Consider the following 101,054-nt stretch of genomic DNA (forward strand, 5'->3'; position numbering starts at 1 on the left):
AAAATATCTTAAATCGATAATGACTGGTGTTAAAATCGTAAGAATTTGATTTTTTTTATTAATTAATTCTAATTTTTTGTCGGTGATTATAAAAAAGAAGGTAAAAAATATGTACAAAAATAAGATTTTTTTGAAATTATTTTTTTACCTAATTTTGTGTTAAATTAAATAATATCTTTATTCAGTAATGTATGCAATTAATTACATTTAAAAACTTAAAATAATTAATATACCTGTTTTATATTTTTATTATACTAAATAAAAGGTAATGAAATATGTAAGTTTTTGAAAACTAAAAAATAATTTTTTAAATTACAAAAGAACTTAAATGAATAATGAAAGGAAAGTGGGAGAATAAAATGTATGCTAGTGTGGAGTGCTGATGGGCGTGTTGACGAATTGTCATAAACAAGTCCAATGACATTGCGCTTTGATGACTTGTTAGGTGACACATTGTTAATTGTTTCTATTGCTTTGTGGTGCCACATAAGAGGTCAACAGTGTTGTGTCCTCTTGGACTGTACACATGTGTTGTTGACTGGTCAAAGTTATGTTTATTTATATTAAGGTTGGAAATTAGTTATTTGTGTTAATGTTTGTATAAAACTGTGTAATATAGTAAAAATCCTTAAATGAAATCACTCCTCTATGACTCACTTTCACTAGTACGCTCACTCGCTATGTCACTCTTGTTTTTTCTCATTTTGGCCTCTTAATCTACTATTTGGATCTAATTAAATTACTCATTTGTTTAAGTATTTTTATTTTATACACATGATTAAATAAAAGAATCTTATTTTTTAAAAAAATATTTATTAATTTAAATAAATTGAAATTTATCTTAGTTTATTAAAAGAATAGTTAACTAAAATTATCTCATAAAAATTAAATCTATCAAGGTAATTTTAAATAATAAAATAACCTCTTGTTTATTTACATAAATTAATGATTTTAATATTATATTTGATTTCAAATTTAAGAGTGAGAAATTAGATATTACAAAATTAACAATCTGATTAAGCATTTGGATATTATAAAAGTATATATTTTTTAACTTTTATGTATTTAAATAGTTTTTTTTAAAAATATTTACTAAATTTTGAAAATGTTTAAAATATTAATGAATTTTTTAAAAGTTTAAAATATTTTTTAAAATACATATTAATTTAAAACTACTAAGTAAATATAAATTTAACCATCATTAATTTATATAAAAAGATATTTTATTTATAAAATTACTCTATTAACTCTTATAAGATTTTTGCACTTAAATATTTTATTAATAAACAAAGTTAGATTTTAATTTGTGATAAATTAATAAATAATTAGATTAAAATAATTAATTAACTTAATACTTAAGAGTACAGAATTTTCTACTTTTTTAAGTTTGAACCAGAAAAAACTACAGCAGCATTAATATATGAATTTTACCAGGTGTGGCGGCTTTCAGCTATTCGTAGGCAATCAGTTCTTGACTTTCAAGTTTCTTTCTGCTTCTTCTAATTTTAGGAGGATCGATGTGTCCGGCGGCTTTCAGCAATTCGTAGGCAACCGGTTCTTGAATTTCAAGTTTCATTCTGCTTCTTCTAATTTTAGGAGGATCGATGTGTCCGGTTTGCGTGAAATTTGCATGAATCGAAATGGAGTTTCGAGTATTATTTGAGAAACAAACACATTCTACGAATTGAAATTAAGCTCGGGATTTGCAGTGTCGTCTTGAAAAATTAGCTCAGCGTTCGACAAAATTTCAATAAGCTTCTCTGTTGCGGCAGTACGAACTGAAATAACTAAATTCGAATTCCCATTTTTCAGAACTCAAACACCAGAAACTGGTTCTTAACTTCCAATGATAAACGAAGAAACATACAAGTGACTGTCATCTGCTCTTGAGAATTCTCAAATTGAATAGGTTCAACACAAAACCGAATGGTATCTAACATTTAAAGTTCATCTACGATAATTCTCAAGAAAAGAAAGAATCAATTATACACAAAACCTAATTATAATATATGAAGTCGAAAAGGATAAGCAACAAAAAAATCAGCAGCAGAGGCACTGGGCGATCGTGAAATTCACCTTTGAAGAACCCACCCCAATACGAAAAAATGGGGTTCTCTTATGCGTCAGAATTTTCTTCGGAGGTGAAGGCGCTCAAAGTGGGAGTCGTAGAAAAGCCGAGCCACGGGAGCCGCCTCTTCGCTTCCTCTTTCCTCCCGCTGCCGATGAAGCTAATGTTACCACTGACTAGACGAACATCCCAAAAATCTTGGATTTGATTTGGCCTCTCTTTGGACAAGGATTTCCAGTTGTCTTCTTCGGCGGGGAGAGAGCTTCGTAGGCCATCGCAGCAAGTGGCGAACAGAGCGGGCGAAGATGCTGAATTTGGTGAAGGAGAAGAGAGGATCGCAGGGGAAAAGAGCGGAAAAAGTCTCTTGGGGAAGAGCAGGGAAGAGCAGCAACAGAGGAGTTCAGTGAGGGAGAGTGATTTCAGTTGCGGAACGGCGGGAAGCGCTCTACTGCGCTTATTTATGGGAGAGGTAAGTTGGTTGGTTGCTTGCTTGCTCGTCAAGCAGGTTTGGAAGGTCTGGATCTTACTTCAGACACGTCAATCGACGGTTATATTTCCCTCCATAGAATTTACGGTGATATTTCCTGAGAAATCCATTTCCAGACTTTGCTGTTACCAAATTAGGACTCCAAATCCGTGAAATATTTGGGGGACGACGGCGGCAGGAATCTCTTTTCCTCAAATAACATGGAAATTGGTAAGAGGCTTCACGAGAGAGGGGACTCACGGCCAATAACTTCAAAGTTTATCTCTCATTCACAGAGGTCATATTTCGCCACTAAATTATATTATTTAAGAATAAAAGAAGGATGACTCAAGGGGGGGGGGGGGGGGGGGGACAATGAAGTTCACGCGCATTATGTAGTTCATTCAATTAGGCTGTTAGTGGTGCACCAACGCTAGAGTCATCTGAAAAACACAAGTAATTGTCTCAAGCTAAAATCATGGAATCATAATTCAGCCCAAATTTTCATATCATTCACTTGAAATAAATTTTCAAGACGCATCTTTCCTACCTTTCTCTCACACGCTATCTTCTCCCTCTTAGCCTTCCTCCCCTGAATTTTTTTTCTCCTGCTCTCTTCTTCCTCTCGTCTTCGCACTCCCTTTGGCTTCTTCTCCCTTCATCTCTTCTCGCTCTCGGCCTTCCTCCCCAAATTTTTGTTTTCCTCTCTGTTCTCCCTCTCGACCTCTCTCTTCTGATAGAGATCAAGATGATGAGGTTAAGAGAAGTTGAAATTGACTCAACTTCTACCTTTACAGTCGTGTACATGTGTAACTCTACATTCATGTAAATCTTTTTATCATTTTGTAACTATAAATACATGTGTCACTGAAAGTAATATCATCGGGAAAATTATTCTTTTATCTCTTTCTATATGGTATCAGATCTTTTGATCTGATTTTATCTCTGCCGCCACCGTCAACTGTCACCTGAGTCTCGACCTCCCGATACCGAGCTCAGCCCCTGTCCCTGTCCCTGTCCCTTTTTGCAGTGTCTCTCGTCCTCTCTGTCCCTCTCAACAGCCCATTTGCCAATCACGTTGCCGTAGACAGTACCGAGTGTGCATTCCCACTACCGTCGCCACTCGCCACCGTCGTCGCACATAGTCGACTCACGTCGACACGGCGAACCCGAGGTCCGACCCTCTGCTTTGCTCGTTAGCCCGTTGATAGTCTTGCGATGCCACCGCCAACACCATCGTCGTCGCGTCGAGCTTTCATTGTCCACCGACCCTCTGCAACAAGTCGTCGTCGCTCAGCTACCTCGCCAGAGTTCGAGCCTCCGTCGCAAAGCCGCTAAGTTTCTATGAACTATTCAGATTCATTTGCATATATAAAAAAATGTCCCACTTCGGTTAAATTAGAAAAATGTTTAAAAAAACATGAGACACTAATAGTTCATAGAAACTTATTTCTATAAAATATATTTTTAATTTTTTTCAAAAGCTACGAGGAAGGAGAGTTTAAGGAAAATATTTTTTTTCGCACGTGCAAAATCATTTTCGCGCGGGAGAGGGGGGATATTATTTCTCCTATAGTTTCTCCCCTGAACTTACTGGTTCTGGTTTTCCCCCGAGACGACGCGGAGGGAAGGGGGTTACGGCTAGGGGTGGCATCGAGCCGAGCCGAGCTCGAACCTGCCTATGTTCGAGCCGAGTTTGATTTAAATATTTCGAACCGAGCCTCGTCTCGAGCCTAAAATTGTTATCGAGCTCGAGCCCAAAAATTTTAACCGAGGTCGAGCCGAACTCGAGCCTCAACATATATTTAAATTTTTTCACAAAATATATATTAAATAAATTATATTTAAAACTATACATATATTTCACATAAAATTGGGCATGACCTCTACATAAAATTAGGCATAACCTATATATATAATACATGTATAAGATTGGGCATAACCTCTTCTTAAAATTGAGCATAATCTATGTATATAATACCTGTATAAAATTGGGCATAATTAATATACATAATACCTACATAAACACTCCATAAAATTATCTATACATTCCATAAACACTCCATGAAATTGTTTATACACTCCATAAAATCGTCTAAACACTCCAAATACTGCATAATATAAATAAACTCCATACAATAATCAAACACAAAAAAATTAAATGAAATATCACAATCAATTTACAATCACCCAAATAAAAACTATAAATCCATTATAAAATTACAAACTATAGTTGTTTCTCTTAATGCTAGAAAATAATATACGTCCTTGCATGAGCAAAATATCCACCTATGACAAAAACAAAAAAATAAAATTAGTTATTGTGAGATAAAAAAACACTCTTCCACTACTAGTTAGTTAATGTCGTTAAAAACATTAAAATTACCATGATGAGAGAAACATGAAAAATCATGTAGCTGGTACCATTATCTCTACACTCTTCTTCTCAGGCTGTAATCATAAAATAAAATTTTAATAAATAAAACTAAAAAATATCATAATAAATAATTAATCAAATAAATTCACCTTTTGATTTTTCTTTACACCGTGAAGAACCCGAACCCAATCACTACCACAAATCAAAGTTTGAACTGTATTTGGTGCTAAGGTAGAACGATATGAGTCTATTACTCTACCACCAGCACTAAATATAGACTCTGAAGCTACTATGGATATGGGAATTACAAGGATGTTTACTGCCATCTTAGATAATACCCGAAATTTCATATGATTCACTTTCCACCACTCTAAACCATCAAAATCATATTGTGGAGTTTCCTCACAACTATATACACCTTCTGCAAGATAAATTTCCAATTCTGACCTTGGTGAATTAACTACATCCTTTTGTTTTATATAACTCATTAACTTTGACCAACCTGAACTTGATAAAGGCCTACGACTTTTGGAAACACCCATAGAGCTAGTACTTGAAACAATCTCTTCATTTCTAATATCCACATTATATAAGGATACATATTCATTGTAGATCTCATATAAGGTGCGTCGAACTAGATTTATATTCATTGTAGCTTCCTCCTTATAATATATCACAGGAAAACACATTTCGATCAACTTTAATTTGACCCTTGGATCCAAAACTGAAGCAAAAACTATCATTAAATTGTATTCACCCCAGTACTTCTCAAATTTCTCTTTCATTCTACTAACCATTGTCCTAATGAAAATATTTTCATTTGTAGAATTCTCTTTTCAAACTAAATTCGAATTCCCATTTTTCAGACACCAGAAACTGGTTCTTAACTTCCAATGATAAACGAAGAAACATACAAGTTACTGTCATCTGCTCTTGAGAATTCTCAAATTGAATAGGTTCAACACAAAACCGAGTGGTATCTAACATTTAAAGTTCAGCTATGATAATTCACAAGAAATGAAAGAATCAATTATACACAAAACCTAAGAAGTCGAGAAGGATTAGCAACAATAAATCAGCAGCAGAGGCATTGGCCATCGTCAAATTCACTTTCGAAGAACCCCAAAACGAAAAAATGGCAAGATAAGATCATGGGGCGCGGTTATCTTAGGCGTCAGAATTTTCTTCAGAGGTGAAGGCGCTCAAAGTGGGAGTCGTAGAGGCCGACCTACCGGAGCCGCCTCTTCGCTTCCTCTTTCCTCCCGCTGCCGATGAAGCTAATGTGACCACTGACTTGACGAACATCCCGAAAATCTTGGATTTGATTTGGCCCCTCTTTGGATAAGGATTCTTCGGCGGGGAGAGAGGTTCGTAAGCCATCGCTGCAAGTGGCGAACAGGGCGGGGGAAGATGCAGAGTACGTATTTGGTGAAGGAGAAGAGAGGATCGCAGAAGAAGGTGTCGAGGAAAGAATTGAAGGGAAAAGAGCGGAAGAAGAGCAGCAACAGTGGAGTTCAGTGAGGGAGAGTGATTTCAGTTGCGGTACGGCGGGAGGCGCTCTACTGCGCTTATTTATGGGAGAGGTAAGTTTGTTGGTCGCTTGCTCCACAAGCAGGTTTGGAAGGTCTGGATCTTACTTCAGACACGTCAATCGACGGTGATATTTCCTGGGAAATCCATTTCGAGACACTTGGACTTAAATCTCGACTCACTGATGAACCAAAACCCCTTTCACACGCCCCTTTCCAATTTGGTTCCTTGCTTGCTCGATAAGCAACGTTTATATTTTCCCTCCATAGAATTTGCCGGGAAATCTATTTCCAAAATTTGCTGTTACACTATGTAAGTACTTTCACAGTAAATTCACTTTCACTCGTTTTAGTAAGTGAATTCTCTCCACTGGTCGTTCCCTCGACATTTCGTCTTCCTCTCGCCCGTTTCAAGGAGATGACGCACCCTTTCACCCATTGCCGTCCTGCGCTCTCTTCTTCGCTCGCTCTTCCTCTCTGCAACCATCTACCTTCCTCTCTTTTGCTCGCCGTCCATCTTCTTCGCACTCCTCTAACTGCGATTCATCTTCTTCGCTCGCTCTTCCTCTTTCCCCAGCCGCCGTCTCTTTCTCTCGCTGCCCCAAAAATCGCTGGCTTGAGATACTAAACTCACCTTGGAGTCTTATGGTTTCCACAAATTTATTGCGGTTGACTCTAAAAATACATTGGTGGAGTTGCTGTGTAGATGATAAGGGACACTGGCGTACTATTTTCAGATTCTGAGCTTTTAGTCGCATTACCCTGAGGATTGTATTCGTTGTTCTTAATTATTTATATTTTTCGTTGTTGGATTGTGCAGGTGAAAGATTAGGGCACGGTCTAGCTGATGGCAGTAGTTCCTGCTGGTGGCACTACTTCATGGCGTCTGGCATGAATGCTAGCACGGTCTTTCTGATGGCACTAAACAATAAAATACTAATCAGGAAAGCTAGCATTACTTAAATTCCTGAAGTAAATCTTTTGGTTTGTTAGCTACTCCAAGCTTTGTAACTGTCTGCTAGGTAAGCAGAAATCTCTGTTTTTCCTTTTTTTATATATAAACACTTCTTTGTCTTTTATATATAAACTGTACCTTCAACAGAGATATACTCTTTTTTTTTTTTTCTGAATCTAATTGAATGGGTTACCATTGGTCCTGGTAGCAATGAGGGTTGCTGACAGTCGGTTTAGCTGATATATTGCTTCTGTTGGCAATAATTAATATCACCCGCTTGCTGGACAAACTACTGGCGCATTGCACAAACATATGTGCAGATAGGTTGTTGGCATCTGTATTATCTGGAGATGTATTTGTGTAGCACTTTGAATTCGTACTGATATTAGCTTGTGCTTGATGCACCTTTTAATTAATTTGTCCTGTATGGTTTGTGGTGTTTGGTGGATTTTGCGAGTTCATTATCCAGGTTTACCAAGTCATCCGGAGCATCACATTGCCAAGCAGCAAATGACTGGTTTTGGTGGTGTGTTCAGTTTTGAGGTTAGCTGTCTTATGTTATTATACTATTTGATAAATTTAGAGAATCATGTGTTAATTTATTATATTGGAAAAGGGTTAACTGAAGGATATTCTTCTTTGCTCTGGTTATTGTGGCTTGTGCAGCTTGATGGAGACTTGTATACTACAGCAAAATTCATTGATGCTTTGAGAATTCCTTACCTTGCCCCATCATTTGGACGCTCTGAAAGCATTATTGACCAGCCTATTGTCATGTCTTACTGGTATTTTTCTTTTTCTCTTCACCTCTTACAATGATCCTGCAATTGTTCTTCTGAAGCACAAACAGTACTATTCTCTATATAACTGAGAGATGGGCTGCTACACACATGTAATGGGCAAAATTCTGCCATTTTGCCTGCATCAAGGGCATATCTAGAATTGAACCAACTTTTTCTCTAGAAATTGATTCTCAAGATAGGTTGACTTTGCAAGTACTGATTTTATATTTTCTCTATTGCCTGGACCCTTTTGTTTTTCCTATCTTGCCTTTATGAGTTAAATTGCTGAAGGAACATTGTCTAGTGAATCAGTTAAGGATTTTAGTGTGTTTCTGAAGGATTTTGCTTCATGAATTGGCTTGATTGATTAGGTAAAAATTTGAGGGCTTCTGTTTTAACAGATTAACCCACATTTTAATACTGCATTGAACATAGATAGGTAAAAAAGAGACACAAGGCTGTGAATGTTTCTCTAAACTTTGGCCCAGATATTCGCAGGCTAACCAGATACTGGTTAAAAGGAGGAAAGGTTGGGACTTCAGAGACATTTGCCATCCTGCCTGGGCTACAGACAATGTTAGAACCAATGAAAAGGGTGATTTCTGGGTTGCAATCCATTGTCGGTGCAGCATGTACACGTACATTTGTGGTCTGTATCCAAAATTAAGGAATTTTCTGCTCAACCTTCCCATATCATCAGCCAATCTACTCAATAGAGGAGGCCAGCCCCATGCAAGAATCCTGAAGTATAGCCCGGATGGAGAAATATTACAAGTTTTGGAGGACACGCAGGGGAAGGTGGTTAGAGCTGTCAGTGTAGTGGTGGAAAAAGATGGGAAATTGTGGATGAGATCCGTTTTTATGTCCTTCATTGTTGTTTACTAATTGAAATACAGTAATCTTGTCTATGTGATTTCATACCAGGAAAATGAATAAGTTGTTGGCAGAAGTTGTTTGATCTTGTATTATATAATACCTACTTTTTTAATTTTGAACCTGAAAAAACTACAGCAGCCCTATACAAGGCAGCATTCAGTTGTTCGTAGGCAATCCGTTCTTGAATTTGAAGTTTCATTCTGCTTCTGCAAATTTTAGGAGGATCGATGTGTCCGGTTTGCTTGAAATTTGCATTAATCGAAATGGAGTTTCGAGTATTATTTGAGAAACAAACACATTCTACGAATTGATATTGAAGCTCGGGATTTTTCATTCACTTTGCAGTGTCGTCTTGAAAAACTAGCTCTGTGTTCGTCAAAATCTCAATAAGCTGCTCTGTTGCGGTAGTATGAACTGAAAGAATCTGTAGCAATACCCTTTACGTAATTCATGGTACCCATGGAAAACCCGCCGAAAATCAACTATCTTGACCATACGAAGTCTTCTCTGTCTAATCCATACCAGTCATCGAAGCAGCTAAAACACTAAGAATTTCTCATTTTTTTCTCTTTTCAATCTTCAAACTTCAAACTAAATTCAAATTTCATTTTTCAGAACTCAAACACCAGAAACTGGTTCTTAACTTCCTATAATAAACAAAGAAACATACAAGTTACTGTCATCTGCTGTTGACAATTCTCAAATTGAATAAAATGAAAGAATACAAAAACCGAATGGTATCTAACATTTAAAGTTCAGCTAGGATAATTCTCAAGAAATGAAAGAATCAATTATACACAAAACCTAATTATAATAATATAAAGTCGAGAAGGATAAGCAACACAAAATCAGCAGCAGCAGCAGAGACATTGGCGATCGTGAAATTCCCCTTCAAGAACCTCAAAACGAGAAAATGGCAAGATAAGATCATCGGGCGCGGTTCTCTTAGGCGTCAGAATGTTCTTCAGAGGTAGCGGGAATCGAAGAAGCCGAGCTGCCGGAGTCGCAGAAACTGAGCTGCCGGAGCCGCCTCCTCGCTTCCTCTTTCCTCCCGCTGCCGATGAAGCTAATGTTATCACTGACTTGAAGAACATCCGGAAAATCTTGGATTTGATTTGGCCCCTTTTTGGATAAGGATTTCCAGTTGTCTTCTTCGGCGGGGAGAGAGCTTCGTAAGCCATCGCTGCAAGTGGCGAACAGGGCGGGGGAAGATGCAGAGTCGTATTTGCTGAAGGAGTAGAGAGGATCGCAGAAGAAGCTGAGGAGGAAAGAATTGACGGGAAAAGAGCGGAAGAAGAGCAGCAACAGAGGAGTTCACTGAGGCGAGAGAGATTTCAGTTGCGGAATGGTGGAAGAAGAGCTCTACGGCGCTTATTTATGAGAGGATAGTTGTTGCTTGCTCGACAAGTTACGGTAATATTTCCTGGGAAATCCGTTTCCAGACTTTGCTGTTATCAAATTAGCACTCCAAATCCGTCCAATATTTGGGGGACGAGGGCCGAAGGAATCTACTACCAAATTCTTTTCCGGGAAACTCTTTTCCTCGAACAACATGGAAATTGGTAAGATGCCTGTGACGTGGCTCCCCTTCCCATATAATTTTATAATTCTGTTCTTTGTCCCTTCCCCGCTTAAGGAGAGTGAAAGTAAAGAGTAAAACTGAAATGGAATTTTATTATAATAACCTTGTCTTTATAAATATTAACACAAATAAGTAATTTTCAAACATAATTTAAAAAACACCTCTTTGACTGATCAATTGCACATGTATACCGTCTAAAAATGACATGTCAATTTTAATCACTTACATGGTCCCACATCATCGTGCCAAATCAAAACCCAATGGATTTGAGCACCACGTTACCAGACACATCATCATTGTAGGATGCCATGTCATCATAACAGGGCATTATAATGCCATATCATCGGGGCAAGGGGTTTAGTGAGCAATGAAGTTCACGCGCATTCCGTAGTTCATTTAATTAGGCCGTTAGTGGTATGGGTGGCTTCGACCTGAGCCGGTTTGCTAGTGGCTCGAGCTCAGCTCGGTGCCGGTTCGGTTCGATTCAGTATCCCTGGATAGGCTCATTTAAATTAACGAGTTGAGCTCGACCGAATCCAGGTTCGATTCGACGACTTGTTAACGAACTGAGTTGGGATCGGGAGAGTAGGGGGGATTCTTCCTCGGCTCGTCACAGCCGAGCCCCTCCCGTTGGTCATTGTCATCACCTTTATCGTCGTCGATAGCTGCTCGCCGGCCACCTTTGTGGCCGTTTGATTTCTACCTCCCCTCGCCTTCACCTTTGTTTCCGTCGTCGCTGCCTCCGTCGTAGCCATCATCTCCGACGACAGGTCCTCGACGCCATCGTAACCCCCTTCCCTCTCGGCGAAAAACCAGAACCAGATACCTAAGTTTAGGGGAAAATAATTTCTCCCCGTCCCTGCGAAGATGATTTCGCATGTGCGAGATCATAAAATGAACAAAAATAATCCTTAAACTCTCCTTCCTCATGGCTCTTGAAGAAATTGAAAACAAAGTTTCTAAGGACTATTAGTGTCTCATGTTTTTTGTAAACATTTTTCTAATTGAAATTTCTTATTAAAAAAATCATATCATTTCCTAAGTAAGTATTTCTTGCCAAGATGGGCTAGAAAACCATATAGAAAATTTTGTAGTAAGTATTTGACAGTTGATGCTGTAATGCTTGTAGCATGAGGCAATTTTCATTGCAATTTTGTGTTAGCCATTTTATTTGATTAAAAAATTATCGATAAATATAGTAATATATTAGATTGATTATTAATTTTTATTTATTTCCCAAAAAGAGGCAATAAGAGGTCCATTCAACTTTCCTAAGAAAATTTTAAAATATTTCTTGTAATTTTCTAATAAGTCACTAATAGTAATAGGATTTTATTTAAAAGTTTTTTTGGAAATATGTATCATAGGAAAAATATTTCAAGTCTTTCCTAGAATATAAAATTTCAACCAGGGGCACAAAGGAGGTCATATTAAATTTATGGCCAGATTAAAAAATTATAAAACATGCTAGACAACATTTGGAGTAAAAAAGATTAATATTAGTGTGTTTTAATCCATTATTGGAATTCAATCCTGAACCTCCCCTATAATTATTTTTTTTTAAATGTATGCATAATTTTATATATAATTTATTTGACATATATTTTATATAGAGTATTAAATGTAGGTTAAACTCAAACTCGGCTAGAGCTCGAGCTCAAACTCAGTTAAAATTATTAGGCTCGAGTTCGATTACAATTTTAGGTTCGAGGCTAGGGCCGACTCTAGCTAGAGTTCGAAATATTTAAATCAAGCTCAACTTGAACAAGGTTTAGACCCCCGGACTCGATGCCACCCTTATGCCCAATTTTAAATAGGGGTCATTTCATATTTTATGTAAAATGTATGCATAATTTTATATACAATTTATTTGACATGTATTTTTTAAAAAGTTTTAAATATATGTTTGAGCACGAACTCGAGACATGTATTTTTTGAAAAGTTTTAAATGAATGTTGAAGCTCGAGGACGGCTAGAACTCGATTAAAATTATTAGGTTCGAGATCAATTACAATTTTAGGCTCGAGCTCGAGTTCGAAATATTTAAATCAAGCTCGGCTCGAACATAGGCAGGTTCGGGCTCGGCTCGGCTCGATGCCACCCCTAACTTAGTAGTGTACCAACACTAGCGTCATCTTAAAAACGCAAGTAATCGCCTCAAGCTAAAATCATGGAATCATGATTCAGCCCAAAATTTTGAATCATTCACTTGAAGGAAATTTTCGGGACGCATCTTTCTTCCCCCGACGAAATTTTTTTTCTCTCTCATGCTCTCTCTCTCTCTTGGCCTTCCTCCCCGAATTTTTTTTTCTCCTGTTCTCTTCTTCCTCTCGTCTTCTCACTCCATTTGGCTTCATCTCCCTTTGTCTCTTCTCCCTCTCTACCTTCCTCCCCCAATTTTTTTCTCCCTCTTGGCCTCTCTCTCTTCTTCCTCTCGGCCTCCGTCACAGAGCTGCCATCACCAAGCCTTCGTCGCAAAACAACCATCATCGAACCTCCGTCGCAGTTGCCTACCGCCACTCCGTTGCAGAGCCTCTCGGCCTCCCTCTCTTCTCCATCTTGTGGACCGTCAGAGCGTTGCCTGTTGGCTTGCCATTATCGGCGCCATGAGGAAGACGACACTGCTGATTTGATTCTTCCTAAGTTACGAAAAATTAAACTAGCGTTATTTTAATACTATAGTATTTCATTAATTAATATAATATAGTATTTCATTACTTAGTATATTATTTTATAATAAACTGCATTAATTAATTAGTATATTAATTTATTCTAATACAACATTAAATCGCTTATTAGTGTAGTAACCATGTTTATTTTGGTTAATTATCTTTTTAGGTATATGATCTATTTAAGTATATTATAAAAATTTACTCATTCTCTGACTGACATCATATTTTTCATTTTGGAATAAGAACACTCGAATCTGTTTTCCAATGCATTTGAACTCTGTAGGATGCTATGTGCATCGTACAAGGCATTATAATGACACATCAACACTCTCTCACTATACCTTTTTCCATTTTCCCTTTATTATTAATTTAAGTTTTTTTAAAAAAAATTAAAAAAAAAAAAATAAACATTAATTTCTAGTTTTAAAAATCTTACACATTTTATTACCTTTATTTAATATAATAAAAAATTACGAATTTAGTGAATTAATATTTTAAAAAAATGAATGTAATTAATACATTACATTATCAATTTAAGATATTATTTAATTTAAAACAATATTTTAAATAATATATTATTTTTATATACATCTTTTATTACCTTCTATTTTATAATAAAAAATATTAATTTTGTAAATTAATTAATTATAAAATCATATTCATACCTATTTAACACCTTTCATTGTCAATTTAAGATAGTTTTAAATTATTTTTAAGTTTTTAAAAATCTTATTTGGTGGAGCAAGTTTCATTACCTTTATTTTTATTGGGATAAAATATAAAATTTGTATATTAATTATTAAAAAAACATTTTCAAATCCAATTAACTCCTTTGGTTATTGATTTAAGATGTTTTCAAATTTTAAAAATATTTCAAAAAATTAGTTTTTAAAAATCTTATATGTCGGTACTTATTTTATTACCTTCTATTTAGATTAAGAAAATATAAATTTTTTATTAACTAATTAAAAATCATATTCTAATGTATTTAACACATTTCATTATTGATTTAAGATATTTTAAAATTTTAAAAATATTTGAAAGAAAAAATTAGTTTTTAAAAATCTTATTTATCGGTATGTGTTTTATTACCTTCTCATATAATAAATAAATAATTAATTAGAATAATATTTAATTTAAATAGATTATTTAAATCTAAAATTAAAATTTATAATATATATTTTATTATGTAAAACACATTAAAATCTTATATGTCGGTAAGTGTTAGTGTTCGTAATGGTAAGTGTAGTGTAAAGTACAAAGATATTTTTATTAATAAAGTATTCCGATTGATTTAATTTTATAACTTTTACTTTAATTTTATATTAATAAACTAAAAGATAGATTTTAACTTGTTATAAATTATTAAATAAGAAAAAAATTAAGTAGTTATTTCATTAACTAAATATATAAGAATAAATAATTTTATAAATATTTAAATTTATAATATCAAATTAATTAATTAAAATATTAATTTGAAAATTCTAAATTTTTAATTAAATATAATATTAACCATCATTAATCCTATTGTTTAATGTCTACCTAAAAAAGTTTGAACCTGATAAAACTACAGCAGCACAATACGAATTTTACCAGCTGTGGGGGCTTTCAGCAATTCGTAGGCAATCAGTTCTTGAATTTTAAGTTTCATTCTGCTTCTTCTAATTTTAGGAGGATCCATGTGTCCGGTTTGCGTGAAATTTCCATGGAGTTTCGAGTATTATTTGAGAAACGAACACATTCTACGAATTGAAATTAAGCTCGAGATTTTTAGTTCACTTCGTCTTGAAAAATCTCAATAAGCTGCTCTGTTGCGGCAGTAGTACGAACTGAAATAACTAAATTCGAATTCCCATTTTTCAGAACTCAAACACCAGAAACTGGTTCTTAACTTCCAATGATAAACGAAGAAACATACAAGTTACTGTCATCTGCTGTTGAGAATTCTCAAATTGATTAGGTTCAACACAAAACCGAATGGTATCTAAAATTTAAAGTTCATCTACGATAATTCTCAAGAAATGAAAGAATCAATTATACACAAAACCTAATTATAATATATGAAGTCGAAAAGGATAAGCAACAAAAAAATCAGCAGCAGAGGCACTGGGCGATCGTGAAATTCACCTTTGAAGAACCCACCCCAATACGAAAAAATGGGGTTCTCTTATGCGTCAGAATTTTCTTCAGAGGTGAAGGCGCTCAAAGTGGGAGTCGTAGAGGCCGAGCTAACGGAGCCGCCACTTCGCTTCCTCTTTCCTCCCGCTGCCGATGAAGCTAATGTTACCACTGACTTGACGAACATCCCGAAAATCTTGGATTTGATTTGGCCTCTCTTTGGACAAGGATTTCCACTTGTCTTCCTCGGCGGGGAGAGAGCTTCGTAGGCCATCGCAGCAAGTGGCGAACAGAGCTGGGGACGATGCTGAATTTGGTGAAGGAGAAGAGAGGATCGCAGAAGAAGGTGTGGAGGAAAGAATTGGAGGGAAAAGAGCGGAAGAAGTCTCTTGGGGAAGAGCAGCAATAGAGGAGTTCACTGAGGGAGAGAGATTTCAGTTGCGGGAGGGTGGGTGGCGCTCTACTGCGGTTATTTACGAGAGTTAAGTTGCTTGCTCAACAAGAAGGTTTGGATGGTCTGGATCTTACTTCAGACACGTCAAGCGACGGTTATATTTCCCTCCATAGAATTTGCCGTGATATTTCCGTGCAATATTTGGGGGAAGGAATCTACTTCCAAATGACGTGTCCGGGAAACTCTTTTCCTCAAACAACATGGAAATTGGTAAGATGCCCGTGACGTGGCTCCCCTTCCCATATAATTTTACAATTTTATAATTTTATAATTTTGTTCTTGTCCCTTCCCGGCTTACGAAGAGGCCACAGGCCCACATCATCGTGCCAAATCAACACCCAAAGGATTTATCACCACGTCACCTAGACACATCATCAAATCTCTGTACCATCAACGTCGCCTAGGATGCCATGTCATCATAACAAGGCATTATAAGCACACATCTGCACTCTGTCAGTATACCTTTATTTCCATTTTCTTTTTTATTATTAATTTAAACTCGTTTGTAAAATTTCAGAAAAATATCATTAATTTCTGGTTTTAAAAAGATTACATATTTCATTACCTTTTATTTAATATATTAAAAAAATACGAATTTAGTTAATTAATATTTTTTTAAATGAATGTAATTAATACCTTACATTATCGATTTAAGATATTATTTAATTTTAAACGATATTTTAAAAATATTTTTTAAAAAAATCTTATTTTTCTATACATCTTTTATCTTCAATTTTATAATAACATTTTTTTTAAAATTAATTAATTAGAAAATCACATTCATACCTATTTAACACCTTTCATTGTCAATTTAAAATATTTTTAATAAAAAATAATTTTAAAAAAATTTAAGTTTTTAAAAATCTTATTTGGTGGAACACTTTTCATTACCTTTTATTTATTGAGATAAAATATAAAATGTATATATTAGTTATTAAAAAACATTTTCAAATCTAATTAACACCTTGATTATTGATTTAAGATGTTTTCAAAATTTTAAAATATTTATTTAAAAAATTAGTTTTTAAAAATCTTATATGTTGGTACTTATTTTAGTACCTTCTATTTAGATTAATAAACTATAAAAAATTATTAACTAATTAAAAATTATATTCTAATCTATTTAACACATTTCATTATTGATTTAAGATATTTTAAAATTTTAAAATTTTTTGAAAGAAAAACTTTGTTTTCAAATATCTTTTTTCGGTATATGTTTTATTACCTTCTCTTATAATAAATAAATACAAAATTATAATATATTTAATTTAAAATAGATAATTTAAAACTAAAACATAAGTTTATTATATTCTTTTTAATTTATTAAATTTCTTAAATCAACAATACATTATTTTTTTTTAAATTATAGAAGGTAATGAAACATGTACCAATAAATAAGATTTTTAAAAACTTTAAATATTTTTTAAAATTATTTTTTATTAAAATATCTTAAATCGATAATGAAAGGTGTTAAATAGGTAAGAATTTATTTTTTTAATTAATTAGTACAATTTTTTTTCATTATTATAAAAAAGAAGGTAAAAAATATGTACAAAAATATTTTTTACAAAAATTGTATTTAATTAAATTATATCTTAAATCGATAACGAAAGCTATTGATTACATTTAAAAATTTAATATAAATAATAAACTAGTTTTATATTTTTATTATAGTAAATAAAAGGTAATGAAATGTATAAAATTTTTAAAACCATTTATTAATATTTTTTAAGTTATAAATTAACTTAAATCAATATTGAAAGGAAAATGGGAGAAAAACATGTATGCTTACGCTGAGTGTTGATGACATGTCGTAAATTAGTACAATGACATTGCACTTTGATGACACATCGTTAATTGCTTCTATTGCTGATGTGGCGTGATAATGTGTTGCCACATATGAGGTCAACAATGCTGTGTCCTCTCTAACTGTACACATGTGTTGTTCATCAGTCACAGTTAGGTTTATTTATATTAAAATTGGAAAATTGTTATTTGAGTTAATATTTGTATAAAATTGGGTAATATAGTAAAATTCCTAAAATGAAATCACTCCCCTATGGTTCACTTTCGCTCACTCGCTCTCTCACTCTTGTTTTTGTCATTTTGATCTCTTACTCTACTAAGTGGATCTAATTAAAGTTAGCATTTGTTTATGTATTTTTATTTTATACACATGATTAAATTAAAGAATCTTAATTTATTTTTTTAAAACTCTTTATTACTTTAAATAAATTAAAATTTATGTTTATTAAAAGAATAGTTAACCAAAATTATCTTATAAAATTAAATCTATCAAGATAATATTATATAATAAAATTCCCTCTTTTTTATTTATATAAATTAATGATTTTATTATTATATTTGATTTCAATTTTAAGAGTGGTAATTTATATATTACAAAATTAAAAATTAAACAAAATTTTAAGTATTTGTTAGATCATGTTATTTTTATATATTTAAATTAAAAAATGAATACTTTTAATTTTTTTACTAATTTTTAAAAAATATTAAAAATATTTATAATTTTTTTAAAATATATATATTTAAAATATATATTAATTTAAAACTAGTTAAAATTTATGTTACTTTAGTCTAATAACACTATCTACCATAAAAGTTAATTCTATTAAAGTAATCTTATATAATAAAATACCCTTTTTTGTTTATATATTTTTTTCTTTTAATATTATATTTAGTGACTATTTTAACAGTGAAATTTTTTATATTATAAAGTGGAAAGTGAATTATCTAAAAAGTGAATGTATCAAGCATAAATAGAGAATCAATTAGGCAAACAAATCAAAATCATGGATGCGTCAAGCGATCGTTATATTTTCTTCCTCCATAGAATTTGCGGTTATATTTCCTAGGAAATCCATTTCCAGACTTTGCTATTACCAAATTAGTTTAGTTAAAGTCTCCGAATGTGAAAGTGAAACTATTTTTACTAGTGAAAATAACACAAAACCTGTTAGTATTCATAAGCCAAAAGAACCAGACTCATACGGATATCTACTTTCGAGTAATTTCCCATATGACATTTACTATGTAAAAAAAGTTAGGGTATGTTAGGGATCTATGGAAACCAAAACAAAAAGAAACAACTTTTTTTAATTATTATTATTCTAGTTAGTAAAATGGAGAATTTGATTAATACACATCGTAAACATTTCACGGCGCGTGAAATGATATACTTCAGAGAAAATTGTGAAGCTGACTCAACATCACTCTCTCCTCGACCCAGAGCTATAGTTTTCACTCTTTCACTCTTGGATTTAGATTTCAAATTTAGGTTCGAGTCTAGACTCAACTTAAGCTTAAGTTCTTTTAAGTATTAAGATCAAGTCAAACTTGAACATATACAAATTCAAGTTAAGGTTAATCAGGCGGGGCAGATCCTTCTACTTTCCAATAGTGGTGCCTTGATGATTAAGGAATTGTTTGATTATAGTGCAAACTCTAATTACTGCAATTTAATTAAACAAAAAAGAAATATTCATTTTCACCCTATCATATTAATTCTCCTAGGCTCTCCACATTTCCTTACTTATAGCTTTACTACAGTTTGAACGACCACGTGGTGGGATTGCGACGTGTCATTTTAGTAAGTAGGATCCACATCCGGCATAAGGCCCACTAAGACATATCAGTCACTCACCCATGGGCCTATTCTCTTCTATACGAACCCTTCATTTATGGGCCGCTTGAGATATGAAAACAGACGGGTGTGTTTTTTTAAGAATTCTTCGTCATCGTGGGACAAGACAACCCAAACCCTCACAAATGATGTATTTATACCCTACTCAAAAACCCTAACGCCAGCCCTTTCTCATTTTCCCTTTCGTAGCGTTCTTCGACCTCCCGCCAACCCTAATAGCATCAGCCATGGCCGTCGCGGCCGTTCGCCCCCTCGTCACCGTTCAGGCACTTGAAGGAGACATGGCTACTGACGGGGCGAACTCCGTTCCCCTTCCCGACGTCCTCAAGTCGTCCATTCGCCCCGATATTGTCCGTTACGTTCATGCAAACATTTCTAAAAACCGCCGGCAACCTTATGCAGTGTCCCGGAAAGCAGGTCACCAGACCTCTGCTGAATCTTGGGGAACTGGACGCGCTGTGTCTAGGATCCCTCGTGTTCCAGGGGGTGGTACTCATCGCGCCGGGCAGGGTGCTTTCGGTAACATGTGCCGAGGGGGGCGGATGTTCGCCCCGACCAAGATCTGGAGGCGCTGGCATCGCAAGATCAACATAAGTCAGAAGCGATTTGCCATTGTCTCGGCCCTTGCAGCCTCTGCTATTCCATCACTCGTGCTTGCTCGTGGACACCGGATTGAATCCGTGCCAGAGCTGCCTCTTGTTATCTCCGACTCTGCTGAAGCCGTTGAGAAGACTTCTGCGGCTATTAAAATCCTCAAGCAGATCGGGGCATATCCCGAGGCTGAGAAGGCCAAAGATTCCCTGTCAATTCGTCCCGGCAAGGGTAAGATGAGGAACAGGAGGTACATTTCTCGAAAGGGTCCTCTTATTGTGTATGGCACAGAGGGATCGAAGATTGTCAATGCCTTCCGTAATCTTCCGGGAGTTGACGTTGCTAATGTTGAGCGTCTTAATCTTCTAAAGCTTGCTCCTGGTGGTCACCTCGGAAGGTTCATCATTTGGACTAAATCGGCATTCGAAAAGTTAGATTCCATTTATGGAACTTTTGAGAAGCCAGCGGAGAAGAAGAAGGGATATGTTTTGCCAAGGTCCAAGATGCTGAATGCTGATCTTGCGAGAATTATCAATTCGGATGAAGTGCAGTCCGTGGTGAGACCCATTAAGAAGGAAAATAAGAGGAAGGTCCTGAAGAAGAACCCGTTGAAGAATCTCAACGTGCTCCTAAAGCTCAACCCCTACGCAAAGACTGCAAGGAGGATGGCTTTGTTGGCTGAGGCGCAGAGAGTGAAAGCCAAGAAAGAAAAGCTCGACAAGAAGAGGAAACCCCTGTCAAAGGTATATAAATATTTCTTATTCCTACCACTGTTTTTATCATTTCTATGCCCAAACATCTAATGAATATTTTGTGATATATGTTATTGCTGTTTGTTGGCATTCTATAATTTTTTTGTTTTTTAGTGTCAATAATGTCCATTCAGGGAATATCTGTTATTTTTCTTCATGACGTTGTCGTTTATAGGTGTTCTAATTTGTCTAATTTGTGTCTGCATATTTATTAGAGCTCGCAATATGAATAGTAGCATCAATTCTCAACATGTATTCGAAGACAAATACTGTTCTGGTGGACATATTTGGTAGCTTTCCCAATATGGATAGTAGCATCAACTCCTAAAATGTCTTAAAAAAATCCCTGTTCTGTGGATATTATGTAAGGGTAACTTAATGGCAACAAGATGATTACAAATAGTTCTCCATTGGTTTTCATTTGCATCTAAACTTGAGTTAAACGGTAACTATTGTTGTATTTTTTTAGAGACTTGAAAGTTGATATGACTTCGAGGTTTTATTTGTGAAAGTTGCAAAAATCATTTCTTACTTGGTTCGGGAAGTATGACTTGCTTATGCAAGACTTTTTTCTGTTTTTTCTTGCTTATCCAAAATCAACAACCCATTCAGATGACATAGGTCTTATGACTTAATGTTATATAAGCTATTTTTTGTTCCTCATAAATTAATCAGTGAATAATGTTGTTGTCTTTCTCTGGAGTCATCTTCTTATATCTTAAGGCCATATGTAATATCAATTTTTGTTTTTCCATTGGTTTAGAACTTATTATCTCATAATTGTTTATTGTGTTTTAGTAGTTTCCAGTTATTTCGAGGTTTCTAAATTATTACATTGAGAGTGGTTCTATTGTGAAACCTCACCTTTTTTCTTTATGCTTGTACAGGAATGTAATCGTACTGGGTGTTAATTGTAATGTTCATTAACACATTGTCTTGTTTTGCTTCCAGTCTGTGATTAATTGGGTTTATATAGTAGTCCCTCATGGTTAGTGCAATAGAAAGAAGCTACATTGGTAGCTTTTATAATAGCACATTACTTGAGATTGAAATATGCTCATAACTGCACTTTACTTTAGAAAGCTACTGCTGTTGTATGTTCACAATGAACAATTGCTGTTGCTGGAAGCTGTGTAGTAGATATTATCCAGTGAATCCTTTTAAAAAAATAAAACAGCAAATTGCTATCTTGTTGTATTTGTGATTTTTTTTTCTTGTGTTTAATCTATCATTGAGTGTAACTCATATGACAGTGCCCTTATCTAGCAGGGATTCACCGTAGTGGCTTGCTTATATGTAGTAGTGTCTGATAGAGCTGACAGAGTTCACAAATTGTCTTGTCGAAGTGTAAAATAATCTCTTTTCTCAAAAAAAAATGTAAAATAATCTCAGGCCAGCTTCTTTAGTTTTTAGATACTCTCTCTCTCTCTCTCTCCCCCTCTCTCTTTATCTGCAATGAGAAGGATTCATTGAATATGAACTTGAGGTGACTCTAACTGTGAATTTCTCGGTTTAGTTTCATGTGCCAACTTTCATGGTCAGAAAACCTTGTCTTTAAGGAACCATCTTTGATATCCATTTATAACAAATGTCAGTCTGAGGTTTACTTCTGTGTTTGAGATAGTTGGATTAGAGGTTAGGTTTAATTTTGTTTGCGGCCTTTCAGGTTTTTATCTGCCACTTACTGATCAGGTATCTTAGAACCAATATATTCTTTCAAAATATTATTATTTGAAACTCTTAAAATTGTTCTGAGTTCTGAATGTTATGTTCATGTTTGATGCATTATTCTTTGTTTAAAAATGTCTGTTTGCTGCAATAGTGTTATAATCGTCATACTGTTCTGTTGAAGAATGTTGTGTTTTCTGAGGCTGAGTAAGTTATTTATGGTGTGCAGGAGGAGGCTGCTGCCATCAAAGCTGCAGGAAAGTCATGGTACCAAACCATGATCTCAGATAGTGACTACACAGAGTTTGAGAATTTCTCGAAGTGGCTTGGTGTCACCCAGTGATGGGTAGGGGTGGTAAGTAGATCAGATAATCCGAGATGTAGCCTTTGCTGAGATTTGTGAGCAACTTTTTTTTATTTTAGTAATTTATATTTTTGAATAGTTACTGTTGAGTATGAGAAGTAGAAAAGTGTGAATGTCGAACAAAAGATGAAGGTCATGGACCTTTTGTACATCGGCCTTTGGCACTGTTGGAGTTTTTGTTAGTTTTGGATTATTGTGTTTCATTTAGTCAATTAGACTCGAATTCCCTTCATATGTTTGATCTTTGAATTGCATGCTTTGCTTTGCTTAACAAATGGATGTTCTCAGCATGTAAATGTAAGTACCTAACTGCATGATTTGTCCTACTTCCACTTATTACAGGCAGCTTTTTTGTAATTTAAATTCAACTCTTTTTCTTCGATTCATATAGAAAATGGTCAATCAAATCATTGGATCCACAGATAACTTCAGTTAGTAAGGAAAGAAAGGAAGACAGTTAATTGCCCGTTTGTTCTTGTGGTCTGCAACTTTGAGGTTCGTTGCTGAAAAGCCAACACCAGTAGTTTAGTTGCCGCATCCATTCCTTGGATAATATTATCGTGAAAAAAGCTCCCTTGAAAAGGAAGAGGTTTATAAGGTAAGGTAATGGCCCTCTAGCCAAATCCATCTAAGGCTTTTACTGCTTCAACCCATAGGCAATTGGCACAGGATCTGAAGACCTAATGGAAAATCAAAGTTGATTTACCAATGAATCACGACATGTTATGGTTTTCTAATTCTCCATGCAACCTTTAATTTGATTGCTGCAAAACTGCTTATGTTTAATGGAATATAAATAATTTTGCCAAAATATTAATATAATAGACAAAAAAATAAAAAAATGACTAATTAACTAACACCTCTACTCTATATACATATATATACATACAAGTATGTTTGAATGATGGAACTAGGCAGCTGAGCCACCATGGTTTTTAATTCGCAACTCAAGTCAAGTTGGATTGCATTTCGAACTGGTAGAACAGAATCATAAGAAAGAACTTAACCCTTCTGTTTTGATTGTGAGACCCTGAGACTGGCCACCAAACTAGCGATTTGGAAATCACTGCTACGCACACAAAACCTTTACTCCAGTGGAGTGCTTACACAAAATCTCAGTCTGAAGAAATTACCACAAAAAGGAAAAGCAAATATTACATTCTTGTAAAGAATCATTAACAGAAACACCTTATTCAAGTTACATTTTTTTTTTTAACTCTAGGAGGCCACAAATCGGAGAATTTGTTGTCTTTGATCTGCTTTAATATCTTTCAATCTAGGGAAGTCACAGAAACTGGAATTAATGAATGAGGTGATTGAACGCCTGGTATCTAAAATAGAAAATTCTATTACGTTGGCTAGTGGCAGCAATTGGTGCTATCGGCTAAATCTTGTCAAATGCAAAAAGGATGAGTTACAAGGGTAGTAAATACCAAAAGTTTTTGGCCATTCAGCATGGCAGAATGTCCTTGCTTTGGATTGCACTGAGACCTCCAGCTGCAGCACCATTTTTTTCTGTATTCTCATCATATGATGATAATAACCTTCTCTGTACCCACAAACAGAATCATCGATTAAAAAAAAATAAAAAATTCCTTCAGAAGCAGTAAATACAAAAAGCCTGCTATGCTGACAATTTTCAGAGGAAAAGCCTGCCCAACTAATGTTTAATTGACTTCTTATCCATGTCACCAAGTTTGTCCCATTGGGAAAAGCTGAGCTGACTCACCCAGCCACCCGTAGTTGGAATCAAGAATCATCGAGGAGAAAGATACTCACAAGCTGCTCAGAATCTGGACTAGACAAGTTGACAGAGAGGTTTCTCATCAATAATAAAACCTGCCCAAGACCAAATAGATGTTACCACATGGACAAGCATAAAAATCACGAGCACCTCAAGAGTTTCCTGTTAAGACTACTGAATTAGTTGAGAGTAATATCACTTCCAAAGTTTAAGTACATTAATGATCAATATTAGTGTATTTCCCCCCTACAAATTTATACCTCTTCTCCTTGTTGATTTTCAGTGATGTCCACATCTCTATTTTATATTTCAATATGATTCAGACAGCTTTCAATCAGAAGCCAAGGTAGAACTATATAACTCCATTATGAAACCAAAAAAATAAAATATTAGGCCTCATAGAACTTACAGTTTCAACATTAATGGGGTCCATCTCCTTGAGCTTCTGCACGTGGCCTTCAGTTTGCGGATCAAAGACATTCCCAATGAAAGTGTACACTTCAGCAAAATCAGGAAGACCTGTGCAAAGAAAATAGCATAAAGGAACCGTACCAACCTTCATAATAAAGTATTTGAAAGCAAACAAGTGTACTAATTGAAGTGTTACGAAACTAAAGTTCTTCTAGCAACCAGACGCAGCTTCACAAAGCGACAGTGATAATTCAAATCAATCTTTCAAATCTATGAAAGAATATTCAAATTTTAAGAGCTATGTTTCCAGAATTTTTCAAGTCAATACTGGATCATGAATCAAACAACTAAGGAAAATTGAATCAGGAGCAAGGAAGATTTCTCATTAAACCGAAAACTTACCATGATGTCCGAAAACTTACCATGATGTAGTGACCCTTGACTCCCTTGCTTGGGGGCTTCATAGGTTGATAAGGGACGACTTGTACTTCCAAAGCAACTAAAGTCTTGGCTGCCAATTCTTGTTATATCGGTTGTTCCTGTATCTTCTGCATTATATAATAGTCTCAAAACTATTAACTGGAGAATGTTCTCAGCGAAAGTAATCTATGCTAAAAAGCACAAGGAATGCACTTTAGGAAGAAAAGTCTGCATGCATTCAGTGAAGGATTTCCAATGCTGAAATGAAGATGTATCTAAAAGGATAAATTTGGCATCCCATGGCTATCTATGAAAGCAGAAGGATATGTGTGTAACGGTCTTATATGGTCATATTTCAGAAACTTGTCATCATGTAAGGCATTATACCATTTTTTGAAGCTTTCTGGGGGTAAGGATGAGCTGCTTTGCGCTTGGGACGTGGAGGAGGTACATGAGCTATAGTGCCATTCTTCTGGACCTTCAAGAAATATTTTTGCGCATGGCTACGGATCTGGAAGAAAAAAATAATGAAATAAATCACACCAAAACAACCTTTGTCATACAGCACATGTATCGATCACTGAAGCTATCATCTAATGCATATAAAATTTTTTGTGCTGGTCTTCCTATTCTACACAAACCATCTGATATGGGTTATGCATAAAGCAACTTGGTTTAGCTCTAAATGAAATATAAAATTACTAGAAAATGTAAAGAAATGACTGCAACAGCTGGAAGATCATTTATACAAATTAAACAATATCTTACATGAAGGTGATGAATCGATGTAAAACATAAATTAATCACTTGCTCGGCCAATATCTATGTGATCTTTTGTTTGAAACTAGTATGTTTACTTGTACTATTATTCCAAAACATCTAATTGGGTGACAGTTCAACCCCTCATTTCTTTTCTGCTTTCACATTGTAAAAGCAACATAACCAGCACACACTTTCTAGGATTTCTTGCTTCCAAAGAAAGGGTTACCTTCTTTACTATTTTGAGCAAGACTTCCTGAAGGGTGCACATACGAGTAGGATACAACAAATCTGACGGGTACTTGTGCTTTCTTTATGGTACCTGGATTACTGTCTTCGAACCAACGAAGTCTTCTATTTTCTTCCAGTCTCGATCAAAACTGTATGGCCAAGAAGAAAAAGAGTTAGAGATTTTTTGATATCCATAGTAAACTTAGAGAGGCTGAGAAAATGAAATCTCAAGAAGTTTAAACAAATGTTTAATAGGTTTCAGGTTTTCCTGTTATTTACAATTATCCTAGGGAGTCCTAAATGAAATTTCAAAATTTCCTGGCTGATTTTGATGATGGAAGAAATTAACTTTCAAGGAAGAAACTGAAAAGAAAGACAGTTTTCAGTCCCATCACTCTTAACTTTTTATCTGGTGGTTCTTCACCGTTTAGCTGACATTTATATTGTAGTAATCTTCAGTTTTGAGTTCCTAGGATAAGTGCAAGGTTATCAGACATTTATATTGTAATTGTAAAAGAGTGAATTTTGTTGTTTCAGAGAGAGAGAGAGAGAAAAGGAGAATAATTCAGAGAGCTGGAGTGACTCGGATTGCGGGTCGAGCTCGACCCCCCATGACTTGCATAGAGTTCTAAAATAAAAATTACAGAAATTCCCCTTCTCAATTAAAAACACTTAAGCCCTTATATCTCCCTACATACTTATTCAAATTACATGAAAATTGAACTAGAAATAAAACTAAAAATATAGAACAAGATAGTGTAGCTGTTGGACTTTATAGTAAGTGAAAATGACTATATTGCCCTTCAGTAGATATTCTAACACTTTCCTTCAAGTTGGAGCGTATATATCCATAAGGCTGAACTTGTTACAGAATACCCCAAATTCACATTTGCCAACTACTTAGTAAACATATCCCCAATCTGATTACTAGACTGCACATAGGGGGTTACAACTTCATTTTTCCTCACAATATCTCAAATAAAGTGAAAATCTACTTCAATATATTTCGTCCTTTGATGAAACACTATGCTTCTTGCAATGAATATAGTAGCCTGATTGTCATAGTACATGGTCATTGGTCCCTCCTATTCTAGGTTCAATTCTCTGACCACAAATCTTACCCTCATCAACTTACTGACTGTATGAATATACTATGCTTCAACCCTGGAACAAGCTACAAAATTTTATTACTTATTTTTCCAACTGATCAGATTACCTCATAGAAAGATGCAATAACCAGTGGTAGATTTCTGGTCAAGCTTAAATCCAACATAATCAGCATCTGAGAAGGGCTTTATCTTCATGTGATTGTGAGGCTAAAAAATGGTCCTGTTCTGGGTGGCCTTTTCAGATATCTCGAGATCTGTTGGGCAGCTTCGAGGTGAACCTTGTGAGAACACCCCATGAACAGGCTAACAACACTTACAACAAAAGATATATCAAGACGAGTGACAATTGCATATGTGAGTTTCAAACTAACCCACGACAAATTGTCTTATCGCACAATTCATCAATCTATCCATCGTGAAGGTCATATCCAAACTCCGTAAGAGTCTCAATAGGCTTAGCATCTAATAATCCATACTCATGTAACATGTCTGTGACATATTTCCTCTAAGTCATTACTAGACTTGCCTTGCTTTTGGCTACTTCAATACCCAAAAAATATTTTAGTGACCCCAGGTCTTTAATCTGAATTTGCTTTGCTAAATATGCTTTTACCTCCTTAATGCCTTGTTCATCACTTCCAGATAATATGATATCATCCGCATGTTGAGTGCAGTGGAGTCTGGTCCACACAACTCGCATAGACGGACCATTGTCAGAGAGGTGGGCCCAAGGGACCCAGAGAACCACTCTTTCTTTGAGTTAGCATGTGCTGCACTCAAGGGAAATATCAAGCTTCCCTCCCGTAGATATTTCCCCTCTTCGGAACTTACAGTAAGTGAGCAGAAAAATAGGGTAAGTCTCGGGACTCTAAGCGCCGGGAGAAAAATAGACTAGCTCGGGACTCTCGGCGCCAGTAGAAAACAGAGAAGCTCGGGACTCTCGGCTTCGGGAGAAAAATAGAGGAGTTTGAGGGGCCCAGAAGCGAGAGAGCTAGTTGGGACGACGCCGTAGAGAGAGCGTCGACGCTGACGCTGCAGAAAACCACTCGGTATTCGTCACCGGTGCCGGAAGAGAGGAGGCTTCTCATCGTCGTGAGAAGCGACGCCGATGTCGGAAGAGAGAGAGCTCGGGAGGCTCTCGCCGTTGCCGGAAGAGAAGCTCTCTGGACTCGGAAGAGAGAGCTCGGACCCGATGTTGTTGCCGGAAGAGAAGCTCTCTGGACTCGGAAGAGTGAGAGCTCGGACCCGACGCTGTTGTCGGAAGAGAAGCTCTCTGGACTCAGAAGAGTGAGAGCTCGGACTCGGCGCTGTTGCTGAAAGAGGTCAGGTCGGGACTCGGCAGTGCTGCTTGTAGAGGCAGCAGGGAGGAGTTCCAGGTGCTGCTGATAGAGGCAGCAGGGAGGAGTTCTAGGTGTTGCTGGTAGAGGCAGTAGGGAAGAGTTCCGGTGCTGCTGGTAGAGGTAGTAGGGAGGCATTCCGGTGGGAGGCGTTTCCAGTGCTGCTAGTAGAGGCAGCAAGGAGGCATTCCCGGTGCTACTGGTAGAGGCAGCAGGAAGGAGTTCCGGTGTTGCTAGTAGAGGCAGCAGGGAGGCGTTTCGGAGCTGCTGGTAGAGGCAGCAAGGAGGCGTTTCCGGTGCTGCTGGTAGAGGCAGCAGGGAGGCGTTCCAAGTGCTGCTGGCAGAGGCAGCAGGGAAGCGTTTCAAGTGTTGCTGGTAGAGGCAGCAGGGAGTCATTGCTGTGAGAGACAGTGGGATGACGCTGCTGCTGTAACTGAGAAGCCTCTCCATTGTATTGTGATTTCTTTGATTAGAATAAAATCCTCTAAAGCTCCCGTGGACGTAGGCAATTTGCCGAACCACGTAAAAAATTTGTCTTGTTTTCATCGGTGTTTTTCCCTAACAACTGGTATCAGAGTTGAGGGAAAAAGATGGCTGGAGAGAGATGAGAAGATCGGATGACCTACTAGAGGCCACCGTGTAGTGCAGAGATGCGAGTGACGGAGAGAGTGGGTCCAGTGCACCCACTCCTATTATTCCGCAGTTAGATCCAGAGCCGTCCACTCCTGCAGCTGCAGTTCGCAGAGTTACGAAGAAACCTTGCAAGATGAAAATTCTAACAAGTGGGAGCTGGCCATGAAGGGTGTTACCCTTGAGAAACTGAAGTTGTGCGCAACTTCAGTTGGTTTTCTAGTATGAAGACAGGGGCAGTGAGTTGCAGAGGTGGAGGATATCATGTTTGAGGAACAGGGGGATATAGTGGGTGTACCAGTTTCCAAGTGGGAGAATTGTTGAGTGCTGTGGAGTCTAGTCCACACAGCTCGCGTAGACGGACCATTGTTAGAGAGGTGGGCCCAAGGGACCCGGAGGACCACTCTTTCTTTGAGTTAGCGTGTGCTGCACTCAAGGGAAATATCAAGCTTCCCTCCCGTAGATATTTCCCCTCTTCGGAATTTACAGTAAGCGAGAGGCAAAACAGGGTAAGTCTCGGGACTTACCGATCTCCCTCTGGATTTCTGCATTGGCGTCGGTGGGAGCTGAAGTAAGAGAAATCGAGAGGCTTTGGGACTCTCGGTGCCGGGAGAAAAACAGAGGAGCAAGGGACTCTTGGCGCTGGGAGAAAAACAGAGAAGCTCGGGACTCTTGGTGCCGGGAGAAAAACAGAGGAGTTTGAGGGACCCAGAAGCGAGAGAGCTGGTCAAGCTGACGCCGCGGAGCTGGTTGGGACGCCGCTGTAGAGCTCGTCAAGACGTCGCCGCAGAGAGAGCGTCGACACTGACGCTGTAGAGAACCACTCGGTATTCGTTGCCGGTGCCGGAAGAGAGGAGGCTTCTCACCGTCGTGAGAAGTGACGCCGCTGCAGGAAGAGAGGGAGCTCGAGAGGCTCTCGCCATTGACGGAAGAGAGAGAGAGAGAGAGAGAGAGCTCGGGAGGCTCTCGCCGTTGTCGGAAGAGAAGCTCTCTGGACTCGAAAGAGTGAGAGCTCGAACCCGACGCTGTTGCCGGAAGAGAAACTCTTTGGACTCGGAAGAGTGAGAGCTCGGACCCGACGCCGTTGCCGGAAGAGAAACTCTCAAGACTCGGAAGAGTGAGAGCTCAGACCCAATGTTGTTGCCGGAAGAGAAGCTCTCTGGACTTGGAAAAGTGAGAGCTTGGACTCGACGCTGTTGCTGGAAGAGGTCAGGTCGGGACTCGGCGGTGCTACTGGTCGAGGCAGCAGAATGAAGTTCCGGGTGTTGCTGGTAGAGGCAGCAAGGAGGAGTTCCGGTGCTGCTAGTAGAGGCAGCAAGGAGGAGTTCCGGTGCTGCTGGCAGAGGCTGCAGGGAGGAGTTCCAGTGCTGATGGTAGAGGCAGCAGGGAGGCGTTCCAGGTGCTGCTGGCAGAGGCAGCAGGGAGGCGTTCTAGGTGCTGCTGACAGAGGCAGCAGGGAGGAGTTCCGATGCTGCTGGTAGAGGCAGCCGAGAGGCGTTCCGGTGTTGCTGCTGGTAGAGGCAGCAGGGAGGCTTTCCAGTGATGTTGCTGGTAGAGGCAGCAGGGAGGCGTTCCAGTGATGTTGCTGGTAGAGGCAGCAGGGAAGAGTTCCAGGTGTTGTTGGTAGAGGCAGCAGGGAAGAGTTCCGGTGCTGTTGGCAAAGGCAGCAGGGAAGAGTTCCGGTGCTGTTGGTAGAGGCAGCTGGGAGGCGTTCCAGTGCTGCTGGTAGAGGCAACAGGGAGAAGTTCCAGTGTTGCTGCTGGTAGAGGTAGCAGGGAGGCTTTCTGGAGATGTTGCTGGTAGAGGCAGCAGGGAGGTGTTCTCGGTGCTGCTAGTAGAGGCAGCAGGGAGGCGTTCCAGGTGCTGCTAGTAGAGGCAGTAGGGAGGAGTTCCAGGTGTTGTTGGCAGAGGCAGCAGGGAGGAGTTTCGGTGCTGCTGGTAGAGGCAGCAGGGAGTCGTTGCTGTGAGAGACAGTGGGATGACGCTGCTGCTGCAACTGAGAAGCCTCTCTATTGTATTGTGATTCCTCTTATTAGAATAAAATCCTCTGAAGCTCCTGTGGACGTAGGCAATTTGCCGAACCACGTAAAAAATTGTGTCACGTAAAAAATAGTGTCGTGCGTGATTTTGTCTTGTTGTCATCGGTGTTTTTCCCTAACACAGCATATACTAGTATTACCAACATCTCATATTCAGTTTGAGTTATCCTCTACCAACAAATACTAGGATTTATGACTTTATTAACAGTGTCTGAGACCTAATACAATAATGGAAATCCAACATGGTATACATTTTTTCCCTGACTGGATGCTGTCGAAGTCCATGAAATTTTGCATAATGGTCGTTTGACCAAGTTCTCTGCCTATTTGATCATGGTAACTAAAGCACGATCAAAAAGCTTAAAAACTTCTCAGCAGCAATTCTCCTCTCTGGCTAAAGCCAAACATCGTCAATTTATAAAACAAAAGAAGCACCATCAGCGTAAGCGACATTGAAAAGGAAAACACCGTTCATTCACCCCAATTAGTCATCTCTTCCGTAAAGACACCAGCTTAATAATCCCGGTCATAAGAACACAAAAACCAACTAATATTTTAAGTCAAAATGACCGAAAACAAAAGCAGCCTCTTCTGTTCGTAAACAACTAAAGAATCCTGCTCTTGACACCACTTTTTTTTTTTTCTTTTTTCTTTCTAAATGCCTGACACTGCTTTTAAAAGGACTCTCTCTTCACTTAAATCCTACAACAGAAAGCAGAGACAGTTCGCCAAAGAAGATATCATAGCAAGACAAGGATCGCATAGCGCTAAAAAAAACGAGAAAAGAGATCACGACTTACAGTTGAAGAGCCTCCAGAAATTTATCATGCTCTTCTTCAGTCCAGCTCTCCCTGGACTTGGTTATGGTGTAGGGTTTCCTTATTTTCTTGCTTGAACCGTCAGAAGCCATGAAATAGGGAATTGCAGGAGTCGAAATTATGGTCCAGTCCGGGTAACATTCCCAACAAGCTATGGAAGACGAAAAAGTTTAACGAGGTGCGTCAATGGTTGAAAATTTTCGAGGCGGGGTGTGGAGACGAAGTCCCTCTCCAGTTGGCCAAACTCGAAGGTGGGGCCCGCTTTGAGACTCCGTATATATACGGTCCGTGAATTTGGACCCTTACTTTTGCTTCCAACTGCTTTTTAATTTTGACACAAGATTTGACGGTTAGTCGGCATGAAAAGAGAGGCACCAAAAACTCGGGGACACGAGATATCGACGACATTCGCATTCAATTTTTCGCGGCCAACCGGACCGGGAGAGCCGCTAACTTGTTCGACCGATTTAAGTTTTTTCTCTCTTGGCATGGCCCCCATTTAGTCCAATTAAAACTTTTACTATCAACAATATTGTGTACACAAATGTTCTCTCTAGGTAACACTAGAGGTATACAATCAACAATAATCTAAAAACACTTTCTTGGCAACCAAACAATGTGATAGAAGGAATTTCACCTAAAAATATGTAGTATTGTTCATGACTATGAACACCAGAAATACTACTCTAAATCCGATTTGCACCGTTCAGATTGTAGAGCTCTCAGTCGTGAAAGTGTCTGCAAAATTTTAACTCGATCGGACCACAAACGACGTCGATCAAAACGTTTGACAAAAATTGAACGGCCTGCTCTGTTTTGACAGCCTCCTCTTTTTTCTTCTTCTTCTTATCCTTCTCTCACACGTTATCTTCTTTTTATAATGACAACAACACTTAGGTTTTTGATAAAACTAAAATAAGTTGGGCCTAAACCCTCTCTCCATGTGGTCTTAATGGACCCACATGGGCCATTCTCATCAGTATGGATTTGTTCAATCTGTAACAATTTTATATCTAATGAATCCAATGATACCTCACATCAATATGCTTGGATCCAATGATACCTCACATCAATATGTTTGGATCCTAAATGAAATTTTGAATTCTTACTGAGATGGATGACACTCTAACATCACAATAGAGAGTATACTTCTCTTGTTTCTGACCCAGTTCTTGTAAAAACTTCTTCATCCATATTAACTCTTTGCTTACTTCAGTTATGACAATAAACTCAGCTTCTGTGGTAGACAAAACAACACATTTCTGTGGTTTGGATTGCCAGGACACTGCTCCCCCTGAATTTGTAATCAAGAACTCTGAAGTGGACTTTCTGGAATCAATGTCACCAGCCATATTTGCATATGTAAACCCTTCAAGTATAGGTTTACCATTTCTAAAGCACAAACATACCTTGGAAGTACCTCTGAGGTATCTCAAAATCCACTGAATTGCATTCCAATGTTCTTTTGCTAGATTTGAGAGGAACTGACTGACTACAACTGCATGAGCTATATCTGGCCTTGTGCATACCATTGTATACATTAGGCAACCCACTGTTGAGGCATATGGGACTCTTGCCATATCTTCCTTCTCTCTATTTTGTAGAAGAACTTTGTTTCGTGTTCAACTTAAAATGAGTAGCAAGAGGAGAGCTAACCGACTTATCTTTATTCATAGTGAATCTGCTGAGTACTTTTTCAATATATCGCTCCTGTGACACACGCAACTTCTTCTCTTTTTTATCTCGATAAATTCAGATACCAAGAATTTGCCTTGTTGGCCCCAAGTCCTTCATAGCGAAGAACTATTTTAACTGCTTCTTTAGATTTTCGATTCTTGAAGAATTCCTACTAACAATCAACATGTCATCAACATAAAACAATAATATTATAAAGTAATCATCACAAATTTTTTGCACAAATACACAATGGTCAGAGGTGGTTTTCTTGTAGCCTTGCTCTTCCATAACTTACTCAAATTTCTTATACTATTGTCTGGGCTCTTGCTTTAGACCATATAAACTTTTCTTTAGACGACACACACAATCTTCTTTTCCTTTCACCCTGAAACAATTGCTCAATATAAATTTCTTTCTCTAAACCACCATGTAGGAAGGCGGTTTTCACATTCATCTGTTCAATTTCTAAGTCTAGGCTAGCTGCTAAACCAAGAACCACACGGATGGAGGACATCTTCACAACTGGAGAGAAGATTTAATCAAAGTCGATACCTTTTCGTTGACTAAATCCCTTAACAACCAATCTAACTTTGTATCATGGTCGGGAAGTGGGTTCATCTTACTTCAATCTACAAACCCATTTCTTATTCAAAGCTTTTTTGCCTTTGGGAACTCTACCAAATCAAAAGTGTGATTGTCATACAATGACTACATCTCATCTTGCATGACGTCAACCCATTCTGCCTTATGTTCATCTTCTATGGCTTTTGCATAACACTCGGGCTCTCTCCTGTCAGTCATTAACACATACTCATCTGTAGAATACCGAGTGGAAGGTTGTCGGTCTCTGATAGACCTCTTGAGTGGAACATTTGGTAGCATCTCTGATTTTGGCAACTGATCAAGGGTCTCATTCTATAAGGGAACATCTACATTACTTGGACTTTGTTGGTCATCTTGAGTAGCATGTTCAACCTGCGCTGGCAAATCGGTCAATGGCACCCACTCTAAGTCAATCGAACCATCATTGCACCGTATCACTACTTTATTTGTCTTCTCAATATCTTGTATGGTTTGATCTTCAATAAACACAACGTCGTGGCTTTTCACTAGTTTCTTATCAACTGGATCATATAATCTGTACCCAAACTCATCCAGGCCATAACCTAGAAAGATACACTGTCAGGTTTTCACGTCGAGCTTAGATCTCTCATCCTTTGGAATATGCACAAATATTTTACAACCAAAGACACGTAAGTGATCATAGGTAACATTCTTACCAGTCCAAACTCTGTCTGGTACATCAAACTGAAGTGGAACACATGGTGTCATATTAAGAACATGTACAACTGTATTCAAAGCCTCACCCCAAAAAGATCCAGGCAATTGTGCCTGTGAAAACAAACATCTCACTCTCTCAATTAGTGTTCTATTCATCCTTTCAACAAGTCATTCAACTGAGGAGTCTTCGGAGGTGTTTTTTGATGCCAAATACCTGCTGTCTACAATAATCATCAAATGAACCTGAATACTCTCCCCCGTTATTAGTTCGGATACACTTCAGTTTCTTTCCAGTCTGCCTCTCAACTAAGGCTTGAAACTGTTTAAACATTTTCAATACATGATCCTTTCTTTTCAAGGTATAAACCCAAGACTTCCTTGAATGATCATCTATGAAGGTCACAAAATACAAAGAACCGCCAAGTGTTCTTGTCTTCATAGGACCACAAACATCTAAATAAATTAGATCAAGTACACCTTACTTTCTTGAAGGAAGAAAACTTTTGAAGGAGACTCTATTTTGCTTCCTTGCCAAACAATGAGTACACTTTTTCAAAGATGCACTCTTCATTCCAGACAAAAAATTCTTTTTAGCCAATATTGCCAAACCTTTCTCACTCATGTGGGCAAGTCTTTTATGCCATAATTGTACCATGAGCTCATTCTCCATAACATTAATAATGCTACTGGAGAGCCTTGTCTGTAGCATGTACAAATTTGAAACCTTCTTGCCTCGAGCTATAACCATAACACCCCTTGAAAACTTCCATTGCCCATTATAAAAGGTGTTGCAATACCCTTCATCATCAAGTTTACTTGTAGAAATCAAGTTCAAACGAATATCAGGAATGTGTTTCACATCTCTAAGAACAAGCACCGTGCCATTATTAGTTTCCAAGCATACATTTTCAATACTAGTAATTTTAGCCAAGCTACCATTGCCCATCTTTACTGTGCCAAAATCATCGGGTACATAGTTTGTGAAGAAATCATTTTCTGGATGTAGCATGAATTGAGGCACCACTATCAATCACCCAGCTAGTTTCATGAGAAACAATATTTACAACATCATTTTCACAAACAATGAAGAAGTTTCCAGTAGTAGTGGTGGCAACTTGATCATCCTTCTTTTCATCAACATCCTTCTTCTCATTCCCTTTCTTCTTGTATTCTCTCTTCAATTTTCTACAATATTTCTTGATATGCCCTTTCATGCCACAATGATAACACTCAACATTAGCAAACTTGTTTGACTGGCTTCTACCTTTATCTCTATTTTTCGGACCTTTGCTTTTACTCCTCCCCCTCTTCTTTGTAAACAAGACCTTTGACTGTTAAGAGGAACCCTGTGATTTTCTTCTCATATCTTCATTCAAAACACCACTTTTAGCTAGATCCATATTGATTACACCATCTGGGCCTGAGTTAGATAATGACATTCCGAATGTCTCCCAAGAGTCCGATAATGTACCAAACAAACACAAACCCAGTACCTCATTGTCGAACTTGATACCCATTCTAGCCAACTGATTAATTATTCCTTGGAATGTGTTCAAGTGATCTGTCAACGGAGTTCTATCTTGGTATCTCAAAGACATCAATTGCTTGATTAGATACATTTTATTAGTTCCAGTCTTTCGAGCATATAACTGTTCAAGTTTATTCCAGAGTGTACGTGCATGTGTCTCTCCACTAGTATGATTCAAAACATTATCATCTACCCATTATCCGATGTACCCACATACTTGTCTATGTTGCAAGGTCCATTCTTCATCAAATTTATTTTCAGGCTTCTCAGTAGGAAACACCGGTAGATGAAATTGCTTCACAAATAAAAAAGTCTTCCATTTTTCCTTTCCAAGTATGATAATTAGAACCATTCAAAGTAACCATTCTACTCAAATTAGATTCCGTTATTCTGCACAAAGTATTGAACGGCTATAACCCCGTTCTGATACCACTTTGTTGGGAAAAATGATATTCTCCCACTTTGTGTGAATATGTTGAGAAGTAATTTAATAAAGAAAAACCACACACATACAAAGAGCCAAGAATTTTTATGTGGAAAACCCTTCAAAGCAAAGGGAAAACCACGAGACCTAGACCAATTAAAAATTTCACTATCAACAATGATGTGTACACAAATGTTCTTTCTAGATAGCACTAGAGGCATACAATTAACAATAATCTCAAGAAAAAAACACTTTCTTGGCAACCAAACAATGTGATAGAAGAGATTTCACTTAAGAAGACGTGGTACTATTTATGGCTATAAACACCAGAAATACTATTCTAAATCCGATCTTCACCGTTCAGATTGTAGATCCCTCAGTCCTGAACGTGTCTGAAAAATTTCAGCTCGATCGGACCATAGACGATATCGATCAAAATGTGTGACGGAAATTTTATGACCTGCTCTGTTTTGACAACCTCCACTTTTTTTTTTCTTCTTATCCTTCTCTCACACGTTCTCTTCTTTTTATAATGACAACACCACTTAGGTTTTCAGCAAACCTAAAATAAGTTGGGCCTAAACCCTCTCTCCATGTGGGCTTAATGGACCCACATGGGCCATCCTCCATGTACGAGGGAACCCACACAATAGGCAGGGGGAAGAAGGGCAGCTAGAGAGAAATAGTTGCTTTATTTAAGTCATTACTTATACAATTTATTTTTTAAAATTTATATATTCTTTTTAAAATATATCATGTTTAAACTATAGAGATAACAACGTTCTGAGGCCTAACTCACCTGATCTTGACTCGGTCGTATCCTCCAATGATTCCAAAAAACGACTCACCTGATCTTCTACCCAACTCAGTCGTATAACCTTCTATAATGAGATTTGACCAGAAATAACATTAAAAAAAAGTAAATTTTTTTTCAAAATTTTTAAAAACTTCTTCGTTTTGATATATGATATTTCATATGTAAGTAGCTAAAATATAGTGACAAAATTTGGGGCATAAACTTAGTAGGGAGCATAAAATCCAAGTCAGATAGGTCAAGTGGGATTAGGACTAGTCCGGCCAGTGATCAGACTCAGAGTAAGTTGGAAGGGATGCTATCAAATAGAAGAATCAAGCAACTCCCTACACTCAACTAGCCTAATAGAAAATTCGATATGATTCAATGAGTCGAAAAACCATGCAATGAACACACTGTTCATTGTTTTCTTGAGTCTAGTTACATATTTGCCAAGATAGAAAGAAACATAAAAATAAAATCATCATGTGTAAAAATGACAAATATACAATGATTTGATAGATAATACTTAGATTTAATTATACAACAAAATGTCAAGCTATTCTTTCCAAATGTCTAATAGCCAAAACTAAGTAGAACCTAATATCTTGATGTATAATTAGTAGAACCCATAATATAAAGTCGTAAGACCCACCCTCTGATTGTGATGATGCCGACACTTGGTCATTTTCAAATGAATAGTTGGTTATCGAACTATTACTATCCATTTGATAAAGTGCATCATATTGACCCCCAAATAAAACACGTTGTCACAATTCCAATAAGAATTAAGACTTTACTTTCAACTTTATTAAACATCACCAAGATATTAAATATAACAAACAAAATGAGAAAAAAAAAACTAAAAGAGAAAGGATAGAAAAGTGTTATGAACTTAAAGACATTGACCTAAAAAAGATACAATGTAAGTGAAATCACCCCCGACATGAGGGGAGGTGTAGCATCGTCTCAAATGGCGATTGGTGTGAGATGGAGAAGTGTGGCAGTGATTTCCAAGATTGTCGATTGAGTGAATGGAAGGAGGAGGGGACAATTCGGTTGAGAAAAGAATCAATAACAAGAGAAGAAGGGGTCATAAAAAGATTAGTAGTTGGAAAGGAGAAATCAGAACGGAAAAATCGACCTTGAAAATCACTAGGAGTTTTGATAGAGAGCACAAAAGAGCACAATACACTTTCATCATCTTCTTTTGTATTTGATACATATTTCATACCTAATGTTGCACATGATTAAATTATACATAAGATAATGTAATTTTTTAAAGCTTACTATTAATAATTAATAATACCAATCTAACATTAATAATTAACATATTAATATTTGAAGTTAGCCTTATTCTTACATATTTGATGTCATATGACCAGGTGACGTAGGTTCGATTCACCGAGTTACAAGTCGACTCAGACCGCGTTTACCGCAACTAAACCACCAAAAAGTCGCACCGGGCTCACGCTATTCTGGCGCACTTGTCGCCTACGTCGCGGGAGTGACGTTTTCACCGGGAGTAAATTTAGAAAGTATCTCTGAGAACAAAACATTTGAACTCCGAGGCCCAAGCCAATACCTGTTCCTCGGAAGAATACAGACAGTCGCCGACGTGGACGTAGCAGAAATCCCGCTTTTTGCTAATCTCATCAAAGATTGTCGGCTTCGATTTTTCCACGTGGCTGATTTTAATTAGAGATGTCCTTCCATGGTCTATGGAATCATGGGAATACGATCCGCGTTCACACGGAGGTCTAAAGGGATATTTATAAAAAAATGTCGCCCACGGATGAATTGTCAGAAAAAGGCAGAGTCTTTTCTATTTATGACGGTTGGTTCCTGTCACCTGCTTCTTACGGATTTAAATTTTTAAGGAAACCAAAGAAGTGAAGATCATCTTAAGGTAGGGTCATTTTCGTCTAAAAATATGCGCTGTCATTTACTGTTTTCGTTGCGTTACTTTCCAAGAGAATGAGATTTCCACCAACTTCAAATCGTAAAGCACGGGGATCTACGAGGATCGAGACCGTTGATAATGGACAATCGAATGGCCGAGATGCAGAAGCTAGAAGCTTCTCACGGAGCTTCTCCAAGTATAAATCGGGCTTCTCGAGGAGCGAATAGGAGCGAGCGTGACTTGGAACTCAACTAGGGTTTTTACTCTGCAACTAGGTGAGACGAATCGAATCGAATGTCATCTCGTTTCGAAACCTTGTTCCATTGCTGTATTTCGTTTCGATTTTGATCTTACTGAAACGAAAACCGACGATCGATAATCTGCAGGAAATTGCCATGGGAAAGTCTTACCCGAAGGTCAGCGAGGAATACCTGAAGGCCGTGGAAAAGGCCAAGAGGAAGCTAAGAGGATTCATTGCGGATAAGAACTGCGCTCCGCTCATACTTCGATTGGCGTGAGTAAATCTTACCACGTCTTTAGTGGTCTTCGTGTTCTCATCGCACGTCTTTGGTAATTTTCGTTTGGTTTGTGTGATGAGAAGATGAAGGTAAACTTAAATCTGATGCGGTACGATTTCTTACCCAGATGGCACGGGGCTGGAACATACGACGTGAAGTCCAAGACTGGTGGTCCTTTTGGTACTATCAAGCACCCTTCTGAACTTTCTCACGGAGCCAATAACGGTCTTGAAATTGCCGTGAGGCTCTTGGAGCCGATCAAGGAGCAGTTCCCGATAATTTCTTATGCAGATTTCTATCAGGTATTAACCGGCGCTTCTTTTTATGTTAAAATTACCTTGTAATAGCTTTTTATGTTATAATTATCTTTTAATTGTTTTATATTTTAAATGTGATAGCTTGCTGGTGTGGTAGCTGTCGAGGTTACTGGTGGACCCGAAATTCCCTTTCATCCCGGAAGAGAGGTAGAAATCTGTCTTATACTGTAGTTGTTTTCTATGCTCTTTGTTAGCTCGATGCTGTTTCATGCCTTGTGCGAGTCTTGGGACTGTCTCATGCCGTGTCCGAGTCTTATAAATGTCTCATACCGTATGTTAGTTTTGGAACTAAATGGTTCAACTTAGATTAGTCAATGGACTTAGAAACCTATCTTTTATTGATCACTGATCACAAAGGTTAATCAGTGAATGCGCTCTGGAATTGTCTATATTTTTTACTTTTTTTTACTAAGGTGATTGGTACGCTTAAAAAGTATACCGATTTGGAATAATCAATTGATGATTGGTGCACTTAAAAAATATGCTCATTTGGAATATTCAATTGGTTGTAAACTACTTGGGCCGGCAAGTGTGGAGTTATTTACACTTACTCCCCGGGTGGTATAGATGGATTTGTAATTTTTAAATATGTATTAGGTTGAATTGAATATTAACTGTAATCATTTCATGCTCTTGCAAATTATGCTTATTAATATGTAATCGTTTGTTGGTTTTCTTATTTTATTTTTATTATATTTTAGGACAAATCGGAACCACCTCCAGAAGGTCGTCTTCCTGATGCCACCAAAGGTATTTCAACTTAAGATATACCGTTGTGCTCTTCCCAAGTTTGGGGCGTTCTTGTGTGTTTCTTACGCTTAGATTGGTTGTACATTAGGTTCTGATCACTTGAGAGATGTATTTGGACACATGGGTCTCAGTGACAAGGATATTGTGGCACTTTCTGGCGCTCACACATTGGTAAGTAAAAGCTCGCAATTTGTTGAGTGCTTTGTCTTGTTCCTCGACAATAACATACATGTATCCTTACGTCATTTTGTTTGTCTGGTTCATAGGGAAGGTGCCACAAGGAACGTTCTGGATTTGAAGGGGCTTGGACTCATAATCCTCTCATCTTTGATAACTCATACTTCAAGTATAGTATTATATTGGATTAATCTTTTCTTTTATTTTTCTTATTTTGCTGGTAAAAATTGATATATGATGCCTGATATTCTTTTTTTTTTTTTTTTTTGAAACTGTAGGGAGCTTTTGAGCGGAGAGAATGAAGACCTTCTTCAATTGCCTTCTGATAAGGCTCTTCTTACTGATCCTGTTTTCCGCCCTCTTGTTGAGAAATACGCAGAGGTTAGTATTGAAGTGTTAATGTTTAAAATTTTGTTTACTTGCATGTGAATTTGTATATTAAGTGTGATATTGATATTGGGTGTTTCTTTTTGTAGGATGAGGATGCTTTCTTTGCTGATTATGCTGAGGCTCATGTGAAGCTTTCTGAGCTTGGGTAAGATTAATGACAAGTATATTTATGTAGATTATTAGTATGATGTTGACGTTCCGGTTTCATAATTAAAGGATAAAATTTTGTTGATAGCTATCTAACTTTTAAGCTTTTTTTTTTTTGTTCTTTTCTGCAGATTTGCAGAGACGTATTGAGAAATGACTGTCAATATAGTGGAAGTGATGATGTTTCTTTTTGGTTCTTTATTTTGAGGAAAGGAAACAGTGATATGTTAATATCTGAATGTAGGCATCATCATAGTTTTGAAGGTCATTCTAATAAAAAAGATTAAGAACTATTTTGGTTTGCTTCATTGAAATCCTTGAAAATTTCTGTTCATGTTTTTGTGTCTTTGGACAAAATTTAGTTAAAAGGTCTTGTTCTTTCTGATCGTCTCAAGCGTAGTGATTATTCGACTTCTTAGGATAAAAAAAGAGAAAAAAAGGATGTAAAATTATATAACCAGCTCTCAATTTTATCCAACATTGTATATAATTCGATAAAAAGGAGCAAAACAGATAAAAAAATATGAATTCAAATAATTATAAAATACACCGAGCTGTATTTATTTATAAGCCTCTTAAGTCCCATTACAAAGTAAGAGAAAAGAAAGAGAAAAGAGAAAAAAGACACGCATACTTCCCACCCTTCTCTTTTTTCTCAAAAACAATATATTTTTGATTCATTGTCTACTTTTTATGAGCTTTATATGGTTGGAAGGAGGAAAGGTAAAGATAATATCGATAAAACTTCAGAGAGAACATATGACACATCGACGTGTGAGGAAGACAGTAAAATGCTTAGTTTGCTCATCGAATAAGTCAATTTGGGTGACCAATTACCCATTGGAGTCAGAAAACATAAAGTTTTCAACGATTATGTCAATATGTTTAATTTGGACACAATGAACCAAAAGACAAATGAATAGTTGAAAAATTGTATACAAACTTGGAAAAAAAACCTGTTAGGTCGTGACAACGTGCCTCAACACTAACGGCTTTGGGTTGGATCCAACAATGCAGAAAGTCACCGTAAGTAAGACAATGTGACAAAATTACATAAAGGTTTGTAAATGTAACATAAGGGAGGAGTTAGTCCACAATGAAGTGGAATGAATTCCCCCCTCATTATTTAGTTCATTAAATAATATTGTTAGTGTAAAAAGAATTGAATTGAAGTTAAATTACATCACGTCATTCTTTTAGGCAAAAATCGAAGAATTTGGTTTCACTCTCGTCCCTCTCCTCTCCTTCTCGATCTCTGTCGCAGAGCACTGGCCTCCCTCCCTCTTGTCCTCCTTCGCAGAGTACAGTAGGCCGAGCCTCTATCGTAGTGCCTCTCGGGACCCCTACTTCCGTCCTCTCTTCTCACTCTCGGCGTACCGTCGGAGTGCCGCCTCTATCGTCGTGGCTCGCTGGTCCGTCGCTGAGGAAGACGACGTGCGCCGTGAGGAAGAGGATGGTTTAATTTTTCCTAAGTTAAGGAAAATTAAAACATCGTAATAAGAATAATAATTTTTATTTTTATTTATAAAAACATATTTGTATTTATTTAATATATTATTTTAAAATTACTATATTAAATTAGTTATTTAATAGTCATAATTAAAATATTTTTAAAATAAATATTTGATAAAAAATTTTGGTTTAATTATCCCATTCCTATAATTAATTAAACCAATGGTTTTAAATTTTTTTACAATATATTATTAATTATTAATACCTAAGAATATATATTATGTTATTGATAAATATATTTATTTATTTATTATTATTATATATATTTATTACTATATTAAATTAGTGAGTTTTAATGTTAAAATATTTCTTGTGTTATTACAAAATAATTTATTTATTTATTATATGCAATTCTATTATTTTTTAATTTTTTATTAATTTTTAATAATTTATTCTAGTCACACGTAATTATTGTATTAATTTATAATAAAATATAATCATTAAGTAATATAATATAGTTTTTCGTTAATTAGGATATTAACATATTTTAATACTACACGTTAAATCACTTATAAGTGTAGTAATCATGTTTATTTTGGTTAATTATCTGTTTAGGTATATGTTCTATTTAAGTATATTATAAATGGTTACTCATTCTCTTGTTTATATCATACTTTTCATTCAGGGGCACTAACATTGGAATTTGTTTTTTAGTGCACTTAAACTCGTCTATACTAAGACCCAAGGATGAGTTGAAGTTGAATCAATTTATTTAAGTTCAATTCAATTCTTCACTTCAATTCAAGTTCATTGTGGACTATTGAGCAAGTCAATTTGGGTGACAAATTACCCAATGGAGTCGGGAAACATAAAGTTTTCAACGACTATGTCAATATGTTTAATTTGGACACAATGAACCAAAAGACAAATGAACAGTTGAAAAACCGCATACAGACTTGGAAAAAAACTAGTGGCTTTGGGTAGGATCCAAGTAAGACAATGTGGCAAAATTACGTAAAGGTTTGTAAATGTAACATATAATGTTATGTTTCTTGCATTATTAATCAGGATTTTATGTATTTTAAGCGATAACTTTTCATATAGGAGCACAAATAAGCCAATAAGTATAAGTGGGAAAGTTGTCCACTATATGAAAAATTGGCTTTAGTTGTTGGAAATTCTATCGTTGTGGAGACAGCAAGTCAAACAAGTGTTGAGTCAGAAGAAAACCTTTCAAATACTACAGAAGGGTCAATGATTGAAGACATAGATGAAGATGATGCAGTGAGGGAGATCCCAATACCTAACGGTACAGAGTCTCCAAGTGAGGCTCCTCCAAGAAGCAAAACACCAAGAAATGCAGAGAATATAATTTCTGCTACTCGGCGTAGGAAGAGATTAGAACCATTTGCTGACAATGCTAAAATGGTCATTGATACCATTAACAATATGTCATCAACCCTTTCGAGGATCTTTAGTCCTATATATGTCGATGCACAACTTCCATGGTTCAAAGCTATTGAGGCATTACCTAATTTTCCCAAAGAAGTTAAATTTCATGCCCCACAACTGCTCAACACTAAAGATAAGAAGGATATGTTTGTCAAGAAACACAAGAAGATCAGTATGACTGGCTGATGTGTAACTTCAATGCAATGAAATAGACTTACACAGATGTTGACAGTTTTAACCTATATTTATGAGACACATTTGATTTTGTATGAATGATGTTGATTATTGAGTATTTGTGGTAAACAACAAATGTGTATGTAGTATGACAAAATATGGGTAAAAATTAAATGCGTTTTTTGTATGACAAAATGGTTAAAAATTATTTATTGTTTGTGTTCAATACGTATATGTTGAGACTTCTTTAATGGTACAAGTTGTGTTAACACATTCAGACATAGATAATTGAATGTTTGAACCATGCTTTTATTATTGAATGTCTAATATTGCAGGTACCCATGGATAACCTACCAGATAGAGAAAACATATGTATTTGTATTGCATCTTACACAACTGTACTTGCCCTTGTCAGTTTATACTTAAATGATCATAATATGCGAGTACAATGTTCATATCATATGGGTGGTCTATGATATTTAAAAAAAGCATTAGAAAGACTACCTATTAAATTTCAAAAAGTCTATAGGATGAATTAAATTATTTTTCTCAAGTTGGCTGAAATCTTGAAAAATAAAGGACTTGTATTTGATACAAGGACAATATTTGTGGAAGAACAACTTGCATATTTTTGTCTCATTGTTAGTCAACAACAATCATACAGTGTTACCTCAGAGATGTTTGAAAGATCAAATTGGACCATTAATACGTATTTTAATAAGGTGTTAGATGATATTATCAAACTACAATCTGATTACATCAAGTGACCTTTAAGACATACTCATTCAAAGTCTTGAACAGTGATATCAATTATCCTTACTTTAAGGTAAATATAAAATCGTTTGATGAATAATTTTTAATTAATATCAAATATATGTTCGTATTAATGAATTTTTTATTAGCATTGTATTGGTGCCATTGATGGTACTCATATTAAAGCACATATCCTATTTGATCAACAAGCAAGATTCTAGAACAGGAAGGGTTTCCTCTCACATAACGAAATGGCAGCATGTACATTTGACATGCAATTCACTTATATACTTGATGGATGGGAGGGATCAGCAGTTGATTCACGTGTATTGAAGTCAGCATTAACCAAATGAGATAAACTTTGTGTTCCTGAAGGTAAATATTACTTCTCTCTATAGTCTATCTAAATTTATTATTACTTTTATTAGTTTATGATACATATATATTTTATTATAGGCAAATTTTATTTTGTAGATGTTGGACATGCAAATTTTTCGGGGGTTTTAGCTCCCTATCGAGGGACTCGTTATCACTTGCAAGTATTTAGAGACAATGCTCCTACATATGAAAGAGAATTATTTAACTGAAGACACTCATCTTTATGGAACACTATTGAGCGAACATTTGGGGCTTTAAAAGCTCATTTTAAGATATTAAAAGATACTCCTCCTTTTGATTTTGATGTCCAAGTAAAAGTTGTGATTGTTTGTTGTATATTGCATAATTATATACGCATGAAAAATTACATGGATTTATTTAAAGATGAAGAACATGATTCAAGCGATGATTTTGGTGGAGAAGATTGTGAAATAACAATGCAAATGAAAATGAAGACAGTGATAGTGGTGATGATTTTGAGGGACTCTGTAGTACAATTTACAAAAGCATCGTATTTTTTAGATGTATTAGCAATTCAGATGTGGCAAAATTATTGATTAGGTTGTATTTTGTATTTATAGTTGTAGCTTTTTTATATTAAGTAGGTGATTGAGTTATATTTGTATTATTTTTATTTTTATTATTACATTGTTTGTGTAGTACGCTGGGTAGTAAATTTAAACAAATATAACTACGTATATACATTAGTTTAAGAGTGAGAATTTAAACACTTTTAATATAATAATTGTATTAAATATTTGGATATTATAAAAGTAAGTATTTGTGTAAATATTTTAGTTTTTATAAATTAAGTTAATAAATTATTATTATTTGATATTACTAATAGATATTAAGTTAATAAATATTTTATAATATCCTTTTTATATAATTATTTCATATTTAGATATTAAAAAATTACAATTTTAATAGTATAAAAATAAATATTTGTTTAATAATTATATTTATATATTTTATTTATTAACTAATATTAATTTTTTTTTTAAAAGTCAGATTTATCAAAATATTTTATTAATCAATAATCTCTCTTCACTCTACACCGCACTTTACATTGTGCATACTAACATAAACAAATATTTTACATTACATTTTCCATTACGCACACTGATACAAATAAATGATTCACTTTCATTTATACTAAACTTTCACTTTCGCGAGCACTTACAAAGTTAGAAATTAAATTCATTTTTTTGGTAAAAAAGTAAAAGCTTTAATTAGGGGCTTCCTTTGTAATTTTTACCGCCGGCTCCCATTCGAGGTTCGCAAAGCTGCACCATTCCAATATCCCAACTCCAAAAAGAAGATTACAGCCTTTGCGTCCTCCTCATTCAACGAATGGCCACTTCCTCCAAGCCGTTTAATGGTATGAAGTCCCCTCCACTCCATCCCTGCTTTTTTCTCCTTGTAGAAACGCTATTCATGGAGTTTGCCACCTCTTCTCACACCATATTCTTCTGTTTATTTGTCACAGAAGTTCTTCTCGACGGGCTTAGAGATGGAAGTGCAAGATTCGAACTTGTTTATTCGCCGGTTGCTTCAGTTCAAACGGCTGAATTTCCGCGATTTTTTCCGCAGTTCCTCAATGTGTTCAGCACTGGGCTCTTCGCTAGGATTGGACCCTCTTTGTAATTTCTCGTATATCGTTTCTTTTAGGCTTCTGGCAAATAATTATTGTTTTGTTATTGTTGTCCTCGTATAAGTAACATCGGCTTACATTTATTTGCGTTTTTTGTTTTAAGCGGGGGAGCTTCGCCGGCTATGAAGAAAGTGCAACACTACACAGTTCAAAAAGTTACTGGAGATGGGCGCTGCATGTTCAGAGCTCTGGTATTTTCGTACTCAACCATTTTCGTTTTATTTGAAAAGAAGTCCTCGTTTTGCCTGATGAGTTATAACCTCATAGATTGTTTAAATTTAATTAGGCTTTTGCTTTCGACTTTTCCAACTAAAATGGAAACTTAGGTGAAGGGAATGGCTATGAATAAAGGACTTGCTCTTAACCCGTGGGAAGAGAAAGATGATGCAGGTAACCATGACACACTGAACGCACGCTTACTTCAGATGTATTCCATAAACTCGATGGAAGTTGGGCTCATGGTAGTTATGATTTTCAGGAATTGGGAATTTTCAATGTCATAACTTATTAACATAGCTTGAGCAAGAAATGTCTATGAAATTTCCTCAGGGGAAATTAGGGAGGTCAAGTTGATATTTGTTAACCCAGCCACGCGTTTAGCTCCTCTATACAATGGTCTTAAAAGCAATTAACCACATTGCAACTGAGTATTTGCTTGATTTTACTTTAAACATGTGTACTCACACAAATTGGCTTATTCTAGAAATCTCACCAACTAAAATCACAGAGACCTTTAACCACCTGGATTTATAAAACATGTAGAACCATAATGCAGGAAGAAAGACAAACAGAAATCTTTGGCTGTCAGAGAAAACCTCAATGGCTTCTATTTATATCTCAGAAGAGACCATATATATATTAAAGAGGTGAATAATGATTTCACCTCCACCTTCAAGTGAATTGTTGCATCAGAGAGGACAAACATAGACAAAAGCAGATGCTTAAGTTTATACTAAGTTCACTTATCATGGTTCATTACTCTTTTCTGACCTTTTGCACTATAACATTCCTAGTACTTGAAGTTTTGCTATTGGCGTCTGATAGAATGAGCGAACATGCTAAAACACCAAGGCTTCATAAAACTGCAAAACCGATAGTCCATTTTTTGAAGCATTTGACTTGAACCCAGTAACTGTTCAGAGAATGTCATAAAGTTGAAAGAACAGACAAAAGTATGCCATTAACATGTTTTAGTTAATGAAGCAGATTGGATAGAGTGATTGACTTATCCTTGTAAAGACTTGAAGGTGTTATATAAATGGTGACGTTGGATTGGAGGTTTCACTCACTTTACTATTCTGACTGGCTTTCTTGTAACTGTCTGTCTTACCGAGAAGTAAAATGACTAATTGTATTGAACTTCTTACCCGAGAAGGGACCCCAAACCATATCTTTTGTAGCTAGGAATTTGAATGCATACTCTTTTAATTCCTCTTTTTTTCTGAGGAACATTTGGTACATTATAGATCAAAACCTGTTCTTCTTAAGTGGAGAAACTCATAATCCTACTGGGGCGGTATTGTCATATAGTGCTTATGGCCAAAAAAATTATAGTGCTTATGGAACTTATAAGATTGTGACTTGATGTAAACCTGGTAGAACTGGCCATTTTGAATATCTTAAATCCCTCCCTGAGATGATGTAGATGAATTGCGTATGGCTGTAAAAGAGGTTATCTGTGGGAGTGAGAAAGAACGAGCTCAGTATGAAGAGGCCCTTATTGCAATCACCGTTGATGAGTCTTTGAGGAGGTAAGTGAACATTAGCCCTTTGTTTGAATCTACTGGGAAAACTCTGTAATAAGACACAGTTTCCTCTATCAGGTACTGTCAACGCATTGAACGGTCTGATTTTTGGGGTGGTGAATCTGAATTGTTGGTGAGGGTACAACTGAGGCAGTTTTTTTGTTTTTTAATATTTCATTTCTGATCTCTGATATATTGATGATGACACACCTAAAGGGAATACTGTCAAGTATCTTATGGGAGATGCTTACCCTGGCTAAGTTCATTAAGTATATGTTTTTAAAGAAAAAGGAAAAGTGATTCTTTTTGGGAAAAGGCAACTCAGTTTTTGAGGCAGGAGTCCAACTTACAAATCACTCTGTTATATATTTGTTAGTGGTAAAAAATGCAAAAGCTTTTATTTTTCCCTTACTCTGTCATTCTTATTTAACTAGGAAGTGAAATCAAAGCTTATAAGGTGGTAGATAACAAACTTCCTTGGAAATCTACGTTTTCGTTTTTTCATGTATTTGATTCGAATCTGAGTTCTAACAGTGAAAACCATGACAGGTATTGTCGAAGTTATGTCGTCAGCCAATTGTTGTTTATATACCGGAGCATGAGGTATGTCGACAATAAGTCATTTCTTTAGTGGCTCCAGACTTTTGTATTATCTGACAGGAAGATCATGATTGGAGAACCATGCTTGTATCAACACGAATGGTGCTTTGCAAAGAAAGAAAAGGCATTGATGGATCTACTATTATCCCTGTTGGTCACTTACAGTTGCTTTCAGCCTTTGCTGACCATACCAAGATCCTCTATTTAATGGGATTTAACTCCAAAGACCATCTGTGTCTGTATATAACTAGCTTAGATTTTATTATTTGGTCTCAGTCCATCTACATGCTAGCTGATGCTACCAGCAGCAACTCTGAATATCTTCTCTATTACATGTAAAATAAATGTTAATGTTGTTACTCACATGCTTCCGTTTATTGAGCAGCACTCTGCAAGGACACGGGGCAATGGTTTTATTCCAATTTCAGAGTATGGGGCTGAATTCAGAAAGGCACATAAAGGAGGGAAGCCAAGAAAAACAGTAAAACTGCTGTATAGTGGTAGCAACCATTATGATCTTCTTGTTTGATTTCTTCTAACAAATATTACAACTCTTCAGCTACGTGTCGTAGCTGGATACAAGATTTACAGTTTGAGCAACCTGTATCGTTTTCTCTATTATTCTTTAAATTTTGTTATTCTTCTGTCACACTGGGATAATCGTATTAAGATCCTGTTCTTCTGCTATTCTACTCTACAGCTTGAACTAGGGAAGACACCATTGCCATCCACCCAAAATTGTCAAGAAATGGAAAACCTCAGCAAGATTAGATCGGCATCCCAAGGGTCTGGTCCACTGATCTTCTCTATGGGAAATCCTTGACAGACCCTGATTTTCCCTAGTTCAAGCTTTAAGAGTAGAATTAACTCCTGAATTCGGTGAAATAGAATTTTTTTTTTTTTTTTTTTTTTGTAGATTCCAAACAGGCCCTTGAGAATCCCAAGTAACCGTGGGGCGATGATCAAGGAAATAAAGAATTAAAAATAGTTAAGCCATCTCTTACACATGACAAAGCTTCCCGTCTGAAACTTCTTTGTTTGGCCAGTTATTTTGATCATTGAAATCTTTTGTCAAACAAAGAGAAAAGAGTTTGGTATTTGTTAGGTTTTGACTTCTTTTTTCAAACCGATCAGTCTTTTCAGGCATGACTCACCTTCCAAAACAAGTTGAGCTTTTTTTTTACTTTTTTTATATTTTTATATCTAATTAAAATTTCAGACAAAATTTTTAAATGTAAATCCTCCTCTATATTTTATCTATAAAATAGTCTAATTTAAATAATTAAAAATAATAATTAAAAATTAAATTATAATTATATAATTAATATTGTTAATAAGACAGCTAAAGTGATTGAGGTTGTATTATTTGAAATGAAGTCATTATCAAACATACATCCGGATTAGCTTGGTCAAGACGTGGTCCATGGACCAAGGCCCCGTTAAATACATTCTACGAGTGCACGCCGGGTCGGACCGCGTGGTCTTCCTGATTCTCACTTTTTTTCTATGCAAAAACCGTGTGGACCGCGAGACAGCAGTTTCCTCGAAGATTCGCGGGTCACGTGAAACTTGACTTTTTGTTTCAAAGTTTTCGTAATGGTTGCTCGTTCCAGCGCAGCAGAGTGTGTGAACTCTTACGGTACTCGCGGTTCCAGTGGAGTGTTCAAGGCAAGTCTCGCGTGGCCGTCTGCGTGTACCTTTGCGTTTCACTCTGGCGCGTTGAAAATTAGCGTGCTGCCGGACCCAAAGCGGTCAAACTAGAGGGATGGCGGCGGCGGCCACAATCGTAACCGTCCAAAACGTGTTCTCGTGCTTTCCAAATCTTCGCTTTCTTCCGAGTATTTCTCCAAATCTGATGAGCAGATTGGGAAATAAATAGAGCTGATAAGAGCTCGATTTCTTTCTCTCTTGGCTAAATCGCTCCTTCACCTGATTTTTCTCTCTTCTTTTGGGGGGCGAAATCACTCTGACCTTCTTCACCTTCAGTCTTGAGTTTAGTTTCTGAAGAGCCCAGAATGCAAACTGCTTCCGCGGATACGACCATGGCAGATGCTTCCCAAACCACTCCCACTGGTCCGGAATTCCCGCTTGTTCCAACACATGGAGGTCGCTTCCTTCAGTACAACATTTTCGGCAATCTGTTCGAGATCACAGCCAAGTATCGCCCGCCCATCATGCCCATCGGAAGAGGTGCTTATGGTATTGTCTGGTAATTTCATAGATCCATTTCCTTAAATTTACGTACTCTTTTTTTTTTTTTTTTTTAATGATTTTACTAGCTTTTCTTTTAGCGGAAATTTATGATTCTTTCTATTCTGTATTTTATTCTCAATTCTTTTCATGCTAGATGTTCCTTGATATTTACTATGACAGTGAGATTTGGATCATAGTATATGACAGACCATAACGGTGACTCTGTTTTTCTTCCAGTTCGGTGCTGAACTCGGAGACGAATGAGATGATAGCCATGAAGAAGATAGCAAATGCATTTGATAATCACATGGATGCCAAACGGACCCTTCGAGAAATTAAGCTCCTTCGACACTTGGATCATGAAAACGTATGTCTAGATATCCAAGTATCCAACAGTAGAATGCACTTCGCTATGTTTCAGTCTTTTTTAGCTCTTGCATGGAAGTTTTGACCTTTTTACTCCTCCAAACTGTGATGTTAGCTTGACGCGGACTTCATTCTTCCAACATAAACAGCTAATAGCAATGTGAATGAATGCATAAAGCTACTTCAATAAAGTAGATAGCATTTATAAATTGAAAAGATCAAATCATCTAGGATTAATTGTTTTAAGCTGCCAAGAGATCTTGGCTGGATTAGAGACAGGCTTACGCTTGCAATTTTGTGATTAGATTTATTAATGAGAAGCTTACTGGTTTTCCCTTCTCATGCTGTTTGACCTGAGCAAGTTGTGTTGACTCTGATGAGTTTTATGCATATATGCATTTGCTTTGATGACTTCTATTAGTCAGTCTGTCAAACGCTTGCAATTTACAACAAAAGAAACTGGATGAGAATGTAGTATCTCAAGCTAAAATTGTCATAGTGATTATACTCTGCCGAAAGCTGAAACACTTCTGAATTCCTTTTGTTTTAGATGATTCTTTAGTAAAAATATTTGTAAGAAACAAAGAACTTTGGGAAGAAAAAGTTTTATTTTGTGATAGACTAATATTGCTTTCTTGGCTTGTAAAGTAAACTTTTTCATGTTTGTTGTGTAAAACAGGTCATAGGAATAAGAGATGTTATCCCCCCACCAAATCCAGAAGCATTCACTGATGTCTATGTGGCCACAGAGCTTATGGACACTGACCTGTATCAGATCATTAGGTCTAACCAAGATTTATCGGAGGAACACTGTCAGGTAATTAATCACTTTGTTCTGGATAGATTGTTAATCGACTTAGTTATTCACAAGATGAACATTGAATTGTGCTTATTAAAACTGATGGTCTTTGAATGCCTTTGGAACTACTTGCAGTATTTTCTCTATCAGCTTCTTCGTGGACTAAAGTATATACATTCAGCAAACGTTCTTCACAGGGACCTGAAGCCAAGCAACCTTTTGCTGAATGCAAACTGTGATTTAAAAATCTGTGATTTTGGTCTTGCTCGTCCAACATCAGAAAATGAATTTTTGACAGAGTATGTTGTTACTAGATGGTATCGGGCTCCAGAATTGCTACTCAACTCTACGGATTATACTGCAGCCATTGATGTGTGGTCAGTGGGCTGTATATTCATGGAGCTAATAAACAGACAGCCATTATTTGCTGGTAGAGATCATGTCCATCAGATGAAGTTACTGACAGAGGTGGGTTCACATTTTAACTTGCAGGGCATCTCTCTCATGCTTACACAAAATGCTACCCCAATTTTAGGGCAAAGAAGTCTCCTTTTCTTTTTATTAGTATTCTTTTGTTGAGTTACGTATCCTCAAACACTGTTTTTCTTTTGCAGCTTCTAGGTACTCCAAATGAGGCTGAGCTTGGATTTGTTAGGAATGAAGATGTAAAGAGGTATATTCGACAACTTCCATATCATCCTCGCCAGCAATTATCAAGGGTTTTCCCACATATTCATCCAGCCGCGATTGATCTTGTAGAGAGAATGTTGACTTTTGATCCTGTCAAGAGAATTACAGGTACTTCCTTTATCAGTGAGAAGTTTTTTTGAGGCCTAAAATTTACTAAATTTGAGGAATCAAAGACATGATTGAACATGAAAATGCATACCCTCGAGTTTAGAGGTATTATTTTCAGTTATTTATCAAAACCCAAGGTGTTCTGTTGCCTTATGATTGTTTTTGAAAATTTAACATCTTTTATGCAAATATTTTTGTTAAGCAACTCTTAGAGTTAAATTTTACTTGTAGTTGGACACTGCCTTGGTTTCCCAAAGCATTCATGGTCTGCACAATTATTGAAGTGTGGAAGGACAGTTACATGCAAGAATTATTAATGTTTGATTGCTGTATTTTTATGGAGCAGCCCATTACTTTTGACTATCTTTAACTGCTCTTGCACTTTGTCACCAACCAAAAAAATTGCCCTTGTGTTCACGGCTTGTCCAGAATGTTGTGGTTTGTTTTGTATCATATCCATTTTGTGCTGTACATGACTTTCAGGCCAGTCCCCATATGTTTGTTTATATACATGAAAATACTGAGATGACTAGGGAAACTCTGTTTTCTCTTCTCATGTTCATTGGATTACTACCTGATTTCTAAAACTATATTTTACTTGATGCAGTTGAAGAAGCTCTTGCCCATCCTTACCTTGCAAGGTTGCACGACATAGCAGATGAACCTATCTGTCCAGAGCCCTTCTCGTTTGACTTTGAACAACATGCCCTAACAGAAAATCAGATGAAAGAGCTAATATACAGAGAGTCCTTGGCATTTAATCCTGATTTCAACCAATAAATGGCATTGGCGAACAATTCGTGTGTTCCCATAAGCATGTGTAATTATCCTCAAACTTCATCAGGCTTTATGTGCAGCTAATAAGCATATCTGATTAGTCATGTAAAAATGGGATGAACAGGTTTCCCACTGTATGTTGTGTGACAACCATATGTATTGTTTATTTTATTTTATTTTTCGTTTTCAAGCTTTTGGTAGCAGTGTGTGGAGAATTATTTCATCATTCCTTTTTTGTTCTTTTCATGTGAAATTGGGATTGAAGCTTGTATAAATCTTCAAGCCTGGAATGTGTTGGCAGACCGGTTATAAACATGTGGGCCTTTCTTTTGTTGATTACTTTCTTTTCTTCACCATCAGTATTGCCAAGAGTTTTAAGGGTGGAAAACAAAAGAAGAACCAACTTTGTAGTGGAAAGATTTGGGACAGTGTCAGTTGTTTTGCAGGTTCCCCATCCATGGTGGACGTTTACTTTTTTTCTTTTCCCCAAAGCTCTTCCAACATCGTATTGGAAATTTTGATCCTTATAAAGCAAAAAGATCTCTCGACTTCAGCTATGCCAACTTCATTTTGCAAATTTTGACCCTTCTACAGCAAACTCTGGACTTATTAAATGCAATCTGTGCTCTAAATCCCTTCTTGGTTAACAGTAGAGTGATGCAGGAAGTGTGGTATTCTCAGCTTCCAAATTTAGAGTAAAAATTTGATTTGTGGGTATTTTAGTGGTAGGGGCTTAATGCATCACGATAAGATACTAGGGCTGTGTTTGAAACACAAAAAATGGCGAGAAAACGAGAAAGAGAAAAGAAAAAAGGTTTATTTTTTCTTGTTTGGATGCCTATGGAAAATGAGAGAAAAAACAAAAAAAAATTATAATTTTGTTTTTAGATATACGTGAAAAAAATAAAAATAAAAGTAATAATATTTTAAAATTTTTATGATTAAAATTATAATCAGACCCTAAAAAATACACCTCTTTCCCTTCTTCGTGGTATGCTAGGGTGAAGTGAGTGCTAATTTATTTTTTACAAATTTTAGTTACATTATTCTGATGGTGTTATCTTAGTTGACCAACCCAGTAAACCATTCCCATCTTTTATTAGAGTTATCTGTTCTTCCTCGTGGAGAACGAAAGAAAATCCATACAAAAGAAAGAGAATATTTTGTTCGCGTATGATGTAACTTGCAAGGAGCTTTGACTGATTTTTTTTTTTCTTTTTCACCTCCCTCATTTCGTTTTTATTTTTTTATTTCGTTGGCCAGTTTTATATTTCTAAATGGTGAATAACCCATCAACAGTTTGAACTTGTCTTGCGTCCTGTGATTTTATTATTCTTGTTTCTCGTGATCATGTCGTTCAAACTTCTAAGGTTTGAATTCCAGTTCTTTGCTAAACAAGCAGAAAAATAAACTATTCTGAGCTCTGTACTCGATGTTCTCAAATCAGAAGCCGTTTCCGTCAAGCAACATCAACATCCCATCATTTCACTGTCCAAATCAGTATTTCTGATGCAAAGAAATGGTCTCCAAATCTAGGCTAGAATTTGGAAATTAGCCTTCATTTTCCTGTTTTGCTCCGCTATGATCACTTGGAAAGCCTTGTCGGTTTCACACAGGTATCAATCTTCTTCCTATCTTTTGTCCAATTTTTGGCTTTAATCTCTGTGATTGGAATCTTGCATTGAATAAGCAGATACTTCTCTCAGTGGAAATAATGAAGTAGATGTCTGCTTAATGTATTGCTGTTTACGGATCATTATTGATTCTCTGGTTCACCCGAAAATCTCTGGTGAGTTGTCAATCTCATTCTCCCGTGACTGATTCTAGTATTGGAGGAATTAGATAGCTTTCGCTTTAAGTCCTGCCTCTTAAGGCTCTACAGGTACCGTGGGGGTTTACCCATACTCATCAAACAAGACTGCCCCCCCATGGCAGAGGTCGTCTATATATCAAACATCCGCTCTGTTATCTTCTTTGTTCTCTGGAAATGGAAGGAGAGAGAAAGAAAGAAAGAATGTCCAGCAGTGAATCACAGCAGCCTCCACCCCTCACTGATGAAAAAAGTTTGGAGGAGCTCGAAGGTGGTCGGAAAAATGGAGGCTGGCTCACCTTCCCCTTCATAGCAGGTACCTGTCTCTCTTCTCTGTCACTGTTGCATTGGCCCAACTCAGTATAAGCAGTAAATGGAAGGATGATATGTGGAACTCCAGTGATTTTCTCTGCTTGTCGTTTTTATCAATTTGATCAACCATCTTGTGGAAAACAGGGAACATGATGGGTCTGGGACTGGCATGGAACGGGGTGAACTCAAACCTCATTGTGTACCTCATCCAACAGTTGAATGTCAAGAGCATAGATGCCACCCAGATTGCAAATATAGTCAATGGGTGCACCAATCTTGCCCCTATCGCTGGAGCCATCATAGCAGACTCCTACTTCGGTTGCTTCTCTGTGATCTCCATTGCCACAGCTGTGTCCATGCTGGTAAAGTTCCTAGTACAGTTTCAATCCTGTGAACATATGTTAGCCATATTAGATTATCACCTGAAGCAGATGACTATCTGATGAGATGCATTCATGGAGCTTTCAATGAGACTCAACTTCTTTTGAGCCTGGCAGGGCATGCTTCTATTGACATTATCGGCGACAGTCAGGTCGTTGCGGCCACCGTCATGCCGATCCGGCTCAAACACATGCCAATCTGCATCTATCACCCAATTTGCAGTCCTGTATGCTGCTTTAGCACTACTTGCAATAGGAGTAGGTGGGACTCGTTTCAACAGCGCCACCATTGGTGCCAACCAGTTCCACAAGGCCAAGGACCGCAACAACTACTTCAATTGGTTCTTCTTCACCATGTATATCGCGTTCATAGCTGGTTCGACTCTCATTGTGTATGTTGATGACAATGTTGGTTGGGGATGGGGGTATGGAGTTTGTCTGGCAGCTAATGCTATTAGCATGGCACTGTTCTTGATCGGGAGGCGATACTATCGGCAAGTTAAGGTGGAGGGGAGCCCCTTCACAAAGCTGCTCTGTGTTGTATTAGCAGCAGTTAGGAAGAGGAAAGTAGCAGCACCATCTGGTGGGGAAGGCTACTACCATGGGGGAAGACAGTTGGCTAAGTCACAGTATCCTCATCCTCAACCAACTTCAAGCTTCAGGTGAGAGTTAACTTCTCAAAGCTACTAGTGCAGATGTTTGAAGTGCAAAACATTAACAAAAGAAAAAAAAATAGATATAGTGTTGGCCATTTCCCAAAGTGAGAAATCAGGTTATCATTAGTAATTTATTTCTCTGAAGAATATAAAAGTTATCATTAGAGTGGCGTTTGATTTTCATTTCTGGGTTGATTGGGTTCATGCGAGGCTATTCATGGAGCAATGTAATTAAAACAAATACTGAATAGCAAGTTTTTGTACCATGTATTTTTAAACAGCTGAAGCTGACTATGAAATTCTGCCATAATTCATTGAGACTTACTGGGTTGAGTTGTGTTGCAGTTTCTTTAATCGTGCTGCTTTAAAGGTCGAGGGAGACATGGACGAGACGGGATCAATTGCGAAGCCATGGAGACTATGCACAGTGGAGCAAGTAGAAGACCTCAAAGCCCTGATGCGAATCATCCCAGTCTGGTCCACCTCCATTTTACTTAGCACCCCCATTGCCATTCAATCCAACCTCACTGTGCTTCAAGCTCTCTCGATGGATCGCCACTTAAGTCCACACTTGAAAGTCCCTGCAGGTTCCTTCATCACCTTCGCCTTGCTTGCAGCTGCCATTCCACTCCCCATTCTAGATCGCTTCCTGTACCCATCATGGCAAAAACTGGCTGGCCACTATCCTACTCCACTGCAACGTGTGGGGCTCGGCCATGTACTGAACATCATCGGTATGATGGGCTTCGCAGTCGTCGAATCCAGGAGGCTCGACGTAGTCCATTCCCATCACTTGGAAGTCGGTCCTGGTTCAGTGACGCCCATGTCTGCCTTTTGGCTTGTTCCTCCACTAATCCTAGTGGGTGTTGGTGAAGCTTTTCACTTTCCTGGGCAGGTTGCGATGTACTACCAAGAGTTCCCTGCTGCTCTGCGCAGCACTGCAAGCGCCATGGTTGCTTTGCTGATAGGAATCGGATTTTATCTGAGTACGGCAATCACTGACCTTGTTCGAAGACTTACTACTTGGTTGCCAAATGAAATTAACAGTGGAAGGCTCGACAACGTCTACTGGACGTTAGCAATCTTGGGAGTCTTCAACTATGGCTACTTTCTGCTGTGTTCCAAACTTTACAGGTACCAGAATGCTCCAAACGAAGATATAGAACTTTCTAGCTCTATCTAAGCACAGCAGTCACTATAAAGGGAAAATTGATCATGCAAGATACAGGCAAATTATAGCAGCTTAGTAGTGTTCTTGCCTCAAGAGTCGTAGACACAGATTCCCCGAGGTGCTTGAAGTTTATATTTGTTATGGTAACTCAATTGGGTGTAGGTCTGACATCAAGCTCATTTGAAAGGGCTGAAATTAGACTCTTATTTGATTTCTTGGAGGTTTATTAGGAGACGGTGTCATAATATTGTTCCCAGATCTCTTGGTTAGGCTGAGTGCAATTGTCCAGTGTAAGATTATTTGTTGAGAAGATTATGAACATCATCAATTAGTATAACATACAAAATTCATTGCTACACTACTAAAATATGAAAGAAAGGTAACAAGCACTGGTTTGCTTGTTTCCAGTGCCTGATGCTCATTAAAGAGCACATGAATAGAGATTTAGTGACAAGAAAACACCATAAATCTGAGCTAATTTATAGGCTCATGACGAATCAGGAAATCGTTTGAGAGTAACAAGATCGAAAATTTTCTATCCAGATTTTTTGAGAATGCATTTTGGATACGCTAATAGCCCTGTTAATCGTTGAATCAGCAACTGATTTTGAAAACCCAGAGCTACACAAACATATTAGACCTCATTTGGATTGAGAGTCTGGGATAGAGGAGATGAGAAGATATATGTTAGGTTAGAACAAACTTCTTTTTCTTCTTAAAATTCTCTTCTTTGCATCTTTTTCGCTTACCTCTTCGCCAAAAAACTGCTGGTTGCACTTCGATGTCTTCCGATTCTGCGGATACCTGTTGAAAGCCCTTGTACAAATGCAGCATCAATCGTATAGCCTAAACTAAAATTTCTTGCTCCAGCAAGCACGAGGTCAACACCCCATATTGCCGACAGCATCCAAATGGGTTAGCTTCAACATGATAGATACTGCCATTAATCTGAAATCGTCTACCATCTGATCGACTCAGATTTCTCAAATGAGCCTCCACCACAGTTCAAAAGTGTAAGACTAGTGTATAAGGGCATCTTTTAGTGAAGTAATCGACCAACAATGAGAATAACTGATAACATATCTTCCTAAATTTGGTCTTTGAAACATTCAACTACTTCGCAACCAAAGACTCACCAGCTCCGCTATGATACAAGTAGCAGATCATATGAAGGATCCTGCCATGAGTGAAGCATGAGTGAAAAATCTCTTGGCTCGACAATCTAAAAGACCCAAACATAAATAGGTGATTACCATATCAAAAGAGTCATACATCGTCCTCTGGCATCACTTCAGAGTAGATAAGGAAGTAGGCACGTTGTGCTGCAGAAAACTGCTCATGAAACAGAGACATCAATGAATTCCATTTGTTGCATATTCACCTAGAGTGGGAAGGAGGCATTCTGTGCTGCAGTAGCTGCTCACGAAACACAGGTATCTATGAATTCCATTTGTTGCACTCATGTAAACCAATGCAAGAGACTACTCATCAATCAAAGCCATATAAAAAAAATGAAAACGGACAAGGAACTCAAATGCGGATAGCATTCTTACATGCCAAAAAAGCAGGTAAACATTTAGCTTGAGAGAAGAGAGCAACAAGGAAATTGCATCTATTTCTTCACCAGAATAGAGTACGTACTCATGAGTGAGCATTAAGCCATTTTGCTGTGATTAGGCTAAACCACTATGGAACTCTCATTCTACATGTAAAACATTTTCACTTTTAATAATAGAAAGGGTTCCCCATTATATTTTAATTTCTAATTAATATTTTAAATGTTATTTCTACTTAAAATTCAAAATTCATGAAACACAGAAAAATAGAACCTCTTTTCCAGAATGCACTAATGGAGAAGTTATCAAGCAATGTATGAAATTACCTGCAAAGACTACACCCGTTTACCCTTTGCAAGCCTAAAATTTATTTTAAAGAAAGGTTCCACAGTACATCAAGGGCATGAAGCATTAAAACCCCTAAAATAGGTTGCTAAGGCTCTTCATTGAGATTGATACCAATAAAGCCAACAGAAAAGTTTTCCTTCTCACATTTAAATCAGATAAACCTTTTTATTACAGAACCAAAAAATATCAACAAAATTATAAGAAATAAACCAAAGTCAGTATGCTACGTAAACACAAAAAGGAATGAGTAAATAACAAAATGTAGCAAATATTTTTTCAATAATTTAAAGAAACTCTTTCTGACAAAATGCTTTCATATTTCAAAAAAAATTCTTTCTGAAAAATGTCAAGAGTGTCATTAGGAGAGACAAGGAATCAAAGCTCCTCAAATGGGGATAATATATTAAAGAAGTAAACAAACATTTATTTTTATTTGTTCCTTCACACCACTCCTTCAGATGCATTTGTTGGAACATCAATTGAGAAGTATCAATGACAAAGTTGAGAAACATAAAAAATTTAACCCCCCAGTAGATTCTCTATTCACTACTGGAAACGTGAGTCAATAATGTTCATGAATTAATTTCAATAAACACACAGCGTGAACAGTTAGACAAAGGCTAATTAGAGTTGGAGAAAATTTGAAAATTTTATATATGAGGCAATCAAATTGGGAAACTACATTGTGCACATGGCAGCTAAAACAGGTCATAGAGCCCTGGGATCCTCAGATTGAGAGAGAACTTACAAATACCCCAACTTACAGAGCATGCTACACAACAAAGTATAATCTTTATACACAGCTGGAAGCAGATGACACTTCAGTAGCAAGAAACACGGCAGCCCATAAGTTATTTCTGATCCACCAAAACAAGAAGAAAAAAAATGAAATTTCTGATGCCAGTAAAACAATTCCAGGAATTCTTCTTACCTTCTTCATCAATCGATACATCCTATCCACACTTAGCTGGCAGCTTCTTCACCATGCACAGTATCCGAGCCTTGACTTTCCACTAAAATAGAACAAAATAAAATAGTTGAAGAAGAGGAATAAAACAGAGGAAGCTTTCTTACCACAATCAGAAAGAAACAAATAAGATGCAATACCTGGAACTTCATCTCCACGATCTGTTGAAATTTCATATTTTCCTAGAACTAGCGGCATCTGGTCCCTACCCTCCTCTGAAGGGATTTGCACGCAAGAAGCTGAAGATCGAGACACCATTTGTTGCACATCATTCGCAGACACTAGGGAAACCTGATCAATGCCCCCCACAGAAGATAGTTCAGGCACAGATTTTGTTTGCCCTTCACACTTTATGCATAGTTCAGATGTTAGACAGTCACCATCAGAAACAAAGTTAGTCATAGATTCTGCTTGCACAGAATTGGACTGAGTCAAAGATTCTGTTTGCACATCTAACATCTGGTTGCTGCCATCCATGAAAGCTTGTTCTGCTCCTGGTAGTTGTGAAACCTTATCTACCCCCTTCTCTGGTGGAAGTTTTGCTGCATTTTCTCCATGGATCTCAACTTTCATCTGCACCGCAGACATGGGGCTGCCAATTCCCAAAGTACGAGATTCAGATATAATTTCTACGGGGTTCACTTCTTTATCATGCAGCTCAGACACCTGCTTGCCACTCTCTGTGCATGGAAGGTCAGTAATACTTTCTGCCCGCTTCTCCATGTTTTCAGGCAGCCCAGACAATTGCTTGTGTCCTTCCTGGGAGCAAAATTCACCCCAACATTCAATCTGGTTTATATCCTTCTTAAGTGAGTGGGATATCTCAGACGCACCTTCTCTGGAGCTAACTTCAGACCCACATGCTATTTGGGGCGCATCCTTCCTGTGCAGCTCAGACACCTGGTGAGTACCCTCCGTGCTAGAAAGTTCGCTAACACATGCATTTTGCATCTCCACATTTTTAGTTTGTTCAATCAATTGAGTGCTCCGTTCCTTGGTGCATAATTTGCTACCACACTCAATCTGGTTCAAATCCATCGCAAGAGGTTGGTAGATATCACTGGTACCTTCCAAGTAATGATGTCCAGGCCCAGATTCTGTTCGGTTCCCTCCCTTCTCATGCTGCTCAGACACCTGCTTGCCACTCTCTCTGCATGGAAGGTCAATAATACTTTCTGCCTGCTTCTCCATGTTTTCAGGCAGCTCAGGCAATTGCTTGTGTCCTTCCTGGGAGCAAAATTCACCCTCACATTCAATCTGGTTTATGTCCTTCTTAGGTGAGTGGGATATCTCAGACGCACCTTCTCTGGAGATAACTTCAGGCCCATGTGCTATTTGGGGCCCATCCTTCTTGTGCAGCTCAGATACCTGGTGAGTACCCTCCGTGCCAGGAAGTTCACTAACACATACTTTTTGCATCTCCACATTTTTAGGTTGTTCAATCAATAGAGTGCTCCGTTCCTTGGTGCAGAATTTGCTACCACATTCAATCTGGTTCAAATCCATCGCAAGAGGTTGGTAGATCTCACTGGCACCTTCCAAGTAATGATGTCCAGGCCCAGATTCTGTTCGGCTCCCTCCCTTCTCATGCTGCTCAGACACCTGCTTGCCACTCTCTCTGCATGGAAGGTCAGTAATACTTTCTGCCTGCTTCTCCATGTTTTCAGGCAGCTCAGACAATTGCTTGTGTCCTTCCTGGGAGCAAAATTCACCCCCACATTCAATCTGCTTTATATCCTTCTTAAGTGAGTGCGATATCTCAGTCGCACCTTCTCTGGAGCTAACTTCAGGCCCACGTGCTATTTGGGGCCCATCCTTCTTGTGCAGCTCGGATACCTGGTGAGTACCCTCCGCACCAGGAAGTTCACTAACACATACTTTTTGCATCTCCACATTTTTAGTTTGTTCAATCAATTGAGTGCTCCATTCCTTGGTGAAGAATTTGCCACCACATTCAATCTGGTTCAAATCCAACGCAAGAGGTTGGTAGATCTCACTAGTACCTTCCAAGTAATGATATCCAAGCCCAGATTCTGTTCGGCTCCCTCCCTTCTCATGCAGCTCAAGTGCCTTGTCACTGTTGTCCTCACTGCAAGCAAGCTCAGAAATATTTCTTGTTTGTAACTCCACATTGTTAGGTTCAGTGGATTGGTTATTTCCTTCCCTGGAACAAGGTTCACCATATTCAATTAAGTTCACATCCTCCCTGGGTCGTTGGGATATCTTGCACGTACGAACCTCAGCCCTGCATTCCACTTGCACTTCAACATTTTGAGGTGGAGTACATGTTGGACTGCTTCCCTCAATTGGACAAAGCTCAACCACACCTTCTTGCCGGGTGGCATTGTTCACGGGCAATTGAGATATTTGATTGCAGCCCTCAGAGGAATGAAGTTCACCCCCATGCTCCAGCTGGTTTACATCCTCAGACAGCACACACATCTTCTCACTTTCATCCTTGGGTGGAGGTTGACCATCACCTGCTTCTTGTATATCGAGATTTCCATGAAATTCATACTTTATGCTGTGCCCCTCAATGGAAGTCATCTCAGCCCTGCATGCTATTTCGGCCGGATCTTTTTCAGTCTGTTTCAGTATCAAGCTGCTGTTTTCCTCAGTTGATAGCTGGCTTTTCTGTTCCATTTCATTCTTATCCTTTTCGGACAATTGAGATGTTTGATTGCTTCCCTCTACTAAAGGAGGCCTGTCCCTGCATTCTGCTGTTTGCATCTCACTCTTCTTAGTCAGCTGAGATGTTTGTTTGCAATCCTTCATAGTTGTTGCATCCTTTCTGCTTGATGGTGTTGAACCATGATTAGATTTAGAGGGGGAAGGCAAATACCTAAGACGATAACTAGCAAGTGCTGGACCAAAAATGCTAAATTTTCCTGCACTACTAAAGGCAACCTCTGCATCAGCTTGTCGCTTAAAGACCACTTTAGCTCGCTTGGACTTTCTCATAACTTCAGTTTCAGATTCCTTTAAAGGACCATATCGGCTAAATATGTTCTTTAAAACTGATTCCGTAGGAAGAGAATCTGCTTCCATGAAATTAAGAATCAGAGCTGTTGGGGAACACTCCTCTTCTAGCTTTTCATCTGTCAACTCATGATTTGTGTCCAAAGATGTATTCTCATCACCTTCTTTGACTAGTACAGACTCCAACTCCTTCAGCAATTCCCCCTCGTTGTTATGCACAATCCTGTCAGTCCAGTATGAATCTTTGACATCATCAAACTTAAAAGTCTCCATTGAGCTCTCAGATTTTGATGATTTTTCTCCACCAGTCTTACTGGCACCAGTTTTTTTCTTTTGCTTTCCCAAACGAATATTATCCTGCAAGAGCACATCTCTATATTCAGAAAAGTATCTAAGTATTGTAGACAGAAAACTATAGCCCTTCATCGGGTCTCGAGCAGCAAGGCACAATTGGGAGAGCATTTCATTTGGAGATGGATACTCCATTCTACCACCAAGGTTTTTTCTTTGCATCTCCTTTGTAGTCTCAGGAAAACTACCAGGGCTAATGTTTTTGTCTCTGCCTCTATTGAACTTAACCCTACCCTTTTGAGATTTCTCCTGATTATTTTTGAGGATAGAAGAAGACCCAGTAAGCTGGCTGGCTACTCTGCGGATGCACTCACCAACATTCAGTGATTTCTTAGCAGTTGGTGGGGACTCAATTTGGCCCACATCAATCAATGATGATATTTTTCTTTTCCTACCACGTCCCGACTTTGTTGCTACAGGCTGGATTGTCTTGCGATACTTTCCACCATTCTCAAGTGCTGGAGATATCTTCCCATCCATCAGATCAGCCAAACTCCTCTGTTTCTTGCTGCTGCCAAGACCATCCTCTAAGATGTTATTCTTTCGTTTGTGAGACGATACATCTCGGCTTTTCGATTTTTTGCTTTTTTCTTCATTCTCTGATAACATACGGTGTATACTAAATGCTGGCAGTTTAGGATAGCCCTTTGAGCGATAAAAAGAAAGCAGCTGACCTTTAGCAACTGTCAGCTCAAGTCTATCAGCTCCTCCAGATGGAAGAACAGCTAGATCCTTGATATACTGGACAAGTGTATCAGGTTCCAGAGCTGTCATATTAAGAGAACCATAAGCACTATCTGCGACACTTGCCCCTTCCCTTATCCCAGCATTATCTATAACTTGGGCTTTGATTCTATTATAGACTCCATCCGGTATACAATAACAGGCTAAACCAAACTCCACTCTTCTAGAAATTTCCTCCAGCGCACAATTCACTGCATTAAGAAAAGCAGCCAAGGTGCTCTGCTTCTCCATCTGCGTAAAATGAGTACAGAAAGGTCTTAGGCGTGAAGCTTCATTCCAAGCGAATGTATGATCCCCAAAATATGCAACCAAGTAACTATCCCTCTTTTTGTGTCTTAATGCTATCTCAGATGCATCAGAGGGATCAAATATCTGAGCAGGCCACCATGGGTGGCTCCTAACTTTACCCCATACCAAATCAGAAATTGAAAAGTTGGACTCTCTTAACTGGAGAAGAGGGTATCTAGCACGGTTCTCATCAGTAAACATGATATCATTCTCTACTGTTTGCATCTCTTCCGTTTCTGAGTACTCAAATTCCGTGTCTTCATCTTCAGTTACAGTACCATAATTTTCCCTGACAACAAAAGGTGCACCCAAATCTACAATTAAATTACCTGACGTACGATTATAGTACTCAATACCAGTCACTGCAGTATCACTATCTTCAGAGTTAAACTCAACATATTCATCAGAGTTATAACTACAGGCACCCACATTTTCATCCTCCTCTTGTGAAGATTCCTGAAATCCAACTATTGCAGGATCCAGGGAAGATACAACAATATGAGCAGGACCAGCATCCTCATTCGGCAATGAGTAATGTTCTACAGGAACTTCCACAAGTGAGTACGAATCCACCTTCACATCTTTCGAGTCATTCTCTTGGCTAGTCCCAGGAATTTTCTCGTCAGGATTTTCATCAGAAATAACATGGTAGACGAGTTCAGCTTGCAAGGCATCAGTGCGATCCAGATTTTCAATATCAGCACCCATGTTTTCATCGTGTGGTGTTTGGTAGTCCTGAGCTTCTACAACCCGACTTTCATCACCTAAAAGAAGGGAACCTGAAGCACTCGATAGAACAACTTCGCCTTTTGACCTCGAATCAACCATTATAGGATCACTGGAGTCCGAATCACCAAAAATATGAAAATTTACATTAGAAGCAGCCTCACACAATTCCCTATTGTCTGTCCTGATCTCCGGTTCTAAATCCTTTTTCAAGCTACATGTCAGCGCTTTGGCTCCATCATCGCGCTCCAGTACAGTTTCACTGCCCTTCTCATCCAAATGCTCTTCCTTCACCTCAAGACCACCATTTGGCACTCCAGCCCGCTCTTCCCCTCCATCCATGCCCTCCGCTGGTTCCACCGGAGCGGTAGTATCACTCTTTTCGGTACGAACACCATCATCAACTGTGGACGATTCGACGAGGGTTTGGGTATTAAGATCGACGGCCTCCTCCAAGGCGGAATTGGATGCCATGAATTACAACGGACCCTAAGTTACAAAAAGAACAAAAGGAAAAGAAAACCCTAGATTCAGCGAAACGAATACTCGGACACAAGATGCAGAAGAAGAACAAAAAGGAAATTTTTTTGTACCTTTCGAAATCAATACATACAAGCAAATATCGAGGAAAGAAGAGCCCACCGCTTGGGTTGCTCGCGCTCCGCAAATAGACGAAATTGCAATATCTTTTCGCACTCACGAATCATGCAACGTGCAGGTCTTCGTTCCTTCCCCTCTTTGTGTTCTTTATAATTTGTTTAGCAGCTCTTCAATGGAAGATCAGTTTTGCTTTCACGGACGAAATACCATGCAAAGCAAATCCGGCAAGAAGACGATGAGAAAACTCGAATGAAGAATAGATCGCCTCTCCATGATGGAAAACAGACAAATAGGCAGCTCCTCCGGTAGAAGAAGAAGGGGGAGATAAACGAGGCAAGAGAGAAATGTATACAGAAGCGTCGGCGCTGAAGCGTCTGACATGCTTCTGATATTAAAATTCAGTCAGAATCTATTCTGAAAATATATTCCGTGCTGCACCGGCTGAAATCTTGAAACAAACCACCAAACTTTTAGCGGTTTCCGGCGGTCTGAGAAAACCCAAAACTGGAACGATACTCATGTGATACCAGTATACCCACTGACCACCGTATCCTATGCAGAGAAAATCTTTTCAAAATAAATGAAAATTTGAATTTTTTTTCTCAAAAAAACCTGACTTCAATTTGGATTGCAGGTTGAATCACTACTAGTCACCAATTAGCTATACGATGGTGAATTCATTCTTGGGCCTTGTACACACCATCCGTCACAATGTGGGAGTTGGTCATGCCTAAGGGGATACCGAAGCTAGCACTAGTTACATGAGTGAGGAAGATCCCTTCCCTCCATGGAGAAGGTTTTCTCAGAGGCAGAAGTTGATTTTTGCTAGCGATTTAAAATTTTCTGGGAATTTTTTTAAGCTTGGAAAGGCTCTTGAATGAATATTATGGCAAACCAAAGCTATGAGAACCAAGTCGAAACATTTACCCTTCATTGCAAAAACATTTTTCTTAAACAATTACGACTGCCGAACAGAAAACCTCTCTCTCAGCAAGAGATGCACAGAGAAATATTTTTCTCGCTCTTAACCTACTAAACTAGATGCCTTGGGATCGACTCCTTATTAAAACCCACTTGATCCCAAGTACCCACCATCAATCAAAACTACACATTCCCCTCTAATGCTGGAAGGAAACAGAAACTGAAACAAAATTCTCTGGCATTGTCTTCTTCCGGATTGAGATATATCACCCTTCTCTTCAATACCTGTAGTGAGCAGGCTTGTAAGGACCTTCCACGGGCAGACTAATGTACTCAGACTGTTCAGGCGTGAGCTTCGTTAGTTTGGCACCAAGTTTGCCCAGGTGAAGTGCGGCCACCTTCTCATCCAAGTGCTTTGGCAACACATACACCTTCTTCTCATACTTGCCTGATTCCTTCTCGTTCCAGAGCTCAAGCTGAGCAATCACCTGCACAAATTATTGAAACCATTTCAGAACTGTTGCAGGATGGGAGGAGAAATTGTGAATTGTGAATGGCAGCAGAAATTTATTTTACCTGGTTGGTGAAGGAGCAGGACATGACGAAGCTGGGGTGACCAGTAGCACATCCCAGATTCATGAGACGACCCTCGGCAAGCACAATGACACCGGAGTTGGTGTCAGGGAATACCCAACGGTCTGTCTGCGGCTTGATGACGATCCTCTTCACATCGGGGAATGTCTCAAGACCATGCATGTCGATCTCATTGTCGAAATGTCCGATGTTGCAGACAATGGCATTGTTCTTCATCTTCCGCATGTCAGAAACCATGATAATATCCTTGTTGCCTGTGGTTGTAACAAAGATATCAGCCTCGCCAAGAACATCCTCAAGGGTGAGAACAGGGATACCCTCCATTAGGGCTTGCAGAGCACAGATGGGATCGATCTCTGTGACGATAACACGGGCTCCAGCCTGCTTGAGCGCAGAAGCACATCCCTTGCCAACATCTCCATAGCCACAGACAACAGCAACCTTGCCCGCAATCATGACATCAGTAGCTCTCATCAGACCATCTGGGAGGGAGTGGCGGCATCCATACAGGTTATCAAACTGCAGAAGAAAAACCATAGTAGAAACTAAAGATCAAAAGAAAATCTATAACGCATTCCAATCATACCAGCATAGTAAAGCCCACAAGAGAAAATGCAGCAGAAGAAAATGCGAAGGAGAGAAAAAAAAAAAGTTGAAATGAGAAGAACCATAACTAGAACAGGTAATGTGATTAAATGTTGACAGTAGAAATTTCGCAAAGTTATAGAAACTTTAAACTCTAAAGGAAATAGAGGTTGGTAGGATGGATAGATCTGAGTACCTTGCTCTTAGTGACAGAGTCATTAACGTTGATGGCCGGGAAAAGCAGTGTACCGGCCACCTGCATTTGATAAAGCCTCTTGACACCGGTGGTGGTTTCCTCGGAAACACCAACCAATCTTTCTTTCATCTTGTGGAACCTCTTGGGATCCGTGCTCAACCCGTCGCGGATAATAGTTAGTACGATCTGAAACTCAGGGTTATCAGTCGCGGTGGGATCGGGGAACTTGCCGGACTTGGCATACTCCTCCTCGGCCTTCACACCCTCGTGAATGAGAAGAGTGGCATCACCGCCATCGTCGACGATGAGATCCGGACCACCAGTGGGGCCCCAGTCGAGGGCGCGCTCCGTGCACCACCAGTATTCCTGGAGGGTCTCGCCCTTCCAGGCAAAGACAGCGGCGGAGTCCCTTGCGATAGCGGCGGCGGCGTGGTCCTGAGTGGAGAAGATGTTGCAGGAGCACCAGCGAACCTCGGCACCGAGGGCCGTTAGAGTCTCAATAAGGACCGCGGTTTGGATGGTCATGTGAAGGGAACCGGTGATTCGTGCGCCGGCGAAGGGTTGTTGGGAGCCAAATTCAGTACGGCAGGCCATGAGACCAGGCATCTCGACCTCTGCGAGATCGATCTCGAGGCGGCCGAAGTCCGCCTGCGACATGTCCTTGACTTTGAATTCCCGGCCGGAGGAGGTTTTATCGACGAGAAGCGACATGGCGACTGCTGAGGCTGTGTCGATGCGAAGATGGGACGAGGGTGGAGAGGGGAGGAGAGTTGCAGTTGCAGAGATTCGGGAGGGAGACGCGTAGTATTTATTTATAGCCAAATAAAACGCTTAATTTGCGGGGTTAGTTTTGCGACGTTGATTCGGTGCTCGCTTTGGTTTTCGTCTTCGCCCGATCCGTCGAGAGTGGAACCCATTGGTCGTGGGTCAGGTGGTTCGTTAGTCACTTATTTTTTAATTACTTAATGCTTAATAAATCAGATAAAACGTAATTTTCGAATAAAATACTATTATATACTCCTCTTACCCCTTCAAACTTTTTAAACAAACGGGCCGGAGTTGAGAGAAAACCGGGAGAGACTACGTTTTCAGTCAAAATCGGGAGAGAAAATCGGAATTCCCTGACCAAGATGGGGAGAGAAATCAGGGAGTGAATCTAAAAGATCAAATCGGAAAACAGGAATTTTTGTCTTCTTTCTTTTGTTTCAGACTTTCAGTTCCATGGCGAGCCTCCTGCTCTACGTGTGTTCTCTTCGTCGTTCTCTTCTTATCGTCTGTTTATTCTTTATTTTTGCCATAATGATATTTTTTAGATATTCTCAAAATCTGTGATCTTCTTTTTTCAATTTTCCTCTCCATCATTTGTTCTTTCGCATTGTGCTTTTTATCTTTTTGAGTTGCAGAGAACATGTGTGTCGAGGAGGGAGAAAAATTGGGTGAAACTTTACATCTATGTTCGGGAAATTTGGATACCCAAATGGAGGAGAGGGGTAAAACTTCAGTGAAAGGAAGTAATGGTCGAAGTCATCTTGGTTGATCTAAGGCAAGAATTTGATCTGTTATCTATTTTGAGGCTGAAGAACGTTTTCCCCCATCTTGGTTAAGATTCCTCACCGTCTTAGACAGGTTTAAAGATACGAAACCATTTTAGAATTTCACACGTTCAATGTCTACCCTCTCTCAGTTGGAAAAAAAAAAAAAACAGAGGAATGAACTCTCTGAGAGAAAAGAAAAGAGAGGAAAAAGCTCCCACTTTTCCTTGGTTTACATTATATTTGAAGTTCGAACTACCTCCAAGACGTAAAGAAGCACGAGTTGCTGTTTGTCTTCGATTCCTAGTGCCTTAACCTAACTGAGGTTTATCTATGTGGAATTGCTATTTAATAAGCTTCTTTTGTTTGTTCTGCCAGGAAAGGCCTTTTCTTCACAATTCTACAGTTGTTTGAAGGTTTGAATGAAGAAGGATTTTCTTACAACAGCACAAATTTAGTGAAGAGAGAAAGAAAAGCTCGGGAATAAATCATCTCAGGTGCTTCACTTGGGAATGTGCTTTCTTCTATTCTCACTTGCCTAATTTTAAAGATGATGAAGCTAAATAAGATGGAAGCAAAGAACAGTAAATGACAATTTTCTTCTAAAAAAATTCTCGAATCCTTTTCAACCAGTTATGAGTTTTTTATATTATATTTCCATTTTGCCCGTACATCTTTTGACTCATAGAGAAAGAGGGCAAAACGGCAAAAAATCAACTGAGTTTGTTCAGATGCAAATGGGAATCTTGCCAATTGCTATCAATGGCCCTGAAAGGAGCGAGCATCTGATGAACAAAAACCATCCAAATAGATAACTCGCTTGACTTCAAGAGAATATAAGGTAAGAATTCGACCTGATATCTTTTTCGAGGATGAAGAGGGTGTAAAATATAAAGGGTTTAGGAATTTTCATGCGTTGTGACTTTTATTTTTTTGTGAGTTCCTTCTCTTTTTTATCTTGGAATATACTTTCTTGCTTTTTACATTTTTTTTCCTAAAAGTGGTCTTTTTGTATCAACACATTGGTGGTATAATCTTGAGTGGATGTTTGGGGTTTTCAGTTGTTACCTGTAAATTTTTCTTGCTCATCTCTTCCTCTCTTTTCAGTTTTTCTCTCATGGAGGTGAGGTCTACTTTAGATTCAGTGAAAGGAAGCAATGATGGAAGCCATCTTGGTTCATCTAAGGTAAGAATTCAATCTATCTGATATCTTTTTTGAGGACAAAGAGGGTGTGAAATATATTGGGTTTGGGAATTTTCATGGGTTCTTTCTCTTCTTTATCTTGGAATTTTACTTTCATGCTTCTTGCATCCCCCCCCCCCCCCCCCCCCCCCCCCCCCATATAAGTGGTCTCTTTGTATCAACACATGGATGGTATAATCTCGAGTGGAGGTAATTTGGGGGCTTTGAGTTGTTACCTGTACATTTTTCTTGCTCATCTCTTCCTCGCTTTTCAGTTTTTCTCTCATGGAGGTGAGGTCTCCTTTCCCTTAAAATAAGTTGAGACTCTCGTGCGTCCTTTTAAAAAACGATATAAAGACATCTTTGTTTTGGTTGTTGACATATATATCTTCCCTATGTTTGTTTATTTAACTCTTAATTACATTATTAAAATTGTTGAATTTCTAAAAAAGAGAAAAACTTTACTTACTTGATGTAATTTGAGTACAATTGACCTCTATTTATAATAGAGGAAATAAGTAAAATCCAATTACAACTAAACTACCATTGTCCCAGTTACACCCAAAGTCAAATACTTAAAAATAAGTCTTTAAACAATTGAACAACTGAACATAAATAAAAAATTAACATAACTAAAACTCCCTCTATTTAATTGAGACTCTTCTATGAGACCCCCTCTTGCGAGACTCCTGAAAAACTCCACCATATTAATTCTGGCTCTGTGAAACTTTTTGTTGTGAGAATTATGTAAGACTCCTCCATATTTTCTTTAACACCCCTCTTCAAGTTGGAGTTTATAACTTCAGCTTGCAATGAAAAGGAATTTTGGTCTTCAATCTTCATTGGCTAAAACTTTTTCATAGATCTTAAATCTTCATCCTTTGTTCTCCCCCTTTCTTGAATATTTTGGTCACACAAAAATTACCACAATATGTGGAACAAAATAAAATACCTCTTTCTTGTACTTCTTTTTCTACTTCTCCCCCTCAAGTTAAGGATAAAAAGAATATAGAGACCCAACTTGGACAAAACACAATGTGGGAGAAGAAAATCACTCCTAGCCATACGACAAGGCACCATCACCAGTAAAAATAGTCATAGTTTGAAACACACTCCACTCAATTTTAAAGGCAAAAAAATGACCCAACTTTAGGGCCTAACAAAGTTACTACTAACTTTTTAAGGGTAACTCAAACACAAATCACCTCTTAGGTGAAAATTAAAAGACTTGAATTAAGTTGGATATTGGACAGACTCCTATACTTTTTAGATAGTGGCTCTAGACATTACTCTGAAGTAATAAAAACACAAGAAGATAAACTGAAGAAATACTAAACGAAACAACTTTAACCAGAAGGAGGCAACTGTATAACACTTATATTTCCAAATGAATCTACAATATGATTTTTTATTTTTATTTTAAATTAGGGGAGACTATACCTATAGAACTTAATAAATTTGACTAAGTATAACTTCTTTCTTTGTGGGGGGGGGGGGGGGGGGTGATCACAAGTTGAAGATGTGTAAGATACACAACCAAACAACATCGAAGCAAGATTGCATACCTTGAACGAGCATATCATGGAGTGATTAATTATGACCAAAACACTCTGATTAGATGAAAATTTGGGCTAAAAAATTAGGATTCTAGGAGCAAAGAAAACTCAATTCACGCCAATGCATGGAGAGATACTAGGAGACAAAATAGGAAAAATGAGAGATTTTCGGCTAAGTTGACCTTTAGTACTTTTGATATCAATATCTCCCACAATATAGATCAGAATCACAAACCGTTTGTTTCATAAGAAACTAGAGTTCTTGAATCTGTTTTGACTTCTTTATTTTCTTCGTTCGTTAGTTTGATGGTTGTCGACTCCAATGTGAATATTTTTTTACTTATAGACCAGATCGGCATTAAATTTTTTCCCTTTGAAACTAAACTTTTATACCTTTCATTCAAGGATAATATTTCGTCATAAAATATATTTCTTTTGAGAGAAAGAATCTAATAGAGTTCGGACTCTGTAATCTGTCCAAACTGAGTGTTCTTTCTTCTTTGGCCAGCATGATTATTGACTCTTCCGATATTGATATTTCCCTCTAGAAAACTCAGATTGAGAATTGGTTTAATAGGTAAGAAAATAGACACAAAGATCTATCTTTTGACATATAATTCTCCATATAAAGTCTCGTTTTTTATGACATAAAATGCCTTGAAAGTTGAAATTTTTTGCTACTACTCGAACTTCTCTTGCAGTCTAATATTTGCTGCTTCAAATATCGATTTCTTTTTGTAGAAAAATCTGATTGCCAAACTTCTTTTTGTGTTGGAAAGTGTACTTGAAAATCTTTCTATCAATATATAATTTGTAATATGAAAAGTTCAGTATGGTGGTGCGAACACCAAGGAAACAATGAGCACTGGGACAAGAAAAAAAAAAGAAAATAGAATAAAATCCTAAACTACTAGAGATGATAGATCAGAAAATGATCATATTATCTTTGTGGGTTGATCGAGTCAACTCACAGAACCTACTCTGATACCATATTGAATTTAATACGGTCAACTAACAGAACCTGCTTTGATACCATGTTGAATTTATGGAAAAGATAAATATTTCATTGACTTGTAATTGAGTACAATGAGCCTCTATTTATAATAGAGGAAACATGTAGAATCTAATTACAACTAAATTATCCTTGTCTTAGTTACACCCAAAGTCAAATACTTAAAGAAAAATTTTAGAACAATTGAACAACTGAATATAAATAAAATACTAATATAACTAAAACACCTTTAACTGAGACTCTTCTATGAGACTTCCTCTTGTGAAGACTTATGTAAGACTCCACAATATTAATTTTGGCTTTGTGAGACTTCTTACTATAAGAATCATGTAAGACTCTTCTATATTGGCTCTTCAACAAGAATAAAGTGGAGAAATTGCAAAAATCTGAACTATTCAAATATAGGTTTCATAGATGCAGACACTTTGTGGTTAGTATTTCTTGAAAGATGTTTTCCAACTAAGTTTACTTAGCTTTCTTTGTTGCTTTTTAAGATTTAAGCTCAAAGAAGTAAATCCAAGTATGCTATTAGTTTCTTCGTGCTCTTGAAAATGCAAGGAATAAATGTGTTATTATCATTAAATAATGAAAACAATGGCAGTATAAGGCAACATGACAGAAAGGGTGGTCACGTGATGGGATTTTCAACAGGATTTGGAATAGATGTGATAAGAATATGAAAGAATGATGGTTTGATCTTTCTATTTATGCATTAATAGTTCTAATTTTTATATGCTCATATAGTGTTGAATATTTGTTGTTTGTAATAGTTTCACTTACAAATTAGACTCATCAGTTTTTTTTAAAAAGTATGATTGTTTAGAAGTTTCTTTTTTTATGTTGAACTGGACTTGCTTTTTTCTTTGTTTGTTTCTATTATAAGATTTTTTTTTTCTTTTTTTGTTTCACTAGGTGCAGCATTAAGATCCTCGTGCACTTTTAACCATGTGTGTTATAGCGTTCGGGAAGTGGAGTTCCATCCTATGGTGCTTCTGATATCTAATTTTTTAAGCTTTGATAGGAAATAATTCTATTCTCTCACATATTTGGATTAAGTGTATCTATTTTCTATCTGGGATTTTGTTTAATGATTGGAGTTTGCTAATGATTTTTTTTCTTTTGATTTGATTTTTAAGCTTCTTTTTTTGTTGGTTTGATAGATCTTCTCAACAAGGATATAGCAGAGCTACACATGAACTTTTTTTTTTAGGTTTTTAATTACTGCTCTCTCATCTCAAATTTGGATAGAGCTTCTTTACAAGGACTTTCAGATTTGACTTAAATTCAGCTTGATAACCAATACAAGAGTTGTGTTTTAATTTTCTCTTTGAAGTTCTCTCTTTTTTTTCATTTTAATTCAGATGAAAGAGTTCATTGCTTTTGTCGTACCTCTTTGTCAAAAAAGGACCTTTCTTTAGACATTTCAACCTCTTCTTTAGTAATTTTTTTTTTCCTTACATATTTGTTCTTCCAAGCTATCTATAGCTATCTATAATGTGTTTTCTGTACTAACTTCAAGTACGTTTAGGTAACCATTGAAACAACCAAGCCGATAGGAAGATTGTCTTGATGGGTCAAGATTGTTTAAAGGAATGGTCATTACTTTCCCTAAAAAACAACAGAAATTAGTGTGAACAAATTAATAAGCCCTAAACCCTAAACCTTAAACCTTAAACCCTAAGCCCTAAAACACTTAAAATCATTGTTCTCTGATGATACTTATGTTGAACTGTATCAATCAATTTCAGACTAAAAACTAATTACACAAACTGTGATGATACTTAAATGTATATTTATATTGTCACCTCTAAAATCCAAGACATATCAGCCCTTCTGAACCAGTAAAAGAATTTAACCGTTAGAATGAGGGAAATATCCAACAGGGGCATGATGTGAAAGCTCTTCCGAAGGACCTTCCTAGCACCATTGAATTATCTAATCCACCATATCATTTTCCACAAAAAACGTTACCTCTGAAGAACTATATTGACATTGAAAAAATTAATCCTTCCCTTCATTGTTATTCAAGTAGTATACAAATTGATATGAAAAGGCGATGTACCCTTGTAATTCAAAAATATGAGAACCATTTTCTGGCAAAATCGACATTCTTTCTGTATGTTATGAGAGTAGGATCTCTAATCTGACTCTCAAAGGAAACCATGAACCTTCCTCCTTTACATTACAACAACGGCTGCCATAGTAAGCGAATTTACAAATTTCAGCTGTTGAAATTTCCCAGAGCAGCATTCTCATGCAGAGCTTCGAAAAAATCTGAGTTAATGGATTTCTGAAACTGTCCGTATCCAAGATCGTGTAAATAAAACAGCGGCAGGGAGACGACTTCCATCAGGTTGTATGTTTGGTGCTGATTTAATACACTCCAGTTGAACAAAATTGTTATGATGACCATAATGTCAAGACTCTATCAATCATCCTCATCTGTGAGCAAAGAAAAGGAGAAGGGTATGAATTTGTAGCCGTCTCCATGGTAGAACTTGTTTTGGAACTCAACCCAGTGGAGACGCAAGGCATGAAGAAGGGCACTGAGGGATTCCATCATCAACAATACGAAAGCAGTGGCAAAGGCAAAAACTGTGAGCCCCACTATCCGAATTACAATGTTATTGTACCTGTTGGTCATGATCAAATAATTGTCAACCACCAACTTGAGGCAGGGAGTAGTCAAGAGTTCATATCAGGTTATGCTTTAGGATCTTCTTCGTGTACAAAGGCCTAACTGTTAAAACATTGGCCCACGTAAATATGAACCAATGAACATATCAGAAAGACAAAATGATCATTTTTGTTTTTGAACCCACAGCACTTGCTAAAAAAAGCAGCAGAGACAATCTAAAATTTTGAAGAAGCAGTATCTAAAGAATCAATCCTATTTTTTGTAACTACCAACAGAATCAACCCAAATGGAAGGAAAGCTACACAATCAGAAGAAGCAGAAAGGAGGTTTAGAAGACCAGTCCAGGCTCAATTCTGGTTGCAGTAAGATAAGGACGACCACATGCAGCAGTTTTGGGAAAAAATTATCTACCAAAAGCTAAAGAACATTACCCACCCCCAAGCAAGGAGTAGTAGCTTCTCATAGAAAACGGTTGACAACTCTGAGTGAGCCAAGCTGCACAGTTAAGAAAAAGATAGTGAAAAACAAGCTTTAAAAGAAAAAAGATTCAAATAATATCCAAATTAGTTTGGAAGAGTAAGACATGCCTCAAAGCCCATAGTCGCAGATATGATGCAGTATTTGAGACAGCACCCAAGACAAATTCAATAGAATGTATCATTTGATGGACAAACACTTCACCGAAATTGAACTCCTCATGCTTTTGCCGTGCAGAGTCAGGCTCAATATCAAGATCTCCCTCAGAGGTTCCAAGTATACCATAAGTACGACCTTGAAATCTCTAGTACCACAGATGGAAATTAATAGAATTCAGATATGCTAATTTTGAAAAAGAATAGCATGGGGGCATCCAGAGCTCTTAAGTAATTCACTTTTAAAGTAAGTTAGCAAGATATGAAAAGTTTGAGGAATATCCAAATTCTAATCTACCTCAGAGTGAAGTTTCCTCAAAATGAAAGGCTTCGGGAAAAGCATCCAAGGAACTGCAACAATAGCCAAAAGTAACAATATAATCTGCAAAAGAGGAGATGGTGTAAAATCAACCAAACAAAATCCTACAGAGAATATACAAAAAAGAGTAATAAATATTAAATAAAGTTAGAAACTTAACCTGGAAAGGTCTTTGTCCCCAGAATAACTGATTCTCACCAAGATCATCAGTGGGACTCAAGAACATATAAATCATGACATGGTATAGATCAGCTTGGGACCCAGTGCACCACTTGATGACAATTAGAAGTGCAAGATAACCAAAAAGACTATTAAGAAAGATCATCTGCGGCACAAACTGGTACCTGAAAAACAAAGAACATGTAATTTGATATTATTTACCCATTCTGATTTAGAAGAATACTGCCTATAAGAGAAGAATTACAGAAAACAACTGAAAGCCACCTTATGTCCAAACTGCTCCCGAAAATTTTTGCATTGAAATAGCTCAACATAATTCCTAAGTTCATCTGAGCTACACCAAACAAAATGGACATCTTCATTTTGAGGGAATTCAGGAATGGCAATTCAGAGCGGCTTCCACGCCAGCTTGGATCCACTCCAAATGGGTATGGTTCCTGGACTTTGACTAGACCAACCGTGTGAGCATCACTGAGCAAAGAACATTTAATAAGCTCATGTTTAGAACATATGTACCAGTATCAATTACTGACAATGTACTACACTTGGAGGAAACAAATCAAGACATCATCAATAGATAAACAGCAGACAAGCCAGTTCTGTTAAGACTCTTTTTTTTCTTTAATGAAAAGCATTGTGCTAGAATTTGCATCACGGTTAGTTTCCCTTTGCTGGTTCTCTTTCACAACTAATGATGCTACGAAATTTCAAAGAACATTCAATCTTGAAAACAATGGGACCTAAATCATAAGAACAATAATTTGCTTCATGAAAATCTTACTTAAATAGTTCCTAACTGAAGGAAATCATCTTGAGATCTCATGTTTTCACTTATTGGAGAGAATGTCTTCAAGCGTATGAGAGTACATGCGTATATGAAGAGAGAGAGAGAGAGAGAGAGAAAGAGAGAGAGAAGTCAAAACACCATCACCAGACAAACCACAATTCTACTATTCCACTAAACAGAATTAGTTTCCTTTGCTGGTTCTCCTTTCCAACAAATGATGTTAAGAAATTTTCAATAGAAAATTTTATCTTGGAAAAATTGAGGCTCCTATCATTGGTACAATAATTTGTTCCATGAAATCTTAGACTAAAAGTTTCAAATCATAGAGCAACCCATCGAGCTCATGTTCCCCACATACTCGAAGAATGTCTAAATTCTTTCTTGAAAACATTGAGACCCCAGTACAATAGTTTGTTTCGTGTAATGTCAAACTTACAGGAAACATATCTAGCTCATGTTCTCCACTTATTCAAGAATGTCTCCATACCAGTGTGTGTGTGTGCGCGAACACGTAAGAGAGAGAGAGAGAGAAGCACATAATTATACTTTATTCAGAAGAGTGACTTTCCAATATTGAAATAGAATCATGGAATCATCATATCTATTCTCTTACTAACAGTTGTAAAATGAATCATGAAGATGGATACTTGCAGCTGTCCGCAAGCACATATTTAATGACCTTCACACAGAACAGTATTGATCGATCAAGTCAATAAAACAACAAGCAGTACATCTTTAAACAACAAAATATTAATAGAAGGTCAAAAAGGTTAGTTTATAGCATGCATGGATAGTTGAAAGTTCAAATATTTTTCCCATGATTCTTTGAACCTAAAGTAGTATCATATAAAGTTTCCTACAGAAGTTTGTGTTAAAGTAACATTAAATAAAATAAATTCTACCATAATTGCAAGTATCAGGCCAAATTGAAATTCTGAGTTCAGTACAACAAGGCTCTGCATTTATGCTTCACGTATTTCTAAAACAACGGACCAAAGTATCCAACTAAAAACAGTAACCTTTTTTTCTTTCATAATGAAATTCTCATCATTCTAAAAAAATTTACCTGCAAGTAGGATCTCGACATCTATAAGCAGAAGGACCAAATATATGAAATGGGACAGAAAAGAACTCGTTGTAAATCAAGCCACAATAGATTGAAAATATGGCCATCAAAAGGATTACATAGCGTCCACCAAAGGCCATCTCCATAAAACTTCCAAGTTTCTGAAAGGAAAGTGCACACAATATTGACACATTAAACCATCTTCACTGAGATTTTTGAATGAACTTAAAACTTTGAGCGTATGTCACTATAAACAATAGTAACTGGAAGCACATATTTTTGTGGGAATATGATCTGAGAAGAGTACAGGAAGCAAATGAAAACTGCCTTATGCCATCTAGGGAAACTTAAAGAATGTCCAAAAAACATTTAGAAACCCCTGCAACAACCTGTAGGAAGCTTTACCATAAACTCTTTAAAAATATCAATGCAAATTTTATAGTGATGTGACAGTGAAAATGCATCTTGAGGAATGTTTAGGAACTTTTCTTATTAACGAAGATAACCTTCTCATAAACCTGGCAATGTGGCTGTATGTAGAGCCATTTTGTCTCGCGAAAGTCAACTTCTTTGGCTTTCATGATTTGGTAATTGCTAAAATCTTATTTAGACCAAATGGCGATTCAAATTTCCAAAAATATTCCTCTTCAGAAGTAATTATTAGTTATTCCTCCAGTTTGTAAGGCACCAAGCATGTACATATCAAAGTCCATAGTAGCTGCATCTAGTAAAAAGCTAAAAAAACCACCGTCGGAGAGAGGGATCACCTAAATGTCCTATCAAAATGAAAAATTGTTGGAAAATATGATGTAATTAGAGTCTAATTAGTCTATTTTTTCTGTCTCTTCTTCACTCTTACTAAGGTGAAGGGTATAATTGTAATATTGGTATTTTTATCATTTTTAAATAGAGTTTAAAGGGGAGTGTTTGGACTAAGCCCATTACCTTATTCTTCCTCCTCTTTTTTCCAAATTCATCACTCTTCCTCTTCTCCTCCTAAAACCTATTCTCCACAACTTTTTTTTTTCTCACCCTGTAATCCTCTTCTACTGTGATTATACATCATGAAATCCTAAGTTTCAACATTGTATCAGAGCAGGTAAATATATGAGATGAAAAAGGAGAAGAAGATGGAGAAGAAGGGGAGGAAGAAGAAGAAAAAAAAAAAAAAGAGTTTCTCATTTTTCCTTTAGTCTTCTTTCCTGATTCATGTTTTTCCTTAGATTTTTAACCCTCTTACAGTATGTTTCATATAGCAAATTATATACCGTTGGAAATATATTTAAGTCTAGTTTCCAACTCAAAAAGAATTGTTGAAATCAGATTTTTCTAGAAAGAGAAATCGACATCTGAAGCAACAAAGGTCAAGCAGCTGAAAGCTTCAACTTTTGAGCCATTTTATGCCATTAATAACGAGACTTTATATAGAGAATTATATATCAAAAGAAATATCTGAAAGTCTATTTTCTTACCCATTCAAACAATTCTCAATTTGATTTTTTTAGATGGAAATACCAATCTTGAAAGAGTCAATGGTCATGCTGGCCAAAACAGAGTACTCAGTTCGGCCAGATTACAGAGTCCGAAATCTATCAGATTATTTATCTCAAAAGAAGTATATTTTATGAAGAGAAATTATATTTGGATGAAAGGTATTTAAGTCTAGTTTTAGAAGGAGAAAATTTAATGCCAATCTGATCTATATTTAAGGAGATATTCGCATTAGAAGAATCAAAGGTCATGATCTGTTGCATGCGAGGATCCGAATTTTTTGCTTCACTTTTGAGTTGTTGTTATTGATCAACAATATCAGGAAAGTATCTCATGATCTACCCTTTCATAAAATTTCCTTGATTTATTTGTCAAAGAGTAGAAGTGTTCCTATTTTGAATTATGGCAATTTCCCCAAAAAAAAATAGTTAATGGAAATTACAGAAGTATCTATGTATGGAGATTTTGATATAGGATCAGATCCAAAACGTGTGTTTCTTCTTTGGTTATGAGAAATCCTTGTAGCATATTAACAGCATGTTGGAGTAGCACTCAAGGTACTTATCCCCTTATGAAATGACCAGCCTCGCTCAGCCTATCATTCGTGAAATCTTTTCAAGCTATAACTGGTCTAGCCTCAAGCTTTGCCTCGATTTTTTTATCTTGTCTTTCAGAATCGGTTTCATTCTGTAATTACATCTCTAAATGTGGACTATATTCAGAAACAAAACACTTATGTCATTGGCTGTTGATTAGTTGGTCTAATATGGTTAGCTCTTGGTTTGGTGTTTGCATTAATCACTGATGCAGTAAGGCTAGAAGCAACATCCATTACTGTTTTATTCACTCTTCTCTGTTTTTTAGAAGACCTTGTAGCTCTCGGAACTAGCAGCATACAGTTTTTTTTTTTTTTTTTTTTTTTTTGAGAAGATTAACACTTGGTTCAACTTATTGGCAGTTTATTACTTGGTTCCAGCTTATTATTTGGTACACATCTTCCTTATTCAAGGATGAACTTGTTATAGATTATCTCATGTGTCCTTATTAATCTGAAGGACTTTTACTATTTACCGGTTATTCGCTGCTATATAACAACATATTTGGTATATGTTATTTGGGCATTGGCTCATTACAGCAACAACTATAATGTCTTTTTGATTGAGATTATTATTGAAGAAGAACTCCTCGATTGCTTGCCTTGGGTTCATTATTTACTGACTATTGTCGGCATTGATTCATATGATGAAGAATTTGAATTACTTCAAAAACTAAAGCACATGATGGCCCTAACTTCTTCATCTTATTTTTTTATTGATCCCCCATTACCCTTTTATTATTTGGCAGCCTTCCTTCTACCATCCTTTATTTGACTCTCACTTACCCCTTTGGCCAACCCTTTTGGAGAGTTGCTTTAGTTGGTGCCTTTTATATATATATGGGTGTTTTAAGTCCATTGAGACTTTTTTTTTGTTGAGCTATATTAAAAAGCTCAAAAGAGCAAGATTACAAAAGGGGGGCAACCGTCCCAAACAATGAAAGATTGTTGGGAGGTTCCAAATTTAGATAGTCCATTGAGACTTTTTATTGGTACCCTTGGGTTTTTTTATCCCCATCTTGTGTATGACAAGCATTACCCACTTGTATTAGTTCGAAATCATTTGAAGTTGGTTTCAGCTTATGTTTTATCACCCATTTCTACCCTTTGAGAGCTTGTGCCCGGTTTCGTACTCATCCTTGGGACACCGTGATGGATGAGATTCATCACTGCCATTACCTCCCAGCTTGGAGTGTTGGAAGATATGATGTATTTAGAGTGTCATTGATGTAATTAGTTTATGTTTTTTGTCTCTTCTTCAGTCTTACTAGGGTAAAGGGTATAATTATAATATTGATATTTTTATCATTTATAAATAGAGCTTAAGGAGGAGGGTTTGGACTAAACCCATTACCCTATTCTGCCTCCTCTTTTCTCCAAATTTGTCACTCTTCCTCTTCTCCTCCTAAAACCTTCTCTACACAACTCTTCTTCTTCTCACCCTTTAATCCTCTTCTGCTATGATTATACATTATGGAATCCTAGGTTTCAACAAAAACAATTAGATAATTCAAATCATCAATATCTATTCCAACTTTGAGCTCTTTTTCAAATTGAAACAGTGGAACTTGATTAAACCATACCTGCGATCCCAGTTTTTTCTCACGCCCAATCAATAAAAATGCCCCCAGTAACAAACATATCCCATGGCCCCAATCCCCAAACATCACAGCAAAAAGAAAAGGAAATGTGATAATGGAGTAAACAGCTGGATTTGCTTCTTGATACCTAGCCACACTGCATCACAAACTTGTACTATAAGAATTGTGCACCATATAGATCCAAATAGAATATAGCAAATCAGGCTTATTCAGAAGTTTTTTTCAACAATAAAGTGATCACAAGAATTATTGAATATTCAGAGAAAAAAAGAACAGTTATTCTGCAGCTTCAACTAAATTTCACTATAATAGCTCATGACAAGCTATCAGGACAGAAGGCTGCATCTGCCATTAAAGAAAAATGCCTACACCTTTATCGTAGCAAAATTTCATCGCTTGAAGCATTGTATACATGATCCTGAAAAACATGCACTGAAGTAAAGATTTGGGCTTTGGCCAAAGATAGTTGCTACAGGAAAATTTCTCACGAGTCATGAGAAATTATAGAAACACAAGCTTAGTGTTTTTTTAATGGCAAAAACTTTAGTAAGAAACAAACAGAAGTTTGCAAGGCTGAAGCCAAATTTAATAATCAACTAAGAAATTTACAACAAGACTAGGCTGAGAATTCCCTATCTTCACAAAATAATCTGCCATGGAATTTGCCGATTGTAGGACATGAGACCAAATTACCTCAAGAGATAGATGCAAACTCAACATGTAGAAACAGCTGGTCAAAGCTACAAGGAATACCTGCCACCCCTCACCCAGGAAAAAAACTTTGGAATCCCTCTCAAAAATCACCGGAAGAGAAACATCTCTTCTATAAGATAAGGCCATTAAGAAGGCCATGCAATTCGGCCATAGTGGAATAAGCATCTCACGAAAGGCCCAGTTAGTAGAATCAGATTGTATTCATTTTATTATATAATGATATCAATATCCAATTGACTTGGTACTCTTTTCTTTAAACAAATTTTGTTTGACATTGTTCTTTAAAAAATATTTCTAACATTTAATGGGCAGAAACTAAACAAATGCTGATATCTAGCTCTACATATGGAACCTGAGGAAGAATAGTTTCTGAGAATCAAAGCAGAAGCTAAAAAGAGAATCATTAGACACAAAAGTATGTCCCTTCTTGAAAGATTAAAAAAATCATATGTAGCACAGAAACAAAGCACAAAGCCGTCAGCCCTTATATAATGTACAAGCCCAGAGACAAACCCATATGCATCAACGATCTCCTGATATGCATTTGTCAACCGATTAGTTCTGAAATAAGTTGGAGGAGACTCAAAAGCATCCATTACATGAAATATTGTTCCAACTTGTGAATTGCTATCAAATGTCGCACGTTGTAGTGCTTCCTGAATCTGTTACACCAACAAATAGTGTTAGTTACTTGACCTATTAAAGATAGTTATTCTCTATGGAAACATGAGGATAAATATACAATGCAGAAACTACAATTGTCCACGTTGGTACCTGAGGCTTGGCAGAAAAAGGGCACCAGCCTTCCCCAACTAGACATTTTTTTGTGACATCAAAATTGAGCATATTTAATTTATCATAGACAGCTTTCTCTCTTCTTACCTGTAATAAGAACATAACAATTTAATACAATCCCTTCTTGTCAAGGAAAAAACAAAATACAGCAATCTACCATTCCTCCATTGATTAAATGTGACCAGATCTTTCTCATACAGTTGACATACCATAAGAGTCCACTGTTGCAAATGAAAACCAATGGACGAAAGTGCCTGATTTCTGTGACGAAGCCCAGCATCCAAAGTGGCATCCAATTCAGAAAGACGAGATACGACCTGTGCCCAAATTAACTCAAACCTATAACTAAAATGGAAGAGAAGTTTGCAATATCAAAGTAAATTAAAAACATGTTGCCGATACATCTCAGAATTCTGACAAGTTTTCTAATTTTTCCATAATCACCTGAAATTGAAGACTGGAGCTATATATTGTTTTGACTGCCCCATACTACTAAATAACTTCTTTTTTTATTTTTGAAAAATGATGATTTCATTAAAGGCCAAAGGCAAGCCACATAAGAGGGGGAGATCATGACAATGAGAGATTGCTGATTTGCACCCTTTTCAGCAAGTTTGTCTGTGAAACCATTTGCACATCGTTGAACATGAGACCATTTATAGACATCATCGGAAGCTAATTTATAATCTCAAAGAAACTCCGAAGCTGACGTCATGGGGGCTTGTAAGACTTGGAGAATCTCCTTCAATTTCCAATGGCTCAGTAAAGTACAGGTGGTAGATTCGTAGCCTATGAAGAACACCAATGATCTCTACTGAATTGGAGTCAAGAGTTCCCCAATGGACCAGAGAAGGATAAACGTACACAACCACTTGATCTTCCAAAAACACCTCCAAATCCTGCAGGATGAGGATTACCCTCCAAACATCCACCAAAGTTAGGCTTTATATTACCTGAGGGTGGAGACCATTAGGAGGTGTTTGAACAGTTCAATCCAGACATACTGGACAAAAGCCGCCAGTCATTTCTTAGGAGATCACCAGAGACACCTTCAAAGGTAGGTTTTGTGCACGCTCAAGCAATGATTTGTTGAGCAGCATCTTCAATCAGCTGCTGAGTAGAAGAAGTCTTGCTGTTAAAGTGTCTTTTGTTCCATTGTTCCAGATAGACAATGGAATGAAAGCCAGACATGCTTTCTAGAGCAATTTGCCTAGGCGAGGCAGGCTCAAGGTCAAAAGTTGTTGGATCTGCGCATCAGAGAAGTTGGGAGCACACACTGAAAGTTGAAAAAACTCATGGAGTGAGTCTCCATAGGCTTCGGGCTGCATTGCAATGTATCAGCAGATGATCCACCATCCTCCATGGAGTTGCAGAGGGCATATAAGGTAGAACCCAATGCAATCCCCCTTTTCTGAGATCATCAAACATGAGAATTTTGCTTCTCATGGCACTCCAGGCAAAGAATTTCACCTTGGGGGTACCTCAAACAACCAAGCCAAAGCTGCAGGATGGCGCAGAGTTGGCTCATGAATTGGAACACACCCACTTCTGACCACATACTTCCCTGACGGGGTGGGGATCCAGATAAGAGAGTCACTGACTGCAGGCCTGAAAATGTGGCAACTGAGGTTGGAGAAAGGAGTACAAAGCTCATCGGTCTCATGCAGGTTCCATCTGAATTGCAAGTTCCAAGCAGTTACAGTTCCAGAATTTGAAATCTGCCCGTCAACCGCATCAGCAACGAGTTGGTTTGGATTGCTTGAAATGGTGAAGAGCCTTGGGACTCCCTCACACAGGGTTTGTTGTCAAGCCAGAGGTCAGTCCAGAGCTCCGTTGAATTCCAAGCACTAGCAGAGAAGCAGGGGTGTTGAGCTGAACAGTAAAGTAAGGAGAGGTGATAGGCAGGAAACCCCAAAAGGGAAGACTTTATTACAGTGAGTCTTCCCCGCTTTGGATAAAGTTTTCCCCTTCCAGGCAGACAATCTTGTTTCCATCTTCTCCATCACTTATAAAATAACAATTTGAGCACTTTTGAGTGTGGAGGTTTGACGCAGGATGAGCAGTGTGTGTGACGCTGCAGTGAGGGAGAGTGGAGAAAGTAGAGGGAGAAGAGGAGGAAGGAGGAAGAGAGAGAGAAGAAGAAGAAAAGGGAATTAGAGGGCCGAGAGCTGGGAGGGAGAAGAAGAATAGAACAGTGAGAAAAAATTTCAACTTTCATTCATTCAATCTGATTTCCAAACATCAAGGGTTTAAATAGGGATCCAAAACCCTAGGACGTTTCAAAATGACCAAAATACCCCTGACAACAAAACGCCCCTGGACAAATAAAACAATTACTTCTAAAAACAATAAAAATTATAAATAAATAAAATAACAATTAATTTGTCCTAAATGCCTCACTCCCCAACCACAGCGTGATGGGTCTTGTCATAGTCCGATGTCTTCGAGTATAGACTCGTGTAATTGGTGGCACATGAGGGGTGTCCTCACCAAGGTTCTTGACTTTACTTCGTTTTTTTTTTTGGCTATTTAGAATAGTCTCACATAGATATAGGATTAAAAAATCCTATGTTTATTATTTGTGAAGAAGCCTTCAAACTTTCACTATTCACTACAGGATGAACTTCGACTTAGAGTAGGTACTTATATGCAGGCCTCCACCCAAGAAAAAAACGCCCGCAGATGCAAGGAGTATTAGAATAGTCTTATGTAAATCCAGGATCAAAAAAATATTGTGCTTATTACTTGGGAAGAGACGTTCTAACTTTAACTAGTTATTTTAGAATGGAATTGGACCTAACTTTAACATAGATGAATACATTTAAACAAGATGTCGAGAATGAATATGCTTTAACCAGATGTCTAGTTTAAACAAGTAGACTCAATATCCGGTTGAACTGGCTGATAAAACAAGGCCATTGCACCAGATCACTGTCCACTTATGGTTTTAAAACACCACTTCTCCTCATATGAAATGTTATACCTGAAGGAATAAAAAGTGTATCCTCTGTACCTCTCGAGTTATTTGCCTCTGTTTAGTAATGTCTTCAGGAACAGGGTAGCAATTTGCACCAAATGCTTCACATATTTTCAGTATTTTAGATCTGGCCTGCTCCCCTGAAAAGAAAACCACAAATATCGTTTTTTCAACCTGCAAAAACACAAATTTGTTACAATATGCAAGAGGATGATGAAGTTAGTCTTAGAAAAGGCCACCAAAATTATGCGAACTTTTTTTTCTTGAAAATATGGATATGATATAAAGAGAGGTAAAAATGTATAAGAGAACCCAAAGGGTGACTATGTACAAGGCAAGGGTGAACCTATCAGCTAATGTCTAATGTCTTGCTTGATAAGTCTCAGATTTAGAGGTGCTGATATGATACTGAAATGTCTTGCATTTATCTTTCTCATAATTTTCCCCGAGACAGGACACAACAGTCTAACACACGATAAGTATCAATCAATTACATATCCAATTTTAAGAGTCACAATAAAGTACCCAATACCAAGACACTCACTCTTGGTACAATGAAGCCCAAAAGAAACAGCTCGTACAAAAGGAAAGAAAATACACAGTGTATACAACAGACCAGTAAAGCCTAAACTTGATCAAAGGAGAGAAAAATCTGACCACCAGCCATTGCCAGGTAACTCCACTCTTTACCAAGAAATCAGCCACATAATGGGCTCTTTCCCCCACAAACATGAAGTATGGAGCTAATTCTTGCAATCTCTTCAAAGAATATTAGGACACACCATGGCAGAAAAGTTGTTCCACAAATCCCACTCTTGATGATCATGGAGTCCTCTCACACCAGTTCTAAGTCTGACAAAGCAGAATTTATCGCTCCAAATTTACACAAGAGTATACAAGAAGGATCCCACTATCCATGCTGTGACCAGCCATCTTCCACAGGTGGGTTACCCATTGAGCTACCACCAAAAGCAAACCACCTCATTCTTAGAATCTGAGGAGGTCAGCACTGAACTCAAATTGCCTTACCTAACAATAATAAATGGATGAAATGACGGCAACAACTAGCTGACCCACCAAAGAACATAATAAATTATCCCTTTTTTATCAAGCTCTTGTCTCAAAGGTTTTTGCACCCTCTTTTTACTTTTCCCCAGATAATTTCACAAGTCTTATTTTCCAAATAATACAACTAATTTTTCTCCCCAGTGAATAAGGGGGTCACAGGAGCCAAGCATGAAAAGAAGAGGGAAAATGAAAGTAAAAAGACCTCCAAAATTAGCAAGAAAGACTAACCTACTCTATAGTTAGCTCAGAAGAAAAAATTTCAATATTTGTAGGTACAGCAGTCTTTAGACTTTTGATTCTAAGATCACAGCAAGAATTCATAAAGAAATAGAAGACAACAAACCATTTCAGTAGATACTGTGTCCATCACTTTCACATCCGCGGGTGACTGTTTGAAGAGCATATTACCCCTTGTAGCACGAAAAAGCATTCTTTCAAATCTTAAAGCGTTTGGTTTACATATTATTCCACTAATAAATCTCAGCCCAGCCGTACTTGGAGGTTGAGGTTGCATTTCCTGTCATTCATTACATGTTTTAATAGATGATTTTAAAGAAAGAGAAAATGAAAAAAGGAATACCTTTTCAAGTAAACATGCATTCTCCCCATAGTCTTCTTTGGCATAAATATTTTCATCTAATTCTGTCTCCTCTGCAGATGTGTGGCTCTGAGCTGAAACAAGGAAGCCACCTGCCTGGAATCAAATGTAAGTGAAGGCGCAACAAAGTCCATATAAATAGGAAAGATGGAACCAAATCTAGTGGAGACAAACAGAACAGAAAAACTGTTGAAAATACATCTGAAAAGAAAATATTTGTAAATATAATGACTTGAGCTTATATATTGAGATGTGTTCAACAATTAGAAAGTAAGATGCACATTATGACCGAACAAGAATATCTGAAAGAAGGAAACAATTCCCAGATCAAGGACATGAAGCGCTGGCAAGTCAACTTATCCAAAGAGCACTATTAGCAAACTGGGAGCTTCATCACATAAAAAAAATTCTTTCTTTATAAAAAGAAAGTATACACGTGACAAAAGAAGTGAATGAAGCAGAGAAATCACAGGAGTACCTTCTGCACTACCAACTTGAATTCCAGAAGTTCATTATAAGTTTGCCGCAGCTTCTCACTATTTGCATTCATTTCAAGAAGCTCAGTTTCATGTTCTGCAAGTTGGGACTGGGAGAGAAGGGGAAGAGAGGGACGGAGTACAAGTGGAGGTCCTTATTAGCATTGCCTCTACAGTGGTTTTATCCAGAAAGAAAGATAACATTAAAATATGCACCTCTAGTTCCTCCAAGTCAATATTATTCTGCATAGGAGGATGGCCAGAAGACAGTACCCCAGCCTTACTGATTTGATCTTTGAAAAAGCGCAACTTCCGTGACATCTCCGCACATCGTTTAACCTGTCAATTAGCTATCAGCAAATCCTAAGTGAACTATAGGAACAGAATGTGGAGAATAAACTCCACAAAGTTAAACTTTGTCAATTAAAACTCCCTTGACTTAAATATTCTTTGGAAACTTCATTCAAATTTTCATTGGTCATATTGGGGAGTCTATGGGTTTCCGTAGTGAGGTCTTGGATTCAAGTCTAACCAGAGGTATTGGGCATAGTGTGTGTGAGCAATCAATATTCAAAAAAAATATTAATGATAAGAACTAATAATAAAAAACTCAAAAAAATCAACTGAAAATCATTTGACCACCTTGAGTCCTACAAACTATCCTATTGTTGGGGGAAGAAAGTAGGGTAGGTTCCTGAGCCATCATCTCATCCCCACCCAACACGAAGAGGGCGATGGGAGGCCCTGTTATGGACTCATTACGGTTTATTTGCAATTTAAATTCATTAGGGGTTTATTTGTAATTTCTATTCATGAGGGGTTTATTTGTAATTTGTTGAACTTATGGCCTTTGGCATGTTTTCTCTACCTCCCTACAAAGGCCATAAGTTCAACAAATTACAAATAAACCCCTAATGGATAGAAATTACAAATAAACCCCTAATGAATAGAAATTGCAAATAAACCCCTAATGAATATAAATTACAAATAAACCCCTAATGAGCCCATTACATGCCCTCCCTTTTCAGTCCTGCACAGTTGTGAGAGGAGAGGTAGCCACCACCACTGCCCATTTTCTCACTGCCAACCTGGCATAATTGCAAGACGAAAAGTGGCCACCACCTCCCCTTCCTGCCTACAGATCCTCCTCTTTGTATGAACCAATAATGCGAGGAAGTGGAGCTCCCCAACCCTTCCTCCTCGCTTTATGCAGGAAAGAGGAGAGAGGACAGGGGGGGGGGGAGCGGGTGGCGCTGGGGCTCTCCCCGGTCTCTGGCAAACATGGGGAGTAAGCAAGGCCCAACTCCCCTCTCTCCCCATCTTTCTCACACAGGTGAGGGAGACAAAGATGGGAGAAAAACAGACCTTCATCCTCATTCTGCCAGTGAAAGCTATCACTGAACCTCGCCTGAACCCAGGTCTTTCTCCTAACCCCATCCCTACTCTATAGAGTGTGATGGCTCACCATCTCCACGTTAGGCAAGAGCAGGGTAGGGGGAGTTCCCTATTTAATCAGTTTGGCACCATCCCTACCTATGGCACTAATATTCTAATGTTGACTTTAGCAACACTAGTTGAGAAAAATCATACGATACTAGTTTTTGCATAACAGCTAAAACTGGAATCTTGTAAATTATAATTCCTTACTACAAAGAAAATATTTTGTTGTGAATAACTATGTTATCAATATTATTTGCCTTGATGATGTCATACCGAATAAAATGGAATATAAGTCAGGATAATATACACAGGTTACTACTAAATAAGAACAAGATCCAGAGCCAAACCTGATTCACAAATGTTCGCTGAAAAGGGCTTTTATCAGCATTCAACTGCCAAAGTGCAAACAAGGACATCTGATAAGTAAAAAAATAGAAAAGATAAAAACAAAAATCAAGCATGCAGATATATTGGATATGAATTATATACAAGAAACTACATTTAGATTTTTATTTAAGAAAGAAATTGCAAGTTGAATTAGAGTATGGAAGTTTTTTTATTTCTTTTTGTGAATGTGTACTTCTTGGTTAATGCACTTCCAAGAGAGGCTAGATCGATCTCTCCAACAAGATTAATGGAAGATCATGTACAAAGATAATCACGACTATTTGCAAATGACAATATATATACCTGAAAAATATCCAGCCTACGGGAGTGTAATTTGGTGGAAACATCAGTAAATTTATACACAATATCAAACATATACTAGTAAATCTTTTTTTTTTCTTTCTTTTTTGTGGCCAATGAATTAGTAAGGTCAACATGTGTTTGCCCACAATAAGTTAGACATCTCCTCCTATTCAATCATTCAATGAAGAAGCAAGTCAAGTAGATGTTATGGATAGTGAGAATTTTGCTCTCAGCTTTTTGTTTTCTTTCTTTTTGAGAAAAATCACAACCAGGTATTGCTGCCCCAGTTTCCTTGGTGAATTGACTCAAGGATGCCAGCTCTATGAAGACGTGAAGGAGACTCAAAAAAAAAAAAAAAATCGCACTGTGAAGACAGGAATGAACCCCTCAAAAAAATCACATTTGAGTTTGGGCATTAGTAGCAATTAGGACCATGCAACTCATTTCTTTTCTGTATTGAAATTTTAGGATCTTTGTACATTTAATCATGTCTGCAAGATTTTGTTTTCTGCACATTTTCTACTGAAATTTAGGCAACACAATGGAACCTGACATACATCAGTGTGGAATATGGTATAACGTGGTTCACTTCAGAGTTCATCCTGATCATAGTTTGGATGTTCCCAGCAAAGAGGGAACCTATCACGGGTCAGCAGAGAACAGATTGATGGACAACCTTAGCTACCAATCTTTTTTTCTTTTTGGAACTATGGTTATTGGAAGCGCTGGAACCAAACATAAAAGACATGATAAAAACTTTTATAGATAAAAATGTCAAATTAATAAATGGAATTAGAACGCAGACAACAAGAGTTACATTTCTACCCCCTCCAGCTCATGTAAACCAGAACGTTTTATATATAGAACTACTTCCCCGTTGTAGATCTCATCAAAATTCACATACACACGCCACAACGAACCGATAAGCGGTAAGAGCCGTAAGAAAAAATCATTATCAACAAATAAAACATAAAAAGAACAAGATCTCAATCACCAGAACATCGAAGTAAGCAAATAGAAATCAGGACGACAACCAAAGAGACGGGACAGCAAAATTCGCCGAGAGATCTAAGAAATGGCATTCTTACGTCCTTGAATTGGATGATTCCAAGTTCGCCGAGATAAGTAATGGCTCTGTGAGCAGTCTCCGCGGGGATGATAAGCTGAACGCAGCTCATCTTCTCCGAGCGAAGAAAATCCATCTCCGGCAAGTCCCGGAAAGACCGCATTTTCCATCAACCGGACGCCAAGCCAACTCCTTTTCCAAATCTGAGAAAAGTCCCGTTCCTCTGTTTCCGATATCTCAATTTTCCTGCTTCTCAACAGCCACTGTTACGGAGAGAGAGAAAAATTCCCGTTACTTTTTCACAACGACGAGCAATTTGCCTCCGCGGAAAATACAACAAGAGATGAGGCACCAAATGCTGATGAAGAACTCCCCTCGGATTTGTATCGTCAAGCCTACAAAAGTGGCCAAGAATTTCCAATGGGGCCTGGTGCGGGTCCGTTCTGCGCATGAACCAACCCGACCGACACGCGAGAGTTGACCTCAAAAACATCGGTTTGCTAAACTTTGTTTCTTTAGCGTCAAGGGTCAGCCCCTTATTTATTTCACACATACGATAGACCAACCATGTGATGCCTACATCAAAGTTAACAAATTCAAATTTCGATTCTACTCCCTAGAAGTGTAATATAAATAGTACACTGACCTAGGGGTAGCTTCGAACCGAGCCATCTTGCGAGTGACTCGAGCTCGACTCGGTGCCGGCTCGGTTCGTTTCGGTATCCTTGTATCTCGAGCCGAGTTCGAGATCTGGGATCGGCTCATTTAAAGTAACAAGCCGTGCTCAACTGAATCCAGATTCGACTCGTGAGCCAGCTCGTTAACAAGCTAAGTCGGATCGGGATCGAGAGCGGGAGAGCAGAGGAATGGGAGCACGAATGAGAACGAGGGGGGGAGGGAATTCTTCCTCCCCTCGTCACCGTCGAGCCCCTCCCGTCAGCTGTTGTTGCCACCTCTATCGCAGTCGACAGCTCCTCATCGGCCGCCTTTGTGGCCGTCCGTTCAATTTCTTCCTCCCCTCGCCTTCACCTTTGTTTCCGTCACAGCCACTTTCGTCGTCGTAGCCGTCATCCTCGGCGATAGGTCCTGGCTAGCACTGTAACCCCCTTCCCTCTCCGCGGAAAACCATAACCAGATACCTAAGTTTAGGGGAGAACTCCCCCCCCCCCCCCCCCGCACGAGCTAAGATGATTTTGCACGACAATCACTCGTGCGAGATCATAAAGTGAAAAAAAAAAATCCTTAAACTTTCCTTCCTCATGGCTCTTTAAGAAATTGAAAATACATTTTGGTTGAAATAAGTTTTTAGAGACTATTAGTGTCTCATTTTTTTATAAATATTTTTCTAATTAAAAATTCTTATTAAAAATGTTAGAGTTTGAGTATGGGTTAAGTACTTGGTTTTTCGTTACCTAACAAATCGGTCTTTTGGGTAGTATTGGCTAGGCGTTTGACATAGTATCAGAGTCAAGCACCATGTTCCGCGTTCGAATCCAGAAGGGCAGCGGTACATAACCCGAGAACGGTGGGTTTTAGAGTTTGTGGTCTGGGTTAAGTACTTGGCTTTCCTCTACCTAACAAATCGGTTTTTTGGGTAGTATTGGCTAAGCATTTGACAAAAAAATCATATAATTTTTTAAGTAAGATTTTTCTGCCAAGATGGAGTAAAAAACCATATAGAAAATTTTTGAATAAGTATTTGACAGTTGATGTTGTAATACTTTTAGCATGAGGCAATTTTCATTGCAATTTTGTGTTTGACATTTTATTTGATTAAAAATTTATCGATAAGTATAGTAATATATTAGATTGATTATTAATTTTTATTTATTTCCCTAGAAGAGGCAATAAGAGATCCATTTAACTTTCCTAAGAAAATTTTAAAATATTTCTTGTAATTTTCTAATAAGTCACTAATAGTAATAGGATTTTATTTATAAGTTTTTTTGGAAATATGTATCATAGGAAAAATATTTATAGTTTTTCCTGGGCACTAAGGAGGTCATAGTAAATTTATGGCCAGATTCAAAAATTACAAAACAAGTTAGACAACATTTGGAGTAAAAAAAATTAATATTAGTGCGTTTTACTCCACTATTGAAATTCAATCCTGAACCACCCCTATATGCATAGTTTTATATATAATTTATTTGACATATATTTTTTGAAAAGTTTTAAATGTATGTTAGAGCATGAACTCAAGACATGTATTTTTTGAAAAGTTTTAAATGAATGTTGAAGCTCGAGTTCGGCTCGAACTCAGTAAAAATTATTAGGTTCGAGCTCGATAACAATTTTGGGGTCGAGCTAAAGTTTGAAATATTTAAATCAAACTCGGCTCGAACATAGGCAGGTTCGGGCTCGGCTCGGCTCGATGCCACCCCTACTAACCCCCCCTCAAAATAGGGTTATTCTTAGAAACAACCTCGAATTTCAAATTTAAAAAATGATATTAAAAGAAAAAATGAGCAAGGAGCTAAATTCATAGGTGCATTAACCTATTGTTGTTACCAATTTAAGGAATAAAATTAATTTTTTATTCTATATTTTTATGTTGTAGATTTATTATATGAAATTTTGGGTCTTTATTATTTATTAATAAATTATTATCAATATAATTAAATAAACAGTGTTTTAATGAATACTACATCTTTTTCTCAAAAATAAATAGTTGGATCCATACCAAGGTTCATTTTTTAATAGGCCAAAGGTTACGAAGGTTACGACTTCACTTATTTCAAATATATATAAATATTTTTGGAAAAGTAAATTAGAATAACGCAAAAATGAAGGCACATTGATTTTGTAATGTTAGTGTTGTTTGGATAATGAGAAAATCTAAAATAGGTTCTATTTGGAAAGGGAATTAGAAAAAAAATAAAAGGCTTGAGTTCATTATAAATCAATTACAAAACTCCACTACAACCTTCTTACAAAACAACCTCATCATGACTAAAGGTCCTAATATTTACTTTAGATTATATAAAATATTTCTTAGTATCTATACTATTAGAGGGAGGGATGTTCCATCTCCCTTATTGGTGTAGTTATGGGTGGCATCAAGCCGAGCCGAGTTCGAACCTTCATATGTTCGAGTTGGGCTTGATTTAAATACTTTAAACTCGAACTCGAGTTGAGCCCAACCTCGAATCTAAAATTGGAATCGAGCTTGAGCCCAATAATTTTTACCGAGTTTGAGTTCAAGCTCCAACCTAATTTAAAATTTTGCATAAAATACATATCAAATAAAATGTATATAAAATTATGCATAAATTTTATTTAAAATTGGGCATAACCTTTACATAAAATTGGATACACTTTTACAGAGATTCTTCCAAAACAAAATTCTTTCTTTTGTTGTCTCAAATTTTTTGAAATAATTTATATTTATAACTTAATAAATAATAAATTAATAACTTATTTAAAAATTTTGAAATTTATTATATTGATTACTTGATTGATATTAAATTATTAAGTACTTAATCACTTCTTTAGTAACTTACCGATGTATGTCTCCTATTGCTCCCCTCGGCTTTTAAATACTTGCTACTCTATTAGGTTGCTAATTGAGGAGGCGCCTTGCTAATCGAAACTCGAACGAGACGAAGAGCGGTGAGGGACGCGAATTGGGTTGAGGAAAGATAATTATTCTAGTATGTTGTTTCACTTGTGGTAATGTGGGTACTAGGTACCTTGTAACGATTCCTCAATTTTGGTTTGAGCTCAAATATAATCAAGATCTTGCCTTTTTTTATGTGTTCTTCTATTCAGAGTCGTTTGTTACTTACCTTGTTGACATCTTTGAGGAATTAAGAGTATTTTCATTTCTAGTCTTCTAATCATTTCACCGACGAGATTTCCGTTTCAGACAATTTTCAATTTAATGAAGAGAAGGGGTTCAAGAAATTAGGGTTATATGCTATTGTCTGGTAGCATCGTCTTCACTGGCTTGTGGCTACTATTGTATGAGCACAATAAACGGCGAGAAGCTAGGGTTTGGGGGTGGAAGGGTGGGAGGCGACGAATTCGGCGTTCGCCTTTCTTCTTTTGGTCTCGATTCTCGAGTCGATTTCCATTGATGTCTAAAAATTATTATATAATGGGTTTAAGTAAACGAGCCGGTTTGCCAACTGGCAAACTGAACCAAACCTAGTTCGAGTTTGGCTCATTTACTTAAACGAGTTGACAACCTAGATTGGGTTATTTTGAATTGAATCGAGCCTAGCTCAAGCAACTCGCGAAACAGCTCGGTTCAATGCCACCCCTAGGTGTAGTTATGGGTGCATTAGCATTTGAAGGGGCTCAAACACCACTCGTTTACTTAGAAAGGAGGGGCATACCTCCCCTTCATTCATATTAAAAAAACAAGAGCTTTCCCTTTGTGAAAAAAATTCCTCTACATAAGGGAGGGGACCTTATGCAACACATGGTTCTCCCCAATCACATAGGGCAATGTAGTGCATTTTTCGAAGTTGATACTATAAGGTTGCACAAAATCAAATGTGTAATTCATGTGTTGGGTTGCATATCATGTTTCTATAGGTTGCGCCCCAATAAGTGGGTAGAGAAAATTTTTATAAATCAAGAAAATTTAGTTCACTTCATTTCTTTAAATCCATGTAATTTTTAGAAAAATGCAAGTGAATAAGAAAATATCATATATACACTAGTTTTGATACAATTATAAAAGGTTTGTTTGGAAAGGGAATTAGAAAGAAGCAAAAACTGTCAAAACGGGAGAAAGTTATTTTTTGAAATCTTGATTCAATTGAATCAAACGATGTATATTTATACAATTGTTTTTAAAAATCTCGGAACTGTAATCACGCGTCGATAATCACACATAGATTTCTACAATCTCGTTGATTTCTTCAATCACGCAATTTCATTATGTTACAGACTCTAATTGCGTGATTCATTTTATTTATAGATTAACATTCCCCCTCAAGTTGGAGAATGAATGTCAAGAATTCCCGACTTACGTATCATAGTTGAGAAAACTTCTTTCCTCAATGGCTTGGTGAACACATTCGCAAACTGATTTGTTGAAGCAACATATTTGGTTTCAACTGAACCATTTTATATTTTGTGACAAATAAAATAACAACACATCTTTATATGTCTGGTTCTTTCATGAAAAATGGGATTGGCTGCTATATGTAAGGCAGTTGTATTATCACAATACAACAATGATGTAATATTCTCAACTCCGTCAATAATGAGAGTAGCCAGGATAATTCACATGTACTGGTCATGGTGCGATATTCAGCTTCTGCTGAGGAGAGAGATACGATTTTCGGCCTCTTTGTCTGTCATGAAATAAGAGAAGATCCCAGATAAATACAATAACCTGTAGTGGATCTATGAGATATTGGACAACCAGCCCAATCCGAATTGAAAAAAGCCCACAAAGATAAATCATTCTGAGAAGGGAAAAAATAAACTTTGTCCTGGGCTGCTTTTCAAATAGTGCAACACATGCAAGGCAGCTTCCATGTGTGGTTTGCGTGGTGCATACATGAATCTGCTTAACACATGGACCCAATATGTGATATTTGGCCAAGTAATAGTCAAATAAATTAGGCGTCCAACAAGTCGCCTAGTCTTTAAGCAATTCGCCTGAATCCAAAAGTTTTACGTTTTGCTTCATGGGAAAGTTCACAAGTTTAGCACCCAAGAATCCACCATCTTTTAAAATTTTCAAAGTATATTTTTGTTGCAAGATTGAAATCCCTTTTTTTGACCAAGCAACTTCGATGCCCATAAAATACTTTAAATTACCCAAATCTTTGATCCAAAAATGACTATACAGGAATTTCTTGAAAGCTAATATGGCATTGACATCTTTATCCTTAATAAGGATGTCATCAACATATATCAACAAAGTTGTAAAGGATTTACCTTTCCTACATGTGAATAATAAGTAATCTGTTTTGGATTGAACAAATCCAGTAGTTGGATAAATATAGAGAACTTGGCAAACCATTGTTGGGAA

At 37.3% G+C, this 101,054-nt stretch overlaps 10 protein-coding genes and 1 long non-coding RNA gene across 17 annotated transcripts; 7 read left to right on the forward strand and 4 right to left on the reverse strand.

Annotated features, from left to right (window-relative positions):
• Nucleotides 1-7,509: 7,509 nt before the first annotated feature.
• On the forward strand, nt 7,510-9,187 carry LOC137943221 (cystathionine gamma-synthase 1, chloroplastic-like). The gene is made up of 3 exons (XM_068788911.1): nt 7,510-7,938; nt 8,062-8,180; nt 8,676-9,187. Exons 1-3 carry the CDS (start codon nt 7,795-7,797, stop codon nt 8,842-8,844), a joined length of 432 nt encoding a protein of 143 aa, XP_068645012.1. The 5' UTR covers nt 7,510-7,794; the 3' UTR covers nt 8,845-9,187.
• A 10,499-nt stretch (nt 9,188-19,686) lies between these two features.
• LOC137935695 (large ribosomal subunit protein uL4-like) lies at nt 19,687-23,147 on the forward strand. The gene is made up of 2 exons (XM_068780224.1): nt 19,687-20,874; nt 22,781-23,147. Exons 1-2 carry the CDS (start codon nt 19,768-19,770, stop codon nt 22,892-22,894), a joined length of 1,221 nt encoding a protein of 406 aa, XP_068636325.1. The 5' UTR covers nt 19,687-19,767; the 3' UTR covers nt 22,895-23,147.
• Nucleotides 23,148-23,781: 634 nt separating this feature from the next.
• LOC137942406 (protein REVEILLE 8-like) lies at nt 23,782-32,627 on the reverse strand. Of its 3 annotated transcripts, none has more exons than XM_068788036.1 (8): nt 32,396-32,627; nt 26,572-26,629; nt 25,878-26,001; nt 25,493-25,618; nt 25,069-25,178; nt 24,695-24,754; nt 24,349-24,464; nt 23,782-24,191 (listed from the first exon to the last, which is right to left on the reverse strand). In XM_068788036.1, the coding sequence occupies exons 1-7, from the start codon at nt 32,503-32,505 to the stop codon at nt 24,366-24,368; spliced, it is 687 nt and encodes a 228-aa protein (XP_068644137.1). In that variant the 5' UTR covers nt 32,506-32,627; the 3' UTR covers nt 23,782-24,191; nt 24,349-24,365. The 3 variants fall into 3 exon arrangements, with proteins under 3 accessions (XP_068644137.1, XP_068644139.1, XP_068644138.1); XM_068788038.1 differs by lacking the exon at nt 32,396-32,627 and adding an exon at nt 28,203-28,214 and having other exon boundaries at nt 26,479-26,629; XM_068788037.1 differs by lacking the exon at nt 32,396-32,627 and adding an exon at nt 27,697-27,936.
• A 7,624-nt stretch (nt 32,628-40,251) lies between these two features.
• Nucleotides 40,252-42,626, forward strand: LOC137935711 (L-ascorbate peroxidase, cytosolic-like). 2 transcript variants are annotated; one of them, XM_068780226.1, is made up of 10 exons: nt 40,252-40,294; nt 40,406-40,533; nt 40,665-40,839; nt 40,936-41,001; nt 41,556-41,604; nt 41,693-41,775; nt 41,871-41,950; nt 42,060-42,162; nt 42,258-42,316; nt 42,450-42,626. In XM_068780226.1, exons 2-10 carry the CDS (start codon nt 40,415-40,417, stop codon nt 42,466-42,468), a joined length of 753 nt encoding a protein of 250 aa, XP_068636327.1. In that variant the 5' UTR covers nt 40,252-40,294; nt 40,406-40,414; the 3' UTR covers nt 42,469-42,626. The 2 variants fall into 2 exon arrangements, with proteins under 2 accessions (XP_068636327.1, XP_068636328.1); XM_068780227.1 differs by having other exon boundaries at nt 40,259-40,293; nt 40,387-40,533.
• A 5,198-nt stretch (nt 42,627-47,824) lies between these two features.
• LOC137942470 (OVARIAN TUMOR DOMAIN-containing deubiquitinating enzyme 3) lies at nt 47,825-51,175 on the forward strand. Of its 2 annotated transcripts, XM_068788124.1 has the most exons (8): nt 47,825-47,908; nt 48,017-48,170; nt 48,285-48,372; nt 48,508-48,571; nt 49,827-49,932; nt 50,005-50,059; nt 50,476-50,529; nt 50,912-51,175. In XM_068788124.1, exons 1-8 carry the CDS (start codon nt 47,881-47,883, stop codon nt 51,053-51,055), a joined length of 693 nt encoding a protein of 230 aa, XP_068644225.1. In that variant the 5' UTR covers nt 47,825-47,880; the 3' UTR covers nt 51,056-51,175. The 2 variants fall into 2 exon arrangements, with proteins under 2 accessions (XP_068644225.1, XP_068644226.1); XM_068788125.1 differs by lacking the exon at nt 50,005-50,059.
• A 1,156-nt stretch (nt 51,176-52,331) lies between these two features.
• Nucleotides 52,332-55,798, forward strand: LOC137942408 (mitogen-activated protein kinase 3). Its single transcript, XM_068788039.1, has 6 exons — nt 52,332-52,735; nt 52,957-53,086; nt 53,765-53,902; nt 54,020-54,352; nt 54,499-54,682; nt 55,290-55,798. Exons 1-6 carry the CDS (start codon nt 52,542-52,544, stop codon nt 55,460-55,462), a joined length of 1,152 nt encoding a protein of 383 aa, XP_068644140.1. The 5' UTR covers nt 52,332-52,541; the 3' UTR covers nt 55,463-55,798.
• Nucleotides 55,799-57,455: 1,657 nt separating this feature from the next.
• LOC137935764 (protein NRT1/ PTR FAMILY 2.7-like) lies at nt 57,456-60,096 on the forward strand. The gene is made up of 4 exons (XM_068780229.1): nt 57,456-57,585; nt 57,726-57,943; nt 58,079-58,623; nt 58,963-60,096. Exons 1-4 carry the CDS (start codon nt 57,474-57,476, stop codon nt 59,798-59,800), a joined length of 1,713 nt encoding a protein of 570 aa, XP_068636330.1. The 5' UTR covers nt 57,456-57,473; the 3' UTR covers nt 59,801-60,096.
• Nucleotides 60,097-60,234: 138 nt separating this feature from the next.
• Nucleotides 60,235-68,490, reverse strand: LOC137935737 (uncharacterized). 3 transcript variants are annotated; one of them, XR_011109405.1, is made up of 5 exons: nt 68,361-68,490; nt 62,800-68,236; nt 62,624-62,705; nt 61,042-61,204; nt 60,235-60,965 (listed from the first exon to the last, which is right to left on the reverse strand). XR_011109405.1 is itself a non-coding variant. In XM_068780228.1 (4 exons), the coding sequence occupies exons 2-3, from the start codon at nt 68,219-68,221 to the stop codon at nt 62,656-62,658; spliced, it is 5,472 nt and encodes a 1,823-aa protein (XP_068636329.1). In that variant the 5' UTR covers nt 68,222-68,236; nt 68,341-68,490; the 3' UTR covers nt 60,974-61,204; nt 62,624-62,655. The 3 variants fall into 3 exon arrangements, 1 of the variants encoding a protein (XP_068636329.1); XR_011109399.1 differs by having other exon boundaries at nt 68,341-68,490; XM_068780228.1 differs by lacking the exon at nt 60,235-60,965 and having other exon boundaries at nt 60,974-61,204; nt 68,341-68,490.
• Nucleotides 68,491-69,262: 772 nt separating this feature from the next.
• LOC137942409 (adenosylhomocysteinase 2-like) lies at nt 69,263-71,408 on the reverse strand. Its single transcript, XM_068788040.1, has 3 exons — nt 70,644-71,408; nt 69,845-70,381; nt 69,263-69,756 (listed from the first exon to the last, which is right to left on the reverse strand). Exons 1-3 carry the CDS (start codon nt 71,352-71,354, stop codon nt 69,547-69,549), a joined length of 1,458 nt encoding a protein of 485 aa, XP_068644141.1. The 5' UTR covers nt 71,355-71,408; the 3' UTR covers nt 69,263-69,546.
• Nucleotides 71,409-71,702: 294 nt separating this feature from the next.
• LOC137942730 (uncharacterized) lies at nt 71,703-77,080 on the forward strand. The gene is made up of 5 exons (XR_011110585.1): nt 71,703-72,186; nt 72,554-72,672; nt 72,864-73,016; nt 73,283-73,361; nt 76,839-77,080. It is a non-coding gene; the product is annotated as an uncharacterized lncRNA (long non-coding RNA).
• Nucleotides 77,081-77,888: 808 nt separating this feature from the next.
• On the reverse strand, nt 77,889-95,395 carry LOC137935780 (V-type proton ATPase subunit a1-like). Its single transcript, XM_068780230.1, has 18 exons — nt 95,082-95,395; nt 93,651-93,695; nt 92,080-92,202; nt 91,866-91,973; nt 91,370-91,483; nt 91,133-91,306; nt 89,758-89,895; nt 86,954-87,061; nt 86,724-86,831; nt 86,463-86,611; nt 85,218-85,371; nt 81,549-81,709; nt 79,960-80,166; nt 79,676-79,859; nt 79,495-79,578; nt 79,152-79,345; nt 79,000-79,059; nt 77,889-78,559 (listed from the first exon to the last, which is right to left on the reverse strand). Exons 1-18 carry the CDS (start codon nt 95,220-95,222, stop codon nt 78,355-78,357), a joined length of 2,457 nt encoding a protein of 818 aa, XP_068636331.1. The 5' UTR covers nt 95,223-95,395; the 3' UTR covers nt 77,889-78,354.
• Between the last annotated feature and the right edge of the window lie 5,659 nt (nt 95,396-101,054).

The sequence above is a fragment of the Aristolochia californica genome, unplaced genomic scaffold, assembly GCF_029961685.1.
Source record: "Aristolochia californica isolate CCGP_79_NKW_82.1479 unplaced genomic scaffold, dmAriCali1.0.hap1 SCAF_10, whole genome shotgun sequence".
In the NCBI taxonomy this organism is placed as follows: Eukaryota; Viridiplantae; Streptophyta; class Magnoliopsida; order Piperales; family Aristolochiaceae; genus Aristolochia; species Aristolochia californica.

Coding starts and splice junctions, on each gene's coding strand:
- LOC137935695 (XM_068780224.1), top strand. CDS start 19,768: ATGGCCGTCGCGGCCGTTCGCCCCCTCGTCACCGTTCAGGCACTTGAA. Junction 20,875..22,780: donor AGAGGAAACCCCTGTCAAAG/GTATATAAATAT, acceptor TATGGTGTGCAG/GAGGAGGCTGCTGCCATCAA.
- LOC137935737 (XM_068780228.1), bottom strand. CDS start 68,221: ATGGCATCCAATTCCGCCTTGGAGGAGGCCGTCGATCTTAATACCCAA. Junction 62,706..62,799: donor TCGTGGAGATGAAGTTCCAG/GTATTGCATCTT, acceptor GTTCTATTTTAG/TGGAAAGTCAAGGCTCGGAT.
- LOC137935764 (XM_068780229.1), top strand. CDS start 57,474: ATGTCCAGCAGTGAATCACAGCAGCCTCCACCCCTCACTGATGAAAAA. Junction 57,944..58,078: donor CCACAGCTGTGTCCATGCTG/GTAAAGTTCCTA, acceptor TGAGCCTGGCAG/GGCATGCTTCTATTGACATT. Junction 58,624..58,962: donor CAACCAACTTCAAGCTTCAG/GTGAGAGTTAAC, acceptor GTTGTGTTGCAG/TTTCTTTAATCGTGCTGCTT.
- LOC137942406 (XM_068788036.1), bottom strand. CDS start 32,505: ATGGCTTCTGACGGTTCAAGCAAGAAAATAAGGAAACCCTACACCATA. Junction 25,619..25,877: donor CCAGAAAGCTTCAAAAAATG/GTATAATGCCTT, acceptor TATATAATGCAG/AAGATACAGGAACAACCGAT. Junction 24,755..25,068: donor ACCCCATTAATGTTGAAACT/GTAAGTTCTATG, acceptor GGTCTTGGGCAG/GTTTTATTATTGATGAGAAA.
- LOC137943221 (XM_068788911.1), top strand. CDS start 7,795: ATGCACCTTTTAATTAATTTGTCCTGTATGGTTTGTGGTGTTTGGTGG. Junction 7,939..8,061: donor GTGGTGTGTTCAGTTTTGAG/GTTAGCTGTCTT, acceptor TGGCTTGTGCAG/CTTGATGGAGACTTGTATAC. Junction 8,181..8,675: donor CCTATTGTCATGTCTTACTG/GTATTTTTCTTT, acceptor AGATATTCGCAG/GCTAACCAGATACTGGTTAA.
- LOC137935780 (XM_068780230.1), bottom strand. CDS start 95,222: ATGCGGTCTTTCCGGGACTTGCCGGAGATGGATTTTCTTCGCTCGGAG. Junction 92,203..93,650: donor AGCGAACATTTGTGAATCAG/GTTTGGCTCTGG, acceptor GCTAATTGACAG/GTTAAACGATGTGCGGAGAT. Junction 81,710..85,217: donor AGAAAAAACTGGGATCGCAG/GTATGGTTTAAT, acceptor CTTTCCTTTCAG/AAACTTGGAAGTTTTATGGA.
- LOC137935711 (XM_068780226.1), top strand. CDS start 40,415: ATGGGAAAGTCTTACCCGAAGGTCAGCGAGGAATACCTGAAGGCCGTG. Junction 40,534..40,664: donor CCGCTCATACTTCGATTGGC/GTGAGTAAATCT, acceptor TTTCTTACCCAG/ATGGCACGGGGCTGGAACAT. Junction 41,951..42,059: donor TTTGATAACTCATACTTCAA/GTATAGTATTAT, acceptor TTGAAACTGTAG/GGAGCTTTTGAGCGGAGAGA.
- LOC137942408 (XM_068788039.1), top strand. CDS start 52,542: ATGCAAACTGCTTCCGCGGATACGACCATGGCAGATGCTTCCCAAACC. Junction 53,903..54,019: donor TATCGGAGGAACACTGTCAG/GTAATTAATCAC, acceptor AACTACTTGCAG/TATTTTCTCTATCAGCTTCT. Junction 54,683..55,289: donor TCCTGTCAAGAGAATTACAG/GTACTTCCTTTA, acceptor TACTTGATGCAG/TTGAAGAAGCTCTTGCCCAT.
- LOC137942409 (XM_068788040.1), bottom strand. CDS start 71,354: ATGTCGCTTCTCGTCGATAAAACCTCCTCCGGCCGGGAATTCAAAGTC. Junction 70,382..70,643: donor ACTCTGTCACTAAGAGCAAG/GTACTCAGATCT, acceptor TTTCTTCTGCAG/TTTGATAACCTGTATGGATG. Junction 69,757..69,844: donor CCTGCTCCTTCACCAACCAG/GTAAAATAAATT, acceptor TAATTTGTGCAG/GTGATTGCTCAGCTTGAGCT.
- LOC137942470 (XM_068788124.1), top strand. CDS start 47,881: ATGGCCACTTCCTCCAAGCCGTTTAATG. Junction 48,572..49,826: donor GGAAGAGAAAGATGATGCAG/GTAACCATGACA, acceptor GAGATGATGTAG/ATGAATTGCGTATGGCTGTA. Junction 49,933..50,004: donor GTTGATGAGTCTTTGAGGAG/GTAAGTGAACAT, acceptor TTCCTCTATCAG/GTACTGTCAACGCATTGAAC.